This window comes from Mobula hypostoma, chromosome X1, assembly GCF_963921235.1.
Source record: "Mobula hypostoma chromosome X1, sMobHyp1.1, whole genome shotgun sequence".
NCBI classification, from domain to species: Eukaryota; Metazoa; Chordata; class Chondrichthyes; order Myliobatiformes; family Myliobatidae; genus Mobula; species Mobula hypostoma.
The window spans coordinates 40,632,919-40,777,097 of NC_086128.1; the positions used below are offsets into that span (position 1 = coordinate 40,632,919).

At 42.5% G+C, this 144,179-nt stretch overlaps 1 protein-coding gene across 2 annotated transcripts in view; it reads left to right on the plus strand.

The window, feature by feature from the left end:
- LOC134340626 (cyclin-dependent kinase 6-like) overlaps positions 1-6,045 on the plus strand; it is a 34,350-nt gene extending 28,305 nt beyond the window's left edge. For both annotated transcript variants that reach the window (XM_063038073.1, XM_063038074.1), the window contains one exon: positions 5,509-6,045. In XM_063038073.1, the coding sequence (XP_062894143.1) occupies positions 5,509-5,598 (90 nt within the window). In that variant the 3' untranslated portion in view covers positions 5,599-6,045. The remainder of the gene's footprint in view (positions 1-5,508) is intronic.
- The last annotated feature ends 138,134 nt before the right edge of the window (positions 6,046-144,179 follow it).

Here is a 144,179-nt window from a genome sequence, read left to right on the forward strand (position 1 = left end):
TACCTAGACGGTATATGAGGTGTTGCTCCTCCAACCTGAGTTTAGCCTCATCATGGCAGTAGAGGAGGCCATGTATGGACATATCTGAATGGGAGTGGGAAGCAGAGTTGAAGTGCGTGGCTACCGGGAGATCCTGTCTGTTGTGGCGGACGGAGCGGAGGTGCTCACCGAAGCGGTCCCCCAATATGCGTCGGGTTTCACCAATGTAGAGGAGGCCGCACCAGGAGCACCTGATGCAATAGATGACCCCAACAGACTCACAAGTGAAGTGTTGCCTCACCAAGAAGGACTGTTTGGGGCCCTGAATGGTGGCAAGAGAGGAGGTGTGGGGACAGGTGTAGCACTTGCGCTTACAGGGATAAGTGCCGGGTGGGAGATCAGTGGGGATGGACGTGCAGATAAGGGAGTCACGGGGGGACCGATCCCTGCGGAAAGCGGAGAGGGGTGGAGAGGGAAAGATGTGCTTAGTGGTGGGGTCTTGTTGAAGGTGGCGGAAGTTGTGGAGGATAATGTGCTGGATCCGGAGGCTGGTGGGGTGGTAGGTGAGGACAAGGGGAACTCTGTCCCTGTTGTGGTGTTGGAAGGATGGGGTGACAGCCGAAGTGTGGGAAATGGAGGAGATGTGAGTGAGGGCATCATTGATGACAGCAGAAGGGAAACCACGATCCTTAAAGGAAGAGGACACTTGAGATATCCTGGAACGGAAAACCTCATCCTTGGAGCAGATGCGGCAGAGACGGAGGAACTGGGAATAGGGAATGGCATTTTTGCATGTGGCAGGGTGGGAAGAGGTATAGTTGAGGTAGTTATGAGAGTCAGTGGGCTTGTAAAAGATGTCAGTGGATAGTCTGTCTCTGGAGATGGAGACCGAGAGATCAAGAAAGAGGAGAGAAGTGTCCGAGATAGACCAAGTGAATTTGAGGGCTGGGTGGACGTTAGAAGTAAAGTCGATGAAATTGACGAGCTCAGCATGGGTGCAGGAAGCAGCATCAATGTAGTCGTCAATGTATCGAAGGAAAAGTTGGGGAGCAGTACCAGAATAGGTTTGGAGCACAGACTGTTCCACATAACCAGCGAAGAGGCAGGCATAGCTGGGGCCCATGCGAGTGCCCATAGCTACACCCTTGGTCTGAAGAAAGTGGGAAGAGCCAAAAGAGAAGTTATTGAGTGTGAGAACCAGTTCCGCCAACCGGAGGAGGGTAGTGGTGGTGGGGAACTGGTGAGGTCTATTATCCAGAAAGTAGCGGAGGGCTTTGAGGCCTTTGAGTAGTCTTTTGAGGCCTCCTTTGACATCTGTAGACAGATCCTAATGGTCAACACACTGCACACAGGGTTGGGAAGCATGTGTGACTCCCTCCTTTTGAGACAAATTTCAGTCTGTGTGATAAATTAGCAAGTTGTGGGGAAGGACTGTCCCTTGAATCCAGGACTCCACCCTGCATTGTATGACCCTACAGGGTTGGGAGATGGATCTGTGCCTGGAGATCAAGGGCCACCAGGAACACAGTGAGAGCAATCATCACACACAATTGTGGAGGATTGCAGAGTGGTTGCATTGGAAAGGAGGCCATTTGGCCAGTTTCCTCCAAACCAGCTCTCTGCGAGATCAGTCCAAGTAGTCCCATAATCTGTACCTCAGCAAATTCTTTCCATTTCTACGTCTTCATCTTCCCTTTGAATGCCAAAGTGGAATATTCCTACAAACGTGTAAGTGCTTGCCTCTGGCAGTATATTCCAGACTATAGCCTGTTACGGCATGAGGTGTTTGAACCCACCAGTGAAACTGCTGAATGGATTGTTTGCAGCTGGTCACAAAACATTTCTAAACTTTGTTCCAATAGCTGTGTTTTCAGCAAATAAAGGATTCTACTTGCTGTTCTTACTCTTTGGCGGAGATTGCAGGAAAGAACCTGTCTCACAAACTTACTGAGTTTTTGGAGGAAGCGACAAAGATGATTGATGAGGGTTTAAGATTTGACAGGATCTGAAAAATGCAGTCACCAAAGATCCACAATGAGTTGGTAGGTTGGATACAAAATTGGCTCGGTCAGCGCTGACTGAGAGTAGTGGCGGATGAGTGTTTGTTTGACTGAAGGTCTGTGCCCAGTAGTATTCCACAAGGATCAGTGCTGGGACCTAGTTTGTCCGTGATATAGTAAAATGATCTGGATGAAAGTCTTGGTGGACTGACTAGTAAGTCTGCATGCAGCACCAACATTGGTAGAACTCTGGATAGTGAGGAAGATTGTCAAAGGAGGCAACTGAAAATTTGGGCTGAGAAATTGACTTTTAACAGAGTTGAATCTGAACAAATGTGAGCTGTGAAACTTTGGAAGGCCAAATGCAAGGGAAAAGTATACAGTAAATCGCAGGGCCGTCAGTGGACGCCCATAGCTTCCTGAAAGTGATTAAATGGATGAAGAAGGCATATAGCATGGCTGCCTTTATCAGTCATGGCTTTGAGTATAAAAGTTGGGAAGTCATGTTGCAGCTGTACAGATGATATTTGGAGCATTGTGTGCGGTTCTGGTCACCACACTGTGGGAAGAATGGGGAGGCTTTGGAGTGGGTACTGATCACATTCACCAGCATGATGCCTGGACTAGCTTTCCTTAGCTGTAAGCAGAGGTTGGACCAACCTGGATTGTTTCCTGTGGAAGGTCGGAGACTGAGGGGTGACCTGACAATTTATAAAATAGTGAGTGTGCCACAGAAGGCGTAGATTATCAGAATCTTTTTCCCAGGGTAGAAAGATCAAATCCTGGAAGTCACAGGTATAAGTTGAGAGGGAAGAGGTGTGCGGGGCAAGTCTTTTTGCACAGAGAGTGGCGGGTATCCGGAGCACACTGCCAGAGGATTGCTTATTCAGACAATATTGACCATGTACAAGCAGGTGGCATTAGTTAGATCAACATCGTAGTTAGGGCACATTGTGGCCCTAAAGACCTGACCCTGTGATGTTCCATGTTGTGTGAGGAATTGTGCACCAGCTTAACATAAACGTTAATAGAAGAGCTTTACAGTTGCCAATAAGAAACAGATCAGACTGGATTGATCCCTGAGATGAATGGATTGTTTTATGGGGAAAGACTGAGCAGAAAGGCTCCATCCTTTTCAACCTAGAAACTGGAGCGGGGATGATAATGAAAAATAATAATTCCTGAGCCATTGTACAGAATACCTACCAAACGTAGTTTTCAGATAACATAAAGATGGAAATCTTACAGTTGCAGTGTTTATCCGCGACAAACACTATGTTTAAGAACCACTTAGACCAGAGGTTCCCAACCTTTTTTATGCCATGGACCAATACCATTAAGCAAGGGGTCTGTAGTCTCCAGGTTGGGAACACCTGATTAGACACTTAAATAGACTAGGCATAGCAGGCAAACGGGATAGTGTAGATGGGCAGAAAGATCAGCATCGACATGGAAGGGCCCATTTATAACTCTATGAAATAGATACTAAAATGAAAGCTAGCCTTGCATTTTGTTTTTAATGCAGAGGAAGCTTTAGAGAGTGTTCAGAGGAAATTTATCAGGATGCTGTCTGGACTACAGTGCATATCTTACGAAGATATGGAGTGAGGGAGGATGAGAGGTGCCCTGAGGTGTACAAGATGATAAGAGGCGTAGATCGAGTGGATAGCCAGAGACCTTTTCCTAAGTTAGAAATGGCTAATACAAGGGGGCATATTTTTAGGGTGATTGGAGGAGATGTCAGAAGCAAGTTTTTTAGACAGAGTGGTGGATATGTAGAAAGCCCTGTTAGGGTTGGTGGTAGAGGCAGATACATTAGAAGCATTTAAGAAACTCTTGGATAGATACATAGAAGATAGAAAAATGGAGGGTTATGTAGGAGGGAAGGGGTTGATTGATCTTAGTGTAGGTTAAAAGTTCAGCACAATATTGTGGGCTGAAAGGCCTGTACTGTTCTGTGTTCTGGAGTGTGTTAGCTTCGGGCCTGTTGGCACTGAATCATATGCGTCAGACATATCCATTTTCAGTCTCTGTCCAGTCTTAGGATAAGAGGTCAGCGCTGTTAGATTGAGACATGCAAAACTTCCCTTAAGAGCTGTAAATCTCGAATTCTTTGAGGGCACCCAGTGCCAAGATCAATTTTGAACAAATGAGAAATCGATGGATTCAGGAATAGAGCTGAAAATGGACTTAAGGCAGAAGCAGCCATGATATTGAAAGGTGGAGAAAAATTCCAGAGCTGTTTGGTACAAGCCTGCTTCTTGTTCGCGTTGATGTTGGAGTTGAATAGAAGTGGGACGGGTTTCAAAGTACTACTCAAGAGGCAGAGAGTTCTGGATTTCTCTTCAGTAAGTTAACATCTGTTTCCTGTTGATCACTAAACTTGGCTCCTTTTACGCTCCAAATTCCAAATGACTATCAGGATTTAACACTTTTACCACTCACAGGGGCCTCTTTTTGTGAGATTGGCCTAGGGTCAACTGCCAATTAAAACCTTGCATTATAGGGACTTCCTGCAGTCCCAGGATTAGGGTTTTCCAAAGATTTAAGATTTCCACGAGGTAAAGCTAATCAGGTCGCCATTAACCCCATCTCTTCCACTAGATGTTAAACAATTTGCACCATCATAATCGGAATTAAATTCCCAGCTCAAAGACTGTCCAACAACTCCAGTGGTGCAGCACTTAGTACTGTTGGCTCACAGCCCAAAGGACCCAAGTTCGATTCGTACCTTGGCTATTGTCTGTGTGGACCTTCAGCAGCTCCGGTTTACTTCTGCATCGCAAAGATATGCTGACAGGTTGAGTGGCTGCGGAAAGTTTCGCTGGTGTAGCTAAGTGGTAGAAGAATCAAAGGGGAGTTGATTGGCATTTGAGAGAGAATAAGTGGGAGGCCTAGATGGGAAATAGACCTGATGGGATTGCTCTGCAAGGAGCTTGCATGGCCTTTGTGAGTTTGTTCCAATCATGACTGGCCCTGCAGTCAGACAGGCTTCTGGACAATGGTATTTTTATCATCCATCTGTGGCCCAGTGTTGTCTCTCAGTGAAACAAAACGTACATTCTAAGGCCTCAATACATAATCTAAACCAAGGGAAATGTCTTTGAGATTGCCCTTCTTAAGGAAAGACTTTTAGATGTGAAACCATTGTAAACTGCCCTAATAGATCCCCAGTACTCTGGTAACAGCTTTTATGTCTCGGCCATACAAATTAAGTGGTGACCTGTCTGGCGGCTATCGGATCTTGCTGTGCTGCAAAGTGGCAACCACATTTACCTATGCAACAATGATTGAACTCAGTGACTGATACTTGCTTTGTTGACACAAAGGCACACAAACCTTTCTCTCCATTCAACTGCAAAACATGCCACATACAAATTAATATTTTGCTATCATTAATCACAAGTTATGTACTATATCGACTTTGAAGAAAATGATTATTGGTTTTGTCCATGCTTCAGATTTGCCAGTTTTATCCTCTTGCTTTTTTTCAAGTAGCTTGAATTAATTGTGTTTTTCTTTCTTTCAGAAGTGTCTGTGCTTCAATCCAGAACAAAGGATTTCCACCTATGAGGCCCTGGCCCATCCATATTTCATGGAGACACAAGGACATTTTTAGGATGGTGTTCACATGTGAACAGATCTGTATTGGACTGGGAAGGGGCATACCTCTCTGCTTAAAAACCATACTGACTACAGAAATCACAGGGAGAAATGATGGTGACATCCATGTAGAGTGAAGTTGTCCTTTGCACTCCAGCTGAAATGAAGGACTTAATTGGCTATGATCCACTTTGGGGCATACTTAAATAGTGAATGACACCTCAGAAATTCAAGTGTTGCTTTTCTTTTTGTTTTGATGAGGAAGAAGGAATTAATCTGAAGAAAGCCCAGATGTTTTGAGTTTTATCTTCTAGGTTTATTTATGATTCAGTTGGAACATCAAACATAAAGGTAGAAATTCATTTTTGGTTACGTGTACTTAAATAATTTGGAAGTGGAATTCAAGATTGTCATACATCACTGAATATGAATTGCTAGCCCAGGATGTCTTGTCATTATTAAATCACCATACTTGTTAATATTTGAGTGTTGCATGGTCATCTGAAGAGACACAACTTATTTTGTTACAAGTGAGTCACAACAGCAACTGCCTCAGCTGAGACAGGAGCAGGGTTCCACTCTGAGCCTTCAGTTGTTTGCCAGTAAAAGATGAAGGAAGGGACTTGAGGCCGAGTGTTATAGACACTTAAAGAACATGCACCAATAAGATCAACTGTTCAACAGTAAATATTGAGACACTCCATTTAAGCACACTTAAAATTAGGGAAAGCGAACAATTTCAGTCCATCTTGGTAAGCAAATGAAAAATGTAATCATAAATAATTGTGATCAATTTTCTTCACATTCATTCATGCAAACAGCCAGCATTTCTGTTCTTTTTCGTTAACTCTCCATTCAGTTGAAACTATTTAAACAGGGTCTACAAGTAAGCCATTGGTGAACAGTTTATGAGTAGTATGTACTACAGGCAAAGCCATGTTTATATGACAGTGATTGCCATAAGTCTCAAATGAGTGGAAAGGAGGACCCTCTAATACCAGCTCATCCCTTACTCCTTGTGTTAGGATTTAGAACAATACACTTATTAGAATGATAGACTATATCTGACAGTGAAATTGTGCCTCTTCAGTGCTGCTAGTTGTCCTTTGTGGGAGAGGATTTAAAATTTAAATTTGAGTGCAGTCAAACACATAATAAATGTAGCTGGGGCACCTATGAAGTGTTGCACTTCCAAATCCAACAGCCAACCCCCCCCCCCCCCCCCGGACATGTGAGAAGGCTTGCTTTTCTTCATTAATGTCCTTTCTTTTTGCCTTAGTATTTGCTGGCGATGGTTCCCATTATCAATGACTGCAAGGCAGCCAAGTATAGTTGAAATATATTTAATAACGTGATGACAACAATAGGAAGTTAGAGAATAGTTCAGTAAAATTGAAAAATGGCATTCTGTGTGGAATTTTTAAAATGTGTATACCTAAAATACTTAAGCAAGCAGCTTTATGTGAGACTGAGTCCTTGAGAGTCGGAAGATTACACATCCAGTACACTGCTTCGACCCAAGAGACTGGGCAGTCTCTTCACAGTCAATGATCATCGACAGCCTGATCTCAAGAAAGAGAGAAGAAAATTAAAAACATTCCCTCTTAGAAGCAGATTGTTGATCAAATGACCTCTCAAGCATCATTGATAAATGGGGAGGAATTGAGAAATGTGTTAGGTGGTGCCATTTCTTAATTACATTACAAACTGAGGAAACGGCTACCTGAAAACACATTGCTATCTTCTTATAGCCTTCTCCTGCTTTGTGGGCATCATTTATTTTAAATTTCAGAGTGCTAGGCAGCTGCTTAGAGGAGCCCATGGCTGCTGATTGTTGGGACAAGGTTTGAGGAGTCAGGGTATTTATGAAGCTTTGAAATTTGCTTCACCTGGCCTTTCCTAACGATGACTGTGAACAAGCTAATTAAGGTCTGAGACCTTGGTAAAAAATTATCTGAGAGCTCAAATCTCTTGGGGTGCCCAAACTTCTGCATGGTGCTCCTTTCCTTTTTTTCACTCTAGAATTGTACAAAACAAAAATAATACACTAATCTTGTTTAAAATGTTGAAAAGAATGTTTCATCTTTAACTTCATGATTTTTGGAGATCAGTTCATCTTCTACTCACTTAACTATTCACAGTAACACAAATTTTGACCAGGGTGCCCAAACTTTTGCATGTCGCTGTAAGTGAAAACTTACTGACATACTGCAATGTTTACTTGGAATATACAGCTTTTTGTCCTTGGATATTGTCTAAACAATTTTATGCTAGAAAGTAACTTTAAATAAGCTTGTAAAAGACCCATGAAAGAGTAAGGCTATAAGACCATAAGACATTGGAGCAGAATTAGGTCATTTGGTCCATCAAGTCTGCTATGATATTTGATCATGGCTGATCCATTTCCCTCTCAACCCCATTCTCCTGTCTTCTCCCTGTAACCTTTCGTGCACTAATTTATCAAGAATCTATGAACATGCGCCTTAAATATACTCAATGACTTGGCCTCCACAGCCACCTGTGGCAATGAATTCCACAGATTCACCACCCTCTGGCTAAAGAAATTCCTCTTCATCTCTGTTCTAAATGGACGTCCCTCTATTCTGCGGTTGTGCCTTTTGGTCCTAGACTCCCCCACTATAGGAATCATCTTCTCCACATCTACTCTATCTAGGCCTTTCAACATTTGGTAGGTTTCAATAATAACCCCATCTCATTTTTTCTAAATTCCAGCGAGTACAGGCCCAAAGCCATCAAACACTCCTCATATGATAAGCCTTTCAACACCAGAACCATTTTCATGAACTGCCTTTGAACCCTCCCCAATGTCAGCACATCCTTTCTCAGATAAGGAGCCTAAAACTGCTCACAATACACTGAGTGAAGCCTCATCAGTGCCTTATAAAGCCTCAGCATTACATCCTTGCCTTTATACTCTAGTGCTCTTTGAAATGAATGCTAACATTGCATTTGCCTTCCTCACCACCGACTCAATCTGAAAGTTAACCTTTAGGGAATCTTGCTCAAGGACTCCCAAATCCCTTTGCATATCAGATTTTTGAATTTTTTCCCTGTTTAGAAAATAGCCTACACTTTTATTCCTTCTACCAAAAGCATATGACCAGACACTTCACAACACTGTATTTCATCTGCCGTTTTTTTTTACCCATTCTCCTAATCTGTGTAAGTCCTCCTGCAGCCTTCCTGCTTCCTCCACACTATCTGTTCCTCCACCAATTTTTGTATCGTCTGCAAACTTGGCCACAAAGCCACCAATTCCATCATCCAAAATCATTGACATACAACATAAAAAGGTGTGGTCCCAACACCGACCCCTGCAGAGCACCACTAAGTCACTGGCAGCCAATCAGAAGAGGTGCCCTTTATTCCCCCTCTTTGCTGTAATACCATAGACTCTTATCTTGCTAAGCAGCCTCATGTCTGGCACCTTGTCAAAGGTCTTTTGAAAATCCAAGTACACCACATCTACTGTCTATCTTGCTTGTTATTACCTCAGAGAATTCCAACAGATTTGTCAGGCAACACCTTCACCTCACGGAAACCATGCTGACTTTGGCCCATTTTATCATGTACCTTCAAGTACCCCCAAATCCTCACCATTTATAATCTAATCCAACATCTTCCCAACCACTGAGGTCAGGCTAACTGGCCTATAATTTCCTTTCTTCTGCTTTCAGCCCTCTTGGAGAGTGGAATGGCATTTGTAATTTTCCAGTCCTCTGGAACCATTTCAGAATCTAGTGATTCTTGAAATATCACTCCTAACGCCTCCACAATCTCTTCAGCTACCTCTTTCAGAACCCTGGAGCATAGTATGTCTGGTCCAGGTGATTTATTTACCTTCAGACCTTTCAGCTTCCCAAGCATCTTCACCCTAGTAATAGCAACTACACTCAGCCTGCCCTGACGCTCTCAAACTTCTGGCATACGGCCAATTTCTTCCACGGGGAAGACATGCAAAATACTTATTCAGTTCATCCACCGTTTTCTTGTCCCCATTACTACCTCTTCAGCGTTATTTTCCAGCAGTCCGATATCCACTCTCACCTGTATTTTACTCTTTATATATTTGAAAAAAATGTTTGGTATCCTTTTTGATATTATTGGCTTGCTTACCTTCATATTTCATCTGTTCTCTCCTTATGGCTTTTTTTAGTTGTCTTCTGTTGGTTTTTAAAAGCTTCCAAGTCCTCTAACTTCCCACTAATTTTTGCTGTATTCTATGCCCTCTCCTTGGCTTTTATTTTGTTTTTGACTTCCCTTGTCAGAATTTGATCTGCATTTATTTTCTTGGCAGCTAAACTCTGTGACTACATTTGAAAGTTATGTGTTATGACAGTGAATGAATGGATTGGAAGAGTCATAGTTTAAGGACAGGCAACACACAAGAAATGCTGGAGGAACTCAGCAGGCCAGACAGCATTTGTGGAAAAGAGTAAGCAGTTGACATTTCAGGCTGAGAGCCTTCAGCAGGAGAAATAAAAGATGAGAAGGCTGAGTTAGAAGGTGGGGGGAGAGGAGGGAGAAACACAAGGTGATAGGTGAAACTCGGAGGGGGAGGGGTGAAGAAAAAGGTTGGCAAGTTGATTGGTGAAAGAGATACAGGGCTGGAGAGCAGGTATCTAAAAGGAGGACAGAAGGCCATGGAAGAAAGAAGAGGGGGGAGGAGCACCAGAGGAAGGTGATGGGCAGGCAAGGAAATAAGATGAGAGAGGGAAAAGGGAATGGTGAAGGGGGGGCATTACCAGAAGTTTGAGAAATCAATGTTCATGCCACCAGGTTGGAGGCTACCCGGATGGAATACCAGGTGTTGTTCCTCCAACCTGTGTGTGGCCTCATCACGACAGTAGAGGAGACCATGGATAGACAGATCAGAATGGAAATGGGAAGTGGAATTAAAATGGGTGGCTACAGGGAGATTCCGCTTCTTCTGGCCGATGGAGAGTAGGTGCTCGGTGAAGCGGTCTCCCAATCTATGTCGGGTCTCACTGATATACAGGATGCCACACCGGGAGCACCAGACACAGTATATGACCCCAACAGACTCACAAGTGAAGTGTTGCCTCACCTGGAAGGACTGTTTGGGGCCCTGGATGGTAGTGAGGGAGGAGGTATGAGGGCAGGTGTAGTACTTGTTCTGCTTGCAAGGATAAGTGCCAGGAGGGAGATCAGAGGGGAGGCATAAATGGACAAGGAAGTCATGTAGGGAGCGAGTAGGGAGGAAAGCTTGTGAAATGCTGGGAGCTGGATTGATGTCATGGGGCCAAAGGAGGGTCAGGAGGTAAATAACCTGAAAGGGTGTACTGAGCACTGTGCTGGGTCTGCTCAAGGAGTTCTTCTTTAGGTTGCACAGAAGGAAGTTCCCAGGTGTCTCTGGAGTCTAACCCCAGGGGGAGCCATTCCAACACAATGGAAAATGCCACAAGTGGCATCCAGATGTGCATGGTATATGGTGGCGTAAGTTTTCCATTCAGCCGATGCACTGAGAACCCAGACTGGCTATTATGATCTCGAATTCTATACGAAAAGTTCTGATTCCATTCACATTTTGTTTAGTAAAAAACATGACTGAACATAACACATTGTGGGTTGCAATCTAATTTCTAGGTAGTTATACTTCGCTCCAAGAGATGGAAACATGTTTTTAATATCTTGTAATTTCACTAAGCAAAAATGCTAACTGCACTTTTCCACATTATAATTTTCTCTGAAATTATTTAAAATATTAAAGGTGGGAGGAGAAGATGGCGACACGCCTGCATGAGCGCAGCCCTCCGGTGAAAAATGATATCATATTTATTAAATAGGGGCCGTGGACAATTCTGATTTGATGGAGAATGGACGTGAAAGCACAGAGGAACATCTGGAGAAATTTCTGCAACGCCTGTCCGCTGCTGTCGTTACTGTATGGTCGGGAATCTTTCGGAGGGTAGGCCTCAAAATCCCCGGCCTTGCCTGCTTTTGGAGACCGAGAAGGAGGTCGAATCATTCGGACAGAGATGGCGCTCAGTACTCGGTGTCGGAGAGCTGATCAGAGCTCGAAGTTTTCGGATGACTCAGAGTCGGACTGTGGTCGGCATGGCAGGGAGAGTTTTTCTTCCTTCTCCCGTCTGCGTGAGATGTGGGACATTTGAGAAACTTTGAACTTTACTGTGCTCATGGACTTCTTCATCAAGTTATGGTATTGTTGCACTGTTGTAACTATATGTTATAATTATGTGGTTTTGTCAGTTTTTTCAGTCTTGGTCTGTCCTGTGTTTTGTGATATCACACCAGAGGAAATAATGCATCATTTCTTGATGCATGCATTACTAAATGACAATAAAAGAGGACTACATGTCTTCATTGTAAAAAAAAATCTAAATATTAATATTTTAAATATTATAAACAGAAATGCAAAGATGGATTATAAATGCATTATGTTTTGCCTGCAACTTTATTCTTACATAAATTCTAAACTTTAATTTTGCTATCAATAATATGCTTCAGAAATAATTAAAACCCATTCTCTTTTGCTTGCTTGTTTGCTGTTTGTCAGAATTCTTCATTGTGATTGGCTGTTTAGCTGACTTGATGACATCACTGTTACAGGATGCCATTGCAGACATCCCATCCTGCAAAAACTCATTTCAGGGAGGCAGCACCATCAATTTGTGGGAGACTTCCGGGAGAGGTGGGATGTCTGCAATAGAGTAGCTCCTTAGCAGCTAGCCAGTTAGTTTAAATAACGTTAGCTATGCTAATAAACGAATGACACCTGTTAAACTCACCTCAACATGTCCTTTATAGTCTTAACCCACCATGGGCTATAGAAAAGTCACTGTTGCAAACAGTGCAGCGAGCAACATTCATTATTTTGACCCCTATTGGCAGGGGTACACTTTCGTGTAGGCTGGGGTGATGTACGTTTTATATTTTCTTTTTTTTTGGAACACTCTGCCATGGCACGCTCTCTCTCTCTCTCATGGTCGCTCGCAGGCTCTCGCTTGCTTTCTCTCTCGTGCTCTCTCTCACGCTCGCTCTCAAAAAAATTGATCTCCGTGATATTGTATATAATTTGCGGGCATCAAGGAGCCACTATTCATATGCGGGAGACTCCTGGAACTTCCGGGAGAGGTGGGATGTCTGCCATTGATAGTCCAGAGCTGATGCCGAGTTGCAACTAAAGGTCGCCAGAATAGAAGGCCACATCTCATAAAAAGCTACAAATTGCTATACAGCTTTACTTCAGAGGCACAGAGTTAGACATAATGGAAACAGACCCTTTGATCTTCCTGAGCTGGTCCAATTTGCCTTCATTTGGTCCCTACTACTAAGTCTTTCCTATCTACGAACCTGTTCAAATGTCTTTTGAATGTTATAATTTTACTCTCCTATACTACTTCCTCTGGCAACTCATTTCTATATCCACCACCCTCTGAGTGAAAATCTTGCCTCTCAGATCCCCTTCATTCTCCATCTCACCTTAAACATATGTCATCTGGTTTACATTCCCCTTCTCTAGGAAGAAGACTGACTATCTATGTTATAATTCTATAGAGCTGCTTTGCTCCGGGGAAAACAGTCTCAGCCTATCCAGTCTCTTATAACTGAGCTGTCCAGTCCTTGCCAAAATTTTCTGCACCCTCTCAAGCTTAATCACATCCATCCTTTCAGGAAGTTTTAGGAATGGCTTCTTCCCTTCTGCTGAATGCAAGTTTTCCTCTTCTTGGATTCTATAGAAAAATCCAAAAATATTTTGAGTATTTTACTTCTGAAGGCTTTAGTGGTGTTAATGTACTTATTCATTATCCACAGAGGGCTCATAAGGTTGTCTGTAGTGAGCAAACGATTAACACGAATTTCACAAAGCCTGCCAAAAATCAAACACAGCCCTTTGTTCCAATCTGTAAATCAGCTAACCTTTTACTGACTGTAACCAACAGTCTGCAATAAAATTACGGAGTGACAGAAATCACAGCTCCTACCAGTGGGACAGGTTCATTCTGGTGTTCAGTAGGTAATACAGATTCTATTTACAATTGCTACTTGATAATGCATCCTCCACTAAAGGAACAATAACAGGTATGGCTACTGATTAATTGCACGGTCAGGCCCTGTTTGCAATGCTAAATTGAAATGCCTTCTGGAGTGATTGGAAAACTAGCAGCTTCACATCTGGCATACGGCATTTATTTCCATGGCAACATCAGGCATGTGGATTTAGTTGTTATAATTCAGGTCTCTCTATTTGTGCTCAGTCCATGTTGTGAGCCTAAACACAACCATTTGTTCTGAGGCAACATGAAGTTACGGAAAGTGAGAAGCAGCTCTGTCCATGTACACATCGTGACTGCAGGAAACATGGATATGATGTAAGCGCAAGTGCAATACTATGCTATTTTGATGAAGAAATAGCAAGGACATGGATGCTGGAGTGGGTCTGAACAAACAGGACTTCTCCAGCTGAAGGAGCTCATTCTTAAACTACTGAGATGTTTGTCAAGGTTGGAATCAGTACAGATGCCAATGTCCTTCATAACAGCAAGGCGTCCTTTATTTTGATTTGGTGGTGGGGCGCTATGGGTAGGGGCAATCATTCTGGGCCTTGACCTGGGTGCCCAAATCCTAGGACACATCAGTCATCAGAGACACTCCAATCCTCTCACCTTCCACATGATCAAAGCTATCCAGATCAACCCCATGATCAAATATGATAGCAGAATATAATATTAATGGTAAGACTCTTGGCAGTGTGGAGGATCAGAGGGCTCTTGGGGTCTGAGTTCATAGAAACATAGAAACATAGAAAATAGGTGCAGGAGTAGGCCATTCGGCCCTTCGAGCCTGCACCGCCATTTATTATGATCATGGCTGATCATCCAACTCAGAACCCCGCCCCAGCCTTCCCTCCATACCCCCTGACCCCTGTAGCCACAAGGGCCATATTTAACTCCCTCTTAAATACAGCCAATGAACTGGCCTCAACTGTTTCCTGTGGCAGAGAATTCCACAGATTCACCACTCTCTGTGTGAAGAAGTTTTTCCTAATCTCGGTCCTAAAAGGCTTCCCCTCTATCCTCAAACTGTGACCCCTCGTTCTGGACTTCCCCAACATCGGGAACAATCTTCCTGCATCTAGCCTGTCCAATCCCTTTAGGATCTTATACGTTTCAATCAGATCCCCCCTCAATCTTCTAAATTCCAACGAGTACAAGCCCAGTTCATCCAGTCTTTCTTCATATGAAAGTCCTGCCATCCCAGGAATCAATCTGGTGAACCTTCTTTGTACTCCCTCTATGGCAAAGATGTCTTTCCTCAGATTAGGGGACCAAAACTGCACACAATACTCCAGGTGTGGTCTCACCAAGGCCTTGTACAACTGCAGTAGTACCTCCCTGCTCACTCACAGCTGCTGTGCAGGTTGACTCTGTGGTTAAGAAGGCATATGGTGCATTGGCCTTCATCAATCGTGGGATTGAGTTTAAGAGCCAAGAGGTAATGTTGCAGCTATATAGGACCCTGGTCAGACCCCACTTGGAGTACTGTGCTCAGTTCTGGTCGCCTCACTACAGGAAGGATGTGGAAACCATAGAAAGGGTGCAGAGGAGATTTACAAGGATGTTGCCTGGATTGGGGAGCATGCCTTATGAAAACAGGATGAGTGAACTTGGCCTTTTCTCCTTGGAGCGACGGAGGATGAGAGATGACCTGATAGAGGTGTATAAGATGATGATCGTGTGGATAGTCAGAGGCTCTTTCCCAGGGCTGAAATGGCTAGCACGAAAGGGCACAATTTTAAGGTGCTTGGAAGTAGATACAGATGTGATGTCAGGAGTAAGATTTTTACGCAGAGAGTGGTGAGTGTGTGGAATGTGCTGCCGGCAATAGTGGTGGAGGTGGATACGATAGGGTCTTTGACTCCTGGATAGGTACATGGAGCTTAGAATAATAGAGGGCTATGGGTAACCCTAGGTAATTTCTAAGGTAAGGACATGTTCGGCACAGCTTGGTGGGCCAAGGGCCTGTATTATGCTGTAGGTTTTCTATGTTCTATGTTCTATGACTTAAAGCGGCCTTTTCCAAAAGAGATTGATTAAAGATGAGCTTTATTTGTCACATGTACATCGAAACATTGAAACATACAGTGAAATGCATCGTTTTGCATCAATGGCCAACACAATCCAAGGATTGCGCTGGTGGTGGCCCACAAGTGTTGCCATGCTTCAGGTGCCAACATAGTATGCCCAACTCAGACGATAAATCAGGAATGCTCCGTGTCTCAATTCATGACCCCTTCTCAAATTCAAGAGTCCCAATCAATGATTGGACTCCAACCATTCCATTAACATCCCTCCTGCTGTGAACCCCTAGACTTGACCTCATTCCTGGACTGACCTGCTATTTTCCTTCAACGTTTTAGGTTTCCACGTGGTACTGAACATTTAGGCAGCAGGTCCACGACTAAAACCCTAACCTGAAGCGTATGTCTGAGGAAACCGGAGCACCTGGAGGAAACCCACACAGTCACGGGGAGAACGTACAAACTCCTTACAGACACTGGCAAGAATTAAACCCCAGTGGCTGATTGTTGGTGCTGTAAAGTGATGCGTTAACCTCTATGTTACTGTGCCACCACATATGCTACTAAGGTCAAGCTTTCTTGTTCCAATTTTGTTGCAAAGCACAGCTTATACAGTTGGGTCCAGCCTCAAGATCCCTGTAAACATGCTGCACTTAATATTGAGTGAAATTAGTTTCCTATATGGCACTGCTTTAGCACACACAGTTTAAAGCATGGTAGAATTTACGGGCAGAGTATTTGAGATATTCCACCAGTCAGCAATTTTTACTATTAAGACACATACAGGAAATAATGTCATGTCTAGCAGAGACTCCAGATTTCTGTGGCTAATGATACACACATGGCTTAGACTGAATACCTCAAATCAATTATGTTATGAAGTTATTTTAAACAGCCCATGCTAAAGCTCAGATTTGATTACAGTACAAAACCAAACTTACGACATCCATTTAAAAATGTGGGAAATAATAATTAAAATGCCTTCTTGTTTAAAGCTGTTTACAAAAAATAGATCCAGAGATCCTATTATAAACCCCAAGAATATACAGCAGAGTGATTAAAGACTGTGTTCAAGGCCTACCACTTTAAGAGCTTAATAACTCAAACAACTAAATGACTGTGCACTTAGTTCAACCTGATTTGCTGATCTGGACAAAATGAGTAACCAATTAGCTCATTAAACAACTGAGCAGATTTGTGCTGGTGGTTCTGAAAGTAGCTCCTGTTGCAGGGACACACATCACAAACTGTATTTCACAGACCTACTTAGTCACTAGGGCCATACAGGAGAGAATGTGTGGAAATTTACTGGCATCTAGTTGTTGCTATTCTGCATAGTAGTGAACATTTTAGTCGTGGACCTGCTGCCTAAATGTTCAGTACCACGTGGAGACTGAAAACGTTGAAGAAAAATAGCAGGTCAGCCCAGGAATGAGGCCAAGTCTAGGGGTTCACAGCAGGAGATATGTTGATGGTTGGCGTCCAATCATTGATCGGGATTCTTGAATTTGAGAGGAGGTCATGAACTGAGACATAGAGGGTTCCTGATTTATTGTCTGAATTTTGGTAGGTCAGAAAGTGGCAGGATTTTAGCTGAAGAATTTGAGGTTTACAAAGAAAGGACGGATTGTCTACTGAGTCTCTGTGGGTGGAAGTTAGAAACAGGAAGGGGTCAATAACTCTACTGTGTGTTTTTTATAGACCACCCAATAGTAACAGGGACATCAAGGAACAGATAGGGAGACAGATTCTGGAATGCTGCAATAATAACAGGGTTGTCTTGATGGGAGATATTAATTTCCCAATATTGATTGGCATCTCCCTAGAGCAAGGGGTTTAGATGGGGTGGAGTTTGTTAAGTGTGTTCAGGAAGGCTGTCTGACACAATAAGCCTATAAGAGGAAAGGCTGTACTTGATCTGGTATTGGGAAATGAACCTGGTCAGGTGTCAAGTCTCTCAGTGGGAGAGCATTTTGGAGATAGTGATCACAATTCCATCTCCTTTTCCATAGCCTTGGAGAGGGCTAGGAACAGACAAGTCAGGAAAATGTAAATTAGAGTAAGGGGAAATATGAAGCTATCAGGCAGGAACTTGGAAGCATAAAATGGGAGCAGATATTCTCAGGGAACTGTACAGCAGAAATGTGGCAAATGTTCAGGGGATATTTGTGTGACATTCTGCATAGGTACGTTCCAATGATACAGGGAAAGGATGGTAGGGTACAGGAACCATGGTGTAAAAAGGCTGTTGTAAATCTAGTCAAGAAGAAAGGAAAAGCTTCAAAAAACTAGGTAATGATAGAGATCTAGAAAGTTATAAGACGAGTAGGAAGGAGCATAAGAATGAAATTAGGAGAGCTAGAAGGGGCCAAGAGAGGACCTCGGCGAGCAGGATTAAGGAAAATCCCAAGGCACTCTACAAGTATGTGAAGAGCAAGAGGATAAGATGTGAGAGAATAGGACCAATCAAATGTGACAGTGGAAAAGCGTGGATGGAACTGGAGGAGGCAGTGGGGATACTTAATGAGTACTTTGCTTCGGTACTCACTACGGAAAAGAACCTTGGTAATTGTAAGGATGATTTACAGAGGACTGAAAAGTTTGAGCATATAGACATTAAGAAAGAGGATGTGCTGGAGCTTTTGGAAAGCACCAAGGTGGATAAGTCATAGGACTGGACAAGGTATACCCCAGGCTACTGTGGGAAGCGAGGGAGGAGACTGCTGAGCCTCTGGCATTGATCTTTGCATCATCAGTGGGGACGGGAGAAGTTCTGGAGGACTGGAGGGTTGCAGATGTTATTCTCTTATTCAAGAAAGGGAGTAGAGATAGCCCAGGAAATTATAGGCCAGTGAATCTTACTTCAGTGGTTGGTAAGTTGATGGAGAAGAACCTGAGAGGCAGGATTTATGAACATTTGGAGAGGCATAATATAATTAGGAATAGTCAGCATGGCTTTGTCAAAGGCAGATTATGCTTTATGAGCTTGATTGAATTTTTTGAGGATATGACTAAATACATTGATGAAGGTGGAATAGTAGATGTAGTGTATATGGATTTCAGCAAGGCACTTGATAAGGTAACCCATGCAAGGCTTATTGAGAAAGTAAGGGGGCATGGGATCCAAGGGATCATTGCTTTGTGGATTCAGAACTGGCTTGCCCACAGAAGGCAAAGAGTGGTTGTAGACGGGTCATATTTTGCATGGAGGTCGGTGACCAGTGGTGTGCCTCAGGGATCTGTTCTGGGGCCCTTACTCTTTGTGATTTTTATAAATGACCTGGATGAGGAAGTGGAGGGATGGGCTAGTAAATTTGCTGATGACACAAAGGTTGGGGGTGTTGTGGATAGTGTGGCGGGCTATCAGAGGTTACAGTGGAACGTTGGTAGGATGCAAAACTGGGCTGAGAAGTGGCAGATGGAGTTTAACCCAGATAAGTGTGAGGTGGTTCATTTTGGTAGGTCAAATATGATGGCAGAATATAGTATTAATGGTAAGACTCTTGGAAGTGTGGAGGATCAGAGGGACCTTGGGGTCAGAGTCCATAGGCTGCTCAAAGCTGCTGTGCAGGTTGACTCTGTGGTTAAGAAGGCACACGGTGCATTGGCCTTCATCAATCGTGGGATTGAGTTTAAGAGCCAGGAGGTAATAATACAACTATATAGGACCCTGGTCAAACCCCACTTGGAGTACTGTGCTCAGTTCTGGTCACCTCACTACAGGAAGGATGTGGAAACTATAGAAAGGGTGCAGAGGAGATTTACAAGGATGTTGCCTGGATTGGGGAGCATGCCTTATGAGAATAGGCTGAGTGAACTCAGCCTTTTTTCCTTGGAGCAACGGAGGATGAGAGGTGACCTGACAGAGGTGTGTAAGATGATGAGAGGCATTGATCGTGTGGATAGTCAGACACTTTTTCCCAGGGCTGAAATGGCTAACATGAGAGGGCACAGTTTTAAGGTGCTTGGAAGTAGGTACAGAGAAGATGTCAGGGGTATGTTTTTTACGCAGAGAGTGGTGAGTGCATGGAATGGGCTGCCAGTGACGGTGGTGGAGGTGGATACGATAGGGTCTTTTAAGAGACTCCTGGATAGGTACATGGAGCTCAGAAAAATAGAGGGCTATGGGTAACCCTAGGTAATTTCTAAAGTAAGTACATGTTTGGCACAGCTTTGTGGGTCAAGAGACCTGTATTGTGCTGTAGGTTTTCTATAAAATTAAATTCACAGCTTCCTGTTGTTGGTGGGCAGAAATTCAAAACAGATTAAATTTGAAAAGGCCTTTTAGAAATGGATGCCATATGAGCAAACTATAATTTCTTGTTATAGATGTCTGCAGCATTTAATTTATAAATTTAAGAACAGATTTTCAATCTATCACACTGACTCTCTAATCCAAGATGTAAGAGGAAGAAAACCGGACCTGACAATTCTCCAAGAACTGTTTCCAGTGAAGACTGTATGTACAACAGTCGGAGACAGCGGAAGGACTGTAAGCACAAAATAAAAAGATGCCAGTTGATCTTTGAAATAATAATAGGTGTTCATGGGATAAGTGCATTCAAGCTCAATCAAAGATGACATGAGGTGAACTGCCCTTTGTTGTCTTGCCCTGGGGAGTGATACAAGTTCTCTGATATATCAGTCAGGCGAGAATCAGAAGGGAGCATGATGTCTCAGGTATGAGACACATACAGAGGCTTGGGCAATGATCTGGAAACAGGAGGGTGTATCTCAAAGCAGTGGCTTGGAAAATTAATTTCAATGAATTAAATACATTTGAAATGAAAACCTATTATCAGTTATAGTGGCACAGCACTCACCAGATTATCACAACTCACCTGGTTCCCTAATGCACCTGACTGAAAAGAAATATGGCACCCTTCTCTGTTCCATATGCAGTGTTAGACCTGATGGTGTGCCGGCACTTAATTGTCCTTGCTTTATAAGACCGCAAGACACAGGAGCAGAATTAGGCCATTCGGCACATCGAGTCTGCTCTGCCATTGTATCATGGCTGATTTATTAGCCTTCTCAATCCCATTCTTCTGCCTTCTCCCCCATAACCTTTGACACCCTGTCTAATCAAGAATCTATCAGTCTCCACTTTAAATCTACTCAATGACTCAGCCATACGTAGCAATGAATTCCACAGATTTACCACAATCTGGCTAAAGAAATGTTTTCTCATCCCCGTTCTAAATGGACGTCCCTCTATTTTGAGTCTGTGCCCTCTGGTTCTAGACTCACCCACTATAGGAGAGTTTCTCTCCACATCCATTCTGTCTAGGCCTTTCAATATTCGATAGGTTTCAGCTTCATGTATGGCACCTTGTCAAAGGCCTTCTGAAACTCCAAGTACACTACATCCATTGACTCTCCTTTGTCTATCCTGCCTGCTATTCCCTGGCAATTAGGAATACACAATACGTATTGGCATTGCCAGTGGCATCACATCCTATAAATGAATGAAAAAGAGAACTGCCTGGACAACACTGTTAATGCTTCATAGAAAAGTCCAGGTGTTAACTGGCAGGCAACATCAGTGTCACAGTTGCCAGCTTTCAAGTAACTGAGATGGAACAATCAGCTTCCCTTTGTAGAGTGTCAAAGAGCCCTTACACTGTTCACCCGCTGTATTAGTCCTTTCGTAATTTCATTTAACATATCAGTGACCTATTTCAGGACCTGGTCCTTGTAAGAAATTCTACCACTAGGAAGAGAAATCAACACACTTCAGGTTCATAATAATAAAAGGGAGGTGTGAAGTTCTTTGCACTGAGCAGTGACATCTTTTAAATGTTTGGGAAGGTCACTGCAGCATTTCTGTTCCAGTGTATTGAAATATCAGGTTTAGGTGGTACTGCCATCAAGTGTCCTACAGAAAGTACCAGAGGCATAATAAAGTTATCATATTTTATCTGAAAAACCATGAAATTTGAAATCTGATGCTATTAGACGTTTTATTTCACTGGATATATAGTACTATGCAAAAGTGTTAGGCACATATAGCTAGGGTGCTTAAGACTTTTACACACTACTATAATAATTTTCTGTATTGCACTGTACAGCTGCCACAAAAAACAAATTTCATGAGATATGTGAGTGATGATAAACCTGGTTCTGATATGGGTCTCTATTGTGGACTGAGAGTGGGAAGGGAACAGAGAAAGCGGAATTCAGGATGGGAAAAAGAGAAGGGAGTGGGAAGCACCAGAGAGACGTTCTGTAATGATCAATAAACCAGTTGTTTAGAATCAAATGACCTTGACTGATGTCTCAGGGCTGGGTGTGTCTGCATCCGTGCCCCCCCTCCCCGCCACCCCGGCACACCTTCTCTGCCACCTGTCCCACACCCCTCCCGCATCGCTCCATCCTCGCCATTCCCAACATCCTTTGCTCTCACCAGATTTATAAACTTGCTCTCCACTCCATGTTGACAAATACAGTACTGTGTAAAAGTCTTGGGCACCCTAGCTAATAGACTAGGGTGTGGCTCAGACTTTTGCACAGTATTATAGTTGGTGGATAACTTGCACTTTATAAGAACTACTTCTGAATGCATGCATTACAAATCCTGTCAGGTGCAATTAGTTGTCATTTTTGGCCTAGATTTTACACATACACGATATGTATATCACATAAAATTGTAGGTATATTGGTCATTTTGGATATATGTTACACAGGGATGCCTGGCTACTGATGAGCACACCTCATTAGTACTTCAGGCCATGAAGATTACACTTCCCTCTCCTTGAAATATTTTACATTTTATACCTTTGTTCATAAAATGTTAATATATATATAAATAATGAAAAGCTGGAGGAATTCAGTAGGTCAGGCAGAGACCTTCTGTCCAGATGAATGGTCCTCACTGCAATGTCAAATATCTATTTCTCTCCATAGATGCTGCCTGTCCTGCTGAGGTCCTTCAAATTTCTTTGTATCTTGGTCCGTATTCCTGCATTTGCAGTCCTTGGGTAGCTATATGTATTGCCATTATAGAGATATTTCCTCAAAATATTAAAACCACAAAAAATACTTAAAATTTTAATATTTCAAAGTGAGGCCTTCAAAAGTGAAATTTTGAGCGTACAAAGCTTGTACGTGCCTGTCAGAATAAAAGGCAATGATACCAGGTTTAGGGAACCTTGATTTTTGAGAGATATTGAGGCCCTAGTTAAGAAAAAAAATGAGGTGCGTAGTAGATATAGGCAAGTTGGAACAAATGAGATGCTTGAGTATAAGAAATGCAAGTGAACACTTAAGAAAGAAGTCAAGGGAGCGAAAAGAAGGCATGAGGTTAGTCAAGCACATAAGGTGAAGAAAAATCCTGAGGGCTTCTACAGATATATTAAGAGCAAAAGGACTGCAAGTGGCAAAATTGGTCCTCTGGAAGATCAGAATGGTAATCTATACGTGGAGCCAAAAGAGATGGGGGAATTAGACTGTCTATTTGATCCATGCCTCCTGCCCTGTGCACCAGTGTTTATAAATGTCTGCTGAGTGAAGACGGGAAAACAGGAAAACGACTCCTCAGTCTCAGCTGATGTCCTCCTCAGTGTCCTTGAAGAGCATAAGATCAAGAAAGGAACTTGTCCACCAATGAGAATCGGAATCCTACAGCATGCTTTTCAATATTAATATTCTGCTCTATTGCACTGAGATCCCAAAATGACTTCTCCACTGAGCTGACAGATTTTTTTTAGTGTTAATATCTTCATAGTTGCCAGATCTGAGATGGCAGATCCGAGTTAATTATACTTCAGAATTTATTATATCAGCATGGACCAAAATTTTGGATAACTGATTTCTTCTTAAGGCTAACCTGATGAGACATGTTATCAAAGGCTGTAGAAAATCTACACAAGCAATCTACTGATAGATATATTAGGAAATTAAGTCCAGCCTTGCTCATTCTACGCAGTAGTACATTTTACTTTCCTAAAATGTAATAAGATCTTGAACCTTGCACTTAATAATGAAGAACCTGTGAGGTACTTATGTCACATTCAGTCCAGGAATACTATGGATCCCTGCTGTGCCTCGATAGAAAGTGGATTGAAATATAATTGTGAAGGCAATTGAAGAACGGCCAAATTTATTGTAAAACAACAATTTGCATTTCACCTTTGTCTCTTATCTCCTGGAATCTGTATAATGTCATTTTGATGCCATCATAGAGCGATGGTAAAATGAAGTCACTGCAGCAGGTGCTCATGATAATGGGATAGTGTGATAGCACAGTGGGACTGTTAGCAGAGCTGCTGCCTCACACCTCCAGTAAATCAGTTCAACTCTCACCTCAGCTACTGCCTGCGTAGAGTTTGCACGCTCCAATTGTGAATGCATGGGATCTCTCTGCGTAGTTGAGTTTCTTCCCACATTCCAGAGATGCGCCGTGTGACGAAGGCCCGTCACTGATTACCGACGGCACATGGCACACTCCATGTGCCGTCCGTAATCAGTGACGGGCCTTCATCACATTACCACCCTCCTCTCCTGCAGCGGCAATGTTTGGCAGTCTTGACAGGAAGTGTGCTGTGATGTTCTCCTTGCCTGCTTTGTGCCGCACACAGAACCTGAAAGGTTGAAGTTCCAGGTACCACCTAGTCACCCTGGCATTCTGGTCCTTCATTGTCTGGATCCAGGTCAGGGCTCTGTGGTCTGTCTGGAGGTCAAACTCCCTCCCAAGAAGGTAGTACCTGAGGATGTCCAACGGCCACTTGATTGCCAGACACTCCTTCTCAATTGTGGAGTACCGGGTTTCATGAGGAAGAAGTTTCCTGCTGACATACAACATAGATCCTGCATCTGGAGAAGGGGAAACAAAAGCAAACTTACCATGTGAACCTTTTGAAAGCCTGGGAGGGAAGAAGCAGCCCTCCTTCCATCACCTCACTACCTGGAAACAGCCTGCCAAGGTGGATCTCTCTCACCTGGACAGTAAGAAGCCAGTTTAATTGCAAGTCATATTTGACACCCTCCCTCAGTTGTTCACACAGAAACCAGACCATACAGATGTGTTGCAGCATGCCGTCCGAGTCAAACCAGGTCAGAGTCCAGTACGGCAGGCATGCTACCGAGTACCAGAACGTTGAAGGAGGAGGTCCGCTTGATGTTGGAGCTGGGAGTCATCGAACCGCCTGAAAGTGAGTGGAGTAACCCTATTGTCATTGTGCCGAAGAAGGATGGAATTCTTCGCATTTGCATTGACTTTAGGAAACTGAATGCCATCTCATTTTTCGATGCCTACCTGATGCCCTGGATTGAGGACCTACTGGAGAGGATTGAGAGAGCCGACTACATCACCACCTTGGACCTCTGCAAGGGGTATTGGTAGGTCCCCCTGGAGAGCCAGTCCCGGCCCCTCACTGCACTCAGGACCCCTCTAGGCCTTTTTCAGTTCTCGGTGATGCCCTTTGGCTTGCATGGTGCCCCAGCCACATTCCAGAGGCTTATGGACAGAGTGCTGCAAGGTTGTGAGGACTGGAGCACTGCCTATTTGGATAATGTGGTCATTTTTAGCCTAACCTGGGAGGAACATCTGGAGCACCTTCGTCGAGTCCTAGGTGCAATCAATGCGGCAGGACTTACAGTCAACCTGAAGAAATGTGAGTGGGCCAGGCAGGAAACCCGGTACCTGGGGTATCAGTTGGGGAGAGGAGAAGTCCGGCCTCAGGTGGATAAAGTTGAGGCCATTCTGAACAGCCCCAGGCCCTGTACCAAGACCCAGGTCCGGTCTTTTCTTGGCCTAGTGGGCTGGTACTGACGGTTCATCCCTCACTTTTCAACCCTGGCAGCCCCATTGACCAACCTCACCTGCAAGTTGGCCTGTAATCCTGTGGAATGGAGTGAGGAGTGTGAAAGTGCTTTCCGGGGCCTGAAGGAGAAATTGTGCTCTTCCCCTGTGTTACAGAGTCTTGATTTTGAACACCGCTTCCTGGTGCGGGTAGATGCCTCAGGTGTAGGCATCGGGGGAGTACTGGCTCAGGGAGAGCCAGGTGAGGAACGTCCTGTGTTATACCTCAGCAGGAAACTTCTGCCCCATGAAACCTGGTACTCTACAATCGAGAAGGAGTGTCTGGCAATCAAGTGGGCATTGGACAGCCTCAGGTACTACCTTCTTAGGAGGGAGTTTGACCTTCAGACGGACCACAGAGCCCTGACCTGGATCCAGACAATGAAGGACCAGAATGCCAGGTTGACTAGGTGGTACCTGGAACTTCAACCTTTCAGGTTCTGTGTGCAGCACAAAGCAGGCAAGGAGAACATCACAGCACACTTCCTGTCAAGACTGCCAAACATTGCCGCTGCAGGAGAGGAGGGTGGTAATGTGACGAAGGCCCGTCACTGATTACGGACGGCACATGGCACACTCAGTAAAACACTCAAAGGGTCATCCACACACATTATTCCCCTCTGTTATTGTGGTGAGTGCACGCATCACAATAAATCAACAGTCACAATTTTACACTCATCCCCAGCAGTAATAGGAATGAAAAAAAGAAACACACTATGTCACAGTTCAATTATCTCAGGTCAATTTATTCATATTCATCTTTCCAATGAGTGTTTTGGCGAAGTGTCATGATAATCTGACGTTTCTCTCCTCCACAGTCACTGGGTCTGAAACAGAGCTGCTGTCTTATACAGACGCAGCAGCAACCTGCACAGGTGTGCTGATGGTGGAGGATACCATCTTTAACTGGGTCAAGGGTTATGCTACCTAATTACTCATCTCGTGGTAAAGTTTTGGGGTTTATTTAAGTTATTTAACCGGGAAATGGTGAATCCTATAATGAGGTATATGTGTTTATTGTGAGAACTGGCAGTAGAGTTCCAGATTGTGTGAAATGGAAGACAATTGAGTAAATTAGCTTTTGGTTGGTCTAGGGAGAGGGGCTTAGCAGTTATAAGCCTCGGGTTACCAAGCCTTTGGGTTTATTTTTAGCGTTTTTAAGGGGTACAGGGGTTTTTTTATAGGATATGATGGATATGATGGATAAACAGGAATAGGGTACTAGGATGGTCAAAGATGGGAGGGTGAAGTGTGAGTGTGTGTGTGTGTGTGTGTGTGTGTGTGTGTGTGTGTGAGATTGGGTGAAGGGATTTAGAATGTATGTCTAGTGCACATTCCGGAGCAGAGGGTGGCGGTAATGCACCATTATGCTGGATGCCAACCGCTGTAAAACAAGATACAGAGAGAGAGAGAGAGTTTGGATTTTTCTTTTGTTTAGTCTGAGGGTGGTTGTTAACCAGACAGGTGACAATTGCAAGCTGTGTATATATATAGTATTTTTTTCATTTTTTTCTCTTGTTTTGATGTGGACGTCCAAGTTTTTGTTTTCCCACTATTTTTGTAAATAAAAACACCTCAATCTATTTTTGTGACTCAAGCCATCTTGTTATTTTTCTTAGACAGCTGACCCACAGTTTTTGTGACAGGCCAATAATCGGAGACATGAGACTGCAGAAACTATAACTTGGAAAACCTGGAAGAATTCAGCAGGTCAGGCAGCATCTATGAAGAGTCAATATTTCAGGCTGAGTCCCTTCATCAGGACCCTATGATTTATAAAGTCCTGATGGAGGGTCTCAGCCCAAAACATCAGCTGTTTATTCCTCTTCATAGATGCTGCCTGATTTACTGAGTTCCTTCAGCATTTTGTGTTTGTTGCTCTGGATTTCCAGCATCTGTAAAATCTCTTGTGTTAATAATTGACGTTTTGGGTCAAAATCCTGCATCAGGACAGAGAGTGTGATGAAAGCATAGCCAGTACAAAGAGGTGAGGGGAAAGGGTGGGATAGGAGCTGGCAAGTGTTAGGTGGATCCAGTTGAGAAGGGGTAGATGAGTAGATGGAGTCCGGTGGGGGAGGGAGGGGTGGAAATAGTGACAGAGGCTGGAGGGGGAGGAATAAGTGGAGACAACAAAGGGTTACAAATTATGGAATTTGATAAGAAAGGATGAGTGGAACCAAATAAGGGAGGGATGGCTGACAAATGAAAATAGTGGGGTGTGGAGGGGATCCTGTGGACCGAGTGTAAGAGTGATAGACAGGTGGAACCAGGTAGGAAATGTGCACGTGCCACTACATCATGTGTTTGGTACTTTAAACAATGAAATAGTTTCCACCCCATAACTTATAAGCAACTGACCAAGGAAAAAAAATGACTAAGGAGACAAAGTTAGATCTGTAACAATGCAAAGGTCTAAAGAGACTGTGGCATGAAATAAACATATTAAGAACTGTTTCTGGATCTATTTGCATTACTCTTAAGAAAAGTGACAGAGCATTTCCTGAACTGAATCAGCCTTAACAGCATTTCTATGCCAGTCCAACACATTCCCCATGAAAAGTGCCTTTTGGAGTGTTGAGGGAGAAACCTAGACTAGGTTGCCCAAGGACTGACCATTGTTTTTCATCATTTTGCTCTACCTCACTGGAGTGGGATCTCCAATAGTTTACTTACTTACTTTACTCACCTTTTATCCATTTGTTTCCCTGCCTGGCGTCACGGTAGCGTAGTGGTTAGTGTGACAGTGTTACAGCTCGGGGTGTTCCGGTCTTTGGAGTTTGATTCCGGCGCCGCTCTGTAAGGAATCTCTGTACATTCTCTCCACGCAATGCATGGTTTTTTTTTCCGGGTCCTCTGGTTTCCCCCTACAATCCAAAGACAGGCAGATAGGCAAACTGTCCCGAGATTAGGTTAGAGGTAATTGGGTTTGTCAGGGGTTGCTGGGGCAGCATGGCTGGAAACAAACAAACAAATAAATAAGTGCATCAACCTCCTCCTCACTGACCCATCAATATTCACATCCCGCTCCTCAACCTTTCAACCTCTTACTCCTTACAATTTCTCCAACTATCCTTCTCATCCCCACTAGACTATTACCCCATCACCTAGGCCACAGCCACTCTCCTCCATATACCCCACTGGATCTAGCAATCCACTAATCCTCACCTCCAACCATTTACTTGACCACACTCTTTCGCCGAGGCCATAATGCTCCCCAAAGATTAAACTCTCCAAAGCACAAGCCCTTATCCTTCCAAAGTTCTGTCCCCACTGCTACCTGCCTCCTTTGCAACCCAGCGGAAGGCCCCAGCCATTGCCCTCCAGCTGCTGAAACCTCTTAACATTCCTGCTCCCGTTTCACCACCCCAACCTCAGACTTGTCCTAATAAAATGGTGATACTATTGAGTTGCATCCAAAGTCTTGGGCTTGGCCACAAAGCAAATTTGAAGTAACGGCTGCCACACCAATCTAGGGTATATATTAGGGAACACAAGAATTTCAAGGCCATAAGGCTTTGTGGAAGGTACTGCCAATTGCAATACTTACCACCAGAGGGCGAATGAGACCTAACTTCCAGTCCCTAATGATCACGTGATTGCTCCTTCAAAGAACTGAATTGGTCTAACGTTGGCCAACGGAAAGCTGTCATGTCTGAACAACTGAAGCAAGGCCAGGATAATGGGGCAATTCAACAGCACTGTCTTGTACAATATCATCCACCTACCTTCATACAGATAATAAAATAATCAATCTTATTTCCTATGTTTTTATAATGCAAATGCTTCAATTTTTTTCACTAGATGCCTTTAAATGCATTCACTTCTGATGAAAGTAAATGGTGTACTTTCAGAATGTGAGGCATGGGCAATTTTTGCATTTCCTATCCCTCTGTCATTCTCGTTAATTACAGACAAAGAAAGAATAGATGTCCTTTAATGCAGCTTCGTTTTACAGGTATAAGTAGGTTCCATTCAAAAAAGGGGGTGGCATGGTAGCATAGCAGTAATCACTGACCAGGGTTCAGTTCCTGCTACTGTCTGTAAGGAGTTGGGACATTCTCCCAGTGACTGCGTGGGTGTCCTCCCATATTTCAAAGATGTACTGGTTCGGGTTAGGCTTCGTAAGCTGTGGGCATGCTATGTTGGTGCTGGGAGCTTGGCGACATTTGCAGACTGGCCCCAGCACATCATCGGACTGTGTTGGTCATTGAAGCAAACAACACATTTTACTGTATGCTTTGATGTTTCAATGTATATATGACAAATAAAGCTAACCTTTCATATCTTTATGTTCCGGAGAGTTTCATCTCACTTTGTGGTTGTGTTTGAGTCCAGTAATTTTTTCCCCCAAACTCTCATTGTACAACCAGCTGGTACGTTGCCTTGTTTCGGAGATGATCTGGCTGCTCTGTGATTAAAGAAACACAAGAACAGAAGGAAGTAGGAGCAGGAAAATGTCATCAGGCTCTTCAAGTCTGCCTCTTCATTTAATGTGGCTGATACATAAGAACATAGAACATAGAACACTATAGCACAGTACAGGTCGTTTGGCCTAGCATGTTGAGCTGACCTTTTAACCTGCTCCACAATCAGTCTAACTCTTCCCTCCTACACAGCCCATAACTCACCATTTTTCTTACATCCATGTGCTTATCTAGAGTCTCCAATGTATCCACCTCTACCTGTAGTGTGTTCCAGGCATTTGCCACTGTCTATGTAACAAAAAAAACTACCTCTGATATTTCCCCTAAACCTTGCTCCACTCATCTTAAGAGGATGTCCTTTGGTATTAGTCATTGCCGCCCTCGGAAAAAGGAACTGGCTGTCCACGCTATCAATGCCTCTTATCATCTTAGATACCTCTATCAAGTTGACTCACCTCCTCCTTCACTCCAAAGAGAAAAACCTTACAGGGATTCTAGGGCACAAGAGACTACAGATGCTAAAAAAAAATGACTACTGAAGGAACTCAGCAGGTCAAGCAGCATCTATGAAAGCAAAGGGATGGTCAATGTTTGCGCCAGGACTCTGCATCAGGACTGAGACTGTAGAGTCATAGTCATAGAGCATGAGAGCAAAGAAACAGATCCTTCAGCCCACCTAGACTGTTATTCTGCCTAGTAGAGGGAAGATAAAGTGCCAGTATATAAAAGTGAGAGGAAGGGGTGACACTAATGAAGAGAGGTAATAAATAGAACCAGTTGGGAAGTGGAGGGCAGAAAATAATTAGGCAGGTGGGCGAGGGGAGGGGTGAAGACAGAGGTAGAGGCTGGTAAGTGATAGGTGGAAGCAGATGGGCAAGCGGGTACGGAAGTTGAAGCAAGGGAGCAGAAACCCAGTTCATTAAAGTATGTTGGTGTTGGGCAGATGGAACCCATGATAGTGGGTTATCTAAAACTGGAAAATGCAGTGTTCAAAAATTGGTCTGCAGGCTACCCAAGCAGAATTTGAGGTGTTGTTCTTCTGGTTTGCGTTTGGCCTCACTGTGATGGTGGAGAAGGCCAAGGTCAGTGTGGGAATGAGGAGGAGAGTTGAAATTTTGTGCAGATGGAAGCTCAGGTTGGCTGTTCTGTACAGAGAGCAGATGCTCTGCAAGATGGCCGCTTGCTCTGCTTGGACTGACCAATGTAGAGGAGACCACATCACGAGCGGTAGACCAGGTTGGGGGAGGGGTATGTGAAGCTCTTGTTAGGTCACTGGCTGGTGGTGAGGGAAGAGGTGTAGGGACCAATGTTGCTCCTTTTACGGTTGCAGGGGAAATTACCAGGCACTGAGGAGGGGTGTGTGGTGAGGAATGAGGGGATGTGGTAGTTGTCGCGGTTGCTGTGGAAAGCAGCAATGGGGGGAATGGATTGGGAAGCAGCGGCTGGTGGTGGGGTCCCACTGGAGCTGGCAAAGTGTGATGTGTTGAATGCAGAGGCTGGTGGGGGGAAAGCTGAGGACCAGGGGAACTGTAATCACTGTTGTGCCTGGGGAGAGGGGAGGACGAGAGCAGATGTATGGGAACTGGGGGAGCCGTGTGTGAGTGCAGCTGATCTGTGTTGGCCTCAGCTCCAGTCTTGTGCCATTTTAACAAATCCCTCTCTTCCTTGATCTATCCACTTCAGATACATCTAATGATCGAGCTTTCACCACCCACCGGGGCAGAGAGCTCCAGAGGTTCGCAAGCCTCTGTGAAAAGAATTTCTACCTACTTCAGTTTTAAATGTAGCTGCATCCCCTTGTTTGTGCCTGTTTGAGTGAAAACGTCTGCCAAGGCCCTTAGGATCACATACTGTATGTCCGAATCACCACTTATTTTCCTAAACTCCGAGGAATACAGACTGAAAATGTTTGGCAGGACAACACTCTCATCCAGGATTATTATGAAGCCTGATAAACATTGCTTGTGTTTATTCTGCAGTAGAGTTGAATGGAACAGGGAGGATTTAATCTTAATCTATGTTGAACTACTGGAAATGTGCCAAGTGCCAGCAGAGGGATTAAATTTATCTTGAGGGCAATGGAGGGGAAAACAGAGTCAGCCAAGGATTCTGAGCACATCTGCTGTTTAACATCTCGGGGAAGGGTTTGGGCACTGAGCGAGGATGCAGTTTTGTTAGGCTGCGTTGCCCCTACATTTGAATAGCAGTGAACCAGTTCCTGTTTCAAAGTTGGTCAGAACCGTGATACTCTGAGTGGCAGCTAGCAATTGCAAAACTTGTTCTACAGCGTGTGCTTTCAGGTAAATGGAGAAAGGGAGCAAGGAAGGAATTAACTTGTATGGTATGCCCACTGAAGGGCCGCACACATTCATATCAGATGTCAGCAGTACAGTGCAAAAGCATAAAATTACCATAAATTACAAAATAAAGAATGAAAAAATTATGAGGTAGTGTATACAGTTCATGAAACATTCAGAAATTAGAGAAGAAGCTATTCACGAATTGTTAAGTATGGTCTTCAGGTTCCTGAACCTCCTCGCTGATGGTAGTAACAAGCAGAGGGCATGTCCTGGATGGCGAGGGTCCTAAAAAAATGGATGTTGCCTTCATGAAGCACTGCCTCTTGAAGATGTCCTCGATGGTGGGGAGGGATGTGCCTGTGATGGAGAAGGCTGAGTCTATACCCTCTGCAGCACCTTGTGATCCTCTGCATTGGAGCCTCCATACCTGGTGTGATGCAGCCAGTCAAAATGCAGGTGGTTTTGGTGACATACCAATCTCCTCAAATTCCAAATGAAGTACAGCCACTCTGGTGTGCCTTCTTCATCAGTACATCAATGTTTTGGTCCCAGGACAGATCTTTGGAGATGGATCTGAGTGCCCCTGGTAAGGCACGCCAAAAATGGAAGTGAGCCACTTTCTTGAACCACTACAGTCCTTCTAGTGAAGATATTAGACCATAAGATATAGGAGCAGAATTAGGCTATTTGGCTCATTGAGTCTGCTGCGTCATTCCATCATGGCTGATCCAATTCTCTCTCAGCCCCAGTCTTCAGCCTTCTCCTTGTATCCCTTCATGCTCTGACAATCAAGAATCTATCAACCTCTGCCTTAATTATACCCAATGACTTGGCCACCTTCAGTGCTGTGGGAGGAGGAATTTAAGCATTCAGACTTAGCAATGAAGGACAAGAGATATATTTCCAAATGATATGGCGGCTGACATAGAACATATACAAATAAAACTACGGTACAGGAACAGGCCCTTCGGCCCACAATGTTGTGCCAATCCAATTAAATTAATAATCAAATAGCCAACTAAACTGAACTCTTCCACCTACACAATATCCATATCCTTTCATTTTCCTCAAATTCATGTGCCTATCCAACCACTTCTTAAAAGTTCTTAATGTATCTGCCGCTATCACTACCCCAGGCAGCGCATTCCAGGCATTCACCACTCTCACATCTCCTATGCCTCTCGTAATCTTATAAGCCTCTATCAGATCTCCCCTCAGCCTCCGCCGCTCCAGGAAAACAACCCAAGTTTGTCCAACCTCTCATTATAGCACATGTCCGCTAATCCAGGCAGCATCCTGGTAAACCTCTTCTGCACCTTCTCCAAAGCCTCAACACCCTTCCTACAATAGGGTGACCAGAACTGTATGCAATACTCCAGATGCGGCCTAACTAGAATTTTATAAAGCTGAAACATAACTTCCTGACTTTTGAACTCAATGCCTCGACTAATAAGAGCAAGCATGCCATATGCCTAATTAACCACCCTATCAACCCCTGTAGCCACTTTCAGGGAGCTATGGACTTGGACCCCAAGCTCCGTCTGTTCATCGACAGTGTTAAGGTCAAGACTGTCTTTTTGCATTTGGCCTACCAAGGTGCAACACTTCACATTTGGCCTGGTTAAACTCCATCTGTCATTTCTCAGCCCATATCCGCAAATCATCTACATCCCACTGTATTCTTTGCCAGTCTTCTCTGCTATCCACAACGTCACCAATCTTTGTGTCATCTGCAGATTTACTAATCCGCCCATCTACATTTTCATCAGGTCATTTATATACATCACAAATAGCAGAGATCCAATTACAGATCTCCAAGGAACACCACTAATCACAGACTTCCAGTTAGAATAAGTCCCTTCAATCACTATCCTCTGTCTTCTAGAGGCCTGCTATTTCTGAATCCAAAAAGGCCAATTCACCATGGATCCCATGTATCTTAATCTTCCCATGAGGGATCTTGTCAAACACCTTACTAAAATCCATGTAGACAACATCCACATCTCTACTTTCATCAATCTCCCTTGTCACCCTGTCAAAAGACTCAATCAAGTTAGTAAGAAACTGGCCATGGGTGTTCAAATGCTCATAAATGCTATCCCTAAGAATTCTCTCCAGTAACTTCCCTACCACTATTGGAGACTCTCCAGTCTATAGTTTCCAGGATTATCTCTTGTTCCGTTTTTGAATAATGGAACAACATTAGGTACTCACCAGTCCTCTGGGATCTCTGGCTAGAGAGGACCCAAAAATATTGGTCAAGTCCCCAGCAATCTCTTTCCTTGCCTCTCTCAATAACCTGGGGTTGATCCCATCAGTCCCTGGGGACTTATCCACCTTAATACTCTTTAAGAGACCCACACTCCCTCCTCGTTTACCTCAAAATGCCCTAGCTTATCAATACACTCGGCACTTATCTCCCTACTCTTCATGTCTTTCTCCTTGGTAAATAATGATGGAAAGTACTCCTTAAGGACCCCTCCCACATCCTCCGCATCCAAACAAATGTTCCCCTCTTTATCCTGGAGTGGTTCTGCGGGGGGAAGTGTGGGTACGAGTGATTCCTTGAATCTGCTGCTTTTGTCCTTGCTGGTGGTAGAGGTTGTGAGTTTAGCAGCTGCCGTCAGAGTAACTGCAGCACATTTTGTAAATGGTGCACTTTAAACTCAGAGTGAAGCTTGTGCCACATGATACAAATAGGATCATTTGTAGTGGGATGATGCCAGCACCTTTCAGACCTCTGACTCCAGCTGGTTACAAGTGCACTGGGGGAGGGCAGAGTTCTGGCTTTGGGTGACTGATACCCAGTTCAAGGTCCCGGCGCGTCTGCAAGTTACATAACTTAGCATCATATAGTCACACAGCCCAGAAACAGACCCTTCGGCCCATCTCAGCCATGCCAATATCTTACCAAATGTTTTGGAGCAATTGTACAAGGCTCAGCACTTTAACCCTTCACAAAAGTTGCTCACAAAATGAAAGTCACAATATTGCTTTTTCATTGTGGGTCAAAGACCCTGCTCCAGTGATGTGCTGTTCCTTTGTAACTGCTGCACATGCTCATAGCTATACACATGATCCTTAAAAGGGGAATGTCCAATGTCTTTAAATTGGATGTAGTAGAATAACACCGAGCTACACAATCTGAAGAGTTCCCAGATATGTGACCCCTGCATGCCTGATGTTACTTCTAGGGGTTTAAGGGGAGTAACTGGAAATTGTCAGAAAACAGAACATAGCCCTTCTTCCCTGCAAGGGCTCCTGGCAATGTGAGGTTTGTCCAGTTAACTAGACATCTATAACTTTGACAAACTTCTATAGATTTGTGGTGGAGAGTATATTGACTGGATGTATCACTGTCTGGTAAGGAAACACTAATGTCCTTGAACGGAAAATCGTACAAAATGTAGTGGATACAGCCCAGTCCGTCACAGGTAAAGCCTTCCCAACCATTGAGCAAATCTACACGGGGCATTGTCCCAGGGAATCAACATCCATCATCAGGGATCCCCACCACCCAGGTCATGCCTTCTCGATGCTGTTATCAGGAAGAAGGTACAAGAGCCTCAGGACTCATACCACCAGGTTATTACCCCTCAGCCATCAGGCTCCTGAACCAGAGGGTATAATTTCACTCAACTTCACTTGCCCCGTCACTGAACTACTCCCAGAACCTATAGACTCATTTTCAAGGACTCTTCATCTCATGTTCTCTATATTTATTGCTTATTTATTATTACTATTATTTTTATTATTATTATTATATCTTTTTTCTTTCTTTTTATATTTGCACAGTTTGTCGTCTTTAGCACTGGTTGTCTGTTCTGTTGGTGCGGTCTTTCATCGATTCTATATTGTATATTGGATTTATGGAGTGTGCCTGTAAGAAAATGAATCTCAGGGTTGTATATGGTGGCATATATGTACTTTAATAATAAATTTACTTTGAACTGGGAACCTTTTATGTTGGAGACTTCCATAATAATTAAGCACAGTCAGGCTGGGACTGTGGACAGCTCGTTCAGGCTCTGGAACCAACATGGTCACTCTAAAGTGAGACAGTGAAAGTCAGAAGATTGCATTGCCGATTATGAGTGCTTGAAAGGAAGACCTCACATGATTGGAGCCGACTCCTCAAAGGCATCTTACTGCTAAAATACTTTGCTTGGAAGAGGTGAGATTTGGACTGTGGGAGAGCTCTGATGCAACTTTATATACATTGGTTAGCCTACTGCTAGAGGACTGTGTGGAGATGTTGTCTGTGATGGAGCATTTTAGACATGAGACAGAATGAATCCCTTGGAGTGAATGAGGCTGAGGAGAGACCCGATAGAGAAAGTAGAAAATGAAAAACTTTTCCCCAAATCAAAGGTACTAAAAACTGGAGAGTATAGGTTTAAGATAAGGGGCAGGAACTTTGGAGGGGATCTGAAGAACATATTTCCCATCCCCTGGTTGGTGGGAATCTGGAACATGCTGTCTGAGAGACTGATAAAGACAGTACTCTTGCACTGATAAATGTGATATGTATAGACAGGTGTTTGATGGTCAGTATAGGCTGGGTGGGCTGAAGGGCTTTGTTTTGGTCCTGTACGACTCTAATGCTCCAATTTGTGCACATTAAGCCCCCACAAACAAAAGCATCATTATTTCAATTCTGGTGGCAGTTGATGAACATTAGCAAAGACAACTACTCTTCTTCAGCTAGTTCGGTAGAGCTTGTTTCTGTATCAATTTGAGAAGGCAGGCAGAGCTTGGGTTAAATCATTGTATATTTAAAGCTGAGGCTAATAGGTTCTTGATTAGTCAGGTCATTAAAGATTTGTGGAGAAGGCAGGAGAGTGGGGTTGAGAGGGATAATAAATCTACAATGATGGAATGGTAGACCAGACTCAATGGGCAAAATGTCCTAATGCTGCTCTTATAGTCTTAACAACTCAGTTAAAAGTCAACACCTCTGACAGTGCAAGGCCCTGAGCTCAGTCTTCTGCCTGGATCATGTTCAAGTCCCAAAGGTGGACTTCAATCCCTGATCTTCAAATTCAGTGCTGAAGATGCTGCTGGGTTGGTACCTGAAACATAGCATGCTGCAACAAGAATATATTTTTTCTCAATCTGCCTCTTTATTTTAAGAGCAGTGTGGAATTAAGATTTGGCTATGTTCTGTTCACCCCATCGTTGAATTTGCTTTCATCCTTAATTTAGATCTTTAATTAATGCATCATAAAATCTTCTCCTAGACACTTTTGCTTTTCATAGGAACAGACTCTGTAGGAGTTGTGCAATCAGTCATGGCCAAACTTAAATGCACTTGCAAAACTGGAAGATAGATTTTCCATTCATTTAAGGATGGCAAGATTGGGTGTGTGCAGTACATCAAACATAACAAGTGATTAGCTTTTGGGGGTGACCTCTTCTTGTGTTTTATCAGTCATGTAGAAAGTATCACTGAACTGGGATATTCTGCACCAGCCAAAACTCACTTGATCTCATCAATCTGTGTAAGAAAATTTAAGAATTATAGAGGAACAGTCAATAGTTGAGTTCATGGCTGCAGTGATGTGAAACTCCCTACATTCTGTAGATTTCATGGTCGTAATGCAAACATGGAAGGAGCATTGTCAAGTTGCTAACAGTATGTGAATGGCAGGATTTGCTAACAAAGGTTTGTCTCAGAATTTGTTGTAAAAGATGGTAATTACTTCAATTTCACTGGACAAATTTTTTTTGAAAATGTTGCTTCCTCAGAATTTTTTTTTGTTTATGATAGACTGCTTGAAGCTGAGCACAAATGTAATTTCAGACTACTTGTATCACGTAGGAATTTGGAGAAACAAGAAACTTTTATTGAATATAATGCGTTTAATTGCATAATGATGCTGATGCTTTACAATAGTTTAATTAAACAAAAATGTTTTGTTGATGATTTTTATTTGTACTCAGTGTCTGAGTATTCTTACTTAAGTGTCCCACAATAATCAGCCAGCATTGATGGATTCCAGTTGCCCTGATACCGTTTCTCCATGACCGCAATGTCCTGGTGAAACCTTTCACCATGCTCGTCACTGACTGCACTAGGATTTGCAGGGAAGATGTCTAATGGGAATGCAGAAAATTAATGTTTAGTGGCAAGTTGCACTTCATGGTTTTGTATGCTTGAAGCATGTTGTCAACTAGCTGCATGTAGTTTGATGCTCTGAAGTTGCCAAGAAAATTTTCAACAACATCCTTGAATGCCTTCCATATGATTTTCTCCAGTCCCACTGGAAGTTCTTCAAATTGCTTGTCATTGATGACCTGTTTGATTTGTGGACCAACAAAAGTGCCTTCCTTAATCTTGGCATCAGTTATTCTGTCTTGAATTATGAATTGAAATAACCATATTGGTGATTTTAAAAAAGTGGTGCGTAATATGAATGAATGAATGAAAGAAAATTATTTCGGTCAGTACAAACATAACAAAAAGCACCATTTTCAACGATGATTTCATAACGATGGTTTCATAAGACAAAATTACAACAAAAAAAAACATAGATATTCTTTAAAACAGACCGAAAGGGCGTAGGCTGAAGCTACAGCTTATTATGCCTATCCCTCTTACTTATACAACAACATATTTGGCGTCAATCATCACATCAAAACAAAAAATTTCATAATCTTTTAACACAAAATTCAATTCCAAATATCGTTTATTTACATTACTCCCATTCATTTTAAATCATGTATTTTATATTTGTTCATTAAATTATTTTAAAATAATTTTTTAAAACTTGTTAAGTGTGGTGCATGTTTTTAAATTCTCACTACAACTGTTCCATAGATTCACCCCTCTGACTGAAATACAATGATTTTTTACATTTGTTCTTATCCTTTGTTTTTGAAATATACGTGTTCCTCTCAAATCATGTGACTTTCTCTTATTTTAAACTTTATGGTAGCTGTCCATTTTTTACTTTATACATAATTTGTATTATTTTAAAATCTACGAAATCTCTGAATTTTAAAGTATTTAGTTGAATAAGTAGTGGATTGGTTGGCTCAGAATAACTTTTCTTATTTATAATTCGTATGACTTTCTCTTGGAGTAGAAAAATTGAGTTTGTATTTGTTTTGTATGTATTTACTCATTCCTCTACACAGTAAGTCATGTACGAGACTAGAAATGAACAGTATAATGTATACAAAGATACCTGATTTAAGAAATCTTGTGCTTTGTACAGTATTGCATAGATTTTGACATTTTTGCTTTGGCATAATTTATATGTGGTTTCCAGCTTAATTTATTATCTATTACCACTCCTAAAAATTTTGTTTCAGATACCTTATCAATTTCAACACCATTTATTCTAAGTTTACTATATGAGTTTGGTACACGGTTTCCAAATATTATGAATTTAGTTTTACTCAGATTCAGTGATAACTTGTTCGTATCAAATCATTTCTTTATAATTTTTTGTTCTTTCTCCACTGTTTCCAAAAGTTGTTTCAGATGTTCCCCACTACAAAATATAGTTGTATCATCAGCAAATAATATATTTTAATATCTGAGAGACCATACATATATTGTTTATATACAAAATGAACAGCAATGGACCAAGCACTGAAACTTGTGGAACCCCACAAGTTACCCTCAAAAGTTTTGAATTCGAGTTGTTTATATGTACATACTGATACCTGTCTTCCAAATAACTACTTAACCAGTCATGTTCCATCCCTCTAATACCATATCTTTCTAATTTTGTTAATAATAATTTATGGTCAATGGTGTCAAATGCTTTTTTTAGATCAAGTAATATTCCCACTGTGTATTCATTTCTTTCTATAGCGTTTGATATTTCTTCTACAAAATCTATTAATGCTATTGTAGTGGTTCTGTTTTTTTCTGAAACCATATTGCTGTTCACAGAGTATATTATGTTTTGTTGTGGCATCAGCGCTGGACTTCAGACCGAAGGCTCCTGAGTTCAAATCCAGCTGGCTCCCCGGCACGTTTTCCATTCGTGCTGGGTTGAGCATTGAGCTAGCAACTAAACCTCGTAAAAAAGAAATTGCCTGCTACAGAAGCATCAACCGCAAAAAGTTGATGGCCTTACTCTCTCGTGAGTTTAAAGGCAATTTCTTCTTTCTTCTTCTTCTGTTATGAAATCATTTAACCTTCTTACAAATACTTTTTCCAATATTTTGGAAAACTGTGAGAGCAAAGAAACTGGTCTATAATTTGAAAGTACATGCTTGTCTCCAGCTTTGTATATTGGAACGACCTCGGCTACTTTCATTTTATTGGGAAATTTTCCAGCAATCAAAGACTGATTACAAATATGCGTCAGTGGTTTCACAACAGTCAATGATGTTTTTAATTAAATACATATCATATCCATTCCAATCCGTTGATAGGGAAATTTCATGGTGATTTTCATAATCAGCAGCCCAAAATCTATAAGAATCAGGAAGCAAAATCTTTGTTTTATGTAATGTAATAAAATAATATAATATACAGCATTATTTTTGGGTTGGAAATTTAGAAATAATTTGATGGGTTGAATACTACAATTCCTGCATCTTTGTAACCCCAAACTGCATACTAAACTTGATACACTGAAAGTGGTTCTCTGCAGACTGTAAACACCCGAAGTGAAGTATGTTTAATGAGTTTCAATCATGTTTCTGCTGGTTGCATGTCCAATGCACAAAGCTGACAACAGCGATGTCACTAAATAACTGATAATCACAGTATAGAGGAGAACAGGATAATTACACATAATCAGTGGAAATCTGCATCAGTACTGATAGAGTTGGACCTTTGCTGAAAAATAATGGCTTGCTAACTATAGCAGCCGATATCAGCCATGTCATTCAGCGAGTTCCGGGGTGGAAGAGAAGTGCTACAAAGCGTCAAACCTCCAGAACCTACTTCTCGATTTATATCGCTCATCTTTCATGCTTCTTTTAATCAATGTTTCTGTCTCAGCCTTGTTTTTAAGAACTGGCTTGGATTGACACATTTAACACATGACAGAAAATGATGGATAAGATCAATGTAAGAATTGTAATTGCAAAACCAATCAACTTCTTTGGCCCGCAGGAAAATGACTGTGTTTAATTTTAATCACATTGAATATTGTTGTAGATGTTTAATTTTTAACTACCTTCTTTTCTATATCCTTTCACTCTTGTGTGTTCTCTAAGCTTGTTTTAAATTAACTTTCCTTTTACTTTTACATAGAAGATACAGTACCAGACCAACTATTTTCACCATCTTAACACCAGAGCCAAAATACTCCAGAACGAAGCTCACTCTAGCCTCGGTCACCATGCTGCGGTATGTAGACAACAGTTGCATATGAAGCTGATGTTCAAACTATTGTCAGCCAATCCACTGAAACAGTCAAGAGACTCCCAGCCTCTGAAAAATAAACATTCTCCACTAACCTCAGTCCTGATGAAGGGTGTTGGCCCAAAACATTATCTGTTTATTCCTCTCTGTAGATGCTGCCTGACCAGCCGAGTTCCTCCAGCATTTAGTTTGCATTACTCTGCATTTTCAGCATCTGCACAAACACTTGTGTTTATGATTTGGCCTTTCACTAAACTGCCACAGACACACCACCCTCCACAATGAGCTTCTGAAAACAAGAACTATTTCCCAGACCTTGGGAGCCACATCTTAACCAAAGTAGATATTGACAATGAAATTCACCAACAACTTCAGGCCCACAAAAGGAGAGTTTGAAGATCAAGACCTGAATCGTTGTATATAGTTTATGATCTACCTACAGCAGATACCTCAGAGCAGATACTGGAGAGAGGTACCACGAATGAGATCTGCGTGAATCTAACACATGGTATTGGGGGCAGAGTACTGACATGGATTGAAAATTGGCTGGCTGACAGAAAACAAAGAGTAGTGATTAATGGGTCCCTTTCGGAATGGCAGGCGGTGACCAGTGGGGTACCGCAGGGTTCAGTGCTGGGAATGCAGCTGTTTACAATATATATTAATGATTTAGATGGGGGAATTAAAAGTAACATTAGCAAATTTGCCGATGACACAAAGCTAGGTCGCAGTGTGAAATGTGAGGAGGATGTTATGAGAATGCAGGGTGACTTGGATAGGCTGGGTGAGTGGGCAGATGCATGGCAGATGCAGATTAATGTGGATAAATGTGAGGTTATCCACTTTGGTGGTAAGAACAGGAAGACAGATTATTATCTAAATGGAGTCAAGTTAGGAAAAGGGGAAGTACAACGAGATCTAGCTGTTCTTGTACATCAGTCACTGAAAGCAAGCATGCAAGTACAGCAGGCAGTGAAGAAAGCTAATGGCATGCTGGCCTTCATAACAAGGGGAATTGAGTATAAGAGCAAAGAGGTCCTTCTGCAGCTGTACAGGGCCCTGGTGAGACCACACCTGGAGTACTGTGTGCAGTTTTGGTCTCCAAATTTGAGGAAGGACATCCTTGCTATTGAGGGAGTGCAGCGTAGGTTCACAAGGTTAATTCCCGGGATGGCAGGACTGTCATATGTTGAAAGGTTGGAGCGACTGGGCTTGTATACTCTGGAATTTAGAAGGCTGAGGGGGCATCTTAATGAAACATATAAGATTATTAAGGGATTGGACACGCTGGAGGCAGGAAGCATGTTCCCACTGATGGGTGAGTCCAGAACCAGAGGCCACAGTTTAAGAATAAGGGGTAGGCCATTTAGAATGGAGTTGAGGAAAAACATTTTCACCCAGAGCGTGGTGGATATATGGAATGCTCTGCCCCAGAAGACTGTGGAGGCCAAGTCTCTGGATGCTTTCAAGAAAGAGATGGATAGAGCTCTTAAAGATAGCGGAATCAAAGGTTATGGGGATAAGGCAGGAACTGGATACTGATTGTGGATGATCAGCCATGATCACAGTGAATGGCGGTGCTGGCTCAAAGGGCTGAATGGCCTACTCCTGCACCTATTGTCTGTTGTCTATTGGCGGGATAGGTAAACCAACATCAATGCCCTCTCTCAAACTAATGTCCCCAGTATTGAAGTCTCAATTACACTCGGTTAGCTCCACAGGACAGGCCACTTTGTTCACCTGCTCGCATATTGTCAAAACATTCACTCTACTTCATGCTGTCCAAACAATATAATTGTCCTTTGCAGCCACAAGTCTAAGGCCAATACAGGAACAAAGCAACCTTATCCACCGGATGTCTTTCTTCTAAGTGCCAGTTAATTTGAAGCATTTTGCAGGTCAGTTTAAAAAGCCTACAGCTTTGCTTTGATGGTGTTGCTGACCTTTGCCCTTTGACTGCAAGGTTGGGAAGTTTTATTGGCAGAAATCCAGTATCTGAAAAGCAAAGCTCATTGGTGGGAGTGTGCGTTGCCTATAATTCCTAACAAATTGTGCTGATAAGGAGTCATTTTGAATCAATAACAACCAATGCTCTGTGTCCTAGAAGCATAACACAGGTTACTGCTTACAAACAAGAACAGCAAAGAGCAACAATCTTCAAAACAGTTCAGTGTCTGCTCAGTCACGATGTTAGACAGAAGCTGGAAGTACTGGCAGTTTCCAGCACTGTTAGCAAGACCCTCTTGTGGCTTATCAGCCTGATTCCTTGGCTGTTCTTCTGCAAATCATTTTGGACAAATTCTCAGGATATGGGGTCACATAGAGTCCTCGGTTTTATTGTTTACTTTTGAGGTGGCTATTTTGGAGGAGAACGATTTTGGAGGTTCTGATAGTGGAAGAATGGGGTTTGACTTCTTGAGACCTGGCTGTCGATGTGGTGATTGTGGATTTTGATGTGGTACTCTCACAATCCTGCTTCATCAGACATCCCAGGATGTTGACCTTATGACAGTAAATGGCAATGAGGAGTGTTTGATGGCTCTGGGCTGTACTTGCTGGAGTTTAGAAGAATGAGGAGGGACCTCATTGAAACCTTTCAAAGATTGAAAAGCCTAGATGGAATAAATGTGAAGAGGATGTTTCCTATAATGGGGGAGTCTAGGACCGGAGGGTACAGCCTCACAATAGAAGGACATCCCTTTTGAACAGAAATGAGGTGGAATTTCTTTATCCAGAGGGGGTGAACCTGTGGAATTCATTGCCACAGACTGCTGTGGAGGTCAAGTCATTGGGTATATTTAAAGTGGAGGTTGATAGTTTCTTGATTAGTAAAAGTGTCAAAGGTTACAGTGAGAAGGCAGGATAATGGTGTTGAGAGGAAAAATAAATCAGCCATGATGGAATGGCAGAGCAGACTCAATGGACTGAATGGCCTAATTCCGCTCCGTTGTCTTACGGTTTTATGCTGGAAATTTATAGATGATTCTCTTCTTATGTACCAATGATTTCTCCCTTCCATCTGCCAAAGATTATAATTTGGAAAGTGTTGTTGAAGAAATGATGAATGGTTTAAGTAATCCTGGAGATGCAACACACTGAATTCATAGTTCACTGATTACACCAGAAGCAAATGCTACAGCAGGTGAATGGAGTGCTGACAGAACAGAGTTGAAGAAGGGGAGAGAAGAAGAGGTACTCTCACAATAGAAGATCTTATTTAAACAATAAGCCATTAAAAAAGAGAGAGTTGGAGTCTGGGAGGTCATTGCCTGGGGCTCGCTGCAATCACCATACTGTACGTCTGACACTCAGCATACGTCACACTTCTAAGCCACCAGGATCTGTCTCCATGCAAACACCAAAAAATATGTTCCACCAAATGGATTATTTCATGCCAGCAGTAATGCAAATGCTAATATTCAAATGAAAAACAACCTTAATAATGGATAACTTACAATAAAAGCTTACTATATGTTAGAATGCTGTAAGAGAGTTAAGTGATGTGCTCTGCTTTTGCTGAAGCTAACAATACAATGCATGCAGCAAGGTGCCAGCTTTTGTATAATTCACATTGTTCTTGATCATTTGCAAATTTGAAATTTAGTTACACATCGTTGAATTGATCTGTATATTTCAGAATCAAATTATTTTTAACTTGAAGTGGGGAGTCAATTGAACTGTTGCTTAGGAATGAAGAATCTGTGAATCCCAGCTGTCCAAATGTCCATTATTTCAATTGTCCTCATGCAAGGTATTTAAGAGTGGTTGAAATAAGCTGAAAAGTCTGAAGTGAAACTTCTTCAATGAATTGTACAGTTGAGAAATGTTCCCATAGGGAATATTTACAGTAAATACTAAAGGCCTCTGCTGCTGGTTCTGTCAACACCAAGAACATGCAAATTTGTTGATGCTAGCATTTCACTGGTTGATCTAGTGCTTAATCCTTAATTCTTGATAATTCATTTCGGAAATGTACCACATGGAGTGAAACTAAGCTAACAAGATATTGGCTAATCATGACTGACTGAACACCTGGAGCACTGTAACCAGCATTTGTAAAAAATTCTATCCGGTAGCCATTAAATTTAACTTTAATTCCAGAAATAGAGTGCAAAAACTTCTGCAACTAAGCTAAACATAAAACAATGACAAACCTAAGAAGGAATTTTGAGGCCGTAAAAATAGCAGGCTATTTAAAGCTTGATTGAAGGGGCCTAGAAATCAGTTTGTGTCTGAGTGAGTCCACGTTCTCTGATGCAGCAGTAATGCAACCATCCTCATTAGAAAAGGGCAAGCAAACCAAAGCCCCATTTTCTGCTGAAGTGTAGTGTTTTTGTCAAAGGGAGACGCTTATGTAAACAATGCCTGTTGACAGCTGAGTACTGTATCTTCATCTGAAGCCTCACGATATCACCACTGAAACACTTAAGTTATTTAAAAACTAACTTTTTTGTTGCTGTTTCCACTTGTGTCTGTAAGAGCAGCTGATTAAGTCAAAAGCTCTTTTGTTCTATGTCTCTATCAGCACACAAAGAGTATTACTTCAAAGTATTCAATGCTTGTAAATTGCTTGAGAATCAATATCCTGAGATTGTGTATGGTGCTGTAGAAATGAATACTTCTGTTTCTTGTTGGTGTTCTAGTATCTTTTTTAGATGAAATATTACATTTCTTACAATCCTGAAATGTCCACTGTTTATTCCTCTTTATAGATGCTGCCTGACCTGCTGAGTTCCTCCAGCGTTTTGTGTTTGTTGCTCTGGATTTCCAGCATCTACAGAATCTCTTGTGTTTAATACTATAGGTGCTGGAAGCCTGAAATGATGATAAAAAATGCAACAAAGTTCTCTTTCTATTTTGTCTCTGTATTCTGGTGACTCAAGATCTCCCCTGGTTTATGCTCTCTACATCCTCATAATCAACCCTTGCCACAGCAGACCTGTGGTGGTGAGAGCGTACAGCAGGATGGGGCTGACTGTCAATACCACCAAGACAGAAGTGGTTTGCCAGTGGAGTACCAGTGTCCCACCCACTCTACCTGCCTTCACTGTTGGTGATGAAAAGCTGTCAGTAGTGCCATCTTTCAAATATCTGGGGAGCATTCTCTCTGAGGATAGCGGCATTGACAACGACATCCAGAGCCGCATTAAACAGGCATCAGCTGCCTTTGGGAGACTTCGGCGTTGAGTCTTTCAGAACAGGAGCCTTTGTCCCTCCACAAAGGTCACCGTATACCAAGCGGTTTGTATCACCACCCTCCTTTACAGCTGTGAAGCTTGGGTAACCTACAGTCATCACATCAAGTCCTTGGAGCGCTTCCACATAAGCTGCCTCCAGCGCATCCTGGGAATTACCTGGCGTGAGTGGGTGCCTCACACTGAAATACTTGTAAAGACCAACTGCAGGAGTATTGAGGCCATGATCACCCAGCGTCAGCTGCAGTGGCTGGGGCACGTGATAAGGATGCCCCCATGTTGGCTACCCTGCAGAGTGTTATACGGCCAGCTACATCATGGTCGATGCTCAGCTGGAAGGCCGAAGAAGCGCGATAAGGATCAGATGAAGAATGTTTTAAGGAAGTGCAAGATCAGACCCAAGGACGTGGAGGAGATTGCTGCTGACCGTACCACTTGGCGACAGCTGTGTAGGGATGGCGTTCGTATTCTGGAGATGGAAAGAACAACCAGAAGACAGCAGAAGAGAGCCAGGAGAAATGCAGCCATGGTTGCCACCACTACCACATATACATGTCCCTCCGGCAATAGAGCTTGTGGGTCCAGGATAGGACTGTATAGTCATCAAGGATCTCACCGTTAAAGGAGTGGACATCGTCATCGGATTTCGATGGACAACCGAAGAGAGAGAGAGAGAGTGAGAGAGAGAGGGATTATGTACAACAGTTACTTGTACATTGTGTTTTATTGAATTGCTTTTATTTTTCTATTCAGTGTTTTAAAAAAATTTTCTTTATGCTTATTGTGTTTTTCATATTGCATCAAATCAGAGTAACAATCATTTCATTTTCCTTAACAACCCGTGCACTGAAGAATGACAATCAACAATCCTGCATCGTGGACAGTGTTGACAAAGGTGCTTCAATGCACCATGCTTCCTGACGCACTCTAATGACACTGCCACCGATACACCCTTAATAGCCTTTGCAAGATAAATGAGAGTCAGGACACCTTCTGAAAAATGGATCTAAAAGTAAGTTCCTGCAGGCTTGCACCGGTTCCTTTCTGCAGCTGTCGTGAAGGTCAAACAGCAATATTCAAATATCAACTTTAAAATGCAGGAACTGTGAGAACTATTGTGTTTAAAATTAGTCTCAGAAGCTCAGTCCTTTCCTAGTCATTTTGTATAACTAAGATTGTTATGCTGAAGGCTGCTACTTTATGTTGATACTGCCCATTAGCAGTGAAAAAAGCCTGGTTGATGTAATGTACCATCCCCTTGATCAATTATTGCAACCTAAGCTAAAAATAGAAACAATTTGTAGGGAGTGAGAGAAAAAAGAAGGGGTATTTCACATTTTTCTACTCTACTGCTGCATAATTCTAACCATTGCAACAGAAAATCACTGGACACACTAGAACCTCAGTCTTCCCTTTTGTTTATGCCTTAAATTTCATTTCTGCTCTCTACAGTGAGGAAGCAGAAAAAGGGGTGGCTTGTCTGAGGCGACGTCATGTTTGTCAATTGAGGCCTGTGGGCAATGGTCCCAGTCCATGAGGTCATTAACCAAAAGATTATGACCAAAATATACTGTGCATCCCTCTCCAACTTCGATCAAGCTGCTTTACGGCATGAATACACAAGTACAGAGAGTATGTGGAAATAACTACATAACTCTTGTATGCTGTTTAGATTGAAAAGCAAATTAACTCCATACACATTCCATTTTAAGCAAAGGAACAACATGATCGTGAGGCTCTTGGTCCGGTCATTCTTTGTGCTCAGTTTTCCAAGTGAGATGGCCAAATGGAGGGTTAATAAAATGAAAGGAGACCGGCAGCACACCCAATCCCTGCCTCCCAACCCCACCACCATTCACTGTGGGCTGTTGACTCACTTCCCTTGCAGGATTTTGACCTGAAACTCTGACAGTTCCTTTCCCTCCCACATAGACTGATTCACCTGCTGAGTTCCTTCAGCAGACTGTCAGTGGCCTAGACTTGATGTGCTTTCCCAACCCAGTAACATCATCATACAACCTGGAGAAAGGCCTTGAGGAGGGTGCAGAATGCAAAAGTGCAATGAAGAGGTGGTTCGGGTAAGAAGCAGCAATCATTCAATGGAATTAAGAGTTTGTGTATTAATTAGTGTCTTCACTGGTACAGGAATCATCATGAAAACAAATTCCAATTCAGCACTAAGACTAATGAGAATTAATGGTCACAGTGATGTAATGCGAATGAGCTCACTACATCACTGTGTAGAAGGATATACTTGGAGCAAAAGATATATCCACAGCATTTCACTACCTGTTGGATTGGCCTTAAAGCATTTAGAGCACAATTCCATCCCCATATGACAACTTAATCTGATGCACCCAAATGCAAATAGGTGTGTTGGAGGAGCAATCTGCTAACAATCTTTATGATCTTGGATACAGCCCCCCTACCCCCCACAGCACACACCCCACTTCAAGTTTCAACTGCACATAAGACCAAAGGCTTCAAATGCAAATCTCTGACACTGCCGATTTTTTGTTTCATGTGTGAAGAGGTGGAAGGAGGTTCAACAGGAGGTGATGACGGCACAGAATGGAACGTGACTGGTAGGCTGAGTTTGACAAATGTAAAAGATCCTACTCCAGTGTTGTGGAATGAAGATCAAGTTGTCCCACAAATGCTCAACAATAGTGACTGCCAAGTCAACTTATTTCTCACAATGTTCTGAAGGGAGGGTTGCACAGAGATCTAGTGACACTCCAGGTACAGCTGACATGGGATTTGCATCAGTGATGCAAGAGTGACTCATGACCCAAAGGACTGACATAAAATAACCTCAAAATGGAAATAATATCAGCATTCTGGGATTGAATTTCTTTGCTGTACATGACATATGACATCATGCTTCATGCCAGGCAAACATCTTCCCGTCCTGAGATAGGTTATATATTGCTCCATGGAAAAAAAGTCTTCTTTTAACAATATTCCTTCTAAATACACACATTGTCTATGTTTGACACTAACTACAGGATCACAACTTCAGCACATAATTGGGACCAAGGAAACTGATTAACTTAGAGAACTCTACCATTCAAATTGCTTTTCATACTCCTGGGGTTGTAAGATAGAATTTGGAAGACTGTAAATATGCCAATTTATTGTTTCCTAGCCTGGTATCATTAGGAGTAAACATAGACAATACCCCTATGATCTTCAGGCTACTCTCTCCACATCCCTGGACTAATCCCTGGATTTGGGTACAGCTGCTTTCCAACTGTGATAAGACTGCTGAACGGATCCTGACCCGGATCAGGGCCGTACCTTCCAAATATCCGGACCTGCATCTCGGTTTTTTTGCACTACCTTACTTTCCACTTTTCTATTTTCTATTTATGATTTATAATTTAAATTTTTAATATTTACTATCGAGTTGTAATCCAGGGAGCGGGAAGCGCAGAGTCAAATATCGCTATGATGATTGTACGTTCTAGTATCCATTGTTTGGCGACAATAAGGTATAAAGTAATGTAAATGACAGCAGCAACTCCAACATCACTCTATATATTCAGTAAAACCACAAACCAGACCGTGCTCTCTTCTCACTGCTGCCTTTGGGAAGCAGGTACAGGAGCCTTAGTTCCCACACTGCCAAGTTCAGAAACAGTTATTACCCCTCAACCATCAGGCTCCTAAGCCAGTGTGGATAACCTCACTCACCACAATACTGAATTCATCTCCGTACACAGCGTCCGAGCTCACTTTCAAGGACTCTACAACTCATGGCATTCGTATTATTTATTTATTATTATTTGTACTTGCACAGTTTGTCTTCTTTTGCACATCGGTTGCTCATTAGTCTTTATTTGTGTGTAGTTTTTCATTGATTCTATTGTATTTTCTGTTCTACTGTGAATGCCTGCAAGAAATTGAATCTCAGGGTAGTTAATTGATATAATTTTTCCATGATCTAATTGTAAATTTTTTTTGTATATTTTCTTTTCTTGCTGGCGGTTTGATGTTTATTTTTAGAAGCTTTTTGTATGACGCATGGCTCCGGGGTTGTACACCTAATGGGTTCTTTTTTTTCTCACTTTTCTGCTCAGTAGGTTTTTTTTGTTATCACAAAATTTTGTTTTGAATCTTTAAGATAATGGGTTTTTTTTGAGGCATTGTAAGTGTTGTTACTTCGATATACTCATGTTATTTTTCCTATATATACAATAAAAAGATTTGAAAAGAAAGAATCTCAGGGTAGTGTTTCATGACACATATATACTTTGATAATAAATCTACTTTGAAATTTGAATATTAAAACATTCTAAGACACTCCAGAGAAACACGATCAAAAACAAAACAATGCCAAACTACTTTAAGAAAGGTTAGAACGAGTGATTAAAAGTTGGCCTGCTTTAATGGAGCACCTTAAAGGTGAGGAGATTGGGGAGGGAAGTTCCAGAATGCAAGGCATTTGAGATGGAAGGCACTTCAACAAAGTCAACAAACCTTTAAATGATCCATATCCTTCTACCTGATTACCTCTCCACACCCAAGCTGAAATGAAACTCACTGAAGCCAATGCACTGGCAGTGTTGGGAATGGGATTCCTGTTTTAAAGGTAGTAGACATGAATAAGTAAGAGGAATGATAGGTAAATAAGACTGTTGCATTGAGACATTTGTTCAAATCTACTTTCACACATCTCATTTGTTTGTGGTTTAAACGCTCTGCAATCTATTTATGTATTTGCACAGTTATAGGGGTGTATGTGATAAATTGCCAAGACTCCCTTGCAATAATTGTACAATAGCAGACTTGAACTCCAGAGCAAACTTAAGAATTACCCCCACCCACTGCTTGGATTAAACGACAGGCCTGTGCTTGCTCGGTTTGTCAGAGATCTGATTTCACGGTATCCATAGCCAATCACAGCAGCGGTCTGCTGATGTTTTTTTTAACCTTTACATAACCAGATCCCTCTATGGTGTATAGGCCTTGTCCATAAAGAAAATGATTTTCTAGGATTGAAAAAAATGTTTGTTGCATGGGATTACATTTCAGTATTGTCTGGTCTTCTGTTAGAAGAGTGGTTAAGATCTTTTCAAGAACTAATGCAGTTAAAACCTTTTCAAACACCTAATATTCAGCATATTTTCTGTGTGCTTACAGTCTCAAAAAGCTTTATTCTCAGCACCCAGGTCTTTGAAGAGATTAGTGCCCAGAAATTCAATTGTAGAGTAACACACACACACAAAATGCTGGAGGAACTCAGCATGTCAGGCAACACTAGACTCGAGGGTCTTGGCCTGAAAAGTCGAATAAATATTCTTCTCCATAGATGTGGCCTGACCTGCTGAGTTCCTCCACCATTTTGTGTGTGTTACTTCTTTCAACATTATCGAATTGAAAATTTCTTTCTTTCTCTAGAGCAGAAAACTATAGCAATGACTGTATCACTCCAGAAGTTCAGTCAACATAGGCATCATTTCAGTTCAGATATGTGCTGGGCTACATGGAGTGACATCATATTTATCTAATGTTCATCTTGGAATATGGCAGGGTAGTGTGGACACAGAGATCTGGAAGCACCCATCACTTAGTAGTGCCAGAATAATATAATTCTTCCAGCTCAGTGCCAGCTTAGGATGCCATTCCAATATGCCAAATATTTGCCTATTCTATTCCACAAATCCCAGGTCCCAAGCCATGGCTCCTTTATTATGGTGCATTGCAATTAAGCCTCAACATTGCCATACTTGCAATTCACCCTCTTGCAAATACTGTCACCACCTCCCCTGCCAGCCCCCAGACCGATCAACCTACCTGACTACATTCAATTAATCAGCATCTGAGACCACCATCCATGCTGAACAGGGCCTGAAAGAGGAGAGCTGGACAGCAGTTTGGTGATGCTGGAAGTATGACACGGCCAGTCAGTTGCATCAAATGCAGTTGAGGTTTGCTTCAGGGTGGAGGGGCCAAAGGAACCATTAGCGTGTCACCACTACAAATATCCACATATCCATCAACATACTCGAAAATGTCCAGCTGCAGAGGCTCATTTTAGTAGATTTACAGTGAAGTGTACCTTATTTAAACTTTGCTTCAGTACTCTTGCATTCTGAATGTTATTCCGTTGTCTCAGGAACATACCCTTGTTGATAATCTGTAATCTCCTATTGGCATTAAGAGGTTATTGGCTCCATTAGTGCGCCTAGTAATGCAAGTGCACAAACACAGCTGTTTCCATTAAGCATGACCTGTGATCTTTTACCTGCCTCATAATGTTACTGACATTTACTGGTTCAAGAACTGCTTGTTCTCCTGTGCCTCATCCGAGCATGAGTTTGTATCAGTAATACATTCAGGAGGATGAGAGGTGACTTGATAGAGGTGTACAAGATGATAAGAGGCAATGGTAGAGTGGACGGCCAGAGAGATTTTCTCAAGGTGGCAATGGCTAATACGAGGGGGGCAAAATTGTAAGGTGATTGGGGGAAGGTATACAGGGGATGTCAGAGGAAGGTTTTGTTTATACAAGGAGTGGTGGGTGCATGGAACACACTGCCAGCGGTGGTGATGGAGGCAAACACATTAGGGACTTTTAAGAGATTCTTCGATAGGCACATGGATGAAAGAAAAATGAATCGCTATGGAGGAGGGAAGAGTTAGATTGATCTTAGAGAAGACTAAAAGGTTGGCACGACATCCAGGGCCGAAGGTCCTACACTGTGCTGTAATGTTCCATGTTCTATGTTCCACATTGTTCCTGGGCACTATTGTGGCGATGCCTTTACTAGACATGGCAATATCGGTAGGTATTTCATGAGGTCACTCAATGGCTCAGAAGAATGGCCAACTTCTAGCTCAGGGATGTTTATTGTTGATATCAATCCAAATCTTTGGCTAATCTCACAGAATGAGAATCGAATGTGAGACTTGCAAACCGAGGTGACTTTGATCGGCTTGTGAGCTTGTACCTGTGGGACTCTGGGGCCTTTGACAGTTTAGGTTTAGAGCAAGTGGGACTGAAAACTGGGGTTACCCTTAATGTTCCAAGAATTCAGTTTCCATCACAATATTTATGGTTAAACAGAACAGCTAGTATATCAGACCGAATGCTTTTGTTTTGTGTGTTAATGCCAGTCATCTCCTGTGAGAAAATAACACCATGGGATGTCTTTTACATTGTACTGTTACTTAGCAATTCCTTTAACTCTATTTCCAAAGTCACCCAGAATACACCCATCCTTTTAATTAACTGTATGTTCTTCAGCACAAGTTAATATTTGTCTTTGAGGTTTGACCAAAACCTCTGGGAAATCAGAATATATCTACCAGGCTGCATACTTGTCAATCAAAGTTGGACTTGATGGGCTGAATGACCTAATTTTGCTCCTCTCTTATGGTCTTCTTTAAAGTAGAAATCCTTAAACAAGGGAGTTGCCCCCCACATCACTCAAGGGGCTGTTAATCAGTACTACTCAACATGCTCTGAGATCCAGCAAGGCCATGCCACTGTGGGTGAGATACCACAATCTTCTCAGTAGCCAACTCCCAAAGACTGCTGTCATCCTGCTCTGCACATTTTATGTTAATCTTTCTTTCAGGGTTCTATAACAATGATAGTCTATAGCTGGCTGCTTTTTATGACATTGTCTATTAATTTTGGTTTTCGGTAGGGCACCAGGCGCTTGGAGAGATTTGGCGGGGGGTGGGCTCCCTGTGCTTGGCCGGGGGCCGTGGTCGAGTGGTCGGTGACTTGGGCCGGCTCCCCCACCGGACTTAGTCTGTGAGGAGGGTGTGAGGACACCCAGCAGGACTGAAATAAACAAGACCTGACAAAGGGGGATGAGCTCCTTGTGAGCCAACGGCCATCTTCCGTGGAGGAGATTAAAGCCTCACCACGTATCTACGAATCGTATGCTATGCACCTAGTTAGAAGAGACATGATGAACTTGGGCGCTGCACTGTGTGCCCGGACCTGCCCAAGGCCTCTGCCTAAGGAAGGGCCGAGTTTGAAGAAGCGGCCGCGCCTGGAGGCTGACACGGCCTTGGGCTCGAGTTCGGCGGGGGCGGCGGTGGGTGGTGCCAAGGCGGCCAGCGAGAACAAACCGGAGGAGAAGCTGTACTCGGTGCTGTCGCAAGATCGAAGAAGATGGAGGTGCATAGCCGCCAACCCTGGATTCGGGACGGCACCCACTGACTGACTGACTGACTATTAATTTTAGTAGACACATAAGCCTAGATGGATTATCTCCTATTCTGACACCATGATCTCATCCCTTGATGCTTTGGCCAGGGGAAACATCCTCCCTACATGCAGCCTGTTGAGTCCTGTAAGAATTTTGTAAAGACAGAGGATTTTGGTTAATTGGTTAGTGCAGCCGCTTATTTTGGGACAACTCTGAAAAAACAAAAACTAATTGAGAAACATACATCAAAGTTGCTGGTGAACGCAGCAGGCCAAGCAGCATCTATAGGAAGAGGCGCAGTCGATGTTTCAGGCCGAGACCCTTCGTCAGGACTAACTGAAGGAAGAGTGAGTAAGGGATTTGAAAGTTGGAGGGGGAGGGGGAGATGCAAAATGATAGGAGAAGACAGGAGGGGGAGGGATAGAGCCGAGAGCCTGACAGGTGATTGGCAAAAGGGGATACGAGAGGATCATGGGACAGGAGGTCCGGGAAGAAAGACAAGGAGGGGGGGGTGACCCAGAGGATGGGCAAGAGGTATATTCAGAGGGACAGAGGGAGAAAAAGGAGAGTGAGAGAAAGAATGTGTGCATAAAAATGAGTAACAGATGGGGTACGAGGGGGAGGTGGGGCCTTAGCGGAAGTTAGAGAAGTCGATGTTCATGCCATCAGGTTGGAGGCTACCCAGATGGAATATAAGGTGTTGTTCCTCCAACCTGAGTGTGGCTTCATCTAACTTCCGCTAAGGCCCCACCTCCCCCTCGTACCCCATCTGTTACTCATTTTTATGCACACATTCTTTCTCTCACTCTCCTTTTTCTCCCTCTGTCCCTCTGAATATACCTCTTGCCCATCCTCTGGGTCACCCCCCCCCCTTGTCTTTCTTCCCGGACCTCCTGTCCCATGATCCTCTCGTATCCCCTTTTGCCTATCACCTGTCCAGCTCTCGGCTCTATCCCTCCCCCTCCTGTCTTCTCCTATCATTTTGCATCTCCCCCTCCCCCTCCCACTTTCAAATCCCTTACCCACTCTTCCTTCAGTTAGTCCTGACGAAGGGTCTCAGCCTGAAACGTCGACTGCGCCTCTTCCTATAGATGCTGCTTGGCCTGCTGCGTTCACCAGCAACTTTGATGTATGTTGCTTGAATTTCCAGCATCTGCAGAATTCCTGTTGTTTGCGTTTAAACTAATTGAGAAGATAGCCGGGATTTCCTTTATTTATTTGGGACACTCTGCCACTTAATTGGGACAGGAGACTGTTGCCAAGCAGTTTCTAACTAGCATCAGTCATGCAAACTTGTATGGCCATTAGACACTGCACTTTCCTTAGAGCAAAAAGTTTTAAATAATGTCAGTTGCATGTGTTTGTGTTCAAAAAGCAGTAATTTTAATCACTGATACTTGCCAAGAGATAAGCAGTAAGACAATTCAGAACCATTTTGCTCACTGTGGTTTCAAGCATTCAGGCTTGGAGATGCCAGAAACGGCTGGGAGTGAAAATGAAATGATTTCACTACTTCAACAAATTCAAATAACGAAGAATTTAAAGGTATCGATAATCATCTTGAATGAGACAATGAAGGTGAAGATTTGGGGTATGAAATCGTTGGAAACATTGTATGAAGGCAGTCCATTATCTGCACTAGGTATCTGTGCTGATTTTGTTCATTGCATACACTGGATGAACTCTTCCATCAATAACTATAAGGAACTAATACACAGTTTTATAGTACTGCAGTACCATTGGTAGTGTCCTAGTTTGTTCTGTATTTCATTTAAATACATAATTTGTTACTCAGTTAAACAGTAGTTTGTCTTTTTTATACCTTTTTAACCATTTCCATGAAACTTAGGCTAATGGGGGCAGTCTTTTAATTGGGCCAAAATGTACTGGTCATGATGTGTCCAAATTAACCAGAGTCCATTGTATCAATGTGACCTCATTCTTATAAACACTAAAAAACAGTGGCCTGAATAATCCAATATATTATTATCCCGCAATGCCACCCAGGAGCCAGTTTAGTCAATCTGTGGTCCAATCCCTCAGTGGCAAGTTTATCTTTTCTTAGGTAAGGAAATCAAAACTGCACACAATTCACAACATTTCACAACACGCCCTGGTGACATGCTCTGATTTTACTAAGGTCAAATTACCCATTAGGCAGTAAGTTTACTAACTGGGCTATTGTGCTGCCCTTTTGGGAAGTGTAGACCTGTTCATGGTTCAATGTTACTAACTTCTAAAATAAGGTATTTTTTGTACGAAAGCTTAAAAACTTGTTAGTTTACACAAGCTTTAAGCTGCTTTGATTCAGGGCCTAAACATGAACGTAGAAAGATTGGTTCATGTTACTCTGGATGCAGAATTCAAAAACACGATCTTGAGGTGAAAGTTTCCAAACTGATTTTTTTAATTGGGTTATGGCACATTACCATAGTGATTGCTGAGCAGAATACTTTTGCCTGGATATAGTAGTGTTTTGTAAAGAGGAGAGGTAGTGAGGCTATCCTCAACAGCTGCATTGAATTTGTTCCTGTACCTTTGTTTACTTAAAGCAATTCATTCATTAAATTTCAATCTCTAATCATTAAGTTACTCTAATGGCTTAAGACAATTGACTACAACATTATGGGAGGGGCGCTGGTGAAAATGGTGAAATCAGGGGCTGAATTAAAACTATTTACAAGATTACAAATGTCATTAAATACAAATATAATTTCAGACTACTTGTATCACATAGGAATTCATAGAAAGAATAAATTACCTTTCATTGAATATCACGTATTTAATTGCATGACAGTGCTGACGCTTTGCAATAATAGTTCAACTAAGCTAAAAACATTATGTTGATGATTTTCATTTCTACTCAGTGTCTGGGTCTTCTCACTTAAGTGTCCAACAATAATCAGCCAGCATTGATGCATTACAGTTGCCCTGATACCGTTTCTCCATGACCACAATGTCCTGGTGAAACCTTTCACCATGTTCGTCACTAACAGTGCCAGGATTTGCAAGGAAGAAGTATAAATGGGAATGCAGAAAATTAATCTTTAGTGAGATGTTACACTTCATGGTTTTGTATGCTTGAAGCATGTTGTCAACCAGCTGCACGTAGTTTGGTGCTCTGTAGTTGCCAAGAAAATTTTCAACATCCTTGAATGCCTTCCATGCAATTTTCTCTGGTCCCACTAGAAGTTCTTTTAATTGCCTGTTTGATTTGATTTGACCAACAAATTTACCTTCTTTAATCTTGGTATCAGTTATTCTGGAAACATCTGTCTCAAATATCAAAATCCTTCACAGAAATTTATAGCTTTCTAAAACCTGTCCTGCCATGTAGAATCTGCCCTGCCTAAGCCTGCCCAGGCATGCCTGGAGAAGATAGAAAACTTTTCAGCTTCCATTGTGGGCAACTTTTTAATTGAATTAAATTATGAATTGAAATAACAAATATAGTTGATTTTAAAAAATGTTGTGAGATAGGGAAATTTCATTGTGAATTTCATGATCAGCTGCCCAAAATCCATAATATACACCCAAATGTAATCAGGAAGCAAAATCTTTGTTGTCCAATGTTATTGTCTGCAGGGCAGAGTCTATTGTACAAACTCAGAATGCTATTTAAGGCACTGGACAACCATCCAAGACTGTAACCATCTTCAAGTCAGAAAAGCCTTCAGCATTGACTATAATGTGTGAGGACATATTGAAGCCATGGTCTCTCCACCAGAGATGAACTGATTAAATATTCAATGTAATTAAGTCCCGGTAACACACATAAAATGTTGGAGGAGCTCAGCAGGTCAGGCAACATCTATGGAAAGGGAAAAACAGTTGATGTTTTGGGTCAACACCCTTTATCAGAACTGGAAAGGAAAACAGGAAAAACCCAAATAAGAAGGGTTTTACTCCCTCCCCTCCACACAGGGGAAGGGAGGGAGTAAAAGCTGGCAGGTGATGGGTGAGACCAGTTAAGGGGGAAAGTGAGTGGGTAGGGGAAGAGCTGAAGTAAGAATCTGGGAGGGATAGGTGGAAGAAGCAAAGGTCTGAAGTAGAAGGAACCTAGTAGGAGAGGATAGTGGACCATGGGAAAAAAGGAAGTAGGAGGGAACTAAAGGGAGGTGATGGGCAGGTGAAGAGAAGAGAAGTGGTGAGAGGGGAACCAGAATGTGGAATGGGAAAAGAGAGAAGGGGGAGGGAGGGGGAAAATTACCACAAGTTTGAGAACTTGATATTCATGCCACCAGGTTGGAGGCTACCCAGACAGAATATGAAGTTTTGCTCCTCCAGCCTGAGTCTGGACTCATCATGGCAGTATAGGAGACAGACTTACTTCCATGGTCCACTGTCCTCTCCTATTAGATTCCTTCTCCTTCGGTCCCTTAAATCTTCCAGCTTATTACTTCATCCTCCCTCTTCCACCCACCCACCGTCCTTCCTCACCTGGTCTCACCTATCACCTACCAGCTTGTACTCCTTCCCCTTCTGCCACCTTGTTATTCTGGCTTCTGCCCCCTTCCATTCCAGTCCTGATGACTGTTTATTCTCCTCCGTGGATGCTGCCTGACTTGCTGAGTTCCTCCAGCATTTTGTGTGTGTTGCTCAAGATTTCCAGCATCTGCAGAACCTGTTGCCTTCATTATTACGTCCTGGACTAGCCAGGCCAGAAAGATCCCTGCTTCACTGTGTAGGATGGGTTACATTGCCCAAAAGTTCCCGCTCTTCATCGCTGGCCAGTGCTGAAATATAGGATGGTCAGTGTTAATCAAATGCCCTGCCGGAATATATTAAGAACAAAAGTTAATTTGGCTGAGTGAGAAGGAACTACATCTTTAAGAACTGAAGTGTCACAGAGGATATTTTCAGAATGGAAATTATGCTGTCCCACAAACTGTATTCTTAACCATCTTCCAGGTTCCCGGATTGGAGGCAAACTTCACTCCATTGTCAGAATAAACAGGCCACCTATCCATAGAGAAAAGGAGAGGTGTGCACCTTGGATTGAGGATGATATACCAGCAGGGTTCGAGGTAGTTAGAAAAATATTGGAAGGTCTAGATAGAGTGGACATGGAGAGGATGCTTCCTACAGTGGAGGAGTCTAGGACCAGAGGGCACAACTTCAGAGTAGAAGGACGTACTGTACCTTCAGAACAGAAATGAGGAGGAATTACTTTTGCCAGAGGGTGGTGAATCTGTGGAATTCATTGCCACAGGCAGCTGTGGAGGTCAAGTCATTGGGTATATTTAAAGCAGAGGTTGAAAGGTAAGGGAGTCAAAGGTTATGGAGAGAAGGCAGGAGAATGGGGTTGAGAAGGATAAAAAAAATCAGCCATGATGGAATGGTGGAAAGGACCAAATGGCCTAATTCTGCTCCTATGTCTTATAGTCTGATGGTCTAAGAATATTTCAAACCAACCAATCATTGCTGGCTAATCTCCAAAGAGTAGTGTGATCAAATTATCTCACCAGTGAAGCATATCCCAGCCCAATGTTATAATCTCTCTACCCTCTAATTTCTCTGGGAGTTTACTATTCTGTAAGAAGATGCTATTTAAATGCAAGTTGTCACTGTTCTTTCACTGAATTACAGTTAATAAATTGATCATAAATCAGTCCACCAGATGGAGCACTCTGCTAGAGACAGGCCCTTGCAGATTGGTGTTCCTGCTCCATTATGCCAGGAGAACTTGGGGCATAGTGTGGCACAGTAGGATGTTCAAATCAAATCAAATCAGATCAAATCAAGTTTAATTATCATTCAAACCATACATAGATACAACTGAAGGAGACAATGTTGCTCTGGGGCCAAAGTGCAAAACATTCAAAATAGCATGCAAACATTCAAAAATAGTGGGTAACATAATTCAAAATATTGAGCAAAGAAGCATATTCACTGAGAAAAACTATATATAGTCCCAGACCCTGAGTGACAATGTCCAGCTATTGATGGTACAGTCTCCCGGCAGAGTACAGACGCATGTAATCCGGCCTGTCATTCCATCGCATAAACATGGGAGGGCAGCACAGATGGGCCGGGCCTCAGCCGAGCACGGACACCACGCTGTAACGCTCCCCTGTCTCCTAACTTGGTCTATAGCAGCAGGCAAGCCCGAGAGTTGAGACCTAGTCTTCATTACAACAGAGGCTGCACAGCTCCCATATCATCTGTCCCTCCACCAGACAAGGGTAAAAGGCTGCAGCAACTTACACTATCACTGTCCAACAGAGTCTTGTGATCGCAAGTGAAATCCGCGACAACCTCCCATGGTTATACTGCACCAACTCCGATGCTTCTGAGTAGCGGGCAGCAACATGGTCTGCAGCCAGGTCAGCCCCTCTGGACCCTTTGTTGTCTACAGGATGTGGACATTAATGATAATACTACAATTGGTTGTCCATCTTTAACCAAGGAGGCAATTAGAACTCTGAAGTTACGTGTTGGCCAGAATAAGCACATTGGTGAAACAATGTGGTGTTTATTCATTCTCAATCCAATCACGACTGCTGCCACTGAGACTGTCTTTGATTAAAGTCCATGTTTCTTCAGTTGCTTGAATATAGAATCCCCAGCTACCACAGTGGGATTTGAAATTGTCTCAATAACTCTGGCTGCTAAACCAAGAACTTAACCATAGTACCAATGTAACCCTACAGATCTGTCTTACACACACACACACAAGCTTCAGATCCACATGTACAGTCAAATCTTCCAGGATTCACTCCCAGATACAGAAAAAAACCTCCCACAATTAATTACAACAGTACTTTAAAACACCCTCGTTTACAGCATGAAATAGCCCACTTGACATTGAAACCCTCATCACCTCAAGCCTCTACATTTCCGATGCCTGTTCTAGCTGGCCTCTGATCCTTCTTAAGCTTCACTTCATCAATATCTCCTTTATCTCAATATAAATAAAATCTTTAAAATGTCCTGGTGCTGAATAAATAAAATCACAAGGCTTGTGCCCAATTAGATAATGTGTGGATTGATTTATTTCTAATCCAATTAATCTCCAGTGAATGAAGAGAAGGTCGACAGTTGTGCTCAAATAAATTATATTAATTCTGAACATGCCTGGGAAATTTTTAAATTGCATATTCCTGCAGTGTCCTGACATGCTTCACACCACCCCCTCACCCCCCAGGCAATGGTCAGTTGTTTTAAACTGCCAGGGTTATAATGGTTTGCCTGGCTATAAGATAGATCACATAACTTTTCAGCAACCATTCATTTCAGTGCTGATTAAAATGGAGGAATAATATTACGTTGATAACATTGGTAGGGCTTTGGAGAATAAAAGCAGTTCTCGTGTAGAACCAGTACAGGTCCAATGAGTAACCCTTCTATATTTCAGACATTGAACTAAATCCCACTAGTTTACTTTTGAAGCAGCCTGCATGTGTGATGTGGCTTGATATGTGGGGATATGGCTGTTTATAGTAAATGACTTGGCACTGCTTCGTTTCAGAGAGAGTCCAAAAATTTGGAAATAATTTTTTCATAGAAAGTCTTCCTTTGGGGAGGGAGAACAAAAATTATATTGATAAATTTAGGGCTGTAATCATTGTTGTTCTGGCAGTCAATGTAACAACTTTGCTGGTTAGAAATGAAATCACATGCTCAGAACAGTGAAATAAAGTTAAGTAAATTTATTATCAAAGTACATATATGTCACCATATACAACCTTGAGATTCATTTTCTTGTGAGCATACTCAATAAATCTACAAAATAACAGCCATAAGAGAATTAGTGTAAGACTACTCAATGTGGGCGTTCAACCAGAGTGCAAAAGACAACAAACTGTTCAAATACAAAGAGAAAGAAATAATAAATAAATAAACAAACAAACAAACAAACAATAAATATTGAAAACATGAGATGAAGAATCCTTGAAAGTGAGTCCTTTGGTTGTGGGAACATTTCAATGATGGGGCAAGTGAAGTTAAGTGAAGTTATCCCCTTTGATTCAAAAGCTTGATGGTTGAGGGCTAATAACTGTTCCTGAACCTGGTGCTGTGAGTCCTGAGGCTTCTTAACCTTCTTCCAGATGAAGAAGAAGAGCATGTCCTGGATGATGATGGATGGCAATTTCCTGTGACAGTGTTTCCTGTAGATATGTTCAATGGTGGGGAGGGCTTTACCCGTGATGGACTGAGCCGTATCGAGTACTTTTTGTAGGATTTTCCATTCAAGGGCATTCATGTTTCCATACCAAGCTGTGATGCAGTCAGTCAATATACTTGCCACTACAAATCAGTAGAAGTTTGCCAAAGTTTTGAATGTCATGCTGAATATTCGCAAACTCTTAAAGACGTAGAGGCATTGCTGTGCTTTCTTCATAATTGCACTTACATGCTGGACACAGGACAGGTCCTCCAAAATAATAACACCGAGGAATTTAAAGTTGCTAACCTCTGATGATGACTTGCCCATAGACCTCTGATTTCCTTCTCTTGAAATCAATAATCAGTTCTTTGGTTTTACCAAGTAGCCATATCTGTGGATATTAGTGGACAGAGGATAAATATTGGCTCTTCTTCTCCTTAGGCAGTCCTTTAGGAGTGAGGATGGCTTATTTCCATTCTGGTTGTCTGATTTCTAAGATAGGTAATGAGGCCAATATTGGAACTGCAGGCTCTTTCATAATGAGGTCAAAAGTGGCTGATGGGATAGGTGAGTGAACAGTTTATGAGGCAGTGCACTCCTTCTACCATGTACACAAGACCTCTGTGTACTCTCACAGCATGGTCTCATAGTTTTCAATCCCATCATGAATGCTTATTGTCCACTTGGAACCATCATGGATCAGAAGTTCCCAGGAGCCAATAGGAATTTGCATTTCTTCTAGGAGGCTTTGAGCATATCCTTGAATCTCTTCCCATGATGGTGCTGGAATCTGAATCAGAATCAGATTTAATATCACTACGATATGTCGTGAAATTTGTTGTTATGCAGCAGCAGTACATCGCAATACACAATAATAAAAACTGTAAATAAATAAATATGTTAAATTAAATAAGTAGTGCAAAATAGAAGAAAATGTAGTGAAGTGGTGTTCATGAGTTCAATGTCATTCAGAAATAAGACCATAAGACCATAGGAAATAGGAGCAGAATTAGGCCATTTGGCCCATCAAGTCTGCTCCGCTATTTCAACATGACTGATCCAATTTCCTCTCAGCCCCATTCTCGTGCTTTTCCCCCATAACCTTTCATGCCCTGACTAATCAAGAACCTATCAACCTTCTCCTTAAATACATCCAAGAATCCACTCTCCACAGCAGCCAGAGGGAACAAATTTTATAGATTCACCACCCTCTGGCTAAAGAAATTCCTCCTCATCTCTGTTCTAAATGGATGTCTCATTATTTTTAGGCCTTGCCCTCTGATCCTAGACTCCCCTGCCAAAGGAAACATCCACTCTATCTAGGCTTTCCAACATTTAATAGGTTTCAATTAGATCCCCCTCATTCTTCTAAATTCCAGCAAGTACAGGCCCAAGCCTTCAATCACTACTCATATGATAACCCTTTCATTCCCAAGAATCATTCTCATGAACCTCCTCTGAACCCTCTCCAATGTCAGCAAGGATATTGGTCCCCTTGGGTTCAGCTGTAACCTGTCCCTTTTGTACAGATCCTACCTTCCCCAGAAGAGATCCCAATGATCCAGAAACCTGAAACCCAGCCCCTTGCACCAATTCCTCAGCCACATATTCATCTGCCAAATCATCCTGTTCTTGTCTTCACTGGTGCATGGCACAGGCAGAGACTGCATCAATATGTTAGGTCCAGGATAGATCCTCAGAGAACAGAGAGGATATGTTACTGGCAAAGTTGCTCTGCTCTTCTTCAGAATATTGCCAAGGAGGGGGCCTTGATTTGACACCTTACATGAAAAATGTCCCTGTTCCCGAGGTACATGACTCCTGTAAGTGGCCACAACAGGTTGATAGGGTGGTAAAGAAGGCACATAGCATGCTTTTCTTTATTTGTTGAGACACTGAGTTATGTTACAGCTTTATAAAACTCTGGTAGGGCTGCATTTAGAACGTTATGTTCAGATCTGCTCACCTCATTATAAGAAGGATGTGAGGGTTTTGGAGAGAGTGCAGAGAGACTTACCAGGATGCTGCCTGATTTGGCGGACATGTGAAGAGAGGCTGGACAAGACGGAGCTGTCTTCTCAAGAGTGGTGCAGGCTGAGGGGAAATTTGATAGAAGTTTATAAAGTTACGCAAGGCATAGTCAGAGTAGACAGCCAGTCTCTTTTTTCCTGAAATTGAATAATTTAAGACACTCTTCGGTTTGCATATGAATATGAAGAGAAGGGCAAGAAACAGTCAACGTGCAGGGAAGAAGGATTTTTAGATTAATTAGGAATCATTGGTGAAATTAGATCAGTACAACATAGTGAGCTGTAGGGCCTGTCCTGTGCTGTACAGTAGAGAAGTGCTAGAGAGGAAAAATTGCATGTGAATACACATGAATTTGCACCCTCCCATTCTTCAAGAAAGACTGTGACTGGATTTGCCCATAAATGTACCGTATGTGTTTTTGGTTCAGCAGTGGCAATGTTGCTCTAAATGCAGTACTTGCACAGTAACCGAACTCCAAAGAAGCATAACACAGCCAGTGGAGAGTTCAGCAGTGGCTTTTTGTCAGGAGACATGAGGGACTGCAGGGTGCTGGAATCTAGGTGAGCCCAGATAAAGCGTCTCCACCTGAAATGTCAACTGTCAATTTCCTTCCACAGATGCTGGCTGACCAATTCAGTTCCTCCAGCAGACCGTTGTGTTGCGTTTTGTATATTGTACCGATTAGAAAAGTATTTCAATACTGACTCACAAGGAGAGTATCATGATAAGCAATGTAATTTATTCCAACCACACACAATATCATATACGTTCTGAAAAACATGAAGTGCAATATCAGGTACATGGTTTCTCCTGTGTTTCACTTATTTTCCCACATTCCCTACTGTCTGCCCTTTCCTTCCCCTTTTAGGATTGGCCAATGCAGCCAATGAGTTGAATTATCTTCCACAAAGCTGGAATCATCCGTGCCCTAGTGCAATCATATTTGTTTAGATTTTCTCCAGCTCCTCTCTTAAGCTTGTTCACTGCACAATGCCAAATTTATATGGGGAGCTGTACATAATCATGCAAATAATCCACACACAGAAATCTGAGGAGCTTATATGACGAGTTTTAGGCCTGTGCTCAATGGAATTTACAAGAGTGCGGGGGGGGGGGGATCTCATTGAAACCTGCTGAATGTTTAAAGAGCTAGATAGGTTGGATGTTGAGAGGGTGTTTCCTATGGTGAGGGTATCCAGAACTAAAGGGCACAGCCTTGAAATTGAGGGGTGACCTTTCAGAACAGAGGTAAGGAGGAATTTTTTTTTAGCCAGAGAGTAGTCAATCTGCGGAATGCTCTGCCACAGACTGCGGTGGGGGCCAAGTCCGTGGGTATATTTAGGGTGGAAGTTGATCATTTCCTGATCAGTCAGGGCATCAAAGGATATGGGGAAAAGGCAGCTGCATGGGGTTGAGTGGGATCCAGGATCAGTCATGATGAAATGGCAGAGCAGACTTAATGGACTGAATGGCCTAATTCTGCTCCTTTGTCTTATGGTCTTATGGTCTAACATGTGGACAGTTAAAATCATCTACTATCACAACCTTATGTTTCTTGTAACAGACTCCAATCTCTCTGCAAATTCACTCCTCTAAATCCTGTGGACTGTTGGGTGACCTGTAATAAAATCCCATTAGCATGGTCATACCTTTCTTATTCCTCAGTCCTACCCATAAAGTCTCACTAGACAAGCTTCCAGGCTGTCCTGTCTGCGCACAGCCATGACATTTTCCCTGACTAGTAATTCCACCCCTCCCCCTTTAATCCCGCCCACTCCATCACTTCTAAAACAATGGATCCTTAGAACATTGAGCTGCCAGTCCTGCAACCAAGCCTCACTAATGGCTACAATATTATAATTACATGTACTGATCCATGTCCCATGCTCATCCGCCTTTTCTACAATACACATTACAGTACAATATACACAGCTCAGAACATGAGTCCCACCATGCTCAACCTTTTGATTCCTGACTTTATATGTAGACTTAACAACCTGTCTCCACAACCTCTCCACTGTCTGTTCTGGCACTCCGGTTCTCAATCCCCTGGAACTCTAGATTAAACACACCCATGCAGCATTAACAAAACTTTCCACTAGGATATTAGTCTCTCTCCAGTTCATGTGCACATCATCCCTTCCGTACAAGTTCCACCTTCCCTGGAAGAGAGCCAACAATCTGACGCTCTCCCTCCTACGCCAACTCCTTAGCCACATATCAAACTGTATAATCTTCCTGTTTCTGGCCTTACTAGCACATGGCATGGGTAGCAATCCTGAGATCACAACCCTGGAGGCCCAGCCCTTTAACTTAGCACATAAATCCTTGAACCTTGTCACTCTTCCTACCTATATCATTGGTTCCTACATGGACCATGACCTCTGGCTGTTCACCCTCCCACTTTAAGAATGCTGAGCACTCAGTTCAAGATATCTCGAACCCTGGCCCCCAGGATGCAACATACCACCTGGGAATTTCATTCTTGTCCACAGAACCTCCTTTCTGTTCCCTTAACTAATGAATCCTCCGTCACCACAGCTTACCCCTTCTTCCCCCTTCCCTTCTGAGCCACAGACCAGACCTAGTGCCAGAGACCCGATCACTGTGACTTTCCTCTGTGAGGTCACCACCTCCCCCAATAATATCCAAAATGGTATCCTTATTGTTGGGAATGGCCATAGGGGTACCCTGCAATGGCTGCCTATCCCCTTTCTCCCTGCTGATGGTCACCCAGTTTCCTGTGTCCTGCACATTGGGTGTAACTACCTCTCTATATGTCCAGTCTATCAACCCTCCAGCATCCAGTTCCAGCTCCAACTCCTTATCATGGATTGTTAAAAGCTGCAGCTGGATGCACTTCTTGCAGGTATAGTTGCCAGGGATACTGGAGGTCTCCCTGCCTTCCCACATTCTGCAAGAGGAGCATTCCACTATGCTGCCTGGCATTCTCATTGCTCTGAATGTGCGATAAGTAAGGAAGAAAGAATACAGTAAATAACAAAAAAAAATCTGCCTACAGCCTACACCTATCCTTGTCAAAGCCTTGATGAGCTAAAGCTTCAATTCCCCACTCCAACACTGGCCCACTCACACAATAGCTGTTCGACTTAAACATAACTTCTTTTTATTGGACCTCGACAAGTGACTAATGATGCACAATTCCATGTCTCCTCGAGACTGTGGCATGCAAAACGTGCCGACTGCCCCTGCTCGCTTCTTTTAAACTCCCTCTCCTTCCAATTCCTCGGTGTTATCATTTGAGAGGATCTGTTCTGGGTTCCGCACATAAATGCCATTACAAAAAAAGTATGGCAGTGCCTCTACTTTCTTAGAAGTTTGCAAAGATTTGGCATGTCATCAAAAATTTCGACAAAATTCTATGGATGTGTGGTGGAGAGTATACTGTCTGGTTGCATTAGTGCCTGTTATGGAAACACAAAATGCCCTTGAATGGAAGAGCCTACAAAAAGTAATGGATCCAGTCCAGTCCATGACAGGTAAAGCCCTCCCCACCATTGAGCACATCTACAAGGAGCACTATTGCAAGAAAGCAGCATCCGTCGTCAGGGACCGCCACCATCCAAGCCATGCTTCTGCCAGCAGGAAGGAGGTACAGGAGACTCAAGGCCCACAGCACATGGTCCAGGAACGGTTATTACCCCTTAACCATCAGGCTCTTGAAGCAGTGGGCATAATTTCACTTAACTTCACAACCTATTACTGAACCGTTCCCACAACCTAGTCACTCAATTTTAAGGACTTCATCTCATGTTCTCGATATTATTATTATTTCTTCTTCTTATACTTGCACAGTTGTTTTCTTTTGCATGTTGGTGTTAGTTTTTCTTGTTGGGTGCAGTTTTCTGTTGATTCTATTGTGTTTCTTTGTATTTACTGTGAATTTCCACAAGGAAATGAATCTCAGGGTTGTATATGGTGACATGTATGTACTTTGATAATAAATTTACTTTGAACTTAAATGGCCTTTCAATAACATATATCAGAATAGAGGGGAGAGAGAGGAGGGTTAAAGAGGATCTGAGAGATCAAATTTTCACACAGTGTAGTTGGTGTCTGGAATGAGCTATGAGAGGAAGTGGTAGAGGCAGGAACGGTAATAACATTTAAGGGGCATCTGGACAGTTACTTCAATGATCAGGGCATTGGAGGATATGAAATTAACACAAACAAATAGGATTAGCTTGATGGTCAGAGTAGACATGGTGAGCCAAAGGGCCTATTACTATGCTCTACAACTCTGACACTGTAATACTTTAAATTCTTTCTCAATTGCTTCTATTTCTCATGTGCCATGAAAAAATGCTAACAAACACTTCCATAGAACATCTGGAGATTCCGCCTAATTAACCAATTTTGTAATGATTAGGGAAATGGTGATAATGTTCCCTTTATCAGTAATAATGTATTGTCTTCATAGAAAAAGTGTTTCTAAACAATTAACGTAGAAGATTAAAAACAGATGAGATCAATCATCCTGCAATACATCATCATGTATTATGTTCCCAAATCTGTTGGACCGTTTCTAGTAGATCTCACCATATTACCTCTTGCAACCAACCACCATATCTCCACAGTCTTCTAGACAGTTTCCCTGACATATCGGTTAGTCAGTAGAAGCGACCATAGTACCTATAAACCTCTGCATCTGAGAAAGCACTCTATCATACCAGTTAGAATGTACATGTGCCAGGTTTGCATTTTGCAACAGGACGTTGATTCATTGCTATGATTTCCTCTCTACCACCTTCAAACACGATGCTTCAAGGCGAGTCTCGGCCCAAAATGTCAACTGTTTACTCTTTTCCATAGATGCTGCCTGGCCTGCTGAGTTCCTCCAGCATTTTGTGTGTGTTGCTTGGATTTCCAGCATCTGCAGATTTTCTTGTCACTGAAAATTACAGCTTTTTTTTCAAGGCCAGAACTATCATTAGTGCCTCAGTGAAATCTTTAGCTACAGACTGGTTCATTAAGCTATACTGAACATTAAAGTGTACATTGTAAGAAATTTTAAAAATGCAAACAACAGGAATTCTGCAGATGCTGGAAATTCAAGCGACACACATCAAAGTTGCTGGTGAACGCAGCAGGCCAGGCAGCATCTCTAGGAAGAGGTACAGTCGACGTTTCGGGACGTTTTTCGAAGGGTCTCGGCCCGAAACATCGACTGTACCGCTTCCTAGAGATGCTGCCTGGCCTGCTGCGTTCACCAGCAACTTTGATGTGTGTTGCTTGGTAAGAAATTCCTGTTTTTATAGATCAATTTAATCACTCAGTTTATCTCCAATAATTTACACTCAGTGGCCACTTTTATTAGGTACACCTGTACGCCTGTTTGTTAATGCAAATATCTAATCAGCCAATTATGTGGCAGCATCTTAATACAGACATGGTCAAGAGATTCAGTTGTTGCTCAGACCAAACAGCACAATGGGGGAGAAACGTGATCTAACTGACTTTGGCAATAGAATAATTGTTGATGTCAGATGGGGTAGTCTGAGTATCTCAGAAAATGCTGGGGTTTTCATGCACAACAGTCTCTAGAGTTTACAGAGAATGGTATGAGAAACAAAAATATATATCTAGAGTGGTAGTTCTGTAGGCAAAAATGCCTTGTTAATGAAAGTAGTCAGAGGAGAAATGCCAGACTGGTTCAAGCTGACAGGAAGGCAACATTTACTCAAATAACCACAGGTTACAACAGTGCTTTGCAGAAGAGCATCTCTGAATGCACAACACGTTGAACCTTGAAGTGGATGGGCTACAGCAGCAGAAGATCATGAACGTACACTCACTGGCTACTTTACTAAGTACAGAAGGTACCGAATAAAGTGGCCACTGAGTGTAATGCTTTGAAGAAATTCTAAAGAGAAAATGGTTGGGTATTTTCTTCCTATCATCTTAAACCTCTCCATCACACTGCAGACACATTTATTCATTTAAAAATATAAATCTTTCCATTGAAAACTAATGTAGAAAAGACAGCATTCCATACAAAGTGAGAAACCAGAGCCTTGGAGGTGGGGATAGTGGGGATTTTCTGGTGATAAATTTGGTCTTCAATTCAGGTACACAAGTAGTGAAAATAAAATGTGAATCTGTTTTACAACATCTGCATCTAGTGTAAAACAGGCTGCCAACTGGAAAATAAATAGAATTCAACTTAAGTATTATATATTTTTTGACTTTAGCTATCAAAAGCAATGGGGTCATAAGAGAAACTGAAAAGGTACCGTATACTGATGACCAAACGATGCAAAAATGTTTTCAACCTGATTCCTGCTTCATCCAGTTGAAATAGGAGTAAAACAAAAACAAGGCTAAAGCTGCCAAATGGCCTTAGAGAACCAACTGAGCATTCACGGGTTGAGTATAAAGCTTTAAAAGTTCTAAAACTTTAAAAGAAAGATGGGTAAAAGACAATGTGACTCCACCTGGCTGTATCTTTTAAGAGATGAAATTGCAACAGCTATCCTCTCTAGCTCTGGCTACATATTTTTTACCAGCCGGACACTATTGAGATCACAATCCTCATGAAGCTCTGAAAACTGGTGCAGTCAGAAGAGGGTGTCAAGAGCATTGACACAGGGATGAGTGTCTCCTCCTCCTATGGTTTCCTGGGAGCAAACTATCCAATGTTACTTCCACACAATCACAATCAAAAGTTTTCCATTTGCACCTAAGCAAAATTTTAATAGGCTATTAGATATAAAACATTGGAAAGTAAAGGAACAAAAATACATTAACTACAGAACAGGTACAGTTTTTTGATTCATCATTCTTACGGTACATAACACTTACAATAATGCAACAATTAAAGTGGCGAAAAAGGACCTCTGCTCAACTAGATTCAGAGTCCTACAGCACAGGATCAAGGCTTGTGGCCCACAATGTCTGTGCTGACCATTAAACACCTATTTACAGTACCAATGTCCAAAAACAGAAAAGCCTACAAAAAGTAATGGATACAGCCCAGTCCATCACAGGTTAAGTCCTCCCCACCACTGAGCACATTTACAAGGAGCACTGCCACAAGAAAGCAGCACTTATCATCAAAGACCCCCACCATCCAGGTCATGCTTTCTTCTCGCTGTTGCTTTTGGGAAGGGGGTGCAGGAGCCATAGGTCCCACATCACCAGGTTCAGGAACAATCATTACTCTTCAATCATCAAGCTCCTGAACCAGCGTGGACAACTTCACTCACCTCAACACTGAACTGTTTCCATAACCTATGTACTCACTTTCAAGGACCCTACAACTTATGTTCTGAGTACTATTTATTTATTACTGTATTATTATTATTTGTTCTTTTTTGTATTAGCACAGTTTATCTTCTTTTGGACATTCATTGTTTGTCAGTCTTTGTGTGCAGTTTTTCATTGATTCTATTGTATTTCTTTGTTCTGCTGTGAAGCCTGTAAGAAAATAAATCTCAAGGTTAGCATATGGTAACATATACATACTTTGATGATAAATTTACTTTGAACTTTGAACAATGATCCCATTTACCAGTCCTTGGTCAACAGACTGTTATCTCATAGCGACTAATGATTAGTTTCAGTTGTCCAGCTCATTAGCACTTAAGAGGAAGAGAAGGATGAGAGGAGAAGCAGTACTGTGGTGAAGAGGCCAGAATATTTTTCTTTAGACAAAAGTTTCTGGAAGACCCACCAGTCTCCTGTGACACCTGGCACATGCTATAACCTGACTAAAGGTGAACAATATCTGCTGGAACAAACTTGCACAAAAATGTCAGTAAGGTAATGTGATGGTGAATCATAGGAGAGTATTAATTTAACATTTCTGTTAAAATTCAGATTTTGTTGTAACTTGGCACTATTAATTTCGCAGGGAACTAAATTTGGAATCTAATGCATCTGCCTGCACGATGACACCCTCATCAGGCTGGGTCATTCACCTTGCAACAACAACTAATTACCAACAGAGGGCAAACATCCCGTTTGCTTTATTGAGTTTTGGACTAATTAATAAACCAATGATTTTGAATCTGTACTGCTTTTACTTGCAAAAGAAAATTCTGATGACTTATTGAATTCTTTGTGAAATCTCTGAACATCTTCTGGGCCAACAGATGTTTGCAATGCCACTATAACATGTTGTGGGGAACCATGGGCCATTTGGAATTGCCTTTTGGAGGTTTCAGTTTGTGAGAAAAAGCAGCTGAGATCTCTGGTGACGTGGTTTTGTATCATATTTTGTGATTCTATTGGCTTTGCTGTCTGTGAGTTCTGAACTCAAAAGAAGATATTAAGCCCTATCTGATATAGATATCTATGGGTATCCTCACTAAAGGAAGGTTATACTGTAGCCATCTACTCTTCAAAGACTAATTCACTTTCCTGTTTATTTTCCATGGTGAGTTTGGCTGCTAATACCTACTATTTGAGGAGTGAGATACCCCTCCCTACCAAGGAGGAGATGCTTCCTATTACCAAAGTAGATTAAACTCATCTCATTTATTTTTAGTAAAACATAATTAAATTTAAATACAAATCTTAAAACACATTTAAAACTTACAGAGGATTTCTATCTTATCAAAGATTTCCAAATTACAAACAATCTCTGAAACACAAAGGGTTTCCAAAACACAAGTACAGTTCCTATAAACTAAAAAGACAAATGTACCAATGAGATGCATGTCATGGTCCGGTCCGTGAAGTCCGTATTCCGGTTCACGGTCTGGTCCATCGACCCTTGATCCAGGTTTTCCTGCCTACCCTGTTTCTGTTCTTATTGAGCTCTGATGCTAGTTGGGGCTGGCTGCATAAATACCTTCAGAGACCAGGGTGTGGCTGCTGGATTGTTCTTGTCCTTACTCCTTGTATCCCTTCCTCTGCCTTCTGTTTCCTCGCCTGAAGCCCTGCCTTGTCTTGCCGGTAACTCTCGCCTCGCCTGAAGTTTTCGTCTCGCCTTGCCTTGCCAGAAGCCTTGCCTTGTCTTGCTGGTACTCTCGCCTCGTCTCGCCTGCAGTCTTGTCCTGGAGCCACCCTGTACCTAGCTCCCTTCCTGTCCCTTGCCTCTGTCAGCTGGTGATCCGCGCCCTGCCCAGGAGGAGCCTAGCCTCAGGCCTGAAGACTCCAGCCTCCTGCCTAGCCTCAGGCCTGAAGACTCCAGCCTCCTGCCTCCTACCAAGCCTTGCCTCAGGTCTCCAGCCTCCTGCCTCCTGCCAAGCCTGGCCTCAAGTCTCTAAGACTCCAGCCTCGTCCTGCTTGCCAGCGAAGCCTCATCCTTGCCTAGTTCTGGGGTCCAAGCCAGAGGCAAGACCCAGGTACTGGGTTCTTGTCCAGTCTCTGGCTCAGAGTCCAAACCCGGGCTCCCAGCTCTTTTGTCCAGTCCTGTTCCAGGTTCCCAGTTTTCCTGTCCATGTCCTTGCCCTCACCCTGTATCCTAGTCCTGTCCCTAGTACTTCAGTGTCTGTGTCTTGCACTTGGGTCTGTTCCCAGCCACCCACCGCCCCCCCCCCATGACAATGCAGACAAATGAGTCGTCTGTCATAGAAATCGAAAGCAGAGGAATGGATTCTAGTTACCCTGCCTTTCTGTGATTCTTCTTGTCATTCCTCAATCATTCCTTCCTAACAAGGAAGAATGCTTTCTTACATTTATACTGTTTTTTTTTGCCACTTGGTGACTTCAGACACATGGGATATTTTTTTCAGATACCTTTTCACACAGATGGTCTAAAAGCATCTGGCGACAACAATTCCCTACATCCACGATTTATGCTGTGAAGGCTGACTCTCTGAGTACACAAATCTCCCAACTATTGGTAGACCAGCTTTTGATGTGCTATGTAATAATCAGTCTGGTCTACAAGCTTCTTTGAACTAAGTAACTTAGCCAATGTTGTCAGGTTTGATGCAGGCCCAGTTAATATAATCCCATTTTTTTAACACTCTATCTATTGAGCAGCCAGCCCCGTGCTGTAGGCCTGCAGTCTATGCTTTATATACAGTGTTGTTTGTTTGTAAAGTTGTCTTTTTAACTTCAAGTTGATTACTGCTTTCAATTTATATTAAGAACTGCAGACTGGTTCTTGTTTATTACAGGAGGCTGAGCAAAGAACACTGGCCGGAAACTTGATTTACTCAAAAACAACTGCTGTACCTAGAAAGCTGAATTTGGCAAAAAGCTCCCCCAGCGCTGCACAGTGAATATCCACTACAATTTATACCATATAGTGTGCTAGTGAATATAACAACTTCTAAGTAGTATACGTACTGTAACATAATATAGTGGATTCCAGTTAATTGGGCCATCGCTTAATCAGGGCAGTCGCTTGTTTGGGACAACTCTTAAAGAACAAAACCTAATCAAGAAAATAGCTGGACATCTCTTCGTTTAGTTGGGACACTATGATACTTAATTGGGGCTGAAGACTGTTGCTGAACAGTTTGTAACTAGCGTCAGTCACATGCACTTGTATGACCATTAGACACTACACTGTGCTTAGAGTAAAAAGTTTTTAAATGGTGTCAGCTGCATGTGCTTGCGTTCAAAAAGCAGCAATTTTTGTCACTGGTAGTTGGTGAGAAATAAGCAGTAAGGCAATTCAGGCCAATTTTGCTCACTGCGGTTTCAAGCATTCAGGCTTGGAGATGCCAGAAATGGCCAGGAAAATAAAACTATTTCACTACTTCAACAAGTTAGGAACTATGAAGAACTTGAAGGCATTGACAACCATCTTGAATGTTACGATGAAAATGAAGACTTGGAGGATGCAACTGTTGAAAATTGTATGAAGGTAGTCCAGGTGTATGCACTGATTTTGTTCAGTTACAGTTAATCAAAAGAACACGGCAGCATAATTCCTCTGTTGATAAATATAGGGAATTAGTACACAGTTTTATAGTACTGTAGTAGTGTTGATAGGGTTCTAATTCATTCAGTATTTCATTTAAATACATAATTTGTTACTTAGTTACATGGTAGTTTGTCTTTTTTATACTACTTTAACTATTTCCATGAAACTTTGGCGAATTGTGGCAGCCGTTCAATTGAGCCAAAATGTACTGGTCTCGATATGTCCCAATTAAATGTAATTCATTTATACGGTATAGTTTTTGATGGGTGCTCTAAATTGTTGCTCTGCAATATTTATATCTTACTGCCACCTTTTTAGTTTCCCCTGTAAATGTGTGACATATTATGCTGACTAAACTAACTATAACTAAAGCACATTTCACCAGAAATAATGTGAATTGTTATGGCCTATAAATTCATATGTCTATTTTTAGGTACAGGAAAGATACAGTGTGCAATACACATAAAATGCTGGATGAACTCAGCAAGTCAGGCAGCATCCATGGAGGGGAATAAACAGGTGACGTTACAGGCCGAGATCCTTAATCAGTGCTCACCATCAGATACAAGGTGTGCTTCATGTGTCTGATTGATGAGGTCCAAGATCCACCTGACATTTCCAGAAAATGGTCAAACTGTGAAGATCTGCAATGTAAATTGAAGCCAAGATGCAGCAAAATTTTCCTCCTTGAGTGCTTTTATCTTTGGAATTCTCTCCCCTGAGAGCAGTGGGAAGGCTGTATTGGTGCCAGTTACACCTTCTTTTTCTTCCATGTTGTGCCTTTTCTTCAGTCAGTCTGCCTGTTCCACTGCAGATTCAGACTCATTTATTCATCACATGTATATTGAAACATACAGTGAAATTGTTGTTTGTGTTAACAACCAGCACAACCTAAGGATGTGCTGGGAGCAGTCTACAGGTGTCAATGCATATTCCAGTGCCAATATAACGTGCCTACAATGTACAATAAAACAAAACAAGCAATAACAACAACAATACCAAAACAAAACAAGCTCTTTTTGCCCACCCACCCACTCACAGACACAGACAGGTCTCCAATTCAAGGACAGGTCATCTCTGGGCTTCTGACCACCAGTAGTCCTTAGTGCAAGACTCCCAGACTCTCGAGCATCAGGCTTCTGACTTCCAAGCCCTGGCCCGGACTTGCAGACTCATGAACCTTTGATCTCTGGACATACCAACCCAGGGGCTACGACTTTCAGAAGAGGAGATATCACTTGCTCTATGGGACTCGCTGTCTCACTGACTCACCATCCACTGCCAAGTCTGCACAGTGGGAGCAATTTTCACTAATTATGGAAGTTCTGGGTCAAATATGGAGAACTAATTTAACAGTTCTGTTGAAATTCAGATTTTGTTTGTCCCTGTATTTTAAATCAATCAATGTGTTTGGGCAGGTTAACTATCAGCTTGTAATATTGTGCAGGCTAAAAAAAAATGTAGTTGTGTCTCCTATAATGTAAAACATTTTTTGTTTCAAGAAGTAATTTCAGCTAGCAGAAAAATAAGACGTCAAATCAGAAGCAATCTACTCCTAGAAACTAGCTGCACAGCATAGATTTGTCACTCTGTCAGAGGAAAGAGCAGAAAATAATGTAAAATTCTTATACAGTATTAGCAGAATATACTGACGAGCTGTTTACCAATTTAAGGATAAAAGATATACTTTTTGGCATAATATGTCATATATATATATATATATTTTCCAGATGAAAATAAAAAGATGACCTCAAAATGGAACACTGCAGGGCAACAATTTACAGCACCCATCAAGTCCAGGACATTAATTCAACCATAAAAGACTCAAAGAGCAATTTTAACTCCACCTCAACCCACCAATAGGGTTAATGCAAAACTGAATGTGATTCTTGATTCGTTAAGACCATAAGACATAGGAGCAGAATTAGGCCATTCTTCCTGTCAAGTCTGCTCTGCCATTCCATCATGGCTGATTTATTATCCCCCTCAACCCCATCCTTCTGCCTTCTCCCCACAACCTTTGAAATTAATCTTGACATTCTATATGATTCACAACTTGAAGATAATGGTCAGCAAAACAGTGAGGTAAGTCAATCAAGGAATACTGTAAATTTCAAAATATGGTAATATACAGAATGCCTAGCTATATTTCCCCAAAATAACTCAATCACCTGCCTTGTAAGTAATAGCAGAACACAGAGTCACCTAATTGGTTCGTGAGATGAAGGTTCGTTGGAGAAGAACATTCTTTAGATTGGCATAGACTCAGTGCAGATTAGAAGAATGAGGGTGGACCTTACAAGAAGACATTTGCCTTATCAAGCCTGTTTCTATTGTGACTTGGGATCAGAAGCAGACTATTTGCCCTCTTGAGTCTTCTCCACCATTTATCAAGATCATGGCTAATCTTCTACCTCAGTCTCATTATCCCTATATTCCTTGATTTCCTTATTATTCAGAAATCTATGGATCCCAGCTTTGGATTAACTAATGACTGAACTTTCACAGCCTTGCAGGGTACAAAATCCTAAAGATTCACCATCCTATGAGTGAAGACATTTCTCTTCATGTCAGTTCTAAATGGGCTTCAACTTTCTGGCCAATGCTTTTCACAAAGAACAGCCTCAGAGCACATTTTAATAATTCAGTAACGTTGTGTAATCACACTTGGCCATGGATTTACAGTGAGAAAAGACCCCTTAATATCTTCTCATAACTGCATTGGTGCAGAATGTGTCTTAATGAGTTTTGCAACAGACCCTACTTGGATGAATGTAAGCCACTAACTTCTTGTTTGCCAATGATCATTTTATTAATTCTAATTCTACACTATCAAAAGACAAAATATTTAAAATACTTTGATCTATGTAGAGGGAGACATTTGAGTTTAATTTTCTTTTTCACATCTCCTTTGAACTGGTGCTGTTCTATTCTCAAATGCTTTATTGGGCTTATTTGAACTCCTACTCCTATTTATTTTAAACAGTGAAAATCTTGGTCAAAGCAGCAGATGGAGAAATTTCAAATGCACATGTTAACACTTGTATCACTAAGATTGTCTAGCAGAATTTCAAGATATCAAGTGCGAATTTCAGTTACTTGATCCAGAACCAGATCAAGCTGATTGGTGAAATTTAACAAGTCATTCTTGGTGAGAAACCATATATGAAAAATACTGTAAGATTAAAAAAACAAAATTAAAATATTGTCTACGAGTCTCAATTTTAAGAATTGAGGGAGATTATTCAAACATTTCTCATTGCGTGTTTCAGGGGATGGTCAAAATCCAATCACAGTAAAATATATATTTTTTACCATAACCTGATGGAGATCTATTTGCTGTTTTCATTAGCTTTGTGCAGTATCAAACATATCAGATTACAATGCAATTTCTTCAGTTATTTGTATAATTTTGCAAGGAAACATTTGACTCATGGCTAAAGGCTATACAAAAAAGGAAGACAAATCTCAGTGTTGTATACTGTATACAGTGCTTATAAAAAATATTCACCCCCTTGGAAATTTTCATGTTTTATTGTTGTACAACATTGAATCACAGTGGATTTAATTTGGCCTTTCTGACACACATCAACAGAAAATTACTCCTTTGTGTCAAAATGAAAACAGATCTCTACAGAGTGACCTAAATTAATTACAAATGTAAAACACCAAATAATCGATTGCATAAGCATTCACCCCCTTCAAGTCAGTATTTAGTAGAAGCACCTTTGGCAGCAATTACAGCCTTGACTCTGTGTGGATAGATCTCTATCAACTTTGCACATCTGGCATCCATTAGTCTTGCAAGACCATGGATCTGCGCCTGGAAAGTCTTCACTCTCCAGCGCGCAGGCCTGGGCAAGATTGTACAGAAGACCAGCAGTTGCCAATGCTGCAAGTCTCCCCTCTCCACAACACCAATGTTGTCCAAGGGAAGGTCATTAGGACCCATACAGCTTGGCACCAGTGTCGTCGCAGAGCAATGTGTGATTAAGTTCCTTGCTCAAGGACACAACACCATCCCTTGGCTGGGGCTCGAACTCACGACCTAGTCGCTAGTCGCTAGTCCAATGCCTTAACCACTTGGCCACGTGCCCACACTGCACATCTGGACACTGCAATTTTTCCCCTTCTTCGCAAAAACTGCTTAAGCTCTGTCAGATTGCATGGGGATCATGAGTTAACAGCCGTTTTCAAGTCCAGCCACAAATTCTCAATTGGATTGAGCATTGAGGTCTGGATTCTGACTTGGCCACTCCAGGACATTAATTTTGTTGTTTTTAAGCCATTTAATAGGTACATTTAATGTCAGAGAAATGTATGCAATATACATCGTGAAATTCTTTTCTTTGCAAACATCCACGAAAACAGAAGAGTGCCCCAAAGAATGAACGACAGTTAAATGTTAGAACCTCCAGCTCCCCCTCCCACGCATAAGCAGCAGCAAAGCGATGACCCCCTCCCTAACCAGCAGAGAAGCATCTGCACCCTCCAGCGAGCACTCAAGCGTGCAGCAAAGCATCAATAAAGACACAGACACAGTACCCCAAAGACTACTCGTTCACCCAGTAATTCGACATACCACAGGCTCTCTCTCTCTCGATAATAAGGGAAAAAGAGGTATCCCCATTTCACAGTGAGAGGGGAGACATAACAAAACAAATTGCCGATTTATGGTGTTAAAAGTCTGTTGCATTACTTTTTCTGAGCTCTGTGCCCAAAGAACTCAGGTCTCTGGACACACAGCCAGCAGCCAGCTCGCTGCTTTCGATCTTCCGTGTACTCCCACAACATATGAGGCAGTGGCATCAACCTCGAGTCTGCCTGCCTCCGGAGTCACGAAAATCCGGCACCCTGAAGGTGCATCTTCCAGGCCACATCCTTGGCATATCAAAAAACAGCCAATGGTGAGGCCCTGAGAGTGGGTCCCATTCCCAAAAAGAACCGAAGTCAACATGTAACTCCAAGTCAGGGTCTTTAAAAGAACCCTGAAAAGGGAAAAAAAAAGGTATTAAAGATAGAAATAGAACTGTTTCCGAAGATGCAAACAAAGGAGTCGCCGTTAGGTGCTATCATCCTAAGCTCTGCTCCCTGTGTAGATTTGGCTTTATGCTTGGGGTCATTTCTTGCTGAAAAACAAATCTTCTCCCAAGTTGCAGTTCTCTTGCAGACTGCATCAGGTTTTCCTTCAGGATTTCCCCGTATTTTGCTGCATTCACTTTACCATCTACCTTCACAAGCCTTCCAGGGCCTGCTGCATTGAAGCATCCCCACAGCACGAGGCAGCCACACCATGCTTCACAGTAGGGATGGTGTGTTTTTGATGATGTGCGGTGTTTGGCTTGCGCCAAACATAACATTTAGTTTGATGGCCAAAAAGCTCAATTTTGGTTTCATCAGACCATAAAACCTACTTCCAGATGACTTCAGAGTCTCCCACATGCCTTCTGGCAAACTCTAGCCAAGATTTCATGTGTTTTTTTCAACATTAACTTTCTCTTTGGCACTCTCCTACAAAACTGTGACTGGTGAAGCACCCGGGCAACAGTTATTGTATACGCAGTGTTACGTACCCCGTAACTGGGTTGCCAAACCAGCAGAAATGGATCACTCAGTTGGAGTCTGGATTACTAGAACTAAGAAAGTTTTATTAAAGAAACAAGCAATACAGTACTCTAATCAAAAGGATAATGAATGCAACAGTTCAGCAATGATAAACATACATGTACACAGAATTCAGATAACAGGATCAATCAAGCTCTATCGTTGTCTAGGGGTAAATGACCCGTTTCAAAGTGACACAAAGTTCAGTTCAATTTAGTTCAGTTCAGTTCGTAGACAGTGGGGGGGAAGGAGAGAGAGAGTAAAACAAATGAATATTCAAGGCTTCCACACAGACCTTCGCAGTCAGCTTTCAGGCGAGTCCTTTGTGATGTCATCTGAGGTCACCGACCGTGACCCCTCCGTTTCCAGATACGATCGTTTCTCTGCGGTGAACCTGGCACCCAGGCAAGGGCGGACACACACCAGGTTCCCGCCGATCGTGCCTTTCCACCCTGTGCGTCTATGGCCCGGTACTTCCCACCGACTTGTGAGAGACGCACCGCTTCCAGGGTCTTGTTACCTCGGATGTCGTGTGTGTGTGTCCTGCCTTAGCGAACCTGTCCCTTTTTATCCCCCTGCTGGGGTTTCGCCGGTCCATCACTTCAAACAGTTCGGGGTTCATAGGGGGAGCCGATCTTGACAGCTCTCCTTCCCCTTCATTAACATCTCCAAATGCTGCTCCATTGTTTTCCTTATCTCTCTCTCTCCTGAAGACAGGTGCTGATTCCACTGGTGCCAGCACAGGACAGCTAACACCTTAATCTATGTGTATTCTTGTCACAGCAGTCTCTCCCATCTCAGCCATTGAGGCTTGTAACTCATCCAGAGTTGTCTTAGGACTCTTGGTGGCTCCCTCACTAGTCCCCTTCTTGCACAGTCACTTATTTTTTGAAGATGGCCTGCTCTGGGCAGATTTACAGCTGTGCCATATTCTTTCCATTTCTTGATGATTGACTTAACTGTGCTCCAAGGGATATTCAGTGACTTGGAAATTTTCTTGTATCCATCTCCTGACTTGTGCTTTTCAATAACCTTTTCGTGGAGTTGCTTGGAGTGTTTGTTTTTTATTATTCATTTAAGGCATGTGGGTGTCGCCGGCTAAACCAGCATTTATTGCCCATCCCTAGTTGCCCTTGAGAAGGTGGTGATAAGCTGTCTTCCTGAACCGCTGCAGTCCCTGAGGTGTAGGTACACCCGCAGTACTGTTAGGGAGGGAATTCCATGATCTTGACCCAGCGATAATGAAGGAATGGTGATATGTTCCCAAGTCAGAATGGTGAGTGACTTGGAGGGGGATTTACAAGTGTTGGTGTTCCTAAGTGTTCTTTTCTCTTCATGGTATAGTTTTTGCTAGGATGTTGACTCACCAGCAGTTTGACCTTCCAGTTACAGGGGTATTTTAACTACAATCAATTGAAACACATTGACTGCATACGTTGATCTCCATTTAACGAATGATGTGACTTCAAAAATCAATTGGCTACACCAGTGATGATTTGGTGTGTCATATTAAGGGGAGTGAATGTTTATGCAATCAATTATTTTGTGTTCTATATTTGTAGTTAATTTAAATCACTTTGTAGAGATCAGTTTTGGTCCCCTAATCTGAGGAAAGACATCTTTGCCATAGAGGGAGTACAAAGAAGGTTCACCAGATTGATTCCTGGGATGGCAGGTCTTTCATATGAAGAAAGACTGGATGAACTGGGCTTGTACTCGTTGGAATTTAGAAGATTGAGGGGGGATCTGATTGAAACGTATAAGATCCTAAAGGGATTGGACAGGCTAGATGCGGGAAGATTGTTCCCGATGTTGGGGAGGTCCAGAACGAGGGGTCACAGTTTGAGGATAGAGGGGAAGCCTTTTAGGACCGAGATTAGGAAAAACTTCTTCACACAGAGAGTGGTGAATCTGTGGAATTCTCTGCCACAGCAAACTGTTGAGGCCAGTTCATTAGCTATGTTTAAAAGGAAGTTAGATATGGCCCTTGTGGCTACAGGGGTCAGGGGGTATGGAGGGAAGGCTGGGTTCTGAGTTGGATGATCAGCCATGATCATAATAAATGGCGGTGCAGGCTCGAAGGGCCGAATGGCCTACTCCTGCACCTATTTTCTATGTTTCTATGTTTTCACTTTGACATGAAAGAGACTTTTTCTGTTGATCAGTGTCAAAAAAGCTAAATTAAATCCACTGTGATTCAATTTTGTAAAACAATAACAATAACAAAGACAATATGATTTGTCATGAGAGGTTTCAATATGCAGGTCAATTGAGAAAATGAGATTGGAAATGGATCTCAAGAGAGTGAGTTTGCTGAGTGCCTATGAGATGGCTTTTTAGCACAGTTTGTCGTTGAGCCTATGCACAGTTCAGCTATAGTGGATTGGGTGTTATGTAATGAACTGGAGATGATTAAGGAGCTTAAGGTAAAAGAACCCTTAGGAGGTTGGCAGGGATGACAGCAGAGCAACAATGACATGAGTTTCTAGGAAAAATGAGAAAGGTGCAGGATAGATGTATTCCAAAAACAAAGAAATACTCAAATGGCAAAATAGTACAAGTGCGTCTGACAAGGGAAGTCAAAGCTAATGTACGTTTGTAAAAGCAAAAGAGAGAGCATACAACGAAGCAAAAATAGTGGGAAGACAGAGGATTGAGAAGCTTTTAAAACCCTGTGGAGAGCAACAAAAAGAATCATTAGAAGGGGAAAGATGAAATATGAAAGCAAGCTAGCAGACAATATCAAAGTGGGTAGTAAAAGCTTTTTCAGGTATATATAAAAAAAATAAAAGAGAAATGAGAGTGGATATCTGACCGCTAGAAAATAAGGCCGGAGAAATAACAACAGGAGTCAAGGAGTTGGCAGATGAACTAAATGAATATTTGGCATCATTCTTCACTGTGAAGACACTTGCAGTGTGCCAGATGTTGAAGGGTGTGAGGGAGGAAAAGTGAGTGCAGTTACTATTACAAGGAAGAAGGTGCTCAAAAAGCTGAAAGACCGAAGGGTACATAAGTCACCCTGACCAGATGAACTGCACCCTAGGGTTCTCAAAGAGGTAGTGGTAGAGATTTTGGAGGCATTAGTAATGATCTTTCAAAAATCATTGTACCCTGGCATGGTGCCAGAGGACTGGAAAATTGCAAATGCTACTCCACTCTTTAAGAAGGGAGGGAAGCAGCAGAAAGGAAACTATTATAGACCAGTTAGCCTGACCTCAGTGGTTGGGAAGATATTAGAGTCAATTGTTAAGGATGAGGTTATGGAGTACTTGGTGACACAGGATAAGATAGGACAAAGTCAGCATGGTTTCCTTAAGGGAAAATCTTGCCTGATAAACCTGTTGGAATTCTTTGAGGAGAGTACACGTAGGATAGATAAAGGGGATATAGTGAATGTTGTATATTTGGACTTACAGAAGGCCTTTGACATGGTGCCACATATGAGGCTGCTTACCAAGTTAAGAGCCCATGGCATTACAGGAAATTTACTGGCATGGTTAGAGCATTGGCTGATGGGTAGGAGACAGTGACTGAGAATAAAAGGATCTTTTTCTGGTTGGCTGCCACTGTCTAGTGGTGTTCCACAGGGGTTGGTGTTGGGACCACTTCTTTTTAAGCTGTATATCAATGATTTAGATGATGGAATAGATGGCTTTGTTGCCAAGTTTGCAGATGATACAAAGATTGGTGGAGGGGCAGGTAGTGTTGAAGAAACAGGTAGGCTGCAGAAGGACTTAGATTAGGAGAATGGGAAAGAGAATGTCAAATGAAATACAATGTTGGAAAATGTATGATCATGCACTTTGGTAGAAGAAATAAATGTGCAGACTATTTTCTAGATGGGGAGAAAATGCAAAAATCTAAGATGCAAAGGGACTTGGAAGTCCTTGGGCAGAACATCCAAAAGTTTACCTTGCAGGTAGAGTCAGTGGTGAGGAAGGGAAATGCAATGTTAGCATTCATTTCAAGAGGTCTAGAATACAAGAGCAGGGATGTGATGCTGAGGCTTTATAAGACACTGGTGAGGCCTCACCTTGAGTATTGTGAACAGTTTTTGGCCCCTCTTCTTAGAAAAGATGTGTTGGCATTGGAGAGGGTTCAGAGGAGGTTCACAAGGATGATTCCTGGAATGAAAGGGCTATAATACAAGGAACATTTGATAGTTTGGGATCTGTACTCACTGGAATTTAGAAGGTTGAGGGGGGATCTCATTGAAACATTTCAAATGTTGAAAAGCCTAGACAGAGTATATGTGGAAAGGATGTTTCCCATGGTGGGGGAGTCTAGGACAAGAGGGCACAGCCTCAAGATAGAGGGGCATCCATTTAAAACAGAGATGTGGAGAAATTTCTTTGGCCAGAGAGTGGTGAATTTGTTGAATTTAGCACCACAGGTAGCTGTGCAGGCCAGGTCGTTGGGTGCATTTAAGGCAGAGATTGATAGGTTCTTGATTGGACATGATATCAAAGGTTACAGGGAGAAGGCTGGGGAGTGGGGCTGAGGAGGGGAAAAAAGGATCAGCCATGATTGATTGGTGGAGCAAACTTGATGGGCCAAATGGCCTCATTCTGCTCCTGTGTCTTCTGGCCTTAATAACACATGAACACTCTCAAGGGGGAGTGGGGTGAATTCTTTTTGTAGGCGCTGTACATACTGTAGGTTGATAACAAATGTACCTTGAACTGAAACAAAGAACTGCAAATAGTGTCCAGGACTAGGGAACAAAACAAAGGTTTGCTGTAGCTCCAACAAAAAAAGAAAAAAATAATTGAGTTATAGAATGATACCATTATAAAAGGAAATCTGTTTGGCCTATTGCACCTGTGTCATGATTTCAGAAAGGACTCCCCAATTAGTCCCCAAACCCTCTTTATTTCCCACAGACAAATACTTGTACACAATCTTTCATATTTTCTGGACATGCCAAAGCATTTTATACTTAAAATAATTTTGAATTGCAGTTTATGTGGGAAATGTAACCACCAGGTTTGCAGTTTTTCTCAAATGGTAATGAAATAAATCACCAGAACATCTGTTTTGCAGGAATAGATATGCAGCAGAATGTTAGATAGGAGATAAGGTGAGTTCCGAGCTCTCATATCGCCTCAAATATTGCTATAGGATCTTTTATATTTACATACCACAGGGACTGAACAGGCTTTGACTTAAACTTAAAAGACTGTATTTCCAACAATACAGCACAATCTCAACACTGGGTGTGAGTGTCAACCTAGAAATCTCCAAAGTGAGGACAGAGGGGGCCTGCTAAGGCTCAGACATTTCTCTCAGAAGATTTGAGTTAGCATGGGAGGTATGTCTGCAAAAGAAACATTAACAAGGAGGTGTCAGCTGTATGGAAATGCTTTCGCGCACAACCTCATGAGGCAAACATGGAATTCCAATTGGATTATAAACACAAGAAAGTCTGTAGATGCTGGAAATCCAAATCATCACACTCAAAATGTTGGAGGAACTCAGCAAATTAGGCAGCATCTTCAGAAATGAATAAACAGTTTACGTTTTGGGTCGAGACCCTTCTTCAGGACCGAAAGAGAAGGGGAAAGATGCCAGAATAAAAAAGATGGGGGGATGGGAAGGAGGATAGCTTGAAGGTGATAGGTGAAGCCAAATGGGTTTCGAAAGTTCAGGGTCTGGAGAAGAAGGCATCTAATAGGAGAGGAGAGTGGACCATAAGAGAAAGGGAAGGAGGACGGGACTCAGTGGGAGGTGATTGGCAGGTGAGGAGAGCAATCTTGCTTTGATTAAAGACAAAACACTGATGAAATCTATCAATCAGTCATCGACTATATGGGGGTCAATACCAAAGATTGATGCCCAAGGGTCGTCAGAAGTCTGAAAGCTCAGAGGCCTGTGTGGGAGTTGGCGGACTGTCCATGTGTGTGGGAGGGAGGAAAGAGGCTTGTTTTGCTATTGTTGTTTTGTTGCTTGTTGTGTTCTCTGTGGGCATGCTTTGTTGGTGCTGGAATGTGTGGCGATACTTTTGGGCTGCCCTCAGTGCATCAGTGCATTATTAAGCCAATGTCACTGAACTGACAATGCTCAGACAATTTCTTCAATTCTGCCACGTACACTGAAATGGACTCTCCTTCCATTTGATTCCGCTTATGAGACTGATAGTGTTCTCCAATCAACAATGGTTTCAGTTTTAAATGTCCCTGCATTACTTTCACGATACAGTAAAGCTCATTTCAGCTGGTTTGGTTGGGGTAGTCAAACTTCAAAGCAAACTGTATGCTTTCTCACCTAATGCACTCAGCAAAACTGGCACTCACTTTTCATTGGCTACTTCATTTGCTTTAAAATCTTGCTCAATATACAATATCCAGTTATTTGTTGTGCAATCAAATGTGTCTATCTCTCCAAGATAGCCAGTTATTTCTGCTTTTCTTTATTCATGATTATTATCACTTGGTACTCACTGTTTATGAACCCATGAATATTGTCTGTTTTCTGCCTTTTTTTAAAAAACTCTACCAACTCTAAGAAGCACGTGCTGCACTTTTTTTTAAACTCAAACATCTTGCTGCTCTTCATCAGGCAGGTAGTTGTCCGGGGTTCATTTAATACTTATTCATTGCCAGTGTTATGTTTTGTAACTCCAAAATATAAGTCTAATTGAAAGAAAAACATGGTCTTTGTTTTTACTTGAAGCAAAATGTGCACTTATGAAGTGGCGGCGTGATGATGTATGCCATTCACATACTTTTACATATAACTCATAATGAATTATGTAAACAACAAAGAAAGCTTAATAAAACAATATATTTACAATATTACTCAAATATTTCTGATATATTAAATACATAACACCTATCACTCATGATTTCTATTGAATTTAGTTCCAAGAGGCAGAATTTTCAATAACACTTGCTTGTCCTCACAACTGAAGAATGGCCACTTCCCAATGATTAGTGGAAAGCTGCTAGCGCCTCTTGAACTCGGGAGCCATCAGCAGATGGTGGGATATTCTGGTTAGAAAAATGGAACTCAAAAATTTGGAATCATTATATAGTCATATCGTCAATATAGCCAACATAGCCAATATAGTCATCTTGGATGACTATAGTGTTTTTGTGGATAAGAATCTTCCGGATCAGTAATTGTCATGATCAATCCCAGAACACATGATACTAAAGTTGCGAACTGTTGATCAGCATGTGACAGTTGTCAGGGAGGAATGGGATGCGGGGATTAATGCACTGTAGCTTTTTGGTCTACAACTGAGGCTCTTCATGGACAAAGTACTTAACGAGGTGTCTGTTGGAGCAGGGGGTATGGACAAATTTGAAATTAATTGTGCCTGTATCTCATGCCGCCGCAGGGCCGATAACAGCCTAAGTTAAGGAAGGGAAGAGAAGCAGGAAGATGATCTTAGAACAGAAGGTATAACACAGGAGAAGAAAAAAAGAGAAAGTGAAGAGAAAAGCCAGGGTGTAAGGCAGAGCAGGTGTAAGTCTAATTTAGGTTGCTTGTCAGGATGGAAAGTTTGATGTAGCAGAAACAGCTAGTTGGAGGATCTTTATCATGTTGTCTGTGTAATTCATGTGTCCCTTTATTGATGCAGGACACAAAGGTCAGATGGAAACCTTAAAGATGTGACTGGTCAGCAAGTAATTGAGCAGAATGTTCTTTTTTTCACGTCAGAATGATGCGTGCGTAGGCAGTTTTGGCAACAGAAGATTAGGCCTGTTAGATCTTGATATACTCTATCCACATCTGTCCACAGCTGGCTTCGATGGATGTGCCAGATATGCTCAAAAATCTATGTTCTTAGATCAAAGGTTTGATTGTTAAACTTTTATGCTTAAGTACAGTTGCAGCTCAAGGAATGATTAGATCATATTAATAATCATTTAGGTATGGAGGCTGGCATTAAGCAGGTGTTGTGTCAGGACAATTAGAGGTTGCCATATATATAATAAAAACAGAAAATGCTGAAAATAGGAGGTCAGGCTGCATCTGTGGGAAGAGACACAGGATCAAGGATTTAGGTTTAAGACACGTCGTCATAGCTGGGAAGGAGACAGAAAATGATTATTAAGCTGCAGGGATGGTGGGGCAAAACCAGAGTGACCACGGGGATAGGTAGTAAACAAAGTTATCTAGTCAATCAGTGACTGAGAACAGTTAGAGAGTGGTAACATGACGATAATATTCTTTTTCCTCTGAGAGTGGAGGATATGCTCAGGTTGACTTGCCGGGCATGTTCTCTTGCTCTCCATTTTTGCAGTTCCTACAGTCTTTGGTTATTCTCTAACTGCTCTAACCTGAACGATTAACTCACTTTCTCTTCTCATAGATACGGCAGGCTTGCTGAGTATTTTTTGTTTTAGATATCCAGTAATTGCTATGTTTTATTTTTTTACCTTTGCTACCTTGTATATACACTCAGTGACCATTTTATTAGGAGCACGTGCTCATTAATGCAAGTATCCAATTAGCCAATTAAGTGGCAGCAATTCAATGCACAGGAGCATGCAGACATGGTTATGAAATTCAGTTGCTGTTCAGGCCAAACATCAGAACGGGGAAGAAATGTGATTTAACTGTCTTTGACCGTGGAAAGATTGTTGGTGCCAGGCAGGGTGGCTTGAATATCACAGAAACTGCTGATCTCTTGGAATTTTCACACACAACAGTCTCTAGAGTTTAGAGGGAATGGAGTGAAAAAACAAAAAAAAAATCCAGTGAGCGGCAGTTCTGTGGGCAAAAACGCCTTGTTAGTGAGAGAGATCAGAGGAGAATGGCCAGATTGGTTAAAGCTAACAGGAAGGCGACAGTAGCTCAGATACCACACATTACAACAGCGGTGTGCAGAAGAGCATCTCTGAATACACATCAAACCTTGTAGAAGAAGACCACTAATATACACTCAGTGGCCACTTTATTAGGAATAGGAGCTACCTAGTAAAGCAGCCTCTGACTATATTGAGTATAAATGAGTTGAGGAAATAGGTGGATAGAGAAGGAATAGAATGGGGAATGTGGGAGATTACAGAAACCAAGCAAAGTGTGGGGGAGACATTGGTAAAGAAACCACGGACATAAAGGGGTATAAGATGGTTGTGAATAATAAAGGAATTTATAAAGGAAAAGGAATGCAGCGGTGAGATCAGAGCATTCAAGCAAAATTGGGGTGGAGGCTGAAATTATAGCAGAATATGGAGAAACTATCGCTAAAATTCCAGATGTTCAATGTTTATGCAATTACATTGATTTTTTTTTTAGAATACTCTTTACCAGGTTTGGAGACCTTCATGCATCAAATCAGAAGCCAATTAACTAGATTTCAAGGTTCTGTTTTTCTTGAACAGGCTGCCAGGATCAGCCGAGCTTATTTTCTTGCTGTGGAATTTTCCATAGTAAAAACCCATAGTCAATAATATAATACAGTATTTGATTTACTTTGAGTAAAAGTGAAATTGCAGCAATTTCTGGAAGCTTTAAACTTGGTGTTGTGGACACTTTAACAGCATCTGATTGACACAATTGGAAGAAATCATCAGAAGAACGATTAATGTTCTGTTACTCAGGTTGAGTGCTTTAAATGTGAAGTTTATGATGCAAAATGCAGCTCCCACAGAGCATTATGAATTTGCTCCAGTTCTCAATAAAATGTTAATTATTTTACAAAAAAAAAGTGTGAAGTTTTGCTATTGAATGTTTAAAATAACTTTGTGGTATAGTATAGGTTATTACCACACTTTGGGGAAAGAAAGAACTGGCTAGAATAACTGAAAAGGAAATAATAATCTCCATATAAAGTTTTTACATTTGACTGGCTTACATGTAACAATTAAAGGACCAAGCAGTTTTGAGTTATATAGAGGAATACCAATAGAGAAAATAATTAACATTGACAATATTTAACTGCAGGGTATAAGTAGCATAACTAAAATGTATCCAGACAATGTGTTGGATATTCACTGCCCAAAACTGGGGGACCTTTTTGCCAAGCTCATCTTTCTAAACACAGCATCTGACACTTACAAAGATCAAAGAGTTGTTTTTGAGTAAGTTCAGCTTCCAGCCAATATTCCTTGTTCAGCTTCTTGTCGAAATCAGGACCCAGTCCTCAGTTCTTTAGTGTAAATTGCAAGCAATAATCAGCCTGAATTTAAAAGAACACCTTCACAATCAAACAGCAATGTTTACAGAGCACAGACAGTTGGCTCACAACATAAGACTGGTTGTTCAAGAGATGCAGTGTATGACAATGGGGTTGTGTTAGTTGGGCTTGTATCAAACCAGACAACAGTGGCTAAGTTATTTAGTGCAAGGAAGCTTGCAGACCACAATGATTCTATCACTTAGCACATCAAGTAACTGATTTGTCAATAGTTGGAAGATTTGTGTACTCAGAGAGTCAACATTCACAGCATTAATTTTGGGTGTTTGGGAACTCTGTTGCTAGAAGCTTTTACACCAGCTGTGTGAAAACGTATCTCGAAAAAATATCACATGTATGTGAAGTCACCTAAGTGGCAAAAAAAGTATCAATGTGAGAGAGCAGTCATGCTTGTTAGGAATGGCCAAGGAACAGCAAAAAAAATGACAGAAAGACGGGGTGATGTAGAATCCATTCCTCTGCCTTCAATTTCTGTGACGGACAGCTCATTCATCTGCAATTTGTTGGTATGTATGTAGTTTTAGCTTACAGGAACTGTATCTGTGTTTTGGAAATCCTTTGTATTTTAGAAATCCTTTGTAATTTAGAAATCTATATAAGATAGAAATCCTTTGTGAGCTTTAAATGTGCTTAAGGATATAATCTAAATTTAAACGTGTATCACTAAAATAAATGAACTATGTTTAAACTACTTTGTTAGCTGGAAGTATCTCCTCCTTGATAGGGAGGGGCAACCTACCACTCAAATAGTGGGTATTGGTAGCTAAACTTGCTGTGGAGGATAAACAAGCAAGTAACTAGCATTTGAAGAGTTTGAGACTATAGTAGTATAACCTCCCTTTAGTGAGGTACCTGTAGCTATCTATATCAGATCTTTTTTGAGTTTACGACTTCGCAGTCAGCAAATTCAATACCATCACAACAAGAACATCTTATAAAGATTATGTTTTACCCATCTCCCTCCTCATTACATCAACAATTGACGTTTGTGTTTAATGCTTTCCAGCCCAAGGTCATTTTTCCAACTCTAAAGGTTGAAATTGGAAACACTTTGATTGTCATTAATATACAGTGTGAGTATGGAATTGTGGCACCAAATTAATGGAATGCTTCACATCAGCAACACACTGTTCATCCCTCTTCCCTCCGGGAGAAGGCTCAGGAGCTTGAAGACTGGTACGGCCAGATTTAGGAACAGCTTCTTTCCAACTGTGATAAGACTGCTGAACGATCCTGACCCGGATCTGGGCCGTACCCTCCAAATATCCGGACCTGCCTCTCGGTTTTTTTTTGCACTACCTTACTTTTCATTTTTCTATTTTCTATTTATGATTTATAATTTAAATTTTTAATATTTACTATCGATTTGTAATCCAGGGAGTGGGAAGCGCAGAATCAAGTATCGTTGTGATGATTGTACGTTCTAGTATCAATTGTTTGGCGACAATAAAGTATAAAGTATAAGTATAAAGTATTTTATACCTTGTTTTCACTGATTTGTATGCACATGATAAACTATGAGTTGACAAGAATGTAAACTTTATGTTCAATTTGTACAAGCATTATTCTATTTTTTTCCCCAGATGCCTCTTTCCAGTGTATTATTGATATACAGTATAGTCTTCATTATGATATTCATCTCACAACTACAGCAATAAACTTCAGTAAGGAGTTGTGTTAAAGTAGTCTCCTATGACCTTTTGCCATTATGATGCTCCCCTTGGGTTGACAAATTTGGTTTTTTCTTGGTAGCCTGATAAAATCCCTTCCATAATTCTTGCACAATATATTAATTAGCTGTTGAAAAAGCCAACAGCATTTATTCCACAGATCCAGAAATTAGGGAAGTTAAAAATTTCTTATTTAAATTCAAAGGCTGATAATTTGTACTTCCAAATCTTTATTACAGCAGAAAGTAATAATTTTCATCTTTCTCAGCGAGAAACCACTGGGGCATTTCCCATGATATCAACCTGTGAACAGAACTCCTTGTAGGTACCTTTGACCCCTATTTCCAATAAAATTAAGAACTACTGTCCCTTTCAACACAAATCTTAATAATTTAGCTGCAAATAGAAAATCTAGCCTCATCTCCAGGCATAATGAATCTACAGTAGCAATTTTAACTCATGTGGCCTAGCAGAAATGATGCAATAAAAGTTAAATCTGGTATTTTCTACCAGGTGCGTGTTACCCATGACTGCTTTTACACAGGGTGATGAACTTACAGTTTCACAATATGCCTTAAATAAATGGAAATTGGATCTTTTCACTCATGAGACCTTGAGACAATTCAGAAGACTTGCTAAACTGATCAGGTATGTATTTCCAAGGAAAAATCAGGACTCTGTATCCCAGAACTTTCCTACTTGCAATCTGCAGATTTCTCTCCCTGAAATGCTCTGTTGGAACAACAGCTATTTAGGATCACGAGGCAGGTGAAGTATGCAGGGCTTGGTCACAGTAATTAATTGGACCGCCAGTGGCAATACCTGGGTGGAAAATTTTATGCCTCTCCACTATTTTTCTAGCTCTGAGTTAATCCATTGTTTCTGGTACCCTGGTTCTAGGGGATCATTATCAAAATAAGAAGATGTATATTACCTTTTCATCTTTGTTCAGATGCAGTACCGAGTAATCACATCCAAGGGAATGGCCTTCTAAAATGCTATGCAGTGTTATAATATGTCATCCCTGTTTTAATATAGGCAAAACAGAGTTGAAAAACTACCATCCATCTTTCAAATTTGGGTTCACAAAAATGCTAAAGTTATTCCTTTAGTTCATTTAATTATCTGAAAATTATTTAAAGGTGTAATAGGGAGAATAGATAATGTTAATCCAACAGAGATCTTGTATTCAGCTTTTCTATAAATCTTCTATGTTCTTGACAATGGTTTGCTGATTCTTCTCGAAGATGCTGATGAACCTCCTGTGTTCTCTACCCCTGAGAGTTATGGAGGCTACGTTATTGGCTATTTAAAGAGGAAGTATATAATGTTTTTGAAAAATGATAGAATTGATGGTTATGGGGAACTGACACAGAAGAGGAGATGAGACCTGGGGCAGATCAACCATGATCAAACTGACTGACAGATACGCCAAAGGTTAGTGTGCGTGGAGCTGGAAGAGTTGGCTGAAATAGGTAACATGTTGGCTAAAACAGTGTGAAGGAAATGTGGCTAGTTATTAGACAGGATAAGGTAGAAAGTAACATTTGTACAAAGAGCTATGTTGTTATCATGCTGAATTTTTAAAAAAATGAATTATAATCATACTGGGATGAAAGGGAAAAAGAGGAATAATGCCATATAATGCAAGATATTAAAACATTTGCTTACAACCTATTTTTACACATCAGAATTCAAAGACGGTGGTGGGGCAGAGATGACTTCAGAAAATAAGGAGTTCCAGAACTTTAGGAACCTAGCAAAGAATAATAAAGGGATATGATATCAACACAAAGATGAACTTGTATTTAATATAGCACCGTGAATGCTGTGAAACACCCCAGGACTCTGCACACTAATTTCATTGGCAATGATTTATTGCAGTCACATGTACCAGGAAACAGTGAAAAGCTTGTCTTGCATACTGTTCATACAGACCAGTTCATCACACAGTACATTGAGAAAGAACAAGCTAAAACAATAACAGTGCAGAATAGAGAGAATAGGGCTAAATTTTGGGAAGGAATTTCAATGATTATGGCAGATGAAAGTGTGGGTCCCAGTGGTGGAGTGGTGACACTGAGAGGTGCGAATCGTAAACACAAAATAATCTGCAGATGCTGGCGGACGGACCTCTACCTCACTGAGGCCAAACGACAGCTCTCTGACACCACCTCTTACTTACCCCTAGAATAGGACCCCACCAAAAAACATCAAACCATTGTCTCCGGCACCATCACCACCCTTATCAACTCTGGAGACCTTCCATCCTCAGCCGCTAAACTCATAATTCCCACACCCCGTACCGCTCGGTTTTACCTCCTCCCTAAGATCCACAAGCCTGACTGTCCCGGTAGACCCATAGTTTCTGCTGCTCCTGTCCCACCGAACTTGTATCTGCCTACCTGGACTCCATTTTGTCACCCATAGTTCAGTCCCTCCCCACCTACATCCGGGATACATTCCATGCCCTCCACCTCTTCAATAACTTCCAGTTCCCCAGTCCCAACCGCTTCATTTTCACTATGGATGCCCAATCCCTATACACCTCCATTCCCCATCAAGAAGGCCTCAATGCCCTCCGCTACTTTCTGGATAATAGACCTCACCAGTTCCCCACCACCACTACCCTCCTCCGGTTGGCGGAACTGGTTCTCACACTCAATAACTTCTCTTTTGGCTCTTCCCACTTTCTTCAGACTAAGGGTGTAGCTATCGGAACTCGCATGGGCCCTAGCTATGCCTGCCTCTTCGCTGGTTATGTGGAACAGTCTGTGCTCCAAACCTATTCTGGTACTGCTCCCCAACTTTTCCTTTGGTACATTGACGACTACATTGGTGCTGCTTCCTGCACCCATGCTGAGCTCATCAATTTCATCGACTTTATTTCTAACTTCCACCCAGCCCTCAAGTTCACTTGGTCTATCTCGGACACTTCTCTCCCCTTTCTCCATCTCTCAGTCTCCATCTCTGGAGACAGACTGTCCACTGACATCTTCTACAAGCCCACTGACTCTCATTACTACCTCAACTATAGCTCTCCCTACCCTGCCACATGCAAAAATGCCATTCCCTATTCCCAGTTCCTCCATCTCCACTGCATCTGCTCCCAGGATGAGGTTTTCTGTTCCAGGACATCTCAAATGTCCTCTCCCTTTAAGGATCGTGGTTTCCCTTCTGCTGAGATCAATGATGCCCTCACCCGCATCTCCTCCATTTCCCGCACTTCGGCTCTCACCCCATCTTCCCGTCACCACAACAGGGACAGAGTTCCCCTTGTCCTCACCTACCACCTCACCAGTCTCCGGATCCAGCACATTATCCTCCGCAACTTCCGCCACCTTCAACAGGACCCCACCACTAAGCCCATCTTTCCCTCTCCACCCCTCTCCGCTTTCCGCAGGGATCAGTCCCTCCACAACTCCCTGGTCCACACGTCCCTCCCCACGGATCTCCCACCTGGCAATTATCCCTGTAAGCGCAAGTGCTACCCCTGTCCCTACACCTCCTCTCTTGCCACCATTCAGGGCCCCAAACAGTCCTTCCAGGTGAGACAACACTTCACTTATGAGTCTGTTGGGGTCATCTATTGCATCCGGTGCTCCCGGTGCGGCCTCCTCTACATCAGTGAAACCCGACGCAGATTGGGGGACCGCTTGGTCGAGCACCTCCGCTCCATCGTCCAAAACAGACAGGATCTCCCAGTAGCCACCCACTTCAGCTCTGCTTCCCACTCCCATTCGGATATGTCCATACATGGCCTCCTCTACTGCCATGATGAGACTAAACTCAGGTTGGAGGAGCAACACCTCATATACCATCTAGGTAGTCTCCAGCCCCTTGGTATGAACATAGAATTCTCCAACTTCCGGTAATTCCCTCCCCTTCCCTTCCCCTATCCCTATGTCACTCTGCCCCCTCCCCCAGCTGCCTATCACCTCCCTCATGGTCTCGCCTCCTTCTACTACCCATTGTGTTTCCCCTATTCCTTCTTCACATTTCCTGCCTATCACTCCCTGCTCCCCTCCCCCACCCCTTTATCTTTCCCCTTACTGGTTTTTCACCTGGAACCTACCAGCCTTCTCCTTCCCACCCTCCCCCCACCTTCTTTATAGGGCCTCTGCCCCTTCCCTCTACAGTCCTGACAAAGGGTTCTGGCCCAAAACGTTGATTGATCATTTCCATGGATGCTGCCCGACCTGCTGAGTTCTTCCAGCGCGTTGTGAATGTAACTGAGAGGTGCAAAAGGTCAGAATTGAAAAGGGAAATGTGGACAGAAGCTGAATTTAATAGAATAATGGGTAAAATTTGTAAGGCCCTTTATATAAACACACTGAAAGCATTAGAATTAAGAATATTTTAAGGGCAAAGTAACTGCAGGGCCACAAAGAGCTCGATAAAGTGTCTGACATGATTATCTTACGGAGTACCAGTAAGATTTCAATAAAACCTATCACCTCCTTTTGTGCTGAAGTTATTTCAAGCCTACGTTAACACATTTACAGACTTTAGACCATGTCAGAATCTGAAAGAGTGAAGTTGAATTGGATAAATCATAATGTATATCAAAAGAGATGGTTGTTTAGAATCACAGAATTCCAGAGGGACCTAGCAAGGAAACGGGCTCTTTGTCCCTACATGCCAATGTCAATAATCAAGCACTCTTATCTATACTAAGGATACCCTAACCTAGTGGTCACCAACCTTTTTAAGCCCGAGATCCCCTACCTCGACCTTAGTGAAAGGCAAGATCTACCTACTAAATCGTTTAGAGAAAAAACAGCTCAGATTGTATTTCCAATTTGAGGCCTTTTATTTGGGTGAATTGTATTTGAATTACACAATATACGTTTGTCAAACTTTCAAATTAATTCAAACAAGAAAACACTGTAACTAGAATATCAAACAGGCCATAGCTGTCTTTCTTTAAGAATATTACAATACTTCACACCTTTAATTCTAAGTTTCATTATTTAATTTTATTTCAACATGAAAAATAAATGAATAAAAATTGACTGTTGCACTCAGTGTGATGACTGGGACTGAATACTTTCTGCTAGTTCCCTGAAATTTGGCTGATAACTACAGACAGCCAGTCTGAGACAGTCTGTGAGGTGTCTGTCAGTAAGACAGCTCCTGTACTTAGATGTAATAATTTTCATCTGTGAAAATGCAATTTCACATAGATAAGTTGACCCGAAGTAGGCACTGACTTTTAGTGCTATAAACCAACGCACACACCGCGCATTGCTGGAGCCCCATCAGTAGTTATTGCCACCAGTTTATGAATGGGGTTGTCATTTTCACGGACATATTTTTTAAACTCATTGTAAATATCCTCACCTCTCGTTCTCTCCTTTAATTGTAAAAGAGTGAGGAAGTCCTCCTTTGTTGTAAAATCCTGGAAAGCCATTCTGACAAATACAACAAGCTGAGCTGTTTACATTACATCCAGGGATTCATCAAACTGTAGTGAAAAATATTCACCGAGTGACAAGTCAATCCACGAACTCTGACAGTGACTACCCTCCTTGTCACTGTTGCAGGGACAAGCAGTATATTATGTATTGCAGTTGTGATGCCGTTTTTGTTTTTAAAGTCATTAAAAACAGTCTCTGCGGTAATGGCCATTGCTTCCTTGAATAAATCGCCATCTGTAAAAGGCTTCTTATGTTTAGCCAAAAAGTGACTTAGATGAAATGATGCTTCAATAGCAGCCTTATTTTGAGCAGCATGTTTTGTGAAAAATGATTGCTGGGCCTTCAACCCCGATTTCAGGAGGAGAAGATGGCGGCGCGATGCAGCTTGCGTGGCCACTCCGGCGAATGATATCTGTAATCTGTCAAGTATGGTGCCGTGCACAATCCTGACATGAGAGAACGGAGGAACATCTGGAGAATCTTCTGAAATGCCTTTTTCGCTGCCGCTGTTACTGCATGATCCAGAATCTCCAGAGGGGAAGGCCCTGAATCCTCGGCTTTGCTTGTTGCTTGGCGGCCGGGACGGGGTCGAAGCGCTCAGCAGAGATGGTGCTTGGTGCTTGGTGTTGAAGGGCTGGTCGGAGGCTCGAAGTTTTCGGACGGACTCAGACTCAGCTGTGGTCGGGTGCTTCCAATGTATCAACAGTTGTTGGTGCCTGGTGGTTTATGGCAGAGAGAGTTTCTCCCTTCTACTGCCTGCTATCGGGGACTATCAGGAGTCGATCGGAACTTTGAGACTTTTTTTTACCGTTCCTCCTCCTACTTTGTGATGCCTTTCGGATTTTCCAGCAGTCCAGCTATTTTCCAAGCCTTTATTAACAAGATCCTCTTGAGACATACTACATAGGCATGTGTTCATCTATATCAGCGACATCCTCATCTTCCCCCAAGACCACGCCTGTCACATCCATTCAACCCTTCAGTGTCTCCTCGAAAACAAACTGTACTGCAAATGAGAGAAATTCCATTTCCTTCCTCGGTTATGTTCTTTCATCCCAAGACATCACTATTGAACCAGAGAAAGTGCTCACTGTCATTGAATGGCCCTGACCGTGCTCCCTCAAACAACTACGGCACTTCTTGGGCTTCTCCAACTTCTACCACTGTTTCACCAAGGGGTAGAGTGAAATTGCCACTCCTCTCACCTCCCTCTCCAAATCACATACCTCACGGATAACTTGGTCTGCTGCCACGGACCATGCATTCGAGGAGCTCAAGAGACGCTTCACCACCACTCCCATTTTCCACCATCCAAACCCTTCTGGACCTTTTGTGGTAGAGGTGGGTGCACATGATGTGAGCACTGGATTATACACTCCCAGCGAGGGCCAGACAGGAAGACACAATGTTGTCCTTTCGTCCTGTGCAAGTTCAACTCTACTCAGTGCCGTTATGAGTAGGAGATAGGGAGCTACTTGCCATTAAATGGGCCTTGGAGGAACAGAGATATTGGCTGATGGGGAACACCAAGCCCTTCCTGATCTGGACTGACCACCAGACCCTCATATCCATAGAACAAACCCACCAATTCAACCCACGCGAGGCTCATTGGGCTGCCTTCTTCAAGCAATTCAACTTCACCATTTCCTACTGACCTGGATCCAAGAACACTAAGGCAGTTACGACAGTTTGACCCAGCTGAAATGGAGATCGACATTGGAGACTGATCATTCCATCCTCATGGATCCTTGCCCTGATCATTTGGGATCTGCCAGGCCCTACAGCATGAGCCTTCCCTGGCCGACACACCTGACAACCAGATGTATCTGCCGGTGACTGTGCACTCCAGCGGGCCCATTCCTCACCCCTCTCCAGCCATCCAGACCCTGGATTTCCCTGCAACACTGGTTCTGGTGGTCCAGCATGATCATTGATGTACGTCAGTTCGTCGCTGCCTCCCCTCAATGTGCCCAGTCCAATTCTTTCAACCAGTGGCCCTCAGGGGGTCCTGTGGCCCCTACTGGTCCTTCAATGCCCATGGTTCCACATCATCATAAATTTCATCACGGGTTTGCCACTTCCAATGGGGCCACAGTGACCATGACAGTGGTGGACCAGTTCTCCAAGGTGGCCCACTTCATTGCCTTCCCCAAACATCCATCAGCTGCTGAGGCAGCAAACCTTCTTCTCCAACATGTAGTTCACTTCCACGGTTCCCCACGACATTGCATTGGACTGGGGCCTACGATTCATCTCCTGCTTCTGATGAGCCTTCTGGTTCCTCCTCCACACCTCAGCGAGTTTGTCCTCTGGCTCTCATCTGCAGACCAGTGGTCAGTCAGAAAGAGCCATTCAGCAAGTGGAGAATTTTCTGTGATGCTTCACTGCCTCTAACCCTTCCACATGGAAGAAGAATCTGCTCTGGGCTGAGCTGTCCCACAATCTACACAGCTCCTCTGCCACAGGTATGTCACCCTTTGAACTGTTTCATTGGTCACCAACCCTTGTTGTTCCCCATGGAGCAGCCAATGGTGGAAGTCCCGTCTGCCAAATGCCCTGGTTTGCTGCTGCCAGAATGCTTAAAAGAGGGCACGGAGGACTATCCTAACTGTCAATAGCATCTACAGCTGCCAGCCCAATTGCCGATGGTGTCCAGCCAGACTAATCCGGCCTGGGGACCGTATCTGGTTATCTATCCAAGATCTGCTCCTGCACACCAACTTCCACTAGCTCACGCCCTGGTTCATTGGTCCCTTTAAGATCACCAATCACATCAGTCTAGTCACTTACTGTCTCCAGTTGCCATTGCTCATCAGGATAACTGCCTTTCATGGGTCCTGCCTCAAGCCTGTTGTCCATGGACCACTCAACACACCTGAGTCTGCACCTCTGGAACCTAGCATGGTGGAAGGTGGTCCAGTGTATATCGTTCACCGGTGATGGATTCACATCATTGTGGATGGGGTGTGCAGTAACTGGTTGACTGGGAAGATTACGGCCTGGAAGAGAGGTCTTGGGTGTCATCCGGTTTCATCGTGGATTCATTGCTCATCAAGGAGCTTTACCGGACCCATCCAGATAGTCTTGGGCCATTGGGTACCAGCCATAGGAGGGGACATCCTAACAGACCTGCACAGGCAGGCACTTTATGATCTCCACCCAGCTAACAAGAGTCACCTGCCACTCACTTACAACTCATCACCTGCAACCCATTTAAACCCAGCTCTCATCTAGTCATTGTTCACCCACTGAACCAGCCAGTCTCCACCAATTGCTCCTAGCCTTTAGTTACCTTGTTGCTTTGTTGAGTTAATTATTCATTCTCCCTTGTTTTGTGGCCCCTCTTGGCTTGTTATTTTACATTTTATCATTAAAGCGATGGCTCACTGCTAAATCGTCTCTGTTGCTATGTGTTTCGGTCAAGCTTCCTCTATGTTTCCTGATACATAGGCTGCTGACAGCAGCTTGCCAGAGTCCTTTGTCCCGGCTAGTCTTTCAAGTTGTCCCCAGGTATAGTCTGTCATCTTGGTGTCAAAAATCCTTCCTCTCCTAGGGATGCGGACTCTAGAGCTTCTGTTGGCATTTCTGTAGCGCTGGGTTTTTACAGGATGGGGTTGTTAGCCCATGTCCAACTCTCCTCCTTTCACAGACTGTCCATGGCAGAACTCCTGATTATTGTGCTGCCACACATGCTGCGTATGCTGATAAGAAATGACAAAAGCATTGTCCTGATGTTGTAAATTCTCTGCCAGCATAAGGTGACTGAACACCATCCATTATTTACTGAGACAAAGCCCAGTATAAACACTACTTTCTGCAAAGGAAAATAATAATTTCACTAAATACTGTATACCTAGGAGGAAGAACTGAGGACCTAAGACTAATGCCCAATATTATTTAGTTCAGACTCCTCAATCATCATTGGCATTCACATACCTTGAATATTTAAAGTGCATTTATAATTCCTCAGGGGACTGAGAGCAAATTACTCTGATTTACCCATAGGTTTGGAGGACTAATTGACACAGCACTCTCTAACACATGCCTTATCCCATTTATGAAGCCGTTTTTCACTTCATATCACTGCACCATTATGCTTGATGGGTGCTTGCAAAAGATCAGTGCATACCTGAAACAAATCTGCAGAATAATGTGCTTACAAAACAATCTGGCAATTGTAGCTCAGGCAGAAAATGTAAGTTAAACCAATTTTGTGATAAGCATTATAAAAATACATGGCATTTGTAGTCACAACTGCATTCCTTTAATCTTTGTAGAGTTACAGAGTCATAGAACACTACAGCACAGAAACAGACCTTTCGGCTCATCTAGTGCATGCCGAGCTATTTTTCTTCTTAGTCCTATCAACCTGCACCCGGACCACAGCCCTTCATACCCAACCATTCCATGTACCTATTCGAATTTTCTTAAATGTTGAAATTGAACTCGCATCCACCATTTCTGCTGGCATCTTGTTCCATACTCTCACCACCCTCTGCATGAAGAAGTTCCCTCTCATGTTCCCCTTAAATATTTCACCTTTCACCCTAAACCCACGACCTCTAGTTCTAGTCTCACCCAACCTCAGTGGGAAAAAAAAACTGCTTGCATTTATCCTATCTATCCCACTCATAATTTTGTATACCTCCATCAAATATCCCCTCATTCTCCTGTGGTCTAGGGGATCTTTGGGTAGGATAGTTTTTAAATGTGACTTTTGTAAATAATTTCACCTAGAGATATTATTCCATACTGTTACGAACCAACAGATTTCGTTTACTGCGGACTGTCACTTTAAGAGTGCCTAAATGAGGCGGGACTATGATATTGTTCACTGACTGACTTGCAGCTTGTTTAACTTTAAAACAAGGACACAGACAGACACAGTCGGGGGGGGGGTGGGGGAGAGAGGGGGGAAAGGAGACCAGCTGCTGAAACTTCAGCTGGTCACTGCGATAGTTTGAAACTCTTTCAAGCCCAAAAGATTGGTTTAAATATTGGCACACGGTGCACAACGAAGGTGGGAGTGTCACTTCGTATAGTCCAAAGGAGTGAATTTTTCGGGATATCCTGTGGAAACCACTTATGTGTCAACCCTTGCCTGGGTATGTTGTGTGGCAGCCACGTGAAGAGGGTATCCCTGTGACAGATCACTTTCGGTGATAATTCGTATGTGGATTTGGAACGACACGACGGACAAGACCTACAGCGACTGTTATCTCGTTTTACAATTGTGGAATCTGTGGAATATTTCGTAATTACCTATTCTCCACGTTTCACCCTGGATTACAAATATCTCTCTCTTATCATTCATTCCGTGGATGAACTGAATTTTCCTACTTTACCATCTCAAAACTCTAAGCTTTGTTTCCCCAAGCTTAACTTAGTTTGGGAGCTATATTTACAGACATGTATACACATAACACTGTTAACATTTGTTTATCTTGGTTAAGTTACGATATTATAAGTGGATACTAATAAAGATAGCGGTTTTAACATTAAAACCTGACTCAGTGTGAGATCTCTTGCTGCTGTTTTATTTCTAAAATGTTACAGTTTGTAACAAAAAGATCTCATACTGATGTTCGAATGGAACTTTCTTCCATGCCTGCCAGGGTGCTGTTGTCTCAGGATATTTTTTACAATGATTATCCGTATGTGTTCTTAATGCTGAGACGTTGCAAATAAAGCATATGTTGCTCTCACTTGACACGCATGTATTGGCATATTTCCAGCAGGGAATACTGACTAGTAACATCATCCCCTGGGAAAATGCAGCCCATTACATCCTCTTGACTGTCACACTGGTTTCGACTACTGATTTAACACAGACCAGGGAATGACCCAAGGACGTTACAAATCAAACCTTCAATTTTACAGGTTAATCAATAAACCATATTGTGAAAGGAAAACAAGCCCCTATCAAATTTATCATTAGCAAGTACTCCAAAGGTAATTTCAAATTAAATAAGTCCTTATTTTGACAAAATTAAGGTTAAGCAGGAAATTCCTTATGGATTTTCTTTCTTGGCAGTAACTTTGGCCAAAAATTAGCTGGAGTCCTGCAAGCAAACATGAACTGACCTCTTGTGACCTGCAGAAAGAAGTTACTGCATCCAGTGTGGAGAAACTATGAAATTTCCAATGGTTACCTTTCCTTTAAACAAGACTTTAATTTTCATCAGCGAACAGAAAGCTCTCACAGTGAGCTTAAAATCATATGATAAATGTGTGAACATCCGTTTGTCTCTGACTCACTTCTAGGATTCCTGCACATTAAACAGTCAGACATTTAAACGTCCTGCACTATTACAACGATGCCCAATGTAAGCTTGAGGAACAGAAACTTACCTTCCAGCTGGGCACATTGCAGCCTTTGGACTTAATATTGAATTATACAACCTCAGGTAACTTGATTTCGTTCTGTATTAGTCATATATATGTATATATATGGTATTGGCTTAGAATTTTTTTTTACTTATTTTCCCTCTGGAAGTAGACCAACCTGATCTGCCAGGCTTGTCTTCTACCTCTGCATTTTGTATCTCCTATATTCTTTTACCTGTGAAATCTACTGCTACAACTTCAAGCAGCCTAGAAGCCAGAAATGAGGGGTGGGTGGGGGGGAGCGGATCCTGGACTGCGGCATCTTAGTTAGTACACAACGTGGACAATTTTTGACCCACCCTGCCACATCCTCATGTATGCCCACCCAAAAACATCGGCTCCTCAACAACTGCAGAGTATGTTCTATGCCCTGATGGCCCATAGAGTCATGTACATACTCTAACAATTTGCTCCTCAAGCTGTTAGGTACCAGAAGCTGGTAACACTCCCCAAGCTTCTCATCCTCAACTACCCTCTACAGTAACCCTTTACGCTCCCTGATACTGTCCCAGTGCTTTAACAGAGACAAAACAGGTTTAGGCAGAGTTTTACGCTCCTGGCCACTCAGCTTCCTTTTCTGATCCCATAAGTCTCTTAGGACACCTAACACAGGGTCTTGCTGCTGAAAAGTACACAAGTCCCCATTAGAATAACCTGGGAGGGTTGGAGTGTTCCCTTGCATCAGACCATTTACATCACTAGTACCAGCTTCCCAGGCTCGAATCTGCTTAACCCTACAGCTGTTAAGACCAGCGGTAACCAGTGCCGGGTCAAGGGCAGTGCCGCGATTGATCAAACTACAGATCGCCACAGACCCCCCCAAACTTCTCATCCTCTGAGACAGGCTCAGACTGCCCTGCAAATGGCTGCCTAGAGACTGCATCAGCCACTGTATCGCTCCGACCCAGACGATACTGGACATTGAAGTCAAACACTGCGTAGACAAGTTGCCTACACTGGCTGATAATGTTCATGCCTACAATACATGGGACAGGGGGCTCGGTGCTAACAGGATCCTTGACTACTAGAAAGCCACAATTTGGTATCTTCATGCCCATTGCTTGAACCTCTAGCTCTAGATACCCCAGGTAAGGAATATCAAGACCATTTGCAGCTGTTAGCCTAAGCCAGCCAGCAGTGGACAACATATCTTTGTCCTCTCCATTCAAGTGTTCTCGAAAGAACTGCTCGGTCAGGGTGCTTACCTGGCTACCTGTGTCCAAAAGACAACGGACAGCGACACTTGATATTTCAAGCTCAACAACTGGACATGTTCCTATGGCGCATTGCAACAACTGGTCACGGGATCGCTGTACATTGTCTGTATCTATGAGGTTCCACCGAATTGCCCGACTCCCAACCTCTTGAGGACAGGAGGATGCAGACTCCATTTCCCTTGCACCCCGCTTCTGGGGGCAATTCTTGGCCAAATGCCCTCCCACCTGACACTTGAAACATATTAGTTGCCCATCTTCTGTGAACCTAGGCCATAAATTACATCTGCCACTAGTAGCGTGTGTAAAATCCCTCTGTACAGTGAGATCTTTCACCGCTTGAGTCAATTCACAGCTTTGCCCTGCTCTGCGACTACTTTAAGGACATTATCTAGTGTGACCGACTCAGATTCCCCAGCTTTAAGAATCGAGCACTGTGCCTGGCCCCTGCTACACTTTGACTTTCCAGACTTTGTATTTCCCAGGGGCTCTTCTACAAGCCACAGACGAGCCTCCTCTCTCACTTCTAGCAGGGTGGCCCCGCACGAATCTGTGGAGCTCCCTTCTGAGGGACGGATCCCAGATCCCCTCTTTAAATTGATCTCTTAGCATCACCCTCTTATTGGTCACGGCATCAGGGAAGAGCATCAGTATCAAGTTAAGAGCTTGGGCTAGGGCATGTGAAAACTCTCTGACATCTTCACCCTCACGCTGTTTGCGACTGTAGAAGCCATGCCACAGCTGGGGTGCACTACGCTTGTCTCTAAAAGCTTCCCTGAGATAGGTGAACAAGGCATCAGCCCGGTCTTCCCCAGCATCACTGCGCATACGTGCTTCCTCTAAGGCTGCACCCCTGAGCAGGGACATAACGAAGTCATACTGATCCTGGTCAGACTGATTTCCACTATGAAGTGCACGTTGTACTTCTTCAATAAAGTCATCAACAGACCTCCCATCTTTCTCAGCATCCCCTGTAAATGGAACAATGTGTCTTTCCCTTGGGACATACCAATAGGACCTTCTATTTAAATTATCTATGGTTGCCATGGCTTCATCATACCTACTACGCAATTCCCGAATTTGTTCATTCAAATCAAGTTCAACTGGTGTGTCCTCTGAGCGTGACATAGGGAAACTCAAGTTTTTAAAGTTCACGCAAGCCTGCAACAGAAGCTGCCGGCGTCCTTTGCTGCAAATGCGCTGCCTTCACGGCCCGCCGTTCCCAGGGTCCATGTCACCGCTCTGCGTCCTGACATCAGTCGCTGACGTCCCGGCCCATTCCGAGGCTCCAGCGCGCTTTCCACGAGGCTCTACCACGCTCTTTCTTTCCTCCCAACGGGAGCACAGTCCTGTCTTCACCACTGTCATATTAGGTACTGTATATTATACTGCACGCAACAATCAGAGACCCTCTAAACTGGCTTGGAATTAGCCCCACTCCTGGTACCAGATTTTGTAGCCTGGGGAAAAGTACACGCTCAGGACAACAAAGACACTTTCGGGTTTTAATTCCTTTATCAGTTTTTGATGTTTAAGTGCCAGTAGAGGGTCGCGAAACAAAATGAACAAATTTACAACCAGTTCTTGCCATTACAATCTCAGTTTAACTTTCCATCCACTCCCTTGCGTATGTAGTATAAAAATACTAGAACTACACGTTTGTAATACGGTACAAATACGGTAGAGGCAACCTTGGCTGGTGAGGAATTTTGCCCAAGCCACGCAATCCAGCGTTGAGTCACTTAATCGAGAAAATCTTTCCTCACCATGCCCAGCACGCTCTGGGAAGAACCCAATCCCAATGCCTTACCACGTCTTCAGCAGAAAGCAAAACTGGTCTCCCCACTATCCCGCATGTGCGTAATGACATCACCATCTCCCTTAAAGGCACAGCCAACTATTCTAGCATTACCCAGATGGCTGCCTAAGTACACTTTTAACGATACTGAGTAAGATCCAATGGTCACCCGGTTTTATATATATATGTATGTATATGTGTGTGTGTGTGTGTGTGTGTGTGTGTGTGTGTGTGTGTGTGTGTGTGTGTGTATGTGTGTATATATATATATATATATATAGAGAGAGAGAGAGAGAGAGAGAGAAAGAGACAGACAGACAGAGACAGAGACAGACAGAGAAAGAGAGATTTGAAAAAAACTTTTTGTTTCCTCTTTTATATTACTGGCTCGCTTACCTTCATATTTCATCTTTTCACTCCTTATTGCTTTTTTATTTGCCTTCTGTTGGTTTTTAAGAGTTTCCCAATCCTCTAACTTCCCACTAACATTTGCTATGTAATATACCCTCTCTTTTGGGTTTATGCTGTCTTTAACTTGCCTTGTCAGCCACATTCTCTTTCATGCTGTACCATAGGATGGGTAGTATTCTTCCACATGTATCTTGAAGATATTTACTGTTGTAAAATGATTTAGTAAAACTTGTTCCTCTGTAATTTCCTTTATTCCATTGTAATACTGATACATCTGACTTCATCTTCTTCCTCTCAAAATGCAGGGTGAATTCTATCATATGATGATCACAGCCTCCTAAGGGTTTCTTTACCTTAAGGTCCCTAATCAAATCTGGTTCATTGTACAACACACAATCCAGAATTGCCTTTCCCGGAGTGGACCCAGCCACAATCTGCTCTGAAAGACCACCTCGTAGGCATTCCACAAATTCCTTCTCTTGGGATCCAGCACCAACCTGATTTTCCCAATCTACCTGCATATTGAAATCCCCCATGACTATCGTGACACTGCCCTTTTTGCATGCCTTTTCTATCTGCCTTTGTAATTTGTGTACTACATTCTGGCTACTGTTCAGAGGCCTGTATAGAACTCCCATGAGAGTCTTTTTACTGTTTCAGGTTCTTAACTCTATCCACAAGGATTCTACATATTCTGATATCACTTCTTTCTAAGGACTTGATTTCAATAGTAAACATCAGTGATCAAATCAGTCTAATTTATCTGGCATCACTCCAATAAGAGTTAGACTAGACAGATATAATCATTATCATTTCACTCTAAAAAAAAGTAAATTTTCAGTCACATTGCACTGGAAAAAAACATTGCTTCATGATCAAAGTTCTAGACTATGGTAATCTCTCCACTCAAATGCATGTGCACGATTCAATAGAAATATTTGAAGAACATAAATGCCATTTCTCCTTTAACTCACACAATCCTGACAATACCAAGTGATTACTACTTTGATTTGGTATGTGTGGAATCATGCATGTTTGTTTATTTAAAAACAGTCCCCAAGCTTTGATAATTAAATGGCATCAAGTAAGGCATAATACTTGAATGTAATTTTTTCGTCTTCCTGATTTTAAAAAAAAACTTACAAGGCATTCTGATTGCTTAATTACAAATTAAAAAATGCCAGGTCCCAAAACAATTTAATAGACACATCCGCTTTTTCATTCAGTATAAACAAGTGGCTACAAGATTGCTCTGCGTTTTGTGGTAACTTATTTTTAGCTGCAGGCTTTCCTCTTGAACACAACGTGTGTTTTGACTTGTGCCTGCCATAAATTCTGATGATATAGCAATGCTGAAAACTGCTCTTCTGCAAAATATTCAAACATCTTAAGAGCAAATGTCAAAGGAGCTCCAAATATAGCTGTAGCAGATGGAATGATTTTACAACTGCGGAGCTCTTTTATGGAGGCTTTCCCCGGCAACCACCCTGGATATTTTTTTACATGTAACTAAGGTGAAGAGTCAAGGTCTAGAGTAGAAAATCTGCCAAGCTCCATAAACAAAAGTAGTAGAAGCTGAGGTAAATCACAAGTGAATGACTCCAAGCCATTTATTTAAAGTGTGAATTGTCAGAAGGGAGCAAAGAGTTTACTGTAATGTATTAAGGCAGGCACACCATCCATATTATAGGGTTATGTGAAATTACAGAATAGATATCAAAATAAATGAATTTTGTCCACTCAAACATTTATATTGCCACATTAAGCAAATCGATTTGATTTTCTGGCTTATCTCTCCTCTCTGCAATTTGAACTAATTCTTTGCTTTTTACTTTTTACTGGCCAGCGTATGTTCCGGATTATACATAATTAAGGTCAACAACTTCTTAAAGCCATACATCTTTCAGGTAGTTACATCCCGGCCATGGATAGGCAGCTCACTCATACAGGAAATTTTGGTTTCAGAAGGACCAAGACTAATGAGAGGATTTCAAAATAATTCTCAGCAATACTTGGTCGCACTGTCACTGCTTGAAAAGGTACTTGGACAAGAGTGCAACATAATATAAATATACAGTAATTTTGATAGCTGTGCAGCAATGGCAAATATATCATTTATCATTTACCTCTTGTGGTAAGGAATGTGCAGGGAGAGTGATCTTGCATGTGCAGACTAGTTATTTTGTGTTAGTCCCAAGTGTAGGAGAACTGAATGTTGGGGAAGAAGTTGCTGGCTGATGGGTGATCAAACTCAGAAGCCGCTTGCACCTTGGCCAATGGACTAGCTACATTACAAACTGTTCAAACGCAGGCCAATGGATCATGTATCCCAGAACATTAGTCCCACTTGGTTTCTTGACTTCCTTCGCTAGTGTACTTCAGAGTATACTTAACGAAAAGAGCAAAAATATGTCAGTAGTCTTTCACCTTCTGCTAAACACCTCACATATACTTGATGCCCAAGGGCTCAGCTGCAAATAGCCAGATGCTGCACCATTTTTGGAACCATGCATGGCAGAAGGTTGGTGAACCAGGTTGTTCTGGGGATTGGAAGGGGTGGAATTGGTAAATGGAATTTACCATGGGGTTACGATGTGATGGATATTTGCTTCCTGGGAGAGGGGGCCTCTTGTTTTTGCCAAGCTTAGCAGCAGCCACCACTTGTAAAGATCAAACAGTTGAAAGTTAAACTTCCAACTATATTCTTTGTTTAGCTTCTGGCTGTAAACAGGAGTCAGTCTTCAGTTCTTAATGTAAATGGAAAGCAGTAATCAGCGTGAAGGTGAAAAATACAGCTTTGCAAACATGCTCTGTCTATAGAAAACAGGATGCTGGCTCATTGCATGAGGCTAATTGCTGAAGAGCTGTAGTATAAGACAATGGGCTATTTAATTAGGCCTGTTTTAAATCAGACAATGCTGGCTAAGTTTTGTAGTTTAAGGATGCTTGCAGACCAGATGGACACAATCACTTAGCTTATCAAAAACTGATCTATTAATAAGTTGGGAAGTTTTATGTACTCAGGGAAGTTAGCTTCACAGCATTAATTATGGGGAGCTGGGATCTGTGTCTATCATGGTCTGGTCCATGAAGTCTGTATTCTGGTTCACGGTCCCGTCCATCGACCCTTGCTCCAGGTTTTCCTATCTACCCTGTTTCTGTCCTTGTTGAGCTAATTGAGGCAGCTGATGCTCGTTGGGGCTGGCTGCATAAATACCTCCAGAGACCAGGGCATGGTTGCTGGACTGTTCTTGTCCTTACTCCTTGTATCCCTTCCCCGCCTTCTGTTTCCTCGCCTGAAGCCCGGCCTTGTCTTGCTGGTAACTCTCGCCTTGCCTGAAGTTCTGTTTCGCCTTGCTTTGCCAGAAGCCCTGCCTTGTCTTGTCGGTAACTCTCGCCTCACCTGAAGTTCTCGTCTTGCCTTGCTTTGCCAGTAGCCTTGCCTTGTCTTGCTGTCTGGTCCTGGAGCCGCCCGGTACCTAGCTCCTTTCCTGTCCCTTGCCTCCGCCCAGGTAAGCCAGGCCGTCTTGCTGTTACCTGGGGTGGGTTCTGTCCTTTCCTGTCCCTTTCCTCTGTCGGGTGGTGATCTGCGCCCTGCCCAGGTGATCTGCGCCCTGCCCAGGAGGAGCCTGCCAAGCCTCGCCTCAAGTCTCCAGTCTCCAGCCTCCTGCCAAGCCTCACCTTGTCTCTTGCCTAGCTTCTAGCCTGAAGACTCCAGCCTTATCCTGCCTGCCTGCCAAGCCTCATCCTTGCCTAGCTCTGGGGACCGAGCCAGAGGCAAGACCCAGATACTGGGTCCTTGTCCAGTCTCTGGCTCGGAGTCCAAGCCTGGGCTCCTAGCTCTCTTGTTCAGTCCTGTTCCAGGTTCCTGGTTTTCCTGTCCATGTCCTTGTCACCACCCTGTATCATAGTCCTGTCCGTAGTACTTCAGTGTCTGTGTCTTGCACTTGGATCCGTTCCTAGCCACTGCCCTTATGACAGTGTCTCCAAGAAGCTTTTAGACTGTGCATATCACATGTGTGTGAAGTCACCCAAGTGGCAAGGAAACAGTATAAATGACGAGAGCAGTTCAGGCTTATTAGGGATGGGGTAAGGAACATCAAGATGAATAACAGAAACACAATGTAAACTAGAGTCCATTCCTCTGCCTCAGATTTCAGCAATGGATGATTTGTTCGTCTGAATCGTTGGTACAACTTTTTAGCTTATAGGAATTGTATCTGTGTTATGGAAACGATTTGTGTTAGAAATTGTTTGTAAGTTAGAAGTCTTTTGTATGATAGAAAGCTGAGAGTTTTAAATGTGTTTTAAGAACATCGTTTGGATTTAAACATGTATTGCTGAAAATAAATGAACTGTTTTAAACTACTTTGTTAGCTGGAAGTGTCTTCTCGTTGGTAGGGAGAGGGGACCCACTACTCAAATGGTGGGTATTGGCAACTAAACGCACCGTGGAGAATAAACAGGGAAGTCAAGTAGTCTTTGAAGATTGCTTAGTTACAATATAATCTCCCTTTATTGAAAGTATTTGTTCCATTACAGTATTTACGATGGGCAGCAGGTCCGGAAACTATAGGCCAGTGAAGCTTGCATTAGTGGTAGGGAACCTACTGGAGAACATTCTAAGGGATAGGATTTAAGTACTTTAAGTACTTAAATCTAAGGATTTAAGTGGAAAGGCAGGGGCTGATCAGAGATAGCTATCAGTACAGCTTTGTATGGGAGGATCCCTTTTAAGGGACATTTAAGAGAATCTTGGATTGGCACATGGATGAAAGAAAAGTGGAGGGTTATGGGCTATGTAGGAGGGGAGGATTTCGATTGATCATGGAGTTGGTTTATATAGGTTGACACAACATTGTGGGTCGAAGGGCCTGTACTCTGCAGCTGTGTCTGATCCCCAACCATTGAAGTCATTCTGCAAACAGGTTGACATGGACATTGTGGGTCTACGGGTCCATGTGTGTGCTGTATGACTCTTATCAATAGTAACAGATATAAGGCACCTCTGGAATTGTGCTCTAAATTTTCTTGCCAAACTGTTCTTGCTACTGCATTGAAATAAAGATTATAAGTAGTGTTCCACAAAGCAAGGATGTAAACTATAGGCAAACCTGGAACCTCTTGTTATCTTTCCCCTGAGCCATCTGCAACTAACAATGGTTACCAGGGCTCCATAACACGGGCAAGAGCTTGACATCACACAAGGTGAGTGCTGAATGTATAATGATTTATTGTCTTCAGTATGTGAATTTGGCTTTAAAATCCCATCTTCCACCTACCTCCTATCTCTCTGTTCATACTACTTTAAACCCAGTCCTGCTCCAAGCTTTAGTCCTGAGTTCTAGGCCTCTAGTCTTCAACCCTTTCTCACAATCCTGATCCTGTTGAACAAAACCCTACAACTTTCACTCCCTGTCCTCATCACTGTGTTGTTCACAGCTAAAGCAAATGGTTCCGCACACCCTCTATTGAGGATTATGAAGGGAATCAATTCACCTTGATACCAAGTACCCCAGCTATCTCAATGTTCAAAGTTGAAAAGTAAATTTTATTATCGAACTACATATAGGTCACCATATATAACCCTGAGATTCATTTTCCTGTGGGTATACTCAGCAAATCTATAGGATAGTAACTATAACAGGATCTTTCTGGTCGAAAGATCAACCAGAGTGCAGAAGGCAACAAACTGTGCAAATGCAAATATAAATAAATAGCAATAAATAACAAGGACATGAGATAATGAAATAAAGAGTCCTTAAATTAAGATTATTGGTTGTAGGAACATTTCAATGATGGGGCAAGTGTGTGTCATTATCCCCTTTTATTCAAGAGCCTGATGGTTGAGGAGTAGTAACTGTTCTTGAACTTGGTGGTGTGAGTCCTGAGGCTCCTATACCTTCTACCTGATGTCAGCAGCGAGAAGAGAACATGACCTGGGTGGTGGGGATCTCTGATGATGGATGCTGCTTTCCTCTGACAATGTTTCATGTAGACATGCTCAATGACTGGGAGGGTTTTATCTGTGATGTACTGGGCCGAATTCACTACCTTTTGTAGGATTTCCCATTCAAAGGCATTGGTATTTCCATACCAGGCCTTGATGCAGCTGGGATTTGAACCCGGGACCCACAGAGGCACACGTTACTAACTGCAATCCCACAGAGACACAGCAGTACTGATTCCAACAGAGCAATCACACAGCCTTCCACAGAATCAAATCCACAGACAAAGCCCCAAATGTAACTCTCGCTTTATCTGGTGGCATGATTGCGGGGTAATAACCCCCTGCCCGGCCAAACCTTAGAACTCTTGTTTGGGTGAATGCTGTGCGATGTGTCCCCTGTTTCAAATCAGTACCCCACAATGACAAGCCATACACAGGAAGCAGTTAAATGATTAGGATTTTATGATTCTTACTTGAACTATGGCGTTAGTAGAGAACCAAAATATAAAATAAAATAAAGGCGGCAAGTCAGTAAATTTATCAGTTCTGTGCACAAATAAGCTGTTGGAGCTCATGCAATATCCACTTTCCACCATTCAATCTCCTCCGAACTCTGTCGGGTGTCGGGTCCCGAGCGCCTGCTCAGGGCTTTCTCCGCTCACCAGGTCACAGCATCTCTTCAGGTGCATCTACTCTCTTCTTCCCCATGGCACGTTTTCCCCAAATCCCGCGCAATCAACAGCTTTCAGATACACGAGAAAGAATGACATCTGTCCCAATTGGTTAGCAAATGAATACAAGTCTCATGATCACTAATTATAACCCAAACATGCTGCTATAGAGATCCCCTTACCTCAGCAGTTAACATTACAAAGAAGCCATTTTATTAGCCTTAGCAAGTAATATGAAAGAAGAAACCCCTTACACACTTCTGAAATCAACCACTCTCCAATTTTGGACCTTAGCTGAAGGCCCAAACTTTTTCTGTTCCATGACTACTTTGAAACCTACAGAAGTATGGTCACTGTTCTTAAAATGTACCCCCACTGACACTCCGTCATCTGTATTTCATTTCCTGAGATAAGGAGTACAGCCTTATCTCTAGTAGAACTCACAACATATTGTCTTAAAAAACTCTCTTGGGACATACTGTACAAGTTCTGCCTGCTCCATTTATTATTATTATTTATTATTTAGAAATACAGTGCAGAGTAGGCCTATCTGGCCCTTTGAGCCACACCGCCCCAGCAAATCCTAACAAACCCGATTAACCCTAACCTAATCACAGGACAATTTACAATGATCAACTAACCTATCCGGTATGTGTTTGGATTGTGGGAGGAAACCGGAGGACCCGGAAAAAAGCCCCACACATTCCATGGGGAGGAGATACAGGACTTCTTACGGAATGGCACCGGAATTGAACTCCGAACTCTGGAACGCCCGGAGCTGTAATAGCACTGCACTCACCACCACACTACCATGGCGCCCTTGCACTAAGGATTGTCTGTCAACATGCAGTTTGGAATCTACTTGTTTAATCCAGACAGGTGTGACATGCTGCACTTTGGTGTAGTCAAATAAAAGGAGAAAGTATGCATTTAATGGTAGCCCCCTTAATAGCACTGAGGTATAGAGGGTCCAGGTCTATAGCTCACTGAGAGAGGCTGTGTAAGTAGATAATGTGGCAAGCGTGCCTTCTTTACCATCTTATCCACTGCAGCTATATAAAACTTCAGTCAGGCCATACTTGGGCTATTACATGCAGCTCTAGAGGGGAGGAAGGATATGGTGACAGTGGAGAAGTGTTTTACCAAGATGCTGCCTACTTAGAAGGTATAAGAAAGGTTGGATTAACTTGGTTGTTCTCCATGGAGAGGGCCAGAAACTGAGGAGAGATCTGATGGAAGTTTGTAAAATTATGAGAGTCATGTATAATGTAGACAGTCAAATACTAGAAGTACAAGGTTATTGGGGGGAAATTTAAAAGAGACATGAAAGGAAAGTTATTTTATACAGAGTGGTAGGTGCCCTAGAATAGATTACTAGGGGTAGTAGAATCAGGCAATTTGGTGGAGCTAAAGGGGCTTTTAGAATGTGAAGGGAATGGAGGTATATGGATAACACACCGTAAGATAAGGATGCATAGAGTTGGGGGTGATGTATTAGCACAGACAGAGGATTGGTTAACTAATAGAAAGCAGAGAGTTGGGATATATGGGTGTTACTCTGGTTGGCAATCAGTGGTGAGCGGTGTGCCACAGGGGTCAGTGCTAGGCCCGCAACTGTTCACGATATACATTAACGATCTGGAAGAGGGGACCGAGTGTAGTGTATCTAATTTTGCTGATGATATTGAATTGAGTGGAAAAGCAAATTGTGCAGAAGATACAGAGAGCCTTCAGAGAGATATAAGTAGGTTAAGTGAGTGGGCAAGGGTCTGGCAGATGGAATACAATGTTGGTAAATGTGAGGTCATCCATTTTGGAAGGGAAAATGGAAGATCAGATTATTATTTAAATGTTAAAAAATTGCAGCATGCTGCTGTGCAGAGGGACTTGGGAGTACTTGTGTATGAATCACAAAAGATTGGCTTGCAGGTGCAGCAGGCTATCAAGAAGGCAAATGAGATGTTGGCCTTCATTGCTAGAGGGATTGAATTTAAGAGCAGGGAGGTTATGCTGCAACTGTACAGGGTACTGGTGAGGCTGCACCTGGAGACCTGCATGCAGTTCTGGTCTCCTTACTTGAAGGAGGATATACTGGATTTGGAGTCGGTGCAGAGGAGGTTCACCAGGTTGATTCTAGGTATGAGGGGGTTGGACTATGAGGAGAGATTGAGTCGCCTGGGACTGTACTCACTGGAATTCAGAAGGATGAGAGGAGATCTTATTGAAACATATAACATTATGAATGGGATAGATAAGATAGAGGCAGGAACGTTGTTTCCACCGGTAGGCAAGACTAGAACTAGGGGACATAGCCTCAAGATTCAGGGGACTAGATTTAGGACGGAGATGAGGAGGAACTGCTTTTCCCAGAGAGTGGTGAATCTGTGGAATTTTCTGCCCAATGAAGCAGTGGAGGCTACCTCAGTAAATGTATTTAAGACAAGGTTGGATAGATTTTTGCATAGTGGGAGAATTAAAGGTTATGGGGAAAAGGCAGGTAGGTGGAGATGAGTCCATGGCCAGATCGAATGGTGGAGCAGGCTCGACAGGCCAGATGGCCTACTCCTGCTCCTGTTTCTTATGTTTCACACAGGAGGAGGCCATTTAGTTTAAACTGGCATCAAGCATAGCACAACATTGTGGGCTGAATGGTCTGTCCAGTGCAGTACTTGTTTATAAGTAATGTTTTATTTATCATTGGGAAAATGTAAAACCTATCCAGCTTTGTGCATCTGAAGACTTAAGCTCCTAAAGCTAAACTATGGAAATAAGAAATGTGTACCTCAACTCTGAGCAAGCATTATGTCATTTTTTCTTGTAACTCTACCTGTGACCTGGATGTTTTGTTTGATAATGTTCTTGTAAACACATTTAGATGTTTTGCTATGTTGAGGATGCTATAAATGCAAGTGGTTGTAATGATATAAGAAAAACCTTTTGTGAGTTGTTGTACCTTTGAATAAGTGACTTGGGCTGACACAGTAGCGTAACGTCTTACAGTGGTAGCAACCAGGGTTAAATTCTGGTAAGGAATTTATGCGTTCTCCTCGTGTTTTTCTGGGTCCTCCGGTTTCCTCCCACGTACCAAAGATGTGCCATTAGTAAACTGAGGGCATGCTATCTTGGTGCTGGAAACATGATGACATTTCTGGACTGCCTCCAGCATCTCCTCAGACTGTGTTGAAATTATGTATTTCATTGTTCGTTTCAATGTTTCGAAGTACATTTTTATTTTTATCTTTATCTTATCACTTGGCGGCTTTCAGAAACTTCACTGTATAATGTGGAAGGCAGTCACTGAATGCAAACACGAGGAATTCTGTAGATGCTGGATATGCAAGCAACACATATCAAAGTTGCTGGTGAACGCAGCAGGCCAGGCAGCATCTCCAGGAAGAGGTACAGTCGACGTTTCAGGCTGAGACCCTTCGTCAGGACAAACTGAAGAAAGCGCTAGTAAGAGATTTAAAAGTGGGAGGGGGAGGGGGAGAGCCAAAATGATAGGAGAAGACAGGAGGGGCAGGGATGAAGCCAAGAGCTGGACAGGTGATTGGCAAAAGGGATATGAGAGGATCATGGGACAGGAGGCCCAGGGAGAAGGAAAAGGGGGAGGGGGGAAAGCCCAGAGGATGGGCAAGGGGTATAGTCAGAGGGACAGAGGGAGAAAAAGGAGAGAGAGAGAAAGAATGTGTGTATAAAAATAAATAACGGATGGGGTACGAGGGGGAGGTGGGGCATTAGCGGAAGTTAGAGAAGTCAATATTCATGCCATCAGTTTGGAGGCTATCCAGACGGAATATAAGGTGTTGTTCCTCCAACCTGAGTGTGGCTTCATCTATACAATAGAGGAGGCCATGGATAGACATGTCAGAATGGAAATGGGACGTGGAATTAAAATGTGTGGCCACTGGGAGATCCTGCTTTCTCTGGCGGACAGAGCGTAGGTGTTCAGCAAAGTGGTCTCCCAGTCTGCATTGGGTCTCGCCAATATATAGAAGGCCACATCGGGAGCACCGGATGCAGTATATCACCCCAGTCGACTCACAGGTGAAGTGATGCCTCACCTGGAAGGACTGTCTGGGGTCCTGAATGGTGGTAAGGGAGGAAGTGTAAGGGCATGTGTAGCACTTGTTCCACTTACAAGGGTAAGTGCCAGGAGGGAGATCAGTGGGGCGGGATGGGGGGGACAAACGGACAAGGGACTCGTGTAGGGAGCGATCCTTGCGGAAAGCGGCGGGGGTGGGGGGAGGGAAAGATGTGCTTAGTGGTGGGATCCCGTTGGAGGTGGCAGAAGTTACAGAGAATAATCTGTTGGGCCCGGAGGCTGGTGTGGTGGTAGGTGAGGACAAGGGGAACCCTATTCCTAGTGGGGTGGCGGGAGGATGGAGTGAGAGCAGATGTACATGAAATGGGGGAGATGCGTTTGAGAGCAGAGTTGATGGTGGAGGAAGGGAAGCCCCTTTCTTTAAAAAAGGAGGACATCTCCCTCGTCCTAGAATGAAAAGCCTCATCCTGAGAGCAGATGCGGCAGAGACGGAGGAATTGCGAGAAGGGGATGGCATTTTTGCAAGAGACAGGGTGAGAAGAGGGTGAAGAATAGGGTTCCCCTGGTCCTCACCTACCACCCCACCAGCCTCCGGGTCCAACATATTATTCTCCGTAACTTCCGCCACCTCCAACGGGATCCCACCACAAAGCACATCTTTCCCTCCCCCCCTCTCTCTGCTTTCCGCAAGGATCGCTCCATACGCGACTCCCTTGTCCATTCATCCCCCCTATCCCTCCCCACTGATCTCCCTCCTGGCACTTATCCTTGTAAGCGGAACAAGTGCTACACATGCCCTTACACTTCCTCCCTTACCACCATTCAGGGCCCCAGACAGTCCTTCCAGGTGAGGCGATACTTCACCTGTGAGTCGACTGGGATGATATACTGCGTCCGGTGCTCCCGATGTGGCCTTCTATATATCGGCGAGACCCGACGCAGACTGGGAGATCGTTTTGCTGAACACCTACGCTCTGTCCGCCAGTGAAAGCAGGATCTCCCAGTGGCCACACATTTTAATTCCACATCCCAGTCCCATTCTGGTATGTCTGTCCACAGCCTCCTCTACTGTAAAGATGAAGCCACAATCAGGTTGGAGGAACAACACCTTATATTCCGTCTGGGTAGCCTCCAACCTGATGGCATGAACATTGACTTCTCTAACTTCCGCTAATGCCGCACCTCCCCCTCGTACCCCATCCGTTATTTATTTTTATACACACATTCTTTCTCTCACTCTCTTTTTTCTCCCTCTGTCCCTCTGACTATACCCCTTGCCCATCCTCTGGGTTTTCCCCCTCCCCCTTTTCCTTCTCCCCAGACCTCCTGTCCCATGATCCTCTCATATCCCTTTTGCCTATCACCTGTCCAGCTCTAGGCTCCATCCCTCCCCCTCCTGTCTTCTCCTATCATTTTGGATCTCCCCCTCCCCCTCCCACTTTTAAATCTCTTTCTAGCTCTTCCTTCAGTTAGTCCTGACGAAGGGTCTCGGCCTGAAACGTCGACTGCACCTCTTCCTAGAGATGCTGCCTGGCCTGCTGCGTTCACCAGCAACTTTGATGTGTGTTGCAGCCACTTAATTTTAGATTTTGAATACCCACACATTTGAATAAAGCAGAGCCTTGAGGTAAGACCATCCTTTGTGTCTAATATAAATTAGCCTTAAAAGAACACAAACAAAGTTCTGTGATGCATCACACACTGTTCCAAAATCATTTACATCGCTGCGAGAGAAACCTGACAACTTCAGTCTTCACAACAGAGTAGTAAGGACTGAATTACTTCAAACCTTTGATGAGGCCAAATTGCCTATAAACCATTGTATATTATCACATCCAATCATTTTTTTCAGGCCAGTGCAGATATTAATTGCAAACTACAGCACAAAATTACCACAGGACCTTAATGAACTTACAGCCAGGGGGCTCCTGAATGCTACCAGCAAATCACTATATCATGGAATTAATGCAACTCCCTGGACATCAGTCGCAGAGCAGCAAGCTATAACTTTCAGACTGAAATATAAGTGCCTGCAGCAAAGACTCACTGTCATAATTAAAGGAGGATTGCACTTCTCAATGTAACTGCTCACGGCTTGCCTTCCTGAATTCTGGTTTGTGGTGCAGGCAATGAAGTGCCCATTTTGACTGGTTAAAACTAGAATCACAGTGAAAGATTGGTTGCCTGTAGGTTTTGTTTAAGCTGTGGGTGAACAGTTTAATGGGGCATCATGAAGGATTTTTATGATATAATCAATATTAATATATTCAGTTAGTGGTATATTTATTTCATCACAAGTAATTTTATAAGAAACTTAATTGTATCAAGAATAGAAGTATGGAGGATTCTAGATGAATTACGGTTTGACAGCTCTAAAAAGAAAGACATTTATTTCATTGTCCACTGACCTTCATCACTGCCCCTAATTTCACACACCTCGTGCACAATGCATTTTGTTCAGAAGCAATGCCATTAAACTCAATACTGGACTATACAATTGTTTAATCAGATATGCATAAAGGATCTTACTTACAGCCAGTTAAAATCCCACTGTAGCAACACAGCAATAAAGACTTTTTTTGTATTATGTGGAAAGAGATCATACAGAGCAGAGTTCATGCAGTTTTCATAACTGTTAAATGATTAATGGTTAAATTCAGCGAGGATAGGCAGCAATACTTCCACCATGATTACCCTCAATACTGATGCTCCACAAGGCTATGTTGTCAACCCCCTACTTTGCTCCCTGTCCACTCCTGACTGTGTGGCCAGATTCTGCTTAAATCCATCTACAAGTTTTCAGATGTCACCACCATAATGAGCTGAATCTCAAATAATGATGAGTGGGAGTATAGGAAGGAGATAAAGAGTCAAGTGGCAATATGTCATGGCAGCAATCTTTCCCCCAATGTCAGCAAAACAGAAGAGCTAGTCATTGACTACAGAAGGGGAAGTGTTCCACATGCTCCTATTTACATCAACTGTGCTGAAGACAAGAGGGTTGAGAGCTTCAAGTTCCTAGGAGTGATCATCACCAATAGCCCATCCTGATCTAATCATGCAGGTGCCACGGCTAAGAAAGCACACCAATGATAATACTACTAATACACCATTTTGAATTTGAATTTGCTCTCAGGGGAAGATAGCCATGCTCCAGTCATTGAACAGGATGCTAACGTTTAAAATAAAAGTTAATTTATCTCCACTATCACTGCCAACTGGAAAGACTTGTATTGTAAAATTAGAACATGATGAAAGTATCATTACATGAGCACTGCTGATGAAAGTGTTACTGACACTGTTCTTCAGAAAGCAGTATCAGGAGAGATAGAGAATACTCTGTGAAAGCAATGGCTTTTAACAGAATCAGAATCAGGTTTATTATCACCGGCATGTGACGTGAAATTTGTTAACTTAGCAGCAGCAGTTCAATGCAATACATAATCTAGCAGAGAGAAAAAAATAAACAAGTAAATCAATCACATATATTGAATAGATTTAAAAAACGTGCAAAAACAGAAATACTGTATATTAAAAAAAGGTGAGGTAGTGTCCAAAGATTCAATGCCAATTTAGGAATCAGATGGCAGAGGTTCCTGTATCACTGAGTGTGTGCCTTCAGGCTTCTGTACCTCCTACATGATGGTAACATTGAGAAAAGGGCATCCCCTGGGTGCAGGAGGTCCTTAATAATGGATGCTGCCTTTCTCAGACACCGCTCCCAAAACAGGTCCTGGGTACTATGTAGGCTAGTACCCAAAATGGAGCTGACTAGATTTACAATCTTCTGCAGCTTCTTTCGGCCCTGTGCAGTAGCCCCTCCATACCAGACGGTGATGCAGCCTGTCAGAATGCTCTCCATGGTACAACTATAGAAGTTTTTGAGTGTATTTGTTGACATGACAAATCTCTTCAAACTCCTAATAAAGTATAGCCGCTGTCTTGCCTTCTTTCTAACTACATTGATATGTTGGGACCAGGTTAGATCCTCAGAGATCTTGACACCCAGGAACTTGAAGCTGCTCACTCTCTCCAGTTCTGATCCCTCTATGACGATTGACATGTGTTCCTTCGTCTTACCCTTCCTGAAGTCCACAATCAGCTCTTTCGTCTTACTGACGATGAGTGCCAGGTTGTTGCTGCAGCACTAGCTGGTATATCTCACTCCTGTACACCCTCTCGTCACCATCTGAGATTCTACCAACAATGGTTGTATCATCAGCAAATTTATAGATGGTATTTGAACTATACCTAGCCACACAGTCATGGGTATACAGAGAGTAGAGCAGTGGGCTAAGCACACACCCCTGAGGTGCGCCAGTGTTGATCGTCAGCGAGGAGGAGATGTTACCACCAATCCACACAAATTGTGGTCTTCTGGTTAGGAAGTCAATTGCAGAGGGAGGTACGGATGCCCAGGTTCTGCAACTTTTCAATAATGATTGTGGGAATGATGGTATTAAATGCTGAGCTATAGTCAATGAACAGCACCCTGACATAGGTGTTTGTGATGTCCAGGTGGTCTAAAGCCATGTGAAGAGCCATTGAGATTGTGTTTGCCGTTGACCTATTGTGGCGATAAGCAAATTGCAATGGGTCCAGGTCCTTGCTAAGGCAGGAGTTCAGTCTAGTCATAACCAACCTCTCAAAAAGCATTTCATCACTGTCGATGTGAGTGCTACCGGGCAATAGTCATTAAGGCAGCTCACATTAATCTTCTTAGGTACTGGTATAATTGTTGCCTTTTTGAAGCAAGTGGGAACTTCCGCCCATAGTAGTGAGAGGTTGAAAATGTCCTTGAATACTCCCGCTAGTTGGTTGGCACAGGTTTTCAGAGCCTTACCAAGTACTCCATCAGTACCTTCTGCCTTGCGAGGGATCACTCTCTTTAAAGATAGCCTAACATTGGCCTCTGAGACGGAGATCACAGGGTCATCAGGTGCAGCAGGGATCTTCACAGCTGTAGTTGTGTTCTCCCTTTCAAAGCGTGCATAGAAGGCATTGAGTTCATCTGGTAGTGAAGCATCACTGACATTCATACTATTGGGTTTCGCTTTGTAGGAAGTAATGTCTTGCAGACCCTGCCAGAGTTGCTGTGCATCCGATGTCGCCTCCAACCTCGTTCGATATTGTCTCTTCACTCTTGAAATAGCCGTCCGCAAATCATACCTGGTTTTCTGGTACAGGCCTGGGTTGCCAGACTTGAATGCCACAGATCTAGCCGTCAGCAGACGACGTACCTCCTGGTTCATCCACAGCATTTGGTTTGGGAATGTACAGTAAGTCTTTATGGGCACACACTCATCCACACAGGTTTTAATGAAGTCGGTAACAACTGCAGCATACTCATCCAGGTTTGAAGATGAATCCCTAAACAGAGTGGTCCAATAGAGGAGAAACAAGTGGAGAGGTGAAGAGTTGTTGGGAGATGAGGTGGGTAGCAAGCTGCTGAAGTTGGGTGTGAGAGAGGAGGAAGGTAGAGTGTAGTGTGCAAGAGGATGAAGGTAGAGAGTGCAAAGCTGCAGGAGGTTTCAGAGAAATAAAAGGCCAAGGCCATGGAGGGATTTGAAAACAAGGTTAAGAATTTTAAAATAAAAGCCTGTGTACATCAAGAAACTGCACAGCTGACTGGTGCCACTTATTACATTGAGTGTAGGATTCATAAACCACACACTTCTTTGTGAGAATGCTGGAACAGTGTGTTCTCCGGACTCCAGCTGAAGATCATTTACCCTGAATATTAACTACTTCACTCTTTACAAATACTGAATATTTCCAACCCCTGGGTGCAGAATGCCAGTGATAATAGCTGACCATGTCATTCCCCGAAAAATGTAGGCTGGCAGAGGCAACTACTGCCAATTTTAGCTGGCAAGCTGGATTCAGCATGCTGCAGCCCCTTGGTAGAAGTTCAGAATTCATTTGAGTAATGCTGAAATTAAGGCTCATTTACTTGATCTACTTGTTCACTTGGTTATGTCCATTACCTCTCAGAGAAGTTCAGCAGTAAATCAATTTAGTGTCCTGTCTCAAATGAACTCTCGCCACCAAGAAAAGATGAACTGGATATTTATCTCTTTGTTACTTGTGGAACTTTGCTGACTGTGAAGATCAGCTTTAGTAGCTGACAAAGTACTACTAAATAGCTCAATTTATGTGATGTGCTGAGGAACTGGTATAGGGGGTAGGGTTTCAGATTTCAGGATCATTGGGACCTCTTCTGGGGCAGGTGGGACCTGTACAAGAGAGATAGGTTACACCTGAACTACAGGGAGACCAATATCCTTGCAGGGAAGTTTGTTAGTGCTTTTGGGGAGGGTTTAACTAGATTTGCAGGGGGATGGGAACAAGAGTGCCAGAGCAGATAGTGGAGCGGGGGTGAAAATAAATGATGTTAAAAGTTCATGCAAAGTCACAAGTAGAAGGGTTGGGTGTGGTGGTAAAAATCTTCTGCGGTGTGTCTATTTCAATGCTAGGAGTATTGTGGGGAAGGCTGACGAGCTGAGGGCGTGGATTGACACATGGAATTACGACATTATATCCATTAGTGAAACTTGGCTGCAGGAGGGGCAGGACTGGCAGCTTAATGGTCCAGGGTTCCAATGTTTCAGACGTGATAGAGGCAGAGGGATGAAGGGTGTGGGGGTGGGGGGTGGCATTGCTTGTTAGGGAAAATGTTACAGCAGTGCTCAGGCAGGACAGATTAGAGGGCTTGTCTACTGAGTCCATATAGGTGGAGCTGAGAAACAGGAAAGGTATGGCCACATTAGTGGGGTTGTATTACAGACCACCCAATAGTCAGCGAGAATTGGAGGAGCAAATCTGCAGAGAGATAGCAGACAACTGCAGGAAACTTAAAGTTGTGATAGTAGGGGATTTTAATTTTCCATATATTGATTGGGACTCCCATACTGTTAAAGGTCTAGACGGGTTAGAGTTTGTAAAATGTGTTCAGGAAAGTTTTTTAAATCAATATATAGAGGTGCCAACTAGAGAGGATGCAATATTAGATCTCCTATTAGGAAACGAGTTAGGACAAGTGACGGAAGTGTGTGTAGGGGAACACTTTGGTTCCAGTGATCATAACACCATTAGTTTCAACTTGATCATGGATAAAGATAGATCTGGTCCTCGGGTTGAGGTTCTAAACTGGGAAAAGCCCAAATTTGAAGAAATGAGAAAGGATCTAAAAAGCATGGATTGGGACAGGTTGTTTTCTGGCAAGGATGTGATTGGTAAGTGGGAAGCCTTCAAAGGAGAAATTTTGAGAGTGCAGAGTTTGTATGTTCCTTTCAGGATTAAATGCAAAGTGAATAAGAATAAGGAACCTTGGTTCTCAAGAGATATTGGAACTCTGATAAAGAAGAAGAGAGAGATGTATGACCTGTATAGGAAGCAGGGAGCAAATAAGGTGCTTGAGGAGTATAAAAAGTGCAAAAAAATACTTAAGAAAGAAATCAGGAGGGCTAAAAGAAGACATGAGGTTGCTTTGGCAGTCAAGGTGAAGGATAATCCAAAGAGCTTCTACAGGTATATTAAGAGCAAAAGGATGAAATTGGTCCTCTTGAAGATCAGAGTGGTTGGCTATGTATGGAACCAAAAGAAATGGGGGAGATCTTAAATAGGTTTTTTGCGTCTGTATTTACTAAGGAAACTGGCATGGAGTTTATGGAAATAAGGCAAACAAGTAGAGAGGTCATGGAACCTATACAGCTTGAAGAGGAGGAGGTGCTTGCTACCTTGAGGCAAATCAGAGTAGATAAATCCCCAGGACCTGACAGGGTATTCCCTTGGACCTTGAAAGAGACTAGTGTTGAAGTTGCAGGGGCCCTGGCAGATATATTTAAAATGTTGGTATCTATGGGTGAGGTGCCAGAGGATTGGAGGATAGCTCATGTTGTTATGTTGTTTAAAAAAGGCTCTAAAAGTAATCCGAGAAATTATAGTTAAGTTTGACTTCGGTAGTAGGTAAATTATTGGAAGGAGTACTAAGAGATAGGATCTACAAGTATTTGGATAGACAGGGACTTATTAGGGAGAGTCAATATGGCTTTGTGCGTGGTAGGTCATGTTTGACAAATCTGTTGGAGTTTTTCGAGGAGGTTATCAGGAATGTGGATGAAGGGAAGGCAGTGGATGTTGTCTACATGGACTTCAGTAAGGTCTTTGACAAGATCCCGCATGGGAGGTTAGTTAGGAAGATTCAGTCGCTAGGTATACATGGTGAGGTAGTAAATTGGATTAGACATTGGCTCAATGGAAGAAGCCAGAGAGTGGTAGTGGAGGATTGCTTCTCTGAGTGGAGGCCTGTGACTAGTGGTGTGCCACAGGGATCAGTGCTGGGTCCATTGTTATTTGTCATCTATATCAATGATCTGGATGATAATGTGGTAAATTGGATCAGCAAATTTGCTGATGATGCAAAGATGGAGGTGTAGTGGACAGTGAGGGAGGTTTTCAAAGCTTGCAGAGGGATTTGGACCAGCTGGAAAAATGGGCTGAAAAATGGCAGATGGAGTTTAATACAGACAAGTGTGAGGATTTGCACTTTGGAAGGACAAACCAAGGTAGAACATACAAGGTAAATGGTAGGGCACTGAGGAGTGCAGTAGAACAGAGGGATCTGGGAATACAGATACAAAATTCCCTAAAAGTGGCGTCACAAGTAGATAGGGTTGTAAAGAGAGCTTTTGGTACATTGGCCTCTATAAATAAAAGTACTGAGTATAAGAGTTGGAATGTTATGGTGAGGTTGTATAAGGCCTTGGTGAGGCCAGATTTGGAGTATTGTGTGCAGTTTTGGTCACCAAATTACAGGAAGGATATTAATAAGGTTGAAAGAGTGCAAAGAAGGTTTACAAGGATGTTGCCGGGACTTGAGATACTGATTTACAGAGGAAGGTTGAATAGGTTCGGACTTTATTCCCTGGAGAGTAGAAGAATGAGGGGAGATTTGATAGAGGTATATAAAATTATGATGGGTATAGATAGAGTGAATGCAAGCAGGATCTTTCCACTGAGGCAAGGGGAGAAAAAAACCAGAGGACATGGGTTAAGGTTGAGGGGGGAAAAGTTTAAAGGGAATATTAGGGGGGGCTTCTTCGCACAGAGGGTGGTGGGAATGTGGAATGAGCTGCCAGATGAAGTGGTAAATACGGGCTCACTTTTAACATTTAAGGAAAACTTGGACAGGGACATGGATGGGAGGTGTATGGAAGGATATGGTGCAGGTGCAGGTCAGTGGGACTAGGCAGAAAAATGGTTCGGCACAGCCAAGAAGGGCCAAAAGGCCTGTTTCTGTGCTGTAATGCTCTGTGGTTCTATGGTTCTAAGATTCCTGGGAGACACAGTGAAGTACTTTACAAATATATGATCTCATGGTATATTGGACAATGAGATTTCACAGGATTCTCATTGAGGATGCCTTGTACATACATGTTTTGGGTTTAGAAATTGCTGCTTGGCAAGTAGCTGCAATTGTGTACTGATAGCCTCATGCAAGTGAAGGGAGCATTTCGATATCTTGCTGAAAAAAATAGTAAGATATAAGCATTAAGCAGGACTGAAAAGGTCTGTGAACTCAGCATTGAATTAGGTTCAGAAGAGAGACATAAAGAGGAAAAGAGAAAAGTAATATTATGAAAGGTATATAAAATGTTAAAAAAGCATTTTTAAAAATAAGTTTCTCAAGACAATCCCTAACCTGAAGGAACATGAATCAACATTAATTGGTTAATAATATTAACATTAATAACTTTAATTTTCAGCTGTTTATTTTCTGTGTAAGAATAGTTGAAAGGCAGATGCAAAGATTTATTATCAAGGTACGTTTGCAGTGTACAACCCTGAGATTCATCTTCACACAGACAATAAAGCAAACCATGGAAGCTGTTCAAAGAAAAATATCAAACCCCAAGCGCAAAAAAAAGAACAAATTGCACGAACAGCAGATAAAATTGAGCAAAAAAACACAGAATATAAGACATCAAACCACAAATTATCGAACCAGTCCAGGCATACTCAGTTCAGCTCAGTCTAGCTCTGTGTCATTCATTAATTTCAGGCCAAAAATCCAGTCTGCCTCAAACAAAACCACACAAAACAGCAATAAAAAAGGAGCGATCAGAAACCAGAAACACATCATAACATGAACTACGGAGTCCAATCCACAAACCGCGTTGATTAAACCTTGCCCAAGACCCAGAACTCCGGTGTCATCCTCTGACAGCATCGAGTGAGAGGAGAGAGAGACTATTTGAATGCAGGGACCTTCCTCCGGGAGCAGTGGATGAGAGGGAGAGAGAGAAACAGTCACACGTAGACACCTTCCTCTGGCAGCAGGGAGCGAGAAGCTGGCAGACAGTGCTGAATACCTGCTTGCCTCGGTGATCTCAATCTTCTTCAATGCTTTAATCAGCGAGATTGGCAAGAAATGGAGTCAATCATGGGCCTGTTCTCCGTCTTCAGGCTTCTTGGCCTCCAGGCCACACACTTTGGCTTGAAACCTCACGGAACCCCCCTCAGAGACACCAAAATGCCAGATTGTTCAATTAGCCTGAAATCACAGCACTAAAATGTAGATCACAGGCTCCAACAGCAGCAGAACCACATTTGAAAGAAAAAAAAAGTGAAAGAAGTAGTTTTGTGAATTGTCTGAAGGATGTCACACATGGTTGTGTTGTTTGCTGGTGCCATCTTCCCCAGAAAGTGCTACTGGGGGCACAGTTTGTAAATAAGGGATGACCCACTTAAGACAGAGGTGAGGAAACACTTCACTCAAAGGGTGGTAAACTTTCAAAATTCTCTACCCTAGACGGCCGTTGAAGGTCAGCTTATCCAAAACAGAGAAGGATAGATTTCTGGGTAGAAAGGGAATCAAAGGATGTGGTAACAGTGCTGGAAAATGGAGCTGGGCTAGAAGGTCAGGCATGATCCTGTTGAATGGTGGAGTAAACGCGAAAGTCATATAGACTACTCCTGTTCCTATTCCTTAAGTTCCAACAATGATCACGTCATTACAAAAATAATTCTGGATCTGGTTTCAAGAATTACATTCTTGTGGCACACTTAATGTCATCTAATGGGTGAATGTAATAACACTGTGAAAATGACAGTCATATTAAGCACATGATGGTTTTTTTTGCCAAAGCTAATTAGGCTCTAGCTTGTGGCAATTCATGAAACAGATTAGTCTTTCTTTGTTTACCTTGCTGACCACTTAGCAAATTTATCATGGTGGCATCATTCAGACATCATTATTTTTCCTGAATAATCTTTTTTCATGTGCTATTGGAGGCACCCGCCTTTCTATTGAGAGGTCCAACTGATGAAAAAAAACAAAATATGTTGTTCTTGGTGATTCGTCGACTTGACTGGGGCTTCTCATTTGCCGATCACAAAGCTAATTTTGGGCTGAAAGGGCCAATTTTCTTATTGCCATGACCTCCTCTAGCAATTTGAATTTGAGAGAAATGTAAAATGAACTGTCTGGTGATAATGTTAAAAAGGTTGAGAACATGTCAAAGGAATTAACCAACAATTTGAAGGAGTCAAACAAAGGAATAATGGAAAAAATGTTGCATATCAAAGAAAATCAGCATAGAAACCAAGAGAATAAGAAAGAGAAATATAAGTGCAACCTATCTTATAGCTTTTAATCATTTTTTAAGATTATCTTTATTTGTCACATGTACGTTGAAACATACAGTGAAACGTGTTGTTTACAAAAAATCAAATCATTGAGCATCGTGCCGGAGAGCCCACAAGTGTCGCCACGCTTCCAGTGCCAACATAGCATGCCCAAAACTTACTAACTCTGACCTAACTGCACATCTTTGGAATGTGGGAGTAAACCAGAGCACCCGGAGTAAACCCATGTGGTCATGGGGAGAACGTCCAAACTCCATATAAGTGGTTGCACCTGTAATCCAGGGAAGTTAACCCAACTCTTTACATGAAGGTGCCGCAGCTCAGTAGTACAGTTTGTAAAGCTGGTGTTGCACAGCTCCAGTGACCCACATTCAACCTTGATCTCAAGAGTTACCTGTATGGAATTTGCGCTTCCTTCCTGTTTCCACTGGGTATTTGAGTTTGTTCCCACATCCCTAAGATGCTGGAAGGTTAATTTGCTGCTGTAAATTGGCCCTAATGTGTAGGTGGGTGGTAGAACCTGGGAGAAGTTGCTGGAAATGTGCAGGTGGAAGATTGGGATCTTTACAGAAATCAAAGTCAATTTATTATTTAAGTACATACGTATATGTCACCATACACTACCTTGAGATTCATTTTCTTGCAGGCATTTACAGGAAAATAAAGAAGTACAATAAAATTTATGAAAAAAACTATACATAAACAAAGACTGACAAACAACAAAATTTTGAAAATTAAAAATAATAATGAGAACATGAGTTGTAGAGACATTGCAGGTGAGTCTGTAGGTTGTGGAATCAGTCCAGAATGAAGTTATTCACGCTAGTTCAGGAGTCTGATGGTTATAGGGTAATAACTGTTCCTGAACCTGGTGGTTTCAAGGAATCTTCAATGTGGGGAGAGCTAAGTGATGGATTTCAGATGATTATTCATGAGTGTAACCATTAATAGCTGAATACTCTGCCACTGATTTTGGAGTTAGTAAGGGTGCGAGAGTAACTCACAGAAACATTTAAGGGATGCTGGACAAAGCTCTCAACATGATGTAACCTGAGGTTTGTATGCTTGCCATTTGTTTAGGACAGAACTTGGATCATAGATGGCAGAGGAAAGGTCGGTGATGAACACCAAGGTTTTAATGCATGGGAAGTGTGGCAGGATCGCACATGGCCAATGTTTCAAAGGTGAATGTAAGCAATGGAGGATTATAAAAATTAGCTGTGGATTTTAATATTTAGGTCATAGTTTAGTTTTTACAAGCTTGTGTTCAACCAGATTAAATAACAAATCCATGGAGTGGAACTACAAGTGAAAGAAATGAGTTTCAGTCAACATCCAAACAAAATAGATTCAGTCTTTCTAAATTTACTGAAACAGTGTCAGGACCTTCTGGCAGTCTGATAGCACAATAATTGTCAAGGAATTGTGAGGTGTAGCTGGGAAGAAAGGGATATTAGCACAAGACAGTGTGTCAATATGGACATGGAATAGGCCTTTCTGGCCCTTCAAGCTGTCCCACCAGCAACCCACGATTTAACCCTAGCCTCATCATGGGACAATTTACAATGACCAATTAACCTACTAACCGGTACACCTTTGGACTGTGGGAGGAAACCGGAGTACCCAAAGGAAACCCATGCATTACACGGGGAGGGCATACAAACTCCTTACAGAGTACGCCAGGACAGAACTCCAAACTCAGATGGCCTGAGTTGTAATAGTGTCGCGCTAATGGCTACACCGCAGTGGTGCACCTTGGACTTGTGCTAAAGGGAATAAAGGTTATTACAGGAGAAATGTTATCTTAAATAGGTCAACTAGGAAAGAATGATGCTACTGAGATGAACACTAAGGAATGGGACAGGGAAAATACACTGTTGTATATATAGATAGGTGAAGGAGAATGAAAATGGATAACATGCCATAATTCCATTCTATGAAGATGCTCGTGTCTTAGTCAGGGTATTTTTGGTTTGATGAGCATTACGGACACCAGTCTTTAAGAATTCAGGCAGGAACGTTAGTAAAGAGTGGCAACAGAGTCAGAAACTGATTCACGGATCTGAGAGAGGAAGCTGTGTAAGAAATGTAACTGTTGTCTAATATAGCAGAGGCAAACTAGAAATAACAAACTATATTCATACCTCAGTGACAACCGGAAAACATGGAGAAGAATAGGTCCAAAACAGAAGAGATTCTGCAGATGCTGGAAATCCAGAGCAACATACACAAAATGTTGGAGGAACTCAGCAGGTCAGGAAGCATCTATAGAAAGGAATAAAGAGTCAATGTTTCAGGCTGAGACCCTTCATCAAGACACAAGAATAGGCCCTACGTGTAAGAAAAAAATTGACAAAGTTTCAGACCTGTTTCTTTTTCTACAGATGCTGCCTGAGTGATACTTCCAACTTCTGTTTTAAGTTCAGACTTCCAACATCTGAAGTTTTTTTTTATTTTCACGAGAAAGAAACTGCCAGGCACATTGTAATTGATTGATTGATTTATTTATTTATTTATTTATTTTTTCTTCTACATTATGTATTGCACTGAGCTGCTGCTGCTAAGTTAACAAATTTCACAACACATGCCAGTGATAATAAACCCGATTCGGGTTCTGTTACCCTAGCAAAGCTTCATAGCTACCAACCCCAATTGTTCCCCATGGAGGAGCCAATGATGGAGGTCCCATCCGCCAGATGCCCTGGTTGGCCGCTGCTGAAATACTTGAAAGAGGGCATGGAGGGCTATCCTAGCTACCAACCATGCTTACTGCCGCCAGACTACCATGGCCTGGGGACCGTGTCTGGCTGTCCACCCGAGATCTGTCCACAAGATCTCACCCTGGTTTATTGGTTTCTTCAAGGTCATCAGTCGCATCAATCCAGTCACTTACCGTCTCCGGCTGCCACCATCTCTCAGGATCACACCTACCTTCCATGCGTTCTGCCTCAAGCCTATTGTCCATTCAACTCAACCCATCTGAGCCTGCACTTCCAGAACCTAGGATGCTGGAAGGTGGCCCAGTGTATATGATTTGCTGGTTGATGGATTCATGTCATCGTGGATGGGATGAGCAGTACCTGATCAACTGGGATGTGTATGGCCTGGAGGAGAGGTCCTGTGTGCTGTTCAGTTTCATCTTGGATCCATTGCTCATCAAAGAGTTCCATCGCACCCTTCTGAATCATTCTGGGCCATCGGGCGCCAGCTGTAGGGGCAGGAGTGGTGGTCCTGACAGGCCTGCACAGGCAGGCACCTCCCAGTCACCACATAGCTAACAGGAATCACCGACCACTCATTTCCAACCCATCATTTGCAGCCTATTTAAACCCAGCTCACATCGACAGTCTTTGTTCACCCATCGAATCAGCCAGTTGTTCCTAGCCTTCAGTTACCTTGTTGTGTTCAATATCTGTTCTCTCTTGTTTTGCGGCTCCTTGTGGCTTGTTATTTTGCAGTTTATTATTAAAGTTATCGCTCACCGCAAAATCGTCTCCACTGCTCTGTGTTTGGGTCAAGACTCCTCTACATTTCCTGACAGCGCAGGAGGAATGATTCAGAAGTTTGCAGATGTTGGTGTTGTCGATAGTGTAGCTGTGGTCTTATGCTACAGAATGATATTGATCATTTGGTAAGATGGGTAGAGCAATGTCAAACGAAAGTTAATCATGAAGCAATGCATTTTGGGAGAACTAATTAGGGTAGGATATGAATCATTGTGCTTAAGGGAGTTTTGAGGAAATGAGGGACCTTGATGTACAATCCAAAAGATCCCTGAAGGTGGCAGCACAAGTAGATAAAGTGGTGAAGAAGGCATATGGGGCACACTAGTTGGGGCATTGAATAGAAGACGAGGAAATTACTGTACAACTTTGTATAACCTGAGTTAGGCCACATTTGGAGTACTGCATACACTAATGGTCACCACACTATAGGAAGGATGCGATTATAGTAAAGAAGGCACAGAGAAGTTTCACCATGATATTGTGGGGATTGAGATGTTTCAGTTACGATGATGACTAGATAGGCTGGGTTTGTTTACTGTGGGGCAGAGGAGTCTGAGAGAGTACCTTATAGTGAGATACAATATTATGAGGGGCATACTGCAGATAGGTAGTGGGTAGTGGTTCCATATGTCACTACTACAGGGCGTGACGACCCTGCCTTACACGAGTCCCAGGCTCAGCTGGCTCTGGCTGACAGTACCCGGTATGGACCCCTATCAAGGGTTATGGATCCCACTGCCTTGTGGGTATCTTCGGGAGAAGAGAAGGCTAAGGAGTAAACCCTACACAAATCCGGAGTGGAGCCCCTAAGGCAGTTGGATGACATATCACGTCACCTCCCGGCAGCTCCTGCGGCCAAGCAGGTGCCAAATGTACTGTTTTGCATTCCTTTGGACCACATCTGTGAGGCCGAGAGGGGGATCTTGATATCTGGGCAGCCCAGGATCTCCATATTCATCGCCCAGGTCTACGCCCCAAGGGGCGCATCCATTGTCTACTTAGATAGACGGAGCCATCATACTGTAGACTGGGGAGATAATGGACCTTTCTACCATTTCTACCATTGCAAAGGTTTCTAATGTTTGAAGGCATAGGTTTAAGGTACAGGGATCTAAAGAAGAACTTTTTTACTCAGAGGATTGTTGGAATTTGGAATGCTCCACCTGACTAGGTGGTAGAGATAGGTACTCTTATTTAAGAAGTATCTCAATGAACATTTGAGTTGTCATGCTATAGAAACAAATTTGTCAGGCAAGATTTTCCCTTAAGGAAACCATGTTGACTTTGGCCTATTTTATCATGTGCCTCCAAACACCCCAAAATCTTGTCCTTAATAATAGACTCCAACATCTTGCCAACCACTTAAGTCGGGCTAGCTGGCATATAATTTCCTGTCTTTTGCCTCCATCTCGTCTTAAAGAGTGGAGTGACATTTGTAATTTTCCAGACCTCTAGAGCCATTCCAGAATCTAGTGATTCTTGAAAAATTGCTCCAAATGCCTCCCAAATCTCTTCAGCTACCTCTTTCAGAACTCTGAAGTGTAGTCCATCTGGTCCAGGTGACTTATCTACCTTCAGACCTTTCAGCTTCCCAAGCACCTTCTTTTCAGTAATAGCAGCTACACTCACTTCTGTCCCAATACACACTAAAATTTCTGGCATACTGCTGTTGTCATATACAGTGAAGACTGACGCAAAATACTTATTGAGTTCATCCGCAATTTCTTTGTCCCCCATCACGACCTCACCAGTGTCATTTTCCAGCAGTCTGACATCCACTATCACCTTTCGTTTACGCTTCGTATATCTGAAAAACCATTTGGTATACTCGTTTATATTATTGGCTAGCTTACATTCATATTTCATCTTTTGTCTCTTTATTGCTTTCTTAGTCGCCTTCTGTTGGTTTTTAAGGTTACTAACGCTCTTGCTTCCCACTAATTTTTGCTATATTATATGCCTTCTCTTTTGCTTTCTTTGTGCTGTCTTTAACTTCCCTATGAACATGAACAACCCTGAGCCCACTTCTTTGGCAAGAATTCCAGACCCTGAAATGTAGACCTCTTCTCCTATCTCCAACCCTCCTCCTCTTCTTAGACACCCCACTCTGGTTATCTGCCTGCTCTGGATCTTTTCAACTTGAAATGCCAATGAGACATCAACCATCTCGACTTCAGCACTCCTCTCTCATCCGCAAACCTTACCCCTTCTGAACGCATTGCTCTCCACTCTCTCTGCACCAATCCTGACCATACCATCAAACCCACAGACAAATGGGGTACTGTTGTAGTGTGGTGGACTGGCCTCTACCTTGAAGAGGACAGGCGGCAACTCTCAGACATCTCCTCTTACCTACTCCTTGAACAGCACCCCACTTGGGACCTTTAGAAAACTGTCTCCTGCACGATCACTGACCTTATTAACTATGGAGAACTCTCATCTACTGCCACCATACTCATAATTCCCTTACCCACATTTCTCGCTTCTATCTCCTACCCAAGATCCACAAAACTGACTGCTCGGGTAGGCCCATTGTCTCTGCCTGTTCCTGTCCCACTGAACTCGTGACCTCATAACTGGACATCATTCTATCCCCTTTGGCTCAATCCTTTCCACCTACATCCGTGACACTTCTCATGCTCTTGATCTCCTAACTTTCAATTCCTTGCCTCTCACCACCTCATTTTCACCATGGATGTCAGTCCCTATACACTTCTATCCTCCATCAAGAAGGCCATAAAGCTCCCAGCTTCTTTCTCAATAAAAAATACAAACAGTTCCCCTCCACCACCACCCTCCTCTGGTAGAACTGATCCTCAGCCTCAACAATTTTTCCTTTGGCTCCCCACCATTTTCTCTAGACTCAAGGAGTAGCCATGGGCACCTGCATGGGCCCCAGCTATGCCTGCCTTTTTGTTGGCTACGTGGAACAGTCTATGTTCCAAGCCTTTCCTGATAATGCCCCCAAGTCTTCCTGTGCTACATCGACAACTGGATTGGTGCTGCTTCACCATGAGCTTGTCAATTTCATCAACTTTGCCTCCAACTTCCACCCTGCTCTTAAATTCACTTGGTCCATTTCTGACACCTCCCTCCCCTTTCTCGGTCTCTCTGTCTCCATCTGTGGAGACAAACTGTCGACTGGCATCTTTTATAAACCTACTGATTCCCATGGTTATCTTGACTATACCTCTTCCCACCCTGTCTCCTGTAAAAGTGCTATTCCGTTTTCTCAGTTCCTTTGTCTCCGCCACATTAGTTGTCAGGATGCAGCTTTCCTTTCCAGGTCATCAGAGATGTCCTTCTTCCCCAAAGAATGGGGTTTCCCTCCCTTCACCATTGATGCTGATCTCACCCACTTCTCCTCCATTTCCCAGACATCCGTGCTCACCCATCTTCCAGCTGTCTTAACTGTGATAGAGTTCCTCTTGTCCTTACCTACCACCTCATCAGCCTCCACATCCAACACATCATCCTCTGCAACTTCCACCATCTCCAAAGGGATCCTACCACCAAACATATCTTTACCTCCTCCCCCCCCCCCACCCCACCCCACCCCGCAGGGAATGCTTACTCTGTCATTCCTGGTCCAGTCATCCTTCCGCAATAATCTCCCTCCTGGCACTTACCCCTGAAAGGGGCTAAATGTTACAACTACCCATACACCTCCTTCCTCATCTCCATTCAGGACCTAAAAAGTCCTTCCAGCTGAGGCAACACTTCACCTGTGAATCTGCTGAGGCCATCTACTGGGTCTGGTGCTCTTGATGCGGCCTCCTCTACAGTGGTGAGACCCAACTAAAATTGGGGGGAGCACTTCGTTCAATACCTCTACACTCCATCCGCCAAAAGCGGAATGTTCCGGTGGCCAAACGTTTTAATTCCCATCCCCATTTCATTTCTGACATGTCGGTCCATGGCCTCCTCTTGTGCTAGAATGGACCATTCTCATCTAGAAATCAATTTTTGTTCCTTCATCGCCACAGAGTGTGAATCCTGGAACTTTCAACTCCCCAACACTGCAGGAGTACTTTCACCAGGAGGAGAACGATGCTCACACCACCTACTGTAAGGCAAGAGGCCTTGTCAGTGAAACCCACATCCAGTAAATCATTAAAATACTTACGTACAGTTAGAAAAGATGGGCAGGACACACAGATACACAAATGGAACAGACCTCTCCCAAGTCCTTTGGAATGGGAGTAGAGTTAAAGTGATTCCTCAGTCTGACTCTGGTACAAGGCCAGAGTACAAGGTGCTCAGTTTGTTTATCTTCCTATATCTGTGAGGTGATTCTTTACTCAAAAGAAGGACTAATTTGATTAACTTTTACTGTACAATAAATAGCAAGATTTTCTGATCTGTTCTTTCCCTAGGACCAAACTATAGTAACAAGATTGTGGAATTACAAAGGTGGTGGTGACGAGAGGTTGGTTTGGGGGAAGAGTCTGAAGGGAGAAATGGAGGGAAAATGGGGGAGATATGTAAGAGTGGGGGAAGGAGAACAGCCAAAAAAATCCATTTCTATGGAGGCAGGCTAAAATAATGGTAAACTGTTTGTTCAGGGATGACCTCCAGATGAAATCCACCTCAGGGACAACTATTAAATTTTTCTAAGCCAGAACTTGGGAGGATTTGAAATACTCGTCCGTATCTCATCTGTTACTGAAGCAAATAGGTCACAATGTGTCATCTGCAGTTGCAAATCTAAAACTGATTGCTGTGGCCTTTCTTTACATTGGCCCTTTATTTCCCACTGCTGCACAACAGGAAATTATAACTTCAAAAAAATGATGCAATTGCAAGCACACTCAGTACTTAATTTTAAAATAAGATATATAATCTCACTATTTAACTGAGATTAAATAGACTAATTTAAATTTAAACAGCAAGATGATATATAATGTCAGTGAGGAATTGGTGTTGATTAGCCAATGCAGCTTCATACCTTACGATGTCACCTATGTCTCTCAATGTTTTCAACTATTTTTAACCGGTTTTAAGTGATCTTAAATAGGTTTCAAATTTTCTCTGTCCATTTACCTTCCTACATCTGTGAGGTGATTCTTTACTCAAATTGTTTTGCCTTCCTTTGTTTTGATATTCCAATCTGTAACTCAGTATGCCGTAGTTCATCGGTGCTTCAACAATCACCTTATAATGAAGCAACGGGAGTAATTGTTCTGTTAACATCGAGCCTTGAAAAACAGAAAGGAAACTACATTTCCTATGTATGTGAACAACTTTTACTGAACCAAATTCCATTTCTGCATTGGTGTATCACTGTCTGCCAATCATTCTAATCAGCCAATAGGAGCAGGCTGTAAGCAATGTTAAGATCTTAAGGCTGAATTTCAGCAGTGCAGAGGAAGCCACGATCAAAATTTACCAAAGTTCGCAGACCCAAGATGCTACCCCTTTCTCTTCACACAAATGCTGCATGACCTATTGAGTGCTTTCTGTATTTTCTGTTTTTAATTTCAGAATACCAGCATCTGTAATTTTTATAAATTTCACCATCAATAGTTTTGGAGAGGAGAGGAGATGTGAAGGCCCCATCATCCAGGTCATGTTCTCTTCTTGCTGCTGCCACCGTGAAGGAGGAACAGGAGACTCTGGACTCACACCACCAGGTTCAGGAACCTCGACCATCAGGTTCCTGAACCAGTGTGGATCACTTCACTCAACACTGAACTGATTCCACAACCTAGGTACTCTCTTTCAAGAATTCTATAACTTATGTTCACAGTATTATTTATTTACTTACTTATTTATTTATCATTATTTTTATTTTTTCCAGATTATGAGGACACGCAGTCCTCTTTTATTGTTATTTAGTAATGCATGCATTAAGAAATGATACAATGTTCCTCCAGTGTGATATCACAAGACAGACCAAGACTGAAAAACTGACAAAAACCACATAATTATAACATATAGTTACAATAGTGCAAGCAATACCATAATTTGATAGAAGAACAGACCATGGGCACGGTAAAAAATGTCTCAAAGTCCCTCTGAAGTCCCAACATCTCACGCAGATGGTAGAAGGAAGAAAATTCTCCCTACCATGAGCTTCCAGCGCCGCAAACTTGCCAATGCAGCATCCTGGAAGCACTCAACCACAGTCCGACTCTCAGTCTGTCCGAAAACTTCAAGCCTCCGACCAGCCCTCCGACACCGAGCACCGAGCACCATCTCTGCCGAGCGCTTCGACCCCAACCCCGGCCGCCAGCAACAGGCAAAGCCGAGCATTTGGGGCCTTCCCTCTGGAGATTCTCGATCACACAGTAGCAGCGGCAGTGAACCGGGCATTTCAGAAGTTTCTCCAGATGTTCCTTCATGCTTCTCACGTCATGCTGTGTCGCGCCACCATCTTCTCCTCCCTTTGTTATAGTTTATTATAGTTTTTGAATTTGCGCAGTTGCCTTCATTTTATATTGATTGTCAGTCTTTGTGTGTAGTTTTTCATTGATTCTGTTGTAGTTCTTTGTTCTGCTGTGAATGCCTGCAAGAAAAGGAATCTCAAGGTAGTATAAGGTGACAAATACATATTTTGGTTATAAATTTACATTGAATTTGAACTTCAAGACTACCACTATAATGTGGACTGAAGGTCAACAAAAGCCACAGACTCCAGTGTCAACATTTGTCAAAACACAAAGGAATGCAGGATGCATTCTTTAATGCTTAAACAAATGACAATTTATAGCAAAAAAAATCTACACATAAACATATGGAACGTACAGCTCAGGAGCTCAATGGGCTTGCTTGTTCTCAATATAGCTGGATGGGACAACACCTTGAAACATGAGCCTGTTGCAACATACCATATTAAGTTATTAGTGTGTATTCAATGAGCAGTCACTCACAATCTCAGCTGAATGGCCACATTAAAATGAGCTGCCTGAGGCTACAAACTAAGAATGGAAATAGCCTGAAACATCACAGTCACTACAACCTTTTACAAACTCTTTCTGTAAAATGGGGAACTGAGATTAAAAAGAAATCCCCAAGAAATGTTGGGGAGGGGAATAAAAAATCAGAGAAGACTTCATGGATGCTTACTATGAAGCAGCACTTGTCACCATCAAAGACTTTGTCTGCAGATTATTGATTAAGAAATCAACTATTGTTGTGGCTGTTCACAAGTGGGATAGAAATCCTATTCTGGCATAAAGTGCTTTTATACACAACCACTAACTGTAAATATTCTGATATGGTCTTCTCTGTAAGTGTACTAGCACAAGGAGAGTGCCAGGCCTGTAGAAGTGACGTCAATCAGCAAGAAGCTCACTTGTACAATGCAGGCACGAGGCACAACTGCAGGAGAAGCTCTGCACGAAAGAGTGAAGGACTATTGTGATGGATATTCAGTTTCCAGGGCCCAAGAGGCTTATTGCTAACCTCAGCTTTCTAGCACAGCAGCATGACCTTTCCAAGGTGTCAGAGTTGTTTTTGGCAAAGTGAAACTTCTAACCAATACTTCTTGTTGTAAACAAATAAACAGTGAGGCTTAAAATCTCCTTTTGCCTTTAGGGCATTGCAGACAGTGAACCCTCACTATTTGAGCATTATTTAAACAGCCCAAGCCTAAAATGCAAGACAATGATTCGATCTGTCCCAAAGAGCCTAGAGAGCCTCCACTTCACAAGGAGGTTCTTCTTATTTATTGGTATAGAATCCTAACAACAGTAATCTCTGACCCTGCTCTGATAGAACAATGCATAGTAGCTGCCTTTAATTCATCTAGAGACAAATCTGTCCCAAAGCAGTTCCATCAAACAGACACAGACTACAACTTCTAGGTCAACATAACACAAATCATGATTCCGTACAGCAGGGAAATTCTGTACAAAATGTACACAAAACTAGATTGGTAGATTTGGGTTTTACATGTCTGTTAAAATTTATTTGCATCTTTCATGAACCATTTGGGTAGCATAATATAACACAATTCTTTCCATCTTGTGTGGTATCAAAAGATAGTTCTTGACATCTTTAAGAACATGAATGAGATTTTTTTTTATTATTGTAACTTAAAATGGGGGCTTTGCGCAAAAATAAACATTTCTAAAACAGGCATCCAATCCTTCACCTGAGCATGATTTAAAAGTATTACAAGTTCATTTAAAACTGGTGATTCATTTTATAGTTTAATTGGTGCAGGTGAGTCAAATTTTCAATAAATTTATATTGTTTAAAAATATTGTTGTTCCTTTGTCTGTACATTGAAAGAAATAATAACATAGCCTAAAGAGCCTTATCAATCTCACACAATCAGCTTCAACTAATGAACACAGCAAATTCTGTGAGTGGTTTTGAACAGGTAAACTCTTTACAGATGCATGAAAATGAAACATTAGTTTAGCTCACTCAAGGTGTCATCTCACTTCCCAGACTCCCTCCCATCCCCAGTCCCATTTCCACAAAGAGGCAGTATATGCACCTACTTTTATTTATGTTATGCTTTATCTATATGAAAACAATAATTTAGGGAAGTCACATCAAGAAAGGTGCCTAACAGCAGGTTTTATGAGCAAACATTTTGTTTATTAAGTCAGCTGCTCAGAAATCTGCATGGTAAATACTAATGTCGTTTTGCAAAATTAGAGGTGGTTTTGTAATTTATTCATGCTTCTAATGACTGGAAATAAAATTGTTAAGAGCAGGAGGAATGTTAGTTATAAGGATATCCACTATCTCTGAAACACATCCCCTCTACTTGTGCTGCACTTATCTGGCATCCAGTTTTACATTTTGAAAGCTATCAGACAAAATATCATGAGCTGTCCATCATTCTTACCTCAGGGATTCACCAACTGTACCATCAAACCTACAGGACTGTAGACAGGCTACACAGAGAGCAATATGAGAAACAATGAAGACCACAAAGACCAAGGCTGTGAAATTCTACAATTTGCACAGAATAGTGACTATACTTGTTAGGCTTGGGAACATCTATCAAAAAATACAGCCAGCAATGCAGCCTGTGTCTCTGTGGCATTAATTCAGTGATGATGGAGGTGGGGGTGGGGTAACGGGGGTGGGACCTCATGTTCAACAGGACAAGAATAGGGAAATAGCTTTTTTGTTATTGAGCCGAAAGCAGATTGTAAACAGATCCAGCTGTTGCCTACCATTTCCTGAGAACTAAGCATAATTCTTTAATGTACAATGATTGCTCTTACTGAGTAAAATGCTTATTTCTTTCCTTGTATAATTTAGCCTGTTTTTATGCTCTCTTGCTGCCTCAAAGAGTCTGGCTGTAAGTGACTGTCATTGTGTTTTTTCAAGTACTGCAATTTCTATGGCTGTTCTTTAAAGAAGTATTTACCAAATGAATTAGGCAAGATTTTCATGGCAATGGGGGCAATAGTTGGATGTAAAAGCTTACAGTAAAAGTAGGGTTAAAATTAAAGTTGTTTTGGGTAACTGAGTGACTGAAAGATTAGGTCATAATACTGAACTCTACTATTGGTTAGCATAGTACAAATAGCCAATCATAACCTGCAATATATTCACAGATCAGAAGCCCCAATCAGAAGACAGCACAGTCATAAAATGGACTAAATAGAGGATTTAACTATATTTCTGCCAATGTATCATGAAATTATCAAAAAAGTAAGGCAAACGCATGGTTTAGCTGCAGCACCTCACAGTGGTACAATAGGCAACTGGATTAGCAAGAAGGAGTTTACAAGGCGATAGTAGGGTGAAGTAAATCAAAATAAAATACAGTTGTCAAGATCAGAGTAGGTTGAAGGCTAGATTTGTCAATACAGGCATGATTGATTGTGAACACATTTAAACACGCAGAGG